The following is a 113,310-nucleotide window of genomic DNA, read 5'->3' as shown; positions in this document are numbered from 1 at the left end:
TAGCTGCTGACATTGCTCTTTGAAGGCAGAGGACTCTTTCAGACCTAGGCAAGTAGGACAGAGCTTGGCCTGGGGCTCACTCTCCTTTGTATAAACAAGGTTTCATGGAGAAGTGACAACAGAAGAAGGGAACCTTATAACACAAATGGGTTACAAGTGAAAGCACAGGTTGGTGCACTACAGAAAAATAAGCTTAAAATGAACACTTTAATTGTCCACAGCGTGAACCCAGTATTCAGTAAGGATTTCAAAGTACCAAGATCGAGTGTGGAGCGGGGAATGAGGAGGACACAGAGGCAACACCGAATTCCTATTAAATTACCGAAGTCAGAGGCCTGCCCATCTCCATTAACTTGAGGAGCTGGGAGAGAGCGTCGCCCGAGGCAGGAAGAGCTCAGCCTCTGTTGCACATGCTCCCCATCCATTCACCCCCTTGCCAGCAGCAAGTCCTCCAGGTCTGGGTCCAAGCTCAGGATGCAGCCTTTGGGTCAAGGTAAATTCCAGGTAAGTTTGCCCACAGGGAGGCGATGGTGGTCAAGGGCCAAACACACATAAGCTGGCTCTCTTAATAGTTGTGTTTTCAGAATACATTAAGGAGTTGTCATTTTGAGTTTTATACATCTTCAGCCTGGAACAGCTGAACATTACTAGATTCCACCGAGAAAGTTACACGTGGAAGTTAACAAGAAACAATAATAACACGTAAAATGGGTAGAACAGACACTGTTCCATTGGCATTCATCCATCTGGCCATTCCTTTATTGGCAAACAACCACCGAGATGCTGTCAAATAGTAGACCCTGTGAATGAGACAATCCTGGCTGTAAAACTGGAAGTCCTGGGCAACTGGGAAGGGAAAGATGTTTTGAGCTATGGGACACGTTCCCTGTGTAAACTGAGAGACAGTAAGAGAGAGAGAGGTGGAACACAGGAGAAAGAGGCATTGCCTGGCAGAAAAGGACACTGAGGAGACAGGAGATGGGTCCAGAGCTTGCATGGCCCCTTCAGAAGAAAAAGAACAATTCTGCAGAAGGAGGAGGAGGAGGGCTGGCCTGGGTGCGCAGGGCCCAGAGGATCATGCCAATGGATGCAGTGGGTTGGTGCAAGGCAATAGGGAGCCATGGGGAGCAGGGAAGCTGGAGAGTGGCCTGAAGGGAGTGAGTGTAGCCAGTTGTTGCCAGGCAGAAATTCAGTCCCGGTATTGCCACATCCTCTGGATTTGTATGTGTTCTCTCCTGATTTGAAAATATTGACAAGTTCAGTTTGAAACTCAAATTGTGTCAAATTTGGCCTAAGGGACTCTAATCTGACTTCTGGATTTCATTCCATAGTTGCTTCCATCTCTATTGCTAATATGCTAAGCTCTCAAAGTAAATTTTAAAAATTCAATAAAATATAGCCTCAAAAATACAAAATGACACATTAGAATTAAATACCAACAGTGGTTTTAAAATAACTTGCTTCATGGTAATTTTTTAAAGCCTTTTAAATATTGTCTGAATAAACTTCAGATTTCAAGATATAAAAACCATTTTTTAATCTAGAAAGGAAAATGTCAATCATGTTTCAGAAGACGCTGCACTAGTGGAATTTAGAAAATAAATTTTCTAGACGCCTATTGTGTTACGAATGAAGAGAAACGAGCTAAGGCTTCAAGAATTGAGGAAGGATTAAAGTTCAGAATAAAATGTGGAATTCTATTTATTCATGTTTCGATCTTGGTACATTTGGTGTTTCTAGGAATGTGTCCCTGTATCTAGGTTATCCAATTTGTTGGCATACAGTTTTTCATCATATTCTCCTATAATTGTACTTCTGTAGTATCTGTAGTCCTGTCCCATTTTTCATTACTGAGGCTAGTATTTTGCAGCTTCTCTTTTTGTTTTCTTAGTCAATCCAGCTAAGGTTTGTCACTTTTGTTAAGCTCTTCAAAGAAGTTTTGTTAACCTTTTTGTTGATTTTCTCTATTGTTTTTCTATTCTATTTATTTCTGCTCTAATCTTTATTTCCCCTCTTCTCCTAAATTGGGTTTATTTTGTTCTCTTTCTAGTTCCTTAAGTTGTGAAGTAAGGCAATTGATTTGAGATCCTTGTTTTTAATGTAAACATTTACAGCCACAATTTTCCCCTTAGCACGGCTTTTGCTGCATCCCATAAGTGTTGGTATGTGGCACTTTGATTTTCATTCATCTCTCAGGATTTTCTAATTTCCCCATGTGATTTCTTCTTTAACTATCAATGGTTTCAAATATGTTGCTTAATTTTCACCAATTTTCAAATTTTCCAGTTTCCTTCTGTTACTGATTTCTGACTTCATCCCAGTGTGTTTGAAGTGGAATGTTGGTATGATGTCTATATCTTTTTTTTTTTTTTTTAATTCTTGGGACTTAATTCGTGGCCTGACATATGCTGGAGATTGCCCCATGTGCACTTGAGAAGAATCTGTATACTTTTGTTGCTAGGTTGAGTGTTCTAATACGTCTGTTAGATATGTTATGTTGCTCAAGCCCTCTGTTTCCTTACTCATCTTCCATCTGGTCGTCCTATCCAATATTGTGTGTGTGGTATTTAAGTCTCCAACTGTTGTAGAACTATTTCTCTTTTCAATTCTATCAGTTTTGGCATATATACATATATGTACTCTCTCTCTATATGTCTGTTATTATTAGGTGCACGGTGTTTATAATTTTTATATTTTATGTCTTCTTGCTTTATTGAATATGTTTTTAAAAGTTTATTTATTATTTATTTTGAAGGGGGAGGGGCAGAGAGAGAGGAAGAGAGAATCCCAAGCAGGCTCTGCGCTGACAGTGTGGGTTCGAACTCACAAACCACGAGATCATGACCTGGGCCAAAATATTGAATACTTTTTAATATATAATGTCCTTATATATAATATAATATATATATATAATATATATAATGTCCATATATAATATATAGAATATATACATATATTATATACATATTATATGTACATGTATATATTATATGTATATATATATGTACTGTCTCTTCTTTGTCTCTTATAATATTTTTTGATTTAAAGTCTATTTTGTTTGATATTAGTATACACATTTTTGGTCTCTTTTGGTTACTATTTGCATGAAATATCTTTCTCCATCCTTTCATTTTCAACCTATTTGTGTCTTTCATCCAAAGTGTGTCTCTTACAGCTGGCATACAGTTAGATCATGGTTTTCTTTTATGCATTCTGTCAACCTGTGTCTTTTGATTGGAGAGTTTAATTCATTTACATTCAAATAATTTATTGATAAGGTATAACTTACTTTTATCATTTTACTATTTGTTTTCTATTTGCCTTATAGTTTCCCCCCCTCATCTCCTGCATTACTGTCTTCTTTTGGGTGTAGTTGATTTCTTGTCATTACAGTGTTTATTTCCCTTCTCATTTCTATTTGTGTATATTCTGTAGCTAGTTTTCTTTGTAGTTCCCATGGGGATTACATTCAACATCCTAAAATATAACACTCTCATCGAACTTACATGAGATCAATTTGAATGACACTCAGAAACTCAGCTCGTACACATCTCTATCCCCTCTCTTGGATTATCAATGTCACAAAATTACATCTTTATGCATGTGGGTTCCAGAACATATAGTAATATTTTTTTTTAATGAACTGGTTTCTTAAATTATGTAGAAAACAAAAAGAGAGCTGCAAACCAAGGTAATAGTACCATCTTTTTATCATTATCCAGGTACTTACTTTTACCAGAAGTCTTTATTTCTTCATATGGTTTCAAATAACTCTACTGTCCTGTCATCACAATCTGCAGGACTCTTTTTAGCATTTCTTGCGGAGAGGTCTAGTGGTAGCAAACTCCCTCGCCTTTCAGTAATCTGAGAATATCTTAATTTCTACCTGATTTTTTGAAGGATAGTTTTGCCAGATGTAGGATACTTGGTTGCCGATTTTTTAAAAACCACTTTGGGGGCGCCTGGGTGGCTCAGTCGGTTGGGTGGCCGACTTCGGCTCAGGTCATGATCTCGCGGTTTGTGAGTTCAAGCCCCATGTCGGGCTCTGTGCTGACAGCTCAGAGCCTGGAGCCTGTTTCCAATTCTGTGTCTCCCTCTCTCTGACCCTCCCCTGTTCGTGCTCTGTCTCTCTCTGTCTCAAAAATAAATAAACGTTAAAAAAAAATTAAAAAAAAAAAACACTTTCAATATATCAATCCACTACCTCCTGATGTTAAAGGTTTCTGAGATAAATCTTCTGATAATATTTTGGGGGATCTCTTGTATGTGACCAGTTGCTTTGTTCACATTCCTTTTAAGATTTTTATCTTTGTCGTCATCTTTTGGGAGTTTGATTATAAGTGTCTTGGTGGGAGGGTTTGAATTTATCCTAGTTGGAGTTTGGTGAGCTCCTTGGACATTTATATTCATGTCTTTGGGAGGTTTTCAGTTATTATTTCTTTAAAAAATCTTTACACCCTCTTCTCTCTGTCATCCCCTCTGGGACTCCCACAGTCCGCTCAGTGGTATCCTACAGGTCTCTTAGGTTCTGTTCACTTTTCTTCTATTTTTTTTCTTTCTTTTTCTCAGATTTGATCATTTCAGTTGTTGCTTCTTCAAGTTCCCTGATTGTGTGTTCTTCCTGCTTCAATCTTGTTTTGAATGCCTCTAGTGAATTTTTGATTTGGGTTTTCTATTCAGCTTTAGAATTTGTTTTTGGTCCCTTTTTATGTTTTCTATATCTTTGTTGATATTTCCACTTCGTTCGTACATCATTTTCTTGACTTTGTCCAGGTCTTCTTTGAGCTTTTTGAGCATCTTTAAGCCTGTTGATTTAAAGTCTTTGTCTAAGGGGGCCTAGATGGCTCAGTTGGTTAAGCATCCGACTTCGGCTCAAGTCATGATCTCATGGTTCATGGGTTTGAGCCCCACACTGGGCTCTGTGCCGACAGCTCAGAGCCTGGGGCGAAGATCCTGTGTCTCCCTCTCTGTCTCTGCCTCTCCCCCACTTGTGCTCTGTCTCTCTCTCAAAAATAAACATTAACGTTTTTTTAATAATAAAAAATAAAGTCTTTGTATAGTATGTCCACCATTTCATCTTCTCAAGAATAGTTTCTATTTTTTTTTCCTTTGAATGGACCATAACTTTCTTGTGGTTTATGCCTTGTGTTCCAAAAAAAAAAAAAAAAAGACCTGGACATTTGAATCTTATAATGTGGTAGCTCTGGAAATCAGATTCTCCCCCTTCTCCAGGGTTTTCTGGTATGTTTGTATGGGGGGGGGGTGGGGGGCGCACGCACGTGCGCACATATGTTTTCATTGTTATATTGTGTCCCTTTGCCAGAGATCATTCTGAGGCAGACACTGAAGGTCTATGTGGTACCTTTCTAAATCCCTCCATATATGTGGTTGCCTTTCAATGTCCTAAACCTTAAATGACTGGCTTCCAAAAGGAGAAAAAGTGAAAAATGAAGTGGGGAAAGCCATGGCAATGGCCCTTTAAATCTCCCAGAAGCAGCAAGGCCAGTTGGTGGGTCCAGGTAGCCAGGAGGCAAAAGACAAGACCCAATAGATGTGGCTCAGCCTGTACCTGGGGATCAGACATGTCTAGAGCTGGGACCAAGCCAGCTGCTACAGCACACAGTAGTGAAGGGCCCACTTGGCCATGAGGCCTCCACAGTAGGTTGGCACTGTCCTGGCAGGGCAATGGAGAGGGGCCTCAGAGCTAAGTATAGCAGGTGAGAGGTCTATTTGAGTTCTTCAAAGCAGAGTCAACCACAGGATTTGCCCCAGCCCCTCTCCTAAGTCAGGGACCTATTCCTAGGACAAGGTCTCTACCCTTCGCCTCACCTCAATAACCCTGACAGCAGAAGAGAACATCCAAATGGGACAAGTGCAGAGAAATGTATTGAAGGCAGTGGGCAGCTGAGGCCTCAAAGCACTCTTAGAACTCTCCAGGGCTCCAGGGTCAGCTATATTCTGGGCTGGAAGGAGCAGCGGGCTTTCTGCAGGCAAAAGTTCTTTAGGCTCTGAGATTGGGGACGGGGAAGAGCCTGACTCAAGATGTGGAGCCCATCAGACTTCCAGCAGTGAAGGCATGGAAAGCCCAGGGAGGCCAGTCACTTGAGCTTCCAACTCTTGATTTCAGCTCAGGTCATGATCCCAGTGTCGTGGGATCAAGCCCCATATTGAGCCTGCTTGAGATTCTCTCTTTCTCCCTCTGCCCCTCTCCCCTACTCAGGCCCTCTCTATCTTTCTCTAAAATAATAAGAAGAAAAAAGAGTTGTGCTATACAATGTGGAATCCACCGGCCGGCCACATATGACAATTCAGAGCTTGAGATGCAGCAACAGAGGAACACAAGTCTTCATTTGATTGCATTTCAATTAGTTTAATTTTTAAAACTGATCCTCAATTTGGTTATTGAAAAGCTTTTAGGTATGTTTGGGACATGCTGGGTATGTGAATCAATTTTTTTAACTATAAATGTTTTGAAATCTAGATACAGGTCAACTATTTCCCATGAAAATGTAGGGTCCAAAGGGAGATATGCTCCAGATATAAAATAGACATCACATTTCAAAGACTTAACAGAGAGTGGGGGGAAAGCTTGTAAAATATTTCATTAATAATTTTTAAATTGATTTACATGTGGAAATGATACTATTTTGTATATATCAGGGTTAAATAAGATATATTACTAAAGTTACTTTCTTTTTTTTTTTTTTTTGTACCCAGTAATGTGGCTACAAGAATATTAGGCAGGTGGCCAGCATATTTCCATTGCAGAGTGCTGGTCTAGAGCATAAGAAGATCAACAAAGAGCCACCTTGGTGTGGCAGTGCTGGGAGGGAGCCCAGGGGGGTTGTGGAGCCTCTGGACATCACAGAGAGGGAGAGGAACAGGGCTCATAAAAGGCGGGTACTTGGAGTTCCAGCAACCCCACTTTGGCTAGTGGGCCCTGGGAAACTACGGCTCACCTTCTTTATGGAGCATAAAAGGAGGACATGTGGCTACAAATACCTTATTTTATCGATTCTATGATGACTCTCTCCCCCCGCATTCTATCATCTAACACTCTAACGTCATCAAATCGAGTGATTTCAGAATCAAGATGTCTTACAATCAACAGTACGTTGTAGTTTACATGGCAGCATTATTCCCATTTCTTATTTATCCATAAAATAATTAGCGCATCTTGCAACTGATGGTCTAGAGTCCGTATGCTTTCTTCCCCTGATACGGCTTTTTTGTCATAGTCTGTTTCTCAGAGCAGACTTGTTGTACATTAATATTTTGTGATGCAAAGTGTGTGGGAGGTCTAGAACAACATTCCAGTGCAGCCGCAGAACAGCACATGTTCCTTTAGTGGACCTCAGGGCCACAATGGTCTCAGGAACACCAATCCAAGGTAGTGACAGTCAGTTGTGTCACATGTACCATCAGTGAGGCACCTCTACCCTGTCCCTTGACGGTACTAGGCAGCTAGTTGCTCAATCCTTTCACACTGAATAAAGAAGACTTCCTTCATCTGGAAAGTAAGGATTATAATACCTATTGTTCAGATCAAGTGACATATCTTCAAGCCTTAAAGGGTTATGCCCAATTACAATGTACATAACAAAGACAGAAAGCTGTTGTTTACATGGGTTAGACTAAGAACAAGAAGATGGAAACTATGTAAGAAAGACACAGGCAATCCCTGGCTGGCTCTTCAGGCATGGGCTGTGGTTGGGTTGCTTAACTTTTATTAAAAAAAAAAAAAAAAAGAAAGAAAGTCTGGGGCTCCTGGGTGGCTCAGTTAGTTGAGCTTCCACCTCTTGATTTTGGTGCAGGTCGTGATCCCAGGGCTGTGGGATCAAGCCCTGCATCGTGGGGCTCATGCTCAGTGTGGAGCCTGCTTGAGATTCTCTCTCTGTCCCTCTGCCCCTCTCCCCTGCTCGTGCTATCTCTAAAATAAAATTTTTAAAAAATCAGCCTTTCCCCAGCTCTGTTGACTTAAAAGTAGTAATTTTCAACCTTGTCTGCACGTTAGAATCACCTGGAGAACTGTTTCAACAGTACTGATGGCCAAGTCCCATCACGAGCCAACGAAGTCAGAACCCCAATGAAGGCAGTGGCCTCTGTAGTTTTAAAAGCTCGCCAGACGATTCTTTCATGGGCCAGGTTGAACAGCTGTTTTACAGTACTTGCTGTCTCCTTAGCAGAAAGAGAATATCTGCACTCCAGGATTTTGTCAGAAGATGGAAACCTAAACCCTGCTACTTGATATTTGTCAAACGCTCTGCTGCAAGAAATAATATTCCATATATTATTTCTGCCATCTGTTCATTCCTTTAGACACATTAAGTTGTAACCTCGGGTTAAAACAGACTTCGAGAGGGGCGCCTGGGTGCCCCAGTGGGTTGAACATCCGACTTCCGCTCAGGTCACGATCTCACGGTTCATGGGTTCGAGCCCCACGTGGGGCTCTGTGCTGACACAGCTCAGAGCCTGCAGCCGCTTCAGATTCTGTGTCTCCCTCTCTGCCCCTCCCCCCTCCTCAAAAATAAGTAATCATTAAAAAAATTTTTTTAATAAAATACAATTTAAAAAAAACTAGACTTTGAGAGAGTCTTTAGACCACACTTTAAAAAAAATTGTGGAAAGACGCATAACATAAAATTCTCCATCTCAACCTAGACCACACATTTGGGGCCCCTCACAGAATGGCTTTAATAGAACAGAGCTGTGGCATTTTGACACCTGCCTGCTTTTTGGGGAGACCCTGGGGAAAAATCCCTTTTAGGGACTTGAGCCCTCCTGACATCTCCACAAAACACTCAAGCAGAAGGGATTGATAGCCTCTGGCTATTGTTTATTGCTCTTACAAAAGGTACTCTGTGTCTCTTCCCAGACCCTGTAGATCCTTGACAAAGAAAGAACATCAGAGAGTCCTTATTGTGGTGGATCCTAAAACACTTCCTTAGAAGGATGTTGCAAAAGAGAGTGCCTTGAAACCTGTCATTGGATTTTCCCTCATGGATAATGTAGTTGGTATGCACTACGTTTAGTGGGATCCTGCAGGAAACATTCTTCCAGGGATCATTCCTGGAACAGGGTGACTTTCCCCAAGCCACTGGTTCACTTTCTTATTTCATAGCACAGAATTGCATAACACATTGTACTTCATTCTTGTCTTGAGTTCTAGGCATGCCACAGCCAAATTGTGTCATCTGGAAAGAACACAGGATCTCATGATGTTCAATCTGTGTAAATCTGGCCTCTGACTCAATGCTATTTCTTATCTTTTTATTTCACTTTTCCTCTGATTAACTCACTTTTTATAATTTTGTCTTTTTTTAAGACTCTTGAAATGCCTCTTGGAAAAAAAGACCAACATAGGAGAGAGTCAGTCATGGACATCTGAGAAGTACAATTATTTTTAAATTAAAAAAAAATTTTTTAACATTTATTTATCTTTGAGAGACAGAGAGAGACAGAGCATGAGCAGGGAAGGGGCAGAGAGAGGAGGAGACACAGAATCTGAAGCAGGCTGCAGAGCCTGATGTGGGGGGTCAAACCCACAAACTGTGAGATCATGACCTGAGCCGAAGTCAGACGCTCAACCGACTGAGCCACCCAGGCGCCCCTGAATTTTTTTTAATGTCTATTTATTTTTGAAGGAGAGAGAGACAGAGTGCAAGCGGGGGAGGGGCAGAGAGCAAGGGAGACACAGAATCCAAAACAGGCTCCAGGCTCTGAGCTGTCAGCGCAGAGCCTGACGTGGGGCTCAAATTCATGAGCTGTGAGATCATGACCTGAGCCGAAGTCAGACGCTTAACTGAGAAATACACTTATTATGAAAGAAAGCAACAACCTGAACAACATTCACCGTCAGACACAGCATTGCTTTAATATATGGACCAAGAATGTTGTTATTTTTATTTTTTTATTTGAAAGAGAGAGCACACAAGCTGGGAAGAGGGGCAGAGGGAGAGAGAGGGGGAGAGAGAGGAGAGAGAGAGAGAGAGAGAGAGAATCTGAAGCAGGCTCCATGCACAGCACGGAGCCTAAAACGGGGCTCGATCTTATGACACTGGGATCATGACCTGAGGTGAGTCCAACACTCAACTGATTGCGCCACCCAGGCGCCCCTGGGCCAAGAATTTTAAATAAGCGTGATGGACACTGTCACTGCCCTCCAGCCAAAGACCACCAGGAACACAGAGGAATAACAAGCTGGGTTTATTGGTTCTTGCAGGCCAGGGAGACCTCACAGAAAACCAGAGTGTCTCACGAAGAGAGTGTGAGAAACACCCTGTTAGAGGACTCGGGTTCTGGTTGGGTGATTTGGGGGAGAATCCCAGGAAGCGGGGGCTCACTCTAGATTGGATGCTGTCAGAAAATTACAGGGGGGGGGGGGTTCTGTGGTTGGGTATTTTGTCACAGTGACCTTTTGTTTGTAAGTAAAATCATAAAGTGATCTTGTGTCATTTTATCATGGTCCCAGAGTAACTGGGAGGTTGTTATTCTGTGGGATTACTTGTCCAAGAGGTGAACAGAATGAAGAGGCACAAACTTCCAGTTATAAAATAAATATGTCCTGGGAATGAAAAGAACAGCATAGGGAATGCAGTCAGTAAAATTTTAATCATGTTGTATGGTGACAGTTGGTAACTACGCTTACCATGGTGAGCATTTTGTGATGTATATAATGTGTCCAATCACTATGTCGTATACCTGAAACTAATGTGATCTTGTATGTTGACTATAAGTTTTACCACTAAACAAACAAGAGGAGAACAGAGTTCTGCTGTATCAGCACACCTCTGAAAGTCAGAAATCAGGAGCCACTTTATTTCTTTCTCAGGCCCCACCCCACCTTTGGGCCAATGACAGAGTCAGACCACAGGGCACTAATTCACGAAATCCAGATTTCTCCCAATGCTGAGACTTTCCTAACCAAGATGAGAAGAGTGTGCAGGTAGTGTAGTGTTATAACTAAACCAGAACTCATCCTTCCTTCTCCCTCGATTGTAGGATGAGTCGTTGAACTATCTGACATGACGGTGGCCATGCAGTAACATTTAAGGGCATGATACATTTGCCAACTGTAAAATAGGCAATTATCAGAAACAAATGACGATGCATCCTTGTAATCGGTCTCCATGCCACAAGGTAAAGGACTGATTTCCTTTTCATGAAAACAAAGTAAATTAAGTTACCCATTTTTAAATAGGATTGATGCACTTAGTTTTTAAATTGACCTAAATCAAATCAGATTGTTAATCTCAATCCAAAGTCTTGAGCGGAAGCTGTCTACTTCTGAAGTAGCATTTTCTAGAAGATTCCTAAGAATCTCAGTTTCAGAGTTCCAATAGAATCGACATCCAACAGTCAGGAGGAAGTATTGTGTATCTTTTGAGCTGGTAAATATTAACCTAAGGATGAATACTTGAAAATTTTGGTGCCGGATCAGTTATTAACAGAATCTATAAGATTCTTTTCATTGAAGCTCTCTAGGGCCGTTTGCCTCAGGGGTCTTTTCCAGAACACAAAATCTGTTGTTGATCCTAAGTGAGCGGTTGGGAAAGGCAGCTCAGACCTGTTGATGATAAAGCTAGAGTTACGTTATGAGTCCCTTCCAGAATGTAATCATATCTCAATGATATCCTGTAATAGAATAGAATAATATCCTGTAATAGAATAGAAAGATTGGAGGCGGGATTTTCAAACACATGGACCAGCCTCTTCTTAATTTATGAGAATATAACCTGTGAGTCCCAGAGGGGGTTGCACTTATACACATTAATGCTAGTGGTAATATTTTAGGCCATGGAAGTTTAAGGAGGCTTTGCTAATTTGTTTTTAGAATTCCATTAGTTTTGTTTTTCTTAAGGACTATGGATGACAAGAATAAATAGTAAAGGTTTTTGGGTAAAAGGCAAACGTTATAGTGTTTCTTAATAACAGTACCAGTAAAATGAGTGTCTGTCATTATTAGAAAGACAAGTGGAAATTTCCCAGGGCAGGAAAGGAAATCAAGCAAAAAAAAAAAAAAAGTTTTTTTGCTACAGTTAGAGCCATAGCTCCCTGGCAAGGAAAATCTTTAATCTTCTCTGAGAAGAAAACAGAAAATAACCAAAACATACTTCTAATCCATTGCAAGGGGTCATTGTATAAAGTCCATCTCCAGGCATGAAGGGCTCTCAAGACTTCAGTTCTCGGGGCGCCTGGGTGGCGCAGTCGGTTGGGCGTCCAACTTCAGCCAGGTCACGATCTCGCGGTCCGGGAGTTCGAGCCCCGCGTCAGGCTCTGGGCTGATGGCTTGGAGCCTGGAGCCTGTTTCCGATTCTGTGTCTCCCTCTCTCTCTGCCCCTCCCCCGTTCATGCTCTGTCTCTCTCTGTCCCAAAAAAATGGATAAACGTTGAAAAAAAAAATTTCAAAAAGACAAAAAGTAACAAGTGTTGGCAAGGATGTGGAGAAAAGAGAACCGTGCACTGTCGGTGGGAACGTAAATTGGTGTAACCATTATGGGCAACGGTATGGAGGTTCCCTAGAAAGCTCGGGTGCCTGGGTGACTTAGTCGGTTGAGCGTCTGACTCTTGACTTCAGCTCAGGTCATGATCTCAGGCTCATAGGATCGAACCCAGGATTGGGCTCTGGGCTGAGCGTGGAGCCTGCTTACGATTCCCTCCCTCCCTCTGCCTCTTCTCCTGCTCGCACTCTCTCTCCCTAAAAATGAAAAGAAGGAAAGAAAAGTTAAGTATAGACGTACTGTATGATTCAGCAATCCCATATATCTGACAGAAATGAAATAACTGTGTCAAAGAGATGTCTACACCCCCCTGCTCGCTGAAGCATTATTCACAATAGCCAAGAAATGGAAACAACCTAAATCTCTATCAACAGATGAAGACATAAAGAAAATGTGGTGTATTTATACAATGGACTATTACCTAGCCATGAAAAAGAAGCAATTCTGCCATTTGCAACAACTTGGATTATGTTATGCCATTATGCAAAATGAAATAAGTCGGACAAATACATATGATCTCACTCATATCTGAAACCACCACACTCACAAAATCAGAGAACAGATTGGAGGTTGTTAGGGGCTGAGAGGTGGGGGAAATGAGATGTTGGTCACAGGGGACAAACCTATAGCTCTAAGATGAAAAAGTTCTAGGGATTAATGTACAGTATGGAGACCATAGTTAACAAAACTGCATTGGGCACCTGAACATTGCCAAGTGGATCTGAAATGGTCTCTCTACACCCAGAAAAAAATGGTAACTGTGTGAGATGATGGATGTGTTAACTAACCTTATTGCGGTAACCATTTCGCAGTCTCTAACCATGCACCTTAAACGTACACAATGTTATATGTCAGTTATATCTCAGTAAAGCTGGAGGAGGCCAAGTGGGCCTTCACAGAATCAGCACCGTAATTCTAGATACATCTTCTTTTTCATATAACCCCGAGTTAAGGAAACCTAGCAACAGGAAGAGCAGCCTGTTAATCAAGGCTGTGCATCAGAACCAGTGGCGGAAGAGAAGCTATGATTGTAGGTTCCTGGGCTCTTCCCAGACCTGCTGCATTTGAATATTGGGTGGATGGTGGTACAGGGCACTTGCATATATATTTTTTAGCCCCATAAGCACTGCCGTTGGGCAGCGAGGGTTGAGAGCCTCAGACTGGAGAAAGCATCCCTGGGCTAGGTGGGGTACTACCTGAAGTCCTCCAGGATCTTTTGTTTGTTTGTTTGTTTAATTTCTGAGAGACGGAGAGAGAGTGAGCAGGGGAGGGACAGAGAGAAAGGGAGAAAGAGAATCCCAAGCAGGCTCCACACTGTCAGCACAGAGCCTGATGCAGGGCTCACACTCATGAACCACGAGATCATGATTTGATCCGAAACCAAGAGTGGGAGGCTCAACTGATTGAGCAACCCTGGCACCCCCTCTTTTTTTTTTTTTTTTTTTTTTTTTAGAGAGAGACAGCATGTGAGCAGGGGAGTAGGGCAGAGGGAGAGAGAAAGAGAGAAATAGAAAGAAGGAGAGAGAATCCTAAGTAGGCTCTATGCTTGGCATGGAGCCCCCACACGGCGCTAGATCCCACGACTGCAAGATCATGACCTGAGCCTAAATCAAGAGTCGGATGCTCAATTGACTGAGTCCTCCAGGATCCAGAACCAGAGAGTGAGCCTCTGGAGGTGAGGTGGGAGGGGAAATAGTGAGAAGTACGTGGAGGGGGAGGAGGGGCAGAAGCAGAGAAAAGAGGACCTGAGCTGAGGCAGGGACCCAGCCACACCGGTGGCTGCTCGACTCCTGGCTTGTCCTTCTTTATTTCTTTCCAAGTTTGTTCTCAAACGGGTGACCCCTCCCAGGCTTCAGGGGGTGGGGGGTGGGAAGAGCATGTTCAGACACCATCGCATTCATTTCTCACACCCTCCCTAAACATGCAGAACATGCCTGGACAGCCCAGGACTTCTCACTTTGTGTAAGGGCTTCAACCGTGGAAATTGAGTTCCCTTCAACACCCTCTTTGTCTTGAAAACCCAGAGTCTGAAATACTAATAAATGAGGCCCTGAGGCTGGGAAATCAATAGCGGGTGGAGCTAAGAGCCCCAGAGGTATTTTGTCTGGGTTATGCAAATGTCTACAGACAGCCAAGATAGGAAAACTCCAAACAAGCTGATCAACGAGAAGGAAAAGAAACTGGTCAGACATTCAGTGAAATCAGGCAGGAGAAAGACTCGGAATCTGGAGGCAGCTTCTCATGGTGGCATGGGTTCAAATCCTAGCCCTGCCCTTTAGCAGCCAGGGGATCTGGGGCATGTTACTGAATCCCTGTGCACCTGAATCTCCCCCTCCATTTACAGTAGTACATACCTGCCTCGTAGGGTTTGTTTATTCACATTTTTACCAGGCACCTAATTAATGTGCCAGGCACTCCTGTGAAATTCAGCAGTGACCAAAATAGACAAAGGTCAGACTTTACAGAGCTTTCATTCGGTGGGAGTTGTTTGGGGGATTAAATCTGCTAAGACGTGAGAAGCAGTTAAGAGCCACGCCTTGCACATAGTAAATGCTCAGTAAATGTGCACCATCTTCCCTCCATGTCTGGCTCCGCTGCCCTCCCACAGCTGTCAGCATATTTGGGCAGAGGGGTTCTCTTCCAATGTCCCTTGAGGCTCTGTTGTTCTCTGACATTTGACCTCACATTTGGCTGTGGGCCTTACAGCTAATACTTCTGGGAACAATACTGCCTCTGCCCAGAGGGCTCTGCTCCTCAAACAAGCAGAGGCTGGGAATGGTCGTTCTGTGCTTTTTGCCTGAGGGTGCAGGTCCCTAGCACCAGGTGGTAGCCCCCTTCCCCTGGCCTCTGCTCCTGGATGCCTCCAGGAACCAGGAACGATAACTTCCTGGCAACCAATTTAAGTGTGACAAAGGTGTTTAGGAAAGAGCACTATTCCTCTTTATAAAAGGGGCCTGTTGGCTAAGATGGCAGAGAGCATGGAAGTTCTCGCCTTCTCTCGTCCCTGAAATGCAGCTACATCAGCACCAAGCCATTTGCACACTTAGAAAATTGATCTGAGGATTTACACAACAATCTGCATCACTTGAGCCACAGAACTCGGCAGGTACGTGGTGCAGAGAGGTGAACTGGGGGAGAGAGAAGCCGTGGAGGGGAGGGAGCTGTTTTTGTGGAGAGAAAAGAGAGAAAGGGGAGTGCAGGAAAAGCACTCCCCCCTCAGGATAGCACTGCCCCCACAGAGAAAGAGAGAGAGTGGAAACGCCCACAAGCGACTGAACAAGAAAGGGAGAAAGGAGGAGAGGGTTTCAATACCATCAGGACTCTATAAACAGGGGAACACAGAGTCTGAAACTCCACAGCTCGATACCTGGCGGAGCTCTGGTGGGAAGGGCGAATCCCCAGGAGCAGGCAGCGAGGTCTGAGGCGTCCACGGGCCACACGGGAGAAGCGGTTCCCCCGCTAGGAAGGCATCCGGTAGAGGCCGTAAGGCAAAGGTCCCAGCAGACCCCGGAGAACAGCCACGTTTGCTGGTATTGGAACAAAGATGCGGTGAAACCGCCCCGGCTGAGTGTTGTGTTTTGCCATAAGCTCTGAACTTCCGCCGCCTCATGATCCCATGAACTTTCCCTGGGGCAGGCAAGCACCCGGCCACAGTCGCTGAGGAGCCTCTGCAACAGCACAACTGCACAAACGTTCCCGGGAGGAGCAAGCCGGCACCTGCGACATCGTCCCCCAGAGGGTCAGAGTGGGCCCGAGCCACAGGGCTCTCAGAGGTGAGGGGTTTGGAAACACAGCCCCAAATGAGATAGAATTCAAGAGGGAGGTGCTGCCTGGCAGGCTGACAGCTTGTACCTGGACAGTGTAGAAGCGGTGAGTGGACAGAAGCTGGCGTCAAAGGAGGAGTGCTTGATTGCTGGTCTGTGAGAGCACAGAGTTCTGATACCAGAGACTGGGAAGCTGGGTGAAGCCACTTTCACCTCTCCTGCGCATGCACATACATGGGCATGCCTACCACACTGATCCACCCCAATAAGCTAAGTAGTGCCACCTAGTGGAGAACAAAGCCATTACACCAAGCCGGGTCCAACTGAGTCAACCAAGTTCAGGACTTAGAGGACCACCACAAGTCTCCCCTCCTGCCTTGTGTACAGACTATAAAGGGCTTCATGGGTGGCTCAGTCAGTTAAGCATCCGACTTCAGCTCAGGTCACGATCTCACAGTCCGTGAGTTTGAGCCCCGCGTCAGGCTCTGGGCTGATGGCTCAGAGCCTGGAGCCTGCTTCCGATTCTGTGTCTCCCTCTCTCTCTGCCCCTCCCCCGTTCATGCTCTGTCTCTCTCTGTCTCAAAAATAAATAAATGTTAAAAAAAAAAAATTTAAAGGGCTTCATAGTTAGACTTCTAGGGGAAACTAATTTCTTTCGGATTTCATCTGTTCACTGGTCCATCTACTCGTTTCTTTTGTTTTCTCTTTTTCTTTTCTTATCTTGGATACAAAAAGAGAAAAAATTGTTTTTATGGGGTGCCTGGGTGGCTCAGTCGGTTGAGTGACCAAGTTCAGCTCAGGTCATGATCTGACAGTTTGTGAGTTCGAGCCCCGTGTCGGGCTCTGTGCTGACATCTCAGAGCCTGGGGCCTGCTTCGGATTCTGTGTCTCCCCCTCTCTCTGCCCCTCCCCTGCTCATGCTCTGTCTTCCTCTCTGTCTCTCAAAAATAAATAAACATTCAAAAAATTTTAATTGTTTTTATTTTCCCTTTGAAATTTTTAAATTTTTTTATTAAATTTTTTATTTTTTGTAAATTTGTTCTTCTATTTTACTTTCTTCACTTCATTTTATTCGATTTTATTGTATACTTTTTTATTTTTAACATTTTTATTACTTTTCTTTTCTTTCCCTTTTTTCCTCTATTCTACAAAGCTTCTTTCAACAACCAGACCAAAACACACACCTCGGATATAGCTTCCTTCATTTGATTTTTTGTGTTGTTTTTCATTTTTTCATTTTCATTTTTTATTTTATTAATTCCTTTTCTTCCTCCAAAATGACAAAACAAAGGAATTCACCCAAAAGATAGAACAGGAAGAAATGAGTCAGGGATTTAATCAATGCAGATATAAACAAGATGTCTGAACTAGAATTTAGAATCATGATAATAAGAATACTGGCTGGGGTTGAAAAAAAGCATAGAATCCCTTCCTGTGGAGATAAAAAGCATAGAATCCCTTTCTGTGGAGATAAAAGACGTAAGATCTAGCCAGGATGAAATTTAAAATACTATAACTGAGATGCAATCTCGAAAGGATGCCATGGCAAAGATGGATGAAACAGAGCAGCAAATCAGTGATATAGAAGGCAAAATTATGGAGAATAATGAAGCAGAAGAAAAGAGAGAAACTAAGGTAAAAGAGCATGATATAAGAATTAGAGAACTCAGTGACTCGTTAAAAAGGAATAACATCCAAACCATAGGAGTCCCAGAAGATGAAGAGAGAGAAAAAGTTTAGTTTTTTAGAGAGAAAAAGAAAGCTTATGTGAACAAATCATAGTGGAAAACTTTCCTAACCTGGGGAAAGACACAGACATCAAAATCCAGGAAGCACAAAGAACTCGCATGAGATTCAACAAAAACCAACTATCAACAAGGCATATCATAGTCAAATTCACAAGATTCACAGACAAGTAAAGAATTATGAAAGCAGCACGGGAAAAAAGTCCTTAACCTATAAGGGAAGACAGATCCGGTTTGTAGCAGACTTATCCACAGAAAACTGGCAGGCCAGAAAGGAGTGGCAGGATATATTCAACGTGCTGAATCAGAAAAATATGCAGCCAAGAATTCTTTATCCAGCAAGGCTGTCATTCAAAAAAAAGAGTTTCCCAGACAAACAAAAACTAAAGGAGTTCGTGACCACTAAACCAGCTCTGCAAGAAATTGTAAGGGGGGCTCTGTGAGCGGAGAAAAGATCAAACAAACAAACAAAAAGATCAAAAGCAACAAAGACTAGAAAGGACCAGAGAACACCACCAGAAACTCCAACTCTACAAGCAACATAATGGCAATAAATTCATATCTTTCAGTACTCACTCTAAACGTCAATGGACTCAATGCTCCAATCAAAAGACATAGGGTAATAGAATGGATAAGAAAGCGAGATCCATCTATATGCTGTTTACAAGAGACCCATTTTAGAGCTAAAGACACCTTCAAATGGAAAGTGAGGGGATGGAGAACCTATCTATCATGCTAATGGTCAACAAAAGAAAACTGGTGTAGTTTGATGTCAGTATGGCTACTCTGGCTTTCTTTTGGCAACCAGAGTAACCATACTTATATCAGAAAAACTAGATTTTAAAATAAAGACTGTAATAAGAGAGGAAGAAGGGCATTATATCATAATTAAGGGGTCTATCCACCAAGAAGATCTAACAATTGTAAACATTTATTCCCCCGATGTGAAGCACCCAAATATATCATTGATTATATAAATCAAGGAATCATAAACATAAAGAAATGCATTGATCATAATACCATAACAGTAGGGGACTTCAACAGCACCCCACTTATAGCAATGGACAGATTTTCTAAGCAGGAAATCAACGAGGAAACAATAACTTTGAATGACACACTGGTCCGGATGGACTTGACAGATATATTCACAACATTTCATCCTAAAGCAGCAGAATACACTTCTCAAGTGCACATGGTACATTCTCCAGAATAGATCATACACTGGGACACAAATCAGGCCTCAACAAGTACAAAAGATTGAGATCATACCATGCATATTTTCAGTCCACAATGCTATGAAACTTGAAATCAACCACAAGAAAAAATTTGGAAAGACAATGGATATTTGGAGATTAAAGAACATCCCTCTAAAGAATGAATGGGTTAACCAAGAAGTTAAAGAGGAAATTAAAAAGTACATGGAAACCAATGAAAATGATAACACCGCAGCCCAAAATCTCTGGGAAGCAGCAAAGGCAGTCATAAGAGGGAAGTATATAGCAATCCAGGCCTTCCTAAGGAAGGAAGAAAGGTCTCAGATACACAACCTAACCTTACAACTTACAGAGCTGGAAAACGAATAGCAAATAAAACCCTAAACCAGCAGAAGACGGGAAATAAAAAGATTAGAGCAGAAATCTCTGCTTTTGAAACCAAAAAAAGAGTAGAACTGATCAGTGAAACCAGGAACTGGTTCTTTGAAAGAATTAAAGAAATTGATAAACCCCTATCCAGTTTGATCAAAAAGGAAAAGTAAAGGACCCAAAGAAATAAAATCAAGAATTAAAGAGGAGAGGGGCCCCTGGGTGGCTCAGTTGGTTAAGCATCCGACTTCAGCTCAGGTCATGATCTCATGACTCATGAGTTCGACCCCCATGTCGGGCTCTGCTGACAGCTCAGAACCTGGAGACTGCTTCAGATTCTGTGTCTTCCTCTCTCTCTGCCACTCTCCTGCTCATGTTCTGTCTTTCTCTCTCTCTCTCTCAAAAATAAATAAACATAAAAAAAAAAGAATGAAAGAGGAGAGATCACAACCAACACTGCAGAAATAACAACCAATAATAAGAGAATATTAAGAGAAATTAAATGCCAATAAATTGGGCAATCTGGAAGAAATGGACAAATTCCTAGAAACGTATAAACTACCAAAACTGAAACAGAAAGAAATAGAAAATTTGAACAGACCCATAACCAGTAAAGACATCGATTTAATAATCAAAAAGTTGGATGGCTTTCCAGGGGAATTCTACCAAACACTTAAAGAAGAGTTAACACCTATTCTTTTGAAGCTGCTCCAAAAAATAGAAATGGAAGGAAAACTTCCAAACTCTTTCTATGAAGCCAGCATTTTGATTCCAAAACCAGACCAAAACCTCACTAAAAATAACTACAGACCAATTTCCCTGGTGAACATGGATACAAAATTCCTCAACAAGATAATAGCCAAACAGATCCGACAATACATTAAAAGAATTATTCACCAGGGGCGCCTGGGTGGCGCAGTCGGTTAAGCGTCCGACTTCAACCAGGTTACGATCTCACGGTCCGTGAGTTTGAGCCCCGCGTTGGGCTCTGGGCTGATGGCTCAGAGCCTGGAGCCTGTTTCCAATTCTGTGTCTCCCTCTCTCTCTGCCCCTTCCCCGTTCATGCTCTGTCTCTCTCTGTCCCAAAAATAAACGTTGAAAAAAAATTAAAAAAAAAAAAAAAGAATTATTCACCATAATCACGTGAGATTTACACCTGGGATACAGGGCTGCTTCAATAACTGCAAATCAATCAATGTGATACATCATATTATCATATTAATAAAAGAAAGGACAAGAACCACATGATACTCTCAACAGATGCAGAGAAAGCATTTGACAAAATGCCGCATCCTTTCTTGATAAAAACAATCAAGAACGTAGGGATAGAAGGATCATGCCTCAAGATCATAAAACCATATACAAAAGACCCACAGCTAATATCACCCTCAATGGGGAAAAGCTGAGAGCTTTCCCCCTAAGGTCAGGAACAAGGCAGGGATGTCCACTCTCGCCTCTGTTATTCAACATAGTATTGGAAGTCTTAGCCTCAGCAGTCAGATAACACAAAGAAGTAAAAAGCATTCAAATCAGCAAGAAGGAAGTCAAATTTTCACTCTTCGCAGTTGGCATGATACTCCATATGGAAAACCCAAAAGATCCCATAAAAAACTGCTAGAACTGATCCATGAATTGCAAAGTCACAGGATACAAAATCAATGCATACAAATCGGTTGCATTTCTATACACCAATAATGAAGCAGAAAGAGAAATCAAGGAATCTATCCCATTTACAATTGCACCAAGAACCGTAAAATACCTAGGAATTAACCTAACCAAAAAGGTGAAAAATGTATACACTGAAAACTATAGAAAGCTTATGAAAGAAACTGAAGAAGACACAAAAAAGTGGAAAAAATATTCTATGCTCATGAATTGGAAGAACAAATATTGTTAAAATGTCGGTATTACCCAAAGCAGCCTACATATTCAATGCAATCCCTATCAAGATAACATGAGCATTCTTCACAGAGCTAGAACAAACAATCCTAAAATGTATATGGAACCAGAAGAGAACCCAAATAAACAAAGTAATGTTGAAAAAGAAAACCAAAGCTGGAGGCATCACAATTCCGGACTTCAAGATGTATTACAAAGCTGTAATCATCAAGACAGTACGGTAATGGCACAAAATAGGACACTTAGATCAATGGAACAGAATACAGAACCCAGAAATGGACCCACAAACGTATGGTATGGCCAACTAATCTTTAACACAGCAAGAAAGAATATCCAATGGAATAAAGACAGTCTCTTCAGCAAATGGTGTTGGGAAAACTGGACAGCAACATGCAGAAGAATGAATCTGTACCACGTTCTTACACCTTACACAAAAACAAACTCAAAATGGATGAAGGACCTAAATGTAAAACAAGAAGCCATCAAAATCCTAGATAAGAAAGCAGGCGGGGCACCTGGGTGGCTCAGTTGGTTAAGCATCCGACTTCGGCTCAGGTCATGATCTCACGGTCTGTGGGTTCGAGCCCCGCGTCAGGCTCTGTGCTGACAGCTCACAGCCTGGAGCCTGCTTCAGATTCTGTGTCTCCCTCTCTCTCTGGCCCTCCCCTGTTCATGCTCTGTCTCTCTCTGTCTCAAAAATAAATAAACGTTAAAAAAATTAAAAAAAAAAAAACCTTAAAAAAAAAAAAGAAAGCAGCAAAAAAACTCTTTGACCTTGGCCGCAGCAACTTCTTACTCAATACGTCTCCGGAGGCAAGGGAAACAAAAGCAAAAATGAATTATTGGGACCTCATCAAGATAAAAATCTTCTGCACGGTGAAGGAAACAATCAGTAACACTAAAAGACAACCGATAGAATGGGAGAAGATATTTGCAAATGACATATCACATAAAGGGTTAGTATCCAAAATCTATAAAGAACTTACCAAAGTCAACACCCAAAAAACAAAGAATCCAGTGAAGAAATAGGCAAAAGACATGAATAGAAACTTTTCCAAAGAAGACATCCAAATAGCTAATAGACACGTGAAAAAATGCTCAACATCACTCATCATCAGGAAAACACAAATCAAAACCACAATGTGATGCCATCTCACATCTGTCAGAATGGCTAACATTAACAACTCAGGCAACGACAGATGTTGTTGGCAAGGATGCAGAGAAAGTGGAACCCTTTTGTACTGCTGGTGGGAATGCCAACTGGTGCAGCCACTCTGGAAAACGGGATGGAGTTTCCTCAAAAAATTAAAAATAGAACTACTAGCTGTTCATCCAAAGGATGCAGGTATGCTGTTTCCAAGGGGCACACGCACCCCAATGTTTATAGCAGCACTATCAACAATAGCCAAGGTATGGAAAGAGCCCAAATGTCCACCGACAGATGAGTGGATAAAGATGTTTTATATATATATATATATATATATATATATATATATATATGTATATTACTCAGCAATCAAAAAGAATGAAATCTTGCCATTTGCAACAACTTGGATGGAACTAGATAGATGGTATTATGCTAAGTGAAATTAGTCAGAGAAAGAGAAATATCATATGACTTCACTCATATGAGGAGTTTAAGATACAAAACAGATGAACATAAGGGAAGGGAAGCAAAAATAATATAAAAATAGGGAGGGGGAAAAAACATAACAGACTCTTAAATACAGAGAACAAACCGAGGGTTGCTAGAGGGGTTGTGGGAGGGGGGATGGGCTAAATGGGCAAGGGGCATTAAGGAGGACACTTGTTGGGATGAGCACTAGGTGTTCTATGTAGGGGATGAATCACTGGATGCTACTCCTGAAATCATTATTACACTATATGCTAACTAACTTGGATTTAACTAAATTTTTTAAAAAGTAAAATAAATAAATAAATAAATAAATAAATAAATAAATAAATATTTTTAAAAAATAAAGAAGGGTCATGTTTGTATTTACTAATAATCCCAGCTATATTTATTGAGTGCCTATTACATGTCTACTGCATATACTTTCTCACTGAATTTTCACAACATCTCTTTTAACTACATATTTCCTCCCCCATTTTACAGGTGAGGAAACTGAGGCTCAGAGAAATTAAGTAACCTGCCCAAGGGCACACAGTCACTGAGGTACATTGGACTCAGTCAACCCCAAGGTCTGGCTCTACACGGGGCACCACACTGCCTACAAAAGGCTGCGGAGTGAACCCACAAGACTGGAGGATCCAGCAACAATCCAAGACTGTTTCCAAACCCCGTGGGAGCTGACATTAGATAAACTTGGCAAGTAAGCAAAAGGCCCTCACATGCCAAGCACAGTGGATGTTTCTTAGATGGCTTTGTGTCCTTTGCATTCATTATCTGCAACAAACTCAACTTCACAAGGCCAGAATATTTCAATGTAACATAGAGCTTATAAACACTCCCAAGTGGTGTAAACACGGCAACAGATAGGCCAGAGAGAGACTATAAGCCAGAAAGAATGTGCTGCAAACTTCAGAACAGTGCACCCGGGGTCAAAAGCATCACTGAGTTGCCAAGAGGCCCCTCGTATTAAACCTCAGGGCTTGTGGATAATGTGAGAAGATTAGCGGAGTACTAAATACAAAGAAATACAAAGAAAGTATGTAGAGAAAGGGTGGGGCAAGGTGCCGAAGGCAGTGAGCCAGATCTGGCAGGAGCACAAACCAGGTTATAGGCTTGGCCCCGGGAGACTGAAGGTGGCCTCACCTACAGTCAGGAGATGTGACCTGGAGCAGGGGAAGAGCAGGGATCTCCAGGTGGTACAGATGGTGGTGGTGGTGGTGGAGTTGGTGGTGTGGTTCAGGACGCTCTGTCCCTGGTGGAGCATCAGGGGTTGGGGACCTGATCAGAGGAGAGGCCATGAGAGCCGGGGCCTCGCTGGGCCATCTGAGATTCCAGGCAGATTGCAGCCTGGCTGAAAACTGCCTGATGAAACATGAAGCAGAGGTCGTGTGAGCTCATGCAGAAGGGGCCGGGAGGGAAGGGGAGGCTGTGGCTTAGTAGTATGGAGGGATCAGGACACACTTTGGATCCCCAGGTCTCTGAGACCAGGGGAGACCAGGGGAGACCAGGCCCCACCCACCAGCTGCTGGGTGGGAGCCTTCTCACACTGGCCCGGCCCTGAAGGCAGAGGGAAGGCCGTTAGTGTAGCTGTTGGGGGTGAACTGTCTGCTCTCCCCTCTGAGCTCACTGCCTGTACAACAGAAGGTGCAGTAACCCCTTTACTCTGGAGGGAGCGCAGGCTAGAGAAGCACAGAAGAGGAACCTAGAGGGATCATCTGGCTTCTGGTAAGCAACGTGAGAAGGCTGGGGAACCCCGACATATCGCATGTTTAGTTAGGCTGCTCAGTTACCAGGAGGGTGCAAGCTTAAGTGTTGATACTCTGTAAGGCCTGAGTGTCCTCGCCCCATTCCTGGGCAGGACAGCTCCAGAAGCGCCCCCTTGTGGCAGGACGTGCACCAGCCCTATCCTCCCCCCACCCTCCAGGGCGTGGAAAGGCCACGCTTCGCCCTGCGGCCCCAGAACCCTCCAGGCCTCTCACAGAGCCCTGGGCGGCTCCGTTCTCCATGTCACTCTGATCCAGGGAGGGGCACGCCCGTGTCCGTTCTACCGGGACAGCCCATTGGGGCGCCACCTCTAAACTGCAGCTCTTTGGGTTCTTTCGGGTTCTTTGCCCACGTAGGTAAGCCTTTCCCCCAACCCCCGGCGTTGCAGGGAGACTGAGGCATCCCTGGTGCATCCTTAGTAAGTGGCTCTCAGGGGACCATGGCTGCCCTTTACTGAATGAAGACGTGAAGGCCAGCCACTTTGCACATACTGTTACTCCCTACCTCCTCCCATGCAGTGAACAGTATTATTGGCCTCTTTGCACCAGTCAGAAAACTGAGTCTGCGTGTTTCTCCTCACTTCCTTTTTCTACCAAAGTGAAATTCACATAACATACAAGTAAACGTTTTAAAGTGGGGGCTTCAGCGGCAGTCCGGACACGCACAGTGTTGCGCCACCACGACCTCTAGTTCCACAACATCTCCATCACCCCAAAAGGACCCCGACAGCCATTAAACCGTGAGTCCTTCCCCATTATCCCTCTTCCTCAACCCCTGACAACCAGCCGTCTGCATTTCGTCTCTTTGGATTTAAGTGTCCTGGGTATTTCATGTAAATGCAGTCACGTCCCACCTTTGTGTCTGGCTCCTTGCGCTTAGCATAGTGCTTTTGAAGTTCACCCTTGTTGTGGCCTGGGTCAGTACTCCATTCCTTTTTGTGGCGGAATCATATTCCATTGGAGGGATAGAAGGCATTTTGTTTCTTCATTCCTCTGTTGGTGGGCACTTAGGCTATTTTCACTTTTAGGCTATTGTAAACAGTGCTGCTCTGAGCATGCGAGTGCATATATTTACTTGAGTAACAATCCTCAATTCTTTGGCACAGATCCTAGGAGTGGAATTGCTGGGTCAGATGGTAGTTTTATGTTTCACTCTTTGAGGATGCATCAAACCATTTTCCACAGTGGCTACACCATTTTACATTCCCACCAGCACTGTATGAGGGTTTCGATGTGTCCATGTCCTTGCCAATGCTTGTTATTTCCCCCCCCACCCCGTATCTTTTTTTTTTTTTTTTAATTATAGCCATCCTAGTGGTTGTGAAGTTGTACTGAGGCTGATTTTTTAAAGTGAATTAACTACATATTTAAAGAAAACTGGGGCGCCTGGGTGGCTCAGTCGGTTAAGCGTCCGACTTCAGCTCAGGTCATGATCTCGCAGTCCGTGGGTTCGAGCCCTGCGTCGGGCTCTGTGCTGACAGCTCAGAGCCTGGAGCCTGCTTCAGATTCTGTGTGTGTGTTTCTCTCTCTCCGCCCCTCCCCTGTTTGAATTCTCTTTCCCTCAAAAATAAAATAAAAACATTAAAAAATTTTTTTTAATAACGAAACTGTTAAGAAAATAACAGCATGGCAGTGTGTGGATAGGGCAGGTAAGACTGGCAAACCCAAAGCCTGTAGTTTGGAAGCAGAGAAACAGATGTTCGCCTGTGGGTCACACTCCTCTGGCCCATCCTGCCTCCAGTGCTCCCCAGTCAGGTCTGTGGGCTAGTCCCACCCTGACCTCTCCCCGTGATTTTGGTTTTTAACTTCTTATCCAAGTATAACGTACAGAAACTGTAAGTCTATATAGTCTGATGTATTTTCACGCACTCAGATAAAAACAGTACATTATCGATACCCCCTAAACATCCCCCCAAATTTGTACCAACCCAAGAGTAAGCACTAATTTGACTTTTTTAAAAAAGGGTTTTTTTTTCAATGTTTTATTTGTTTTTGAGAGAGAAAGCATGAGCAGGGGAGCAGCAGAGAGAAGGAGACAGAGGATCCGAAGCTGGCTCTGCACTGACAGCAGAGAGCCCAGTAGGGGGCTGGAACTCACAGACTGCGAGACCATGACCAGAGCCGAAGTCAGGTGCTCAAGCGACTGAGCCACCCAGGCGCCCTACTGGTCTTTCATGGATGAAGTTTGCCCTGAGGCTTGTATAGATGGGACTACGCAGCACATACTCTTTCGTGTCTGGCTTCCTCCATCAGCAGTGTTTATGTCGTGATCCTTCATGCTGTTTTGTGTAACTGTAGCTTGTTCATTTTCATTGCTGTCCGGCATTCCATTGTGTAGCTGTGCAGGTGACGGGCATTAAGCGGTCTGCAGCTTTGAGCTACACGACTGGGGCTGCCGTGACATCCTACCTGGGGCGGGGTTTGCAGGGCTCCGGTCCGCCTGTGCTCTGCTTTGACAGGTGCGACCAGTTTTCCGTAGCCTCACCGATTTACGCCCTCCCCTGAATGCATGAGCATTCCCACTGCCTGTCCTTACCACCACTTGGTGTTGTCAAGCTTTTTCCTTTTGGCCATTTTGGTGGGTGTGGGGAGTAGCTGTTTGAGGTCTTAATTTACATTTCCCCGATGGCAAATAAAAACGATCCCCTCTTCGTGTATGTATTGGTAAGATATCCTCTTCTGTGAAATGCCTAACCAAGCCTTGTTTATTTTTTTTATAAAATTTTTTTTAATGTTTTGTTTTTTTTTTTTTTTTTTTTTTGAGAGAGAGAGACAGAGCACGAGCAGGGGAGGGGCAGAGAGAGGAAGACACAGAATCTGAAGCAGGCTCCAGGCTCTCAGCTGTCATTACAGAGCCCAACGAGAGGCTCGAACCTCTGATCTGATCTGAAGTCAGCTGCTTAACCGACTGAGCCACCCAGGCGCCCTGCTTCTGTTTGTGTTCGCTGTCTTTTCCTTACTGATTTGGAGTTCTTTATTCTGCATACAAGCCCTTTATTATCCGCTCTCATTCTGTGGTTTTTGATAAATAGAATTTCTTAATCTTAATAGAATCTAAATGATCATCTTTCCCCATCATGCTTAGTGCTTTTTGTATCCTGTTTAAGAAAGCTTTGTATTCCATGGTCATCAAGATGCTCTTTTATATTTTCATCTAGAAGCAAACCTTTAAGACATATGGAATTGACTTTTGTATATGGTGTGAGGTTGGACCTGGCATTATTTCCATATGCATACCCGGTTGACCCAGCACCAGTTATTGAAAAGGCCATCCTTTCCTGACCCCATTTTGGGGTAAGCGACGATAGCCGTTTCTCTCTGAGTGAAGGCAGGAGTGGGTGGAAGGCATTCTTCTTTCTCTAAGTCTGGGAAGAGGATTGTACTTGGGACTATGTCATAGCCACATGAGTAACAAATAGTCCCTAGGAGAAAAGAACCCTGCCCAGGAGCCAGGAGGCTGTAAGGAAGTGAAGGGAAAGCACCAGGAACCGATAGAGACATATAGGTGGGACATTCGCAGGGAGTTCAGGGGATGGGGTTTGGGCTTGGCAGGTGTGAGACAGAAAATGGGGACCAAGAATTAACTAACTTTGGGTCACAGAGCCAGGGCTGCCCAGAGAGCAGGGGCGGTGACCAGGGCCCAGAGCTGCAAGCACAATCAGGATGCCCCACATGTAGAAATCTGAGTGGAGCTGGTAAGGCCCAGGACATAAGCCAGCCTTCCCCCACCGTCTGAGGGATCAGTCCCCATCCTGCCCAGCCATGTTGGGCCCCTTGGCCACCTCGTTCGCAGAACCCAAAGGAAGGAGGGTGGGCACAACGGGGAAAGCATTGCACCACATCCTGGATGCACCACTTACTAGCTGTGTGACCGTGGGAAGGTTACTAAACCTCTCTGTGCGTTTGTTTCTTTCCCTGTACACGGCAATAATAATAGTGCCTACTTCATGGGGCTGATCTGAGGATTAAGTCAGATCACACCTGGCATATGGTAAGTGCCCAATAAATGTTAGCCATTGTTATTATCCTTGAGAGCTAAATTCGGGCCCCCAAACTCCCTGCCAGTACTATTTCCCGAGCACCCATGCGGAGCAAAATGGAGCGGGATCTAGAACAGCACAACCAAAGGGCCAGAATATGCATCTCCAGCCTTGTCCAGGAGAAACCATGTCCACATCAGTTGGCCCCTGGGCAGCAATCCTTCTATGGGAGTCCTGGCTTAGCCTAAGCCAAAACTCTCACTGGGGGAATTCCTATGTGAGCCAGCCTGCCTACGGGATTGGCGGGGTGGGGCCCCACAGGTGCCCACTGCATGAGTTAGCGGATATGGGTGCCCAGAGAGGGTGCTCCAGCCCAGCCCCAGAGCCAGAACCTGCAGGGGGAAGCCAAAGCTGGTCTCACGAAGGTCTCAGTACCGTCACCCTGTGGACACTGCAGTTGGACACTGCAGCGGGCCACCAGTCCAGGAGCAATTTCAGCAAGAAGCTGGAAGGGCTACAACCCCCTGGAGGGAGGGACACTCTTTTCCCTATCCTAAGATACCAGCAGTTCTGTGAGCGATCAGGGTCACATCTGCCCAGAGGGCCCACCTTTTCCTGACTCACACGAAGGTGACATTCTGGTGAGCATCAGCCCTGGGTTTGTGCAGGACCCAGGTGCCCGAGCAGCTACACAAGGTAGCTGGTGCACCGGGACAGGATATGCCAGAGGGGAGGGATAAGAGCCACACACCCAGATTATTCACAGTGCGGACTCCAACACCCCAGACAAACTGCCCCAGGGAAACCTCGGCGTGATATGTGCACTCCCATAGCAGCATTGAGGCACCCGGACAACTCTGTGGGCGCTGAGCCTTGTTCAGCTATGGGGCAGGATTGGGGTGGAACAGAGGTGACTGTATCTTCATGTGATTTATAAGCTTCTGCAGGATGCTGCTGGGAACTCCTAGACCCAGCTGGGGGACATCCTCCAAGAGCAGGTGCAAGAGCTGGTAATACAGCCGCTCATACACCCTCAGGCTGCAGGCTCGGGGTCAGGTTGCCACCTAAGTTAGGGAGGCTTTGCACTGATAAGAGCCCCTGAGTGATCAGGGAGCCAAAGCAGACTATTCTCTGCTCACCAAGCTGTTCTCCCCAGCACGAGGCTGTGTTGACCCAAGGGAGGGGCATCTTTTTCTAAATGCACAAAGGCACTCTATAAGCTAACATGCTCTGCCTGGGGGCACGTGGGTGCAGAAGAGGAGGCCTAGGGCCAGTGAGGCAGTTCAAAACGCTGCTTCCAACTCACTCTTCACCAAGCCACTGCTTGCTGACTTCTGGGAAAAAAAGAAAAAAAAAAAAAATGCTTGGTACTTTGATTCCCTGGTTACAAGCTGAAAAGTAGCTTGCCTGGTCTGGTGCACATTTCCTGTGAGCTGAGTTAGTGGGAGTCAGTTCCTGTGGACTGGTCATCTCTGGGGGCTGGGACAGACTGAGCATGGGACCTGCAGGACCGCCTCCCCCAGCAGCCTCTTAAACCCCGTCTCCATCTCCATCTTGACCTCTGCTAATACATTTCCCTGCCCAAGGCCCTCAGTGAGAACTACAACGCAGTCTCCCCTCCTTCTTCCTCCCCTCTTCCTCCTCCTGCCTCAGCACCAGCCTCCCTCCCAGGCAAATGTCTTTCCGGACTCTGGGATGTGAGTATCCATTATCCACCATGGCTATAGAACATCTTTAAATTCCTGTTTGGATCCCACCTTATTTCAAAACAGTTTTAGTCTCCCGGTAGGAGTAAGCACACCCCTGTCCAACTCATAAGGCTGTTGCAAAAGTTAAATGAGGAAAATTACAAAGCACGATACAAGTGTGATGTTGTTGCTATTCTCTCCGGAAAGGAATTAGCCCACCCTTCTCTGACCGCCCCCTGTCCCAGTGGAGTTGCCAGTGGTAACTCCATAATTTTCCAAGTCCTCTGGGCTGAACTCAGGCACCATATATGATTTTCTCCTTCCCCAGAGTGGAGCATTAGTTTCCACTGAGGCTTTGTGAGTTTCATGGATGCACTGAGAGTTTTCTGTGCGCTGGCCACTCTGCTGAGAGCTGTGTATTTAGCATTCAATATCAACTCAGTAGACCCTCCTATCCCCATTTTATAAGAGAACTGAAGCTCAGAACTCATATAATTTACCCAGGCTCTCACAGGGAAGAAGTGAAAGAGCTGTATCATGAAATGGTGATTTTTATCCCGGGGAACACAAACTTGGATACCTCCCTGGCAGTGTGTGGACTGGGTCACGTGTAAGGCAACAGGGATTGGGGGTGGCCTGTGGCAATCGGAGCACACACCTGCCTCAGGGCATTCACAATCTCAGTCTTTCATCCCGCCATTCTGCCACACTTGTATTAACCACTGGTCCTAACTGCCTCCCCGCAAAAGCTGCTCTCCATCCCCGCTGCCACCACCCAGGTCCTTGTCACCCACACCTGGGATGTTGCAGGAGCCTCCTCCGTGGCCTCTCTGGTCCTGCCTCTGCTCCCCAGAGCCAGACACCATCCTTTCCCTGAGCACCCAATCCTCCAGAGACCCACCCCTGCAGACACTCGGCACTCACAACCCATCCCCAGGGACCCTCAGAGAGCGGAAGGAACAAGGACTTAACAACCAGGCGGTTCTGGGTTCAAATCTCAGCTCTGCTACTTGCTAGCTGGGTCACCTTGGATAAATTACTTAACATCCTTGGCCTTCAATTTTCCCTAAGAGGAGCATCATGATGGTAACCAGCATGGAGTTTTTAGCCGCACTAGATGTATTCACGATCATGAAGAGTTCAGCCCAGTGCCGGCCCCACTGTGGGAAACATGTGGTGGACACACAAAGCTGGGAAGGGGGTGGTACCCTCTCCCCTTTGTATGTCACCCCCAAATCTTGGAAATCAGGGGTGACTGGGGACTTGCCCCGTTAATAAATGGAATGCTCAGGTTTCAAACCCAGGGCAGTCTCTCATTGGCAAAACAGAGACGGAAACTCCAGCTACCTGTGGTCTTGCATGGATCTAGAGAAGACTGTGGCAGGAGTCACTTGCCTATGGCAGGAGCAGGCGCCCCAAATCTGCACAGCCTAGTTAGGGAGGCAGGAGGGCCAGAGGGCCAGCCTGCGGCAGAGGTTGGGCTGATCCCTGGACCGGAACAGGTGCAGGGCAGGGCCATTTCCAGCCCCTTCCAGACCCTGCCTCTGATTCTTGGACGCCCCACCCTCTTCACCACCAACTAAAACTCATCGCATCCCTCATCAAAGATAACACTGCTTTGCTTTAAATGTAACAGGGCTTTGACAAATTTGCTTTTGACATTACTTAATTACGGGTAAGTCATTGAATTTACTATTGGCTATGATTTCTCTTCCATCATTCTGCATATCCTGGAACTCTTGCCAAGAATCCAACTTACAAATTGTTTTCAAATATAATGACATTTGTACGGATACCAAACTGAACAGATATTAAAGTTGACATGCTACTTTCTGAAAGCACTTGATTAAACATTTACCCATTTTGATACGGTCTATTTCATATTTTTGCAGCCCCCCAAAGCTTTTCTTTCAGGGCTTTGACATCTCCCGGGCCCCTGAGAGCCCGCCCCGGCCCCTGGGCAGGATGAGAGGGTTTGCTCGCAGAACCAGGTCACTCGAGTGCACCCAGGCTCCATACCCACAGACTGCTACAAGATCCCCAGGGCGCCTGGGTGGCTCAGCCAGTGAAGCATCTGACTCTTGATCTCAGATCAGGTCTTGATCTCAGGGTTGTGAGTTCAAGCTCCCTGTTGGGCTCCATGCTGGGTGTGGAGCCTACTTTAAAAAATAGTGATAATAATAATATCTGCCCGTCCAGGGCTACCTGATCTGGGCACGTTTACCCTCAGCCCCAAAACAAAATGACTTGCCAAACATTGGATTAAATGTGATTTAACACTTAAGGTTTTTTTTTTGTTTGTTTGTTTGTTTGTTTTTTTTAAAAGACTTTTTTTTTTTCAACGTTTATTTATTTTTGGGACAGAGAGAGACAGAGCATGAACGGGGGAGGGGCAGAGAGAGAGGGAGACACAGAATCGGAAACAGGCTCCAGGCTCTGAGCCATCAGCCCAGAGCCCGACACGGGGCTCGAACTCACAGACCGCGAGATCGTGACGTGGCTGAAGTCGGACGCTTAACCGACTGCGCCACCCAGGCGCCCCAACTTAAGGTTTTATTGGAGTTTCATAGAATGAATTTATAAATGAGGCAATACCTTGATGGGGCAAATGTTCTGACATAGGGTTTATAAATTAGGAGGACTGTCACCCTAACCAAACACTACCACCATCCCCAGTGTGGGGGCACAGCCAGGACCCACCCTCCTCTCCATAACTCCTCTAGGAGGGGGCACTGGGAAGGTGAATGCTTTGTGATTGGCAGGTCAGACTGGATGAGGTGGGTATTGCACTCTGGGGCCTTTTAAAATAGACCAGCTTTGTCTGTTTGTTTTCGTTTTTTATGAAGTAAGCTCTGTGCCCAGTGTCGGGCTCAAATTCATGACCCCCAAGATCAAGAGTCACATGCTCTATCAACTGGACCAGCCAGGCGCCCCTAGAGCAGACCTGTGTTTTAAATCACCTCCGCTGCCCAGCCTCATTCCCCACCTCTCTCCACACAAGGGGCAGGCACCCTGGCTCCTGACTCCTACCACTACTAGGCTACTCCGGAGCCAGGAGCAGAGGAGGGATGGCTGCCTCCCTCACAGAGACGTCTACACACCCCTGCCACGCAGGGCACAAGGAAGGGCGTGAGATGATTCCAAGAAAAGGGAAGAAGGTGGCAGGACGACATGAGAGGCGTCAGGGAGGCAAAGGGCAAGGAAAGGACTTTAAGCTTGGTTTACACACTTTCACTCATTTCTACCGAAAAGCAGTAAAAAATTTAAAAATCACATCTTGGACCTGGTCATTTCACTCACAGGCATCAAGACTGGGGAAGTATCTGTAAAGCATGTAAGGATAATAACGATTAGTATTTACTGAGCACTTAATGTTTTCTATCCAGAGATGGGATTGACTGAACGAATCCAAAATCAACACACGAGGACAGTGTTATTATTATTCCCGTGAAATAGGTGAGGACTTGGAGGCACAGAGAGGGGAAGTAGTTTGCCTTAGGTCACACAGCCAGAGAACAGTGGAGCAAAATTCAAACCCTGGTCGTCTGACTCCAGAGCGAACACTGTTAGTCATGACATTAGGCCATAGCCATTCTTAATTTTTTTTTTAACGTTTATTTATTTTTGAGACAGGGAGAGACAGAGCATGAACAGGGGAGGGTCAGAGAGAGGGAGACACAGAATATGAAGCAGGCTCCAGGCTCTGAGCTGTCAGCACAGAGCCCGACGCGGGGCTAGAACTCACGGACCACAAGATCATGACCTGAGCTGAAGTCGGCCACCTAACTGACTGAGCCTCCCAGGCGCCCCAGGCCATAGCCATTCTTAAATAGAGAAGAGCCGTGATGGTAAATTTTGGTGAGGCTTACCATAGGACAGCGTGCTGTAATTAAAATTTATACAGGTGTATCTCCTTTTATTGTGTCTTGCTTTATTGCACTTTCCAGATACTGCATTTTTTACAAACTGAAGGTCTGTGGTGACTCTGCCTAGAACAAGTCTATTGGGGCCACTTTTCCAAAAGTTTTGCTCACTTGTATCTCTGTGTCACAGTTTGGTACCTCTTACAATTTTTCAAACTTCTTCATTAATATTGTTTTAATATTGTAATATTATCTTCATCAATATAGATCATGGTGATCTGTGACCAATGATCTTTTATGTTACTATTGTAATTGTCTGGAGCAGCACAAACCATGCCCATATAAGACAGCAGACTTGATAAATGTGTGCGTTCTGACGTCTCCACCATCCAGCCATTCCCATCTCTCTCCCTCTCCTCGGGCCTCCCTACTCCCTGAGACACAGCCATATTGAAATCAGGCCAAGTGACAACCCTACGATGGCCCCCTAAGTGTTCATGTGAAAGAGTCGGCCGTCTCCCATCTTCAATCAAAAGCTAGAAATGATTAAACTTAGCGTCGAAAGCCAAGATTGTCTGAAAGCAAGGCTTCTTATTAGGAAGTTGTGCATGCAAAGAAAAGTTCTTGAAGGAAATTAAAAGTGCTCCTACAGTGAACACATGAATGGTAAGAAAGCAAAACAGCCTTATACATGGAGAAAGTTTGAGTGGTCTGGATAGAAGATCAAACCAGCCACAATATTCCCTAAAGCCAAAGTCTCCTGTTAGGGGCTACTGCAGCTGGTGACTTTGAGTGGAAGCCAGCGCTCATCTAACATTCCAGAGGTCCTCAGGCCCTTAAGAATTAGGCTAAATCTACTCTGCCTGTACTCTATCAATGCAACAACAAAGCCTAAATGACAGCACATCTGTTTACAAGACGGTTTACTGCATATCTTCAGCCCACTGTTGAAACCTACTGCTCAGAACAAAAAAGATTCCTTTCAAAATATTACTGCTCACTGACAATGTGCCCGGTCACCCAAGAGTTCTGATGGAGACGAACAATGAGATTCACGTTGTTTTCATGCCTCCTAACACAACTTCCATTTTGCAACCCATGGATCAAGTCATTTCAACTTTCAAGTCTTATTATTTAAGAAATGCACTTCGTAAGGCTGTAGCTACTGTACATAGTGATTCCTCTAATGGATCTGGGCAAAGTAAATTGAAAAACTTCTGGAAAGGATTCACTATTCTAAATGCCATTAAGAACATTTATGATTCATAGGAAGAGGTCAAAACAGCAACATTAACAAGCATTTGGAAGAAGTTGAATCTAGTCCCCATGGATGACTTTGAGGGGCTCAAGACTTCAGTGGAGGAAGTAGTGGCAGATGAGGTGGAAACAGCAAATGAACTAGAACTATAAGTGGAGTCTGAAGAAGGGACTGAATGGCTGCAATCTCATGATCAAACTTGAACAGATGAGGAGCTGTTCTGATGAATGAGCAAAGACAGTGGTTTCTTCTTTTTTTCATTTTTTTTAATGCTTATTTATTTTTGAGAGAGAGAGAGAGAGAAAGAAAGTGGGGGAGGGGAAGAGACAGAGGGAGAGACAGAATGCGAAACAGGCTCCAGGTTCTGAGCCCTCGGCACAGAGCCTGATGCAGTGCTCGAACTTGGGAACAATGAAATCATGACCTGAGCCAAAATCGGACGCTTAACTGACTGAGCCACCCAGGCATCCCAGGACAGTGGTTTCTTGAGATAGAATCTGCTTCTGGTGAAGATTGTTGAAATGACAACAAAGCATTTGGAATATCACACAAACTTAATTGATAGAGCGGTAGAAGCGTTTGAGAGCATTGACTCTAATTTTGAAAGTTCCACTGTAGGTAAAATGCTATCAAAGAGCAGCACTTGTACAGAGAAATCATTTGTGAAAGGAAGAGTCAGTCAACGGGACAACCTTCACTGTTGTCTTATTTTAAGAAATTGCCACAGCCAGCCTAGCCTTCGGCAACCACCACCCTGATCAGCCAGCAGCCATCAACATCCAGGTGAGAACCTCCACCAGCAAAAAGGTGATGCCTTGCTGAAAGCTCAGATGATGGTTAACATTTTTTAGCAGTATTTTTAAATTAAGGTGTGTAGTCTGTTTCTTAGATATAATGCTATTGCACACTTAGTAGACTGTAGTATAGTGTAAACGTAACTTCTATATGCACTTGGAAACCAAAAATTAATTCAACTCACTTTGTGATATTCCAGTCCTCATAGTTGTCTGGAACCCAGCCCGCCAAATCCCTGAGGTATGCCTGTATTTATAAAGAATATTTTAATAAAATGTGGACTTACATTAAAATATTTTAGGAACACAAAATTATACATATTATGATCTCCACTTAAAAATTCCTTTTTAGAAAAGAACCTAAAGGAATATATGTGTGTATATATATATATATATATATATATATATATATTCAAAATACATAAGTAGATCACAGACAGATGATCTGTATGTTGAAATTGGTGGATTGTGAATGGATTTTCTTCTTCCCATTTTTCTAGATTTTCCAAATTTCTGTAAATGAAATTTTTTTCAGATAGGAAAAACTATTAAGGCCTTACTGTCTTAAAATTACTTGCTCTCAGTAAATGTTTAAAAAGAGAAATTTCTGAGTAACTAAAAAACCAGAAACAAGTCATTTTTTTAAAAAAGTGGACAGGTTGCTAAGAAATTCTTTAAATTGGTAGTATTCTTGGGGCACTTGAGTGGCTCACTCGGTTAAGCGTCTGATGTCACCTCAGGTCATGATCTCACCATCGTGGGGTTGAGCCCCACGTTGGGCTCTGTGCTGACAGCTCAGATCCTAGAGCCTGCTTTGGATTCTATGTCTCCCTCTCTCTCTGACCCTCCCCTGCTTGCACTCCGTGAGTCTCTCTCTCTCAAAATAGGAAGTAAACATTTAAAAAAAAAATTTTTTTTTTTAAATAAATCGGTAGTATTCTTAGGGCTAGGCCTCAGCACACACTCAGAATGTACCAGCAGTGAGAAAACGGAATGGATTCTGTTATATAGAAAAGCATCGTTCCTTGGGTAGACGAGACCCAGTGTGGAGTTGGGGAGCCCTAGACCATGAGCTCCCTAGCTTCCAATCCAGGTTCTGCCACAGGCCACTTGCACCTCCTGAGTCTGTTTCCTGAACCAGAAATCAGCCACAGTGGTAGTCTCTTGCTCATCACTCTGCTCTAACATTCGATTTTACCGTGTGTAATGGGTAGAATGAACTAGCGAATGACGCCTTCTAGAGACTGACGGACCCTTGTCCTTGTCTGGGAGCAAGGCTGGTGGCTAATGGCCCTCAGGAGCCAGGGGCATCAGGAGAGCTTCTGCCCAGAGGCCCTGGGTGAGGTGCAGATGCGCTGTCTGCCAAAGGAGAGGCAGGGCTGGGACAGAGCCAGCAAACAGGAGGGGAGGAAGCCAGCCTCCTGCTCCCTCACCAGGCCCTCGATTACACACGCTCTCGCTGTTCCAGAGCTAATTGTTTCTGAAGTGCAAGCCCATCCACTCCCCACTCGGCAGCAACAGCATCCATAGGCTTCTCTGTCACTCACCCAAGACCCAGAGCAGCACAGGGCACATTCCACTTTTCTCCTTTACTTGGGCAACACACTCCAGCAACATCTATGCCTTGGAAGGTGGTCCAGAGATTGTGCATTGAACATGGACTGAAGCCAAGTTGGTTAAGCCTAGATTCTGAAGGCACAGGCTTGCTCCAACCCTTCTAAGAAAATGTGTCAGGGAGCTTGCATATGTCTGTGCCACACCTCCCACCCACGGGCAGAACCTCGGAGGGTAGGACCTGGAAATGGCATTTTATTTATTTTTTAAAAAATGTTTAATATTTATCTTTGAAAGAGAGAGACAGAGCGTGAACGGGGGAGGGGTAGAGAGAGAGGGAGAGACAGAATCCGAAGTAGGCTCCAGGCTCTGAGCTGTCAGCACAGAGCCCGATGCAGGGTTCGAACTCACGAGCTATGAGATCATGACTTGAGCCAAAGTCGGACGCCTAACTGACTGAGCCACCCAGGCGTCCCTGGACATGGCATTTTAAACAAGCTGATGTCCCAAGTTCGAGAACCACTGGCCTCAGGTCTGCTTGGAAATAACATGTTCCCACATGTACCCGGCTGTCCCAAAAGGCTGGAAGTGAGGAAGCAGGAGGTGGAAGGGGATGCCGGCTCCCTCAAAGTGGTACAACAGGGGTGTGCCCTAGACCTGGGGTCAAGTGTCTACTTCACGGGGGGCAGGCTGGATGAGAGCCTGGGGCAGCAGATGGGTCCCTGGTGGACCTCTCCTCCCACCCAGCTTCCTTCATCAGTTTCCACGTGCGCAAATACGCATCGGCCAAGCCCAGTCACTCACTTTAGGATTCGCTGTGTACCTCTACCCACAATGCTCCTGGATCTACCCTCAGCCACCCCCACCATGACTCTCCCTCTCCCAATAGACATCCCACCCGCCTCGTTACTTAAATAACCTTTATTTCTCATGCACTAGGAAAGATGGGATTGTATGAAACACTGCATTTCACAGCAAAGACCTCAGTCCAGAACACAACACAGGGGACCAAGTGGATTCAGGTGTGGTCAAAACTCTGGGGATCACAGTGGGGATACCACCTCCAGGGCTGGTGACAGATTCAGGACCCTCCGGCTGCAATGGCTCCAGATACAACACAGGGCAGCTGCCCCCTCCCACAGAGGCACAGGAAGCTGACACCAGAGGAGCATGTAGACCGGAGGAAGGACGGAGAAGGCTGCTAGGCAGTGACTTGGTGGAGGCGGTGGTCCAGCACCTCCGAGGCCCGAGTCCAGGCAGCGAGGGCTGTGACCGAGTTCAGCCCAACTGTGCTCACCACAGAGCTGCTGGAGCTCCACAGACCCCCAGCAGGTATGCACGGGCCCCACCTGACTGCTCCCCGGACACACACACACGACAAGATCTGCCCAGGCAGGACCCCAAGGGCTAGAGGGGCCAGCCCCCCTCAACCATCTCTAGCCCCTGTGGACACTTAGATGCCCACAGGACAGCCAGGCTTCAGAGGGTCCTGGGACAGGGCCATTGGCAGGGCAGCCATCAAAGCCGGGCCTTCAGGCCCAGACAAGGGCAAAGCAGATTCTGGGCACCACTTTCACAGAGGTGGCACAGGGACAGATCCAGGCTGGAGACATGCGGGACAGAACAAAGAAGAACAGACACATGCAGACACAACAGGGTGGGAGGGGTCTGAGAATGAAACGTGGTCGAGGTGCTGAGATGCAGGGGGCCCCGTGTGGGCCAAGCTCACTGAGGCCCCGGGCTTGTGGTGACACCAGCCTCCTCCGGGATGGTCTCCAGCGTCTCACTCTGGACAGCCTGCGTGATGAGCGCCAGCTCCTGGCACAAGGTCTCATAGCGGTAGCCCACACGGATGTCCGGCACGTTCGTACGGCGGATATCATTGCCCTCAGGGCCCTCCTTGGTATAGTTGGGTCCCAGCCAGTGGCTCTTCACCTGTGGTGGGCACGGTTATCAGGCAGGGCCTTCAGGGGCCATGCCCCAGCCCTGAACCATCCCAGGGCGAGCACCCCTGGGACCTCCCCAAATGCAGAGAAGGAGAGGAGAGGGTGTCTACCGGGTTCCGGGCAGGTGGCTGTGGTACCTTGTGGGAGAAGCCGCTCATGAGCACACTGTTGCGTGCCAGCTCACACATGTCGCAGGAGCTGAGCTTCCACACCTGGGTAGCGATGCTATATTCCTCCATCAGTGGCTCCTGCACAGGACAGTTTCCCTCAGACAGGTGCACCCAGGCCTGCCACCCAGTCCCTGCCCACCCCTACCCTCATCCTGTACCCGCGCCCCTCTCTCCCCGGAATTTGCCATGACATGCTGCACACTCCACCAGCAGGGGGCAGCACCAGCCCTGAGGCCCAGGTTGGGGGCGGGGAAGGATGGGGGGACCTTTGCAGCCTAGAACCACGGCTGGCCTGGATGCCCTCCAGATTCTGACCTTGGTGAAGTGGAACTGCAGGGGATCGTCAGTGGACAGCGAGACCATGAGACCACGAGACAGGTACTCAGGTAGCGGGTTCCGGTGATAGCTGAGGAAGAGGCTGTTATTGCTGAGTGGGGACATGGCGATGCCAATCTGGGCCAGGTAATACAGGTACTGCAGGACTGGGGCCTGGGCAGGCAACAGGGAGGGAGGACCTGTCAGAAGGCCTCAGGGCTGGGGAGGATACCCGGTTCTGGAGGGCACAGGCCACAGGAAGAAGAGATGGGGGAGTCCGGGCTCAGCCTCACGTACAAAGAGTCATTTATGGCCAAAATCCAAGCTGGGGGCTCCCTGTGGAGGCTGGGGTGAGGCAGAGTCCAAACTGAGGGTTTGGTGGGAAGGAAGATAAGCTGCTGATGAGGCCAAAGGGTTGAAAGGAAGGTAAGCAATTGGGAGGGGTGGCTGCAGGTGCACACCCTGACCTTACGCAGAAGTAGCCCATGAGAGATGTTCTCCGCCAGCATGAAGGCCGACACCAGGTGGTGGATGGGCCCGGCTTCCCCACAGTGCGGCCTCAGCACAAATGTGTGGAAGCCCCTCTGCCTGGGGGCATGAAGACAGTGTCAGCTCCTGAGCCTGGGCCCCTGAGCCCCCACCCAGTGACCGTGTGGGTCTGGGAAAAGGGGCCAGGGGCAGATTCTTGGCTCTGAGAGCTGAGCCATGGAGCCCTGAGGGCGCAGAAAGAACGCACTGGGTCCAGGAGTTGGGGCAGGAGGAGGGTCAGGGCTCTGGAGGTCCCAGGCCAGGGCAGCGGGAGAGACAGTGGGGGGAGTAGAGACCCTACCCTGGTGGAGCACACACCTGCGCAGGTGGTTCAGCATGGCCATGTTGGCAAAGGTGTAGTACAGGTAGTAGGCATAGGGTGGATTGTCCTCCTCCACCCAAGCCTCGGGGAGAGGGCTCTCCAGGTTGAAGACGTGATTCTCGGGCTTAGACTCATCATCCACACTGTCAAAGCCATCCACCTGGCACAGGACCCCAGGATCAGGCCCAGAGCTACAGCCGCACCTGAGGCCAGCCACCCTCCGCACACCCCGCCCTGTGCCTCCCCCTCACGTGCTCCAAGAAGAGGTGCAGCTCAGGGTGGCTGGCAGGGTGCACAGTGGCCTCAAACAGTGGCAGGAAGATGTTCTCCAGCATCTCTTGGAAGTTGGCCAGCTGGCCCTTGGTACGGTACACGTCACTGCAGGCGGGACGTACGCACACAGGACGTGCAGGTCAGTAGGCACCAGAGCTTGGCCCAAAATCAAAGAAGCACTTCTGAACCACACTGGGTGGGCCAGGCTGGACAGACCATGAGTGGAACCGGGCAGTTCCTCTTCTACTCAGAGGGCTTGGCTGGGACGGGGCGGGGGGGGGGGTGGGGGGGGGGAGGGGGTGGTCAGCCATCCCCGGCGGGCAGGAGGTAGGTCCTGGCCCCTGGAACTCTGGCCCCCACGCTCCCTCCCACTCCAAGGGCCACTCACAAGAGGCGGGGCACTTGCACGAGCCAGCGCACGTTGGGGGAGTGTACTTTGTGCTTCACGGCCCAACAGGCCAGCTTGTCCCACTCGTCCCTTGAGCGCCCGTAGATGGAGAGTCGCAGCTCCGCGTTCTGGTATTTGCTCTCCTCCAGGTCTGACATCACCTCCTGAGAGACACACATAGAGCAACCATCACACTCAGGCTCCCACCGTCCCTGTCTCTGCACCCACTGTGTGTGCTCCGTCACACGTCTTCATGCCTCTTATCCACCTTCCTCACCTGCCTCCCCGACACCAGACTCCCGCAGTCTGGGGAAGGGCTGCTCAAGGCTGCTGCCCCTGCACATGGACCCTGGCAGCCACTCCTCCTCACCTTGATAATGTGGGCAAAGTACTTTCCAGAGACCCTGTTGTCGGTTTTGATGAAGATCTCTCGGAGGACAGACTCCCCAATGGGGTTGTATTTGGCATTGAACTTGTCAAAGCGATGGAAGGTGTTTCTGTCCTGGGGAAAACAGGCAGGCCCAGGTCACCCCTGCCCCTGGTTCACATACTGACCCGGCCCCTCCGCCCCCATGCCACCAGGACAGACCGCGTGCATGTCCAGTGTGTCCACACTCAGGTCATAGGCAGTGAGATTCATGCTCTCAAAGACCTCCCGCAGCGTTTGCTCACGGCCCTGCTCCACGTGCACGATCTCCTCCAGGTGCCGCTTCATCGCCCGTTTGATAAAGCGCAGCAGGTGCTTCTGGTTCATGCAGGACGAGGCGTGGATGTGCGTGTCCACCTGGGGTGGAACGGGGCTGCTGGGTTCCCTGGAGGCCAAGAGAGCCTGGGGCTTGGGCTAGGAGAGGACTCTGCACAAGGAATGCTGGGCAGGGGGTCGAGGCCCTGCAAGGGAGGCCAGGCAGGGGTGCAGGACCGGGCATGGTGTGGGGGCCCACCTTGCGGATGTTGTAGAAGTCTCGGTGTGGAACCTTCTTCTGGGCGGCCAGCTCCTTCATCTCGTTGAGCAGCACGTGCATCTGGAACTTGGAGCTCAGGTACTGTAGCCGACGGTAGCAGAAGGACTTTCTGGGCAGGAAGAGAACACGGCAGGGGCTCTAGGACACAAAGAGGCACCTGGGGAGGGCCTGGGTAAGGAGGCAGAGAGGGAGGGGGTGGGAGGGTGCAGGACTGAGACTGCCCAGGGGCAAAAGACAGAGGGAAAGTCTAGGACTCAGTGACTGAGAAGGGGTGAGAGATGGTGGCAGGTGACTGGGGCAGGGCTGAGGATGGAGAGTCCAGGCTGGGAAGGGAGCAGGGACTCACATGGGGCCATTGATAATCAGGGCCATGAGCACATTGACATCTGCCACAAATTCCTGCAGGTCAGGGTACGGCAGCTCCATCTCTGAGCAACTGATACATAGTGAGAGCTTATGTGAGAAGAGCATGTCGTGCCCCATGGAACCCCCTAAGCCAATGCAGCCCCCATACAGCTCCCCCCACCCCAGCACTCCCCACACCGGCTTACTGATCATCAGTTTCCCTGCGGGTGTAGACGTGCACCACGCCCTGCACCATGCGCAGACCCAAACCCAGGTCCCCAGGCATGGTGCTCGGCTCACAGTACTCATATGGGTGCTGCTCCAGCGCAGGGGGGTGCACCGGGGCATCTACAGGGGTAGGGAGGGTGGAGTCAGGGCCAGGGCTCCTCCTGGCCACCCACTGCCCAGCCCAGGGGCTCCATAGAGGGCGAGAGCTCCTGCCCCTGCCTCCACCCACCATGTACCGAGACGCTGGAATGAGCCCAGGTGGGAAGAAGCAGGCAGGGTGGAGGTTTCTAGGCACCAGGCTCAGGGAGCCTGGGACGCCAGGGCACTTAGAGTAGGGCACGAATGGGGGTCCCACCAGCAGACACAGGGGTGTCAGGGCCCTGCTCATAGGTCCGTGTCTCCAGAGGCTTCTCAGCCAGCTGCTGCAGATACCGCCGGGTGGTAGGGCAAAAACTCTGCAGTGACAGGGCCATGTACTTCTCCCGGATAAAAAGTGCCCGCACCACACTCTTGGCTGCATCCAGCAGGTCTGTGAATGGCACCTGGAGACAAGGACATGGGGTCACTCTCCTTGGTCTCAGACCCACACCAGGCCCACCCTCGCCTCTTCCCCAAGGCCTTGACCCTAGAAACAGCACATCAACTAGCTAACAGCCAGACCCTCTGCCCCTCCAGCTTTTGAAACAAGAAATGCCCACGCTAGGCCCACCCAATTCCCAAGCTGGGGGAGCCGGCCAATGGAACACCGTAGAATTGAGGGGAGTGAGACCCAAGGCCCTGACCACACTGACCCCACACTTCTCCTCGCCGGAGATGGTGACCCGCTGAAATTCCCGCTCTAGCACCACGTCTCGGTCCCGCAGGCCCCGGTCACCTTGCCCCTCGCTCTGCTCCTTGAAGAGCCTACAGGGGGAGAGTAGAAGGGAGGGGGCTGGAGCCAGCGGCGGGACAGGCCCCAGCCCCACACCCCCACATCCCCCGTGCCCCTCTGCCCTCCTCACTGGAAGTCTGATTCACTGTCTGTCTTCAGGAAATCTTGCTTGGCCCGAAGCAGGATATCTGGCTCCAGCCTAGAAGTGAGAAGGGCAAGAGGTCAGGCAGATGACAAGAGACGGCCCTTGTTCCCAGGTCCGCGAACCATGCTGGCTGCCGTGCACGTGTTGTTCTTCTTGGCCTCGTGGGGCTGTAGAACCCTGCACTGTGGGTGCTGGCTTGCCCGCATTAGATATGAGAAAGTACACCCAGAAGTTGAGCAGCATGTTCTAGGCCACTCTGGTCGGTAGAAGACAGAACCAGAATTCAACAGCCTAACTCCAAAGCCTGTGCTTCAGACCGCTGCTCTATGCTGCTCCCTAGTGGGCCCCAGAGAGAGGGACAGGATGGGAGAGGGACAGAGACAGGGCTCTGAAAGTGTCCCAGTAAAGACGGAGGGACACTGGGCAGATTACCCTGTGCCCCCTACCCCCAACCCTACAGCTGTCAGGCTGTGCCCTCTCCTACTGCTACCTGGCTGTGCCCCCTACAACAGTGGCTGCCGGGCTGTGCCCCACCCCCCCCCCCCCACCCCTGTAGCTGACTGTGCCTGGTCCAACCCATAGCTGCCATAGCTGGGGCTGGGGGCTTACTTGACATCCTGGCTGATCTGCCTCTCCAGGCGCTGCCTCCGCTCCTCCAGCTGCTCAATGGGGCTCTCCTCAGGGAACTCGTACGGGGCACTACGGAGCTCGCTCTCAGCCAGGGAGCGGCTGAACAGCTCCTGGTGGGAGGGAAGGAAGGGTCAGTGTGGCCTAGCCCTCAGCCGCCGGGCCCTCACTTGCCGAGTCTAGGGATGGGGTAAGGGCAGCAGGAGCTGGAGGTACCTGGGAGAGGCTAGGGATCAGGGCACAGCCAAGCGTGAAGTAAGGGGACAGCTGAGATGGAGGGGTGTGGGGAGCAGAGACAGGGCATGGGGACAGCGGTGGAGGGACACAGGGTGAGGTGCCAGGCGATACCTCGGCGATCTCCTTGCATTTGCCATCCATAGACGTGCGTAGGTCGAGTGGGAAGTGCTTGAGGCAGGGGGCAGGGCCTGGCAGGGATCGGGCAGACTGCAGCGGAGGGGCCCCCAGCCCACCCCGAGCCTCTGTGGAGACAGTGATGTCAGGGTCAAAGGGTGGAGGGCAGGGCCTGTGCGCACTAGAAGCGCTGGGTCCCCACAGGCCCCAGGCCTGCCCCAGAGAGAGGCCAGGGCTTGGAAAGTGGGCAGTCCCCCCTCAGAGACTGAGGAATGGGCCTGCGTGTGGCTCCCAAAGGACCTCACCCTCACAATCTAGCACAGGGCCCCTCAAGCATTCCAGGCTCAGGAGTGGGGGTCCTGAGTCTGCCCCTAGAGCAAGTGGATTCCCTCACTCCAGGAATAAGACTCTAAATCCTGGACTAGAAACCGCTGCCTCGGTAAGCAGGAGACCCCGTGCAGGCAGGCACACGTACGTACACACACACACACACACACACACACACACAGTGCTCATTAAGGACCCGGTGGTCACGCTAGCAATCCCCAGCCCACAGCTTCCAGGCCGGCCAGGCCAGGAGCAGACCTGCCCCTGGCCTCAGGAATCCTCCTCAAGAAACCAGGGCCTGCACCTGATAACCCAGACCTACACAGCACAGGCAAGTCACAGCTGCCACTTAGCTCTGAACTGGAGACCAGACCCTAAGGGAAGAGGAGGAGAGGAAGTGGAGGACCTGGTTGGCAGCAGTAACCCTACCTCCTCCCCAGTGGCCTGCCTTCTCCCCCAGGACCCCAAGGCTGCCAAGATGTGGCCTGGCCCCGGCCCGCCCCTCCCACTGCTGGCTGCCCCTCCAAAGGGAGCTGCCACAAACAGTCTGCGCCACTCGGAGGCCCCAGGATCTGGGCCGGAGGCCCCAGGGAGGGCCTGGGGAAGGGAGTGTCAGAAGCCAGGGCCTCTCCACATGGAGGACAGAACTCCTCAGCTGTACCACCAGGAGGCTGGCACTAAAGGCCTTGAAGCTGCTAGTCTACAGGGGCTGCCTGAGCTCCCAGCCAACCCTGAAGGACCCTCCTTGGGCTCACCAGCCCCACCCTCCCCACCAGGAAGCTCTCCACACCCAACTGGGCTTTCCCAGTCAGCTCTGAAGGATATTCCCTTCCAGCAGCCTCCTTTCCCCTCTCTACCGCGTCTCAGGGACAGATTGGAGGCTCTGCCCAGGTAGCATGCTTTAAAGTCTGTGGACCCACTTCAAGATCCCCCAGAGTTGGGTCCCAAGGCTGGACAAAGGGAAGAGGAGGTGCCTGCACCAGATCCAGGACCCAGCCCCTGCTCTCCCGGGTGCCTGCCTGGGTCCTACCTGCAGAGTTCAGGCAGCTCCAGCCAAAGCCCTGTGCCCCTGGCCCGCTTGTTTGCTGAGTGGAGCTGTAGCCAGTCCCCCAGGACAGCTCAAGGGGCCGGCACGGGCTGTACCAAGTGCAGCAACATGCAGGGGAGACCCTAGGATGACAGCAAGCAGGGGGCTAGGGAAGCCCAGGGGAGCCAGAAATCAAGGAAAGGAGCATCAGAGTTGGGAAATGAGAGGAACTGGAGAAGTGAACAGGGCCTTAACCTCTACAGTACCAGGGCCCAGCCTAAAGTGGAGCCCCCAAGGGGGTGGACCAGGGTAGGCTGATAAGGGCTGGGCAGTCTGGCTGGGAGAGGCCAAGCCTCCTTAAAATGCACTACCATTGGGGATAGTGAGTGGGTAGGGCCCTGCTGGCCAAAGGGTAGGAGGGGAGAGAGGTAGGGGTGAGCAGCCCTCATTTCCAAACACAACAGCCCCAGGCCGGCTTCATCTGCCCAGAGGCCTTGTTTTGCTCCCCACAGTCCCCTGGGTCCCCTGACTATGGGGTTCCTTGAGACAAACAAAGCCTCTTCTAGGGAGAGAAGTTGGGTGGCAGTAAGAGAAGCGACTCACTCCAAGTAGGGACCAGTTACTGAGTTTCTCTGCTGCCCAGGGGGGCTTGTTCACAGCTGCCCAGACCTAAACCCCCGTTTCAAGCTTATCACTGGGGACAAACCATCCAGGAGAAGCGTGGGAGATAAGGGACTAGAATTTGGAGAACTCGAGTCTGACTGTTCCCACTTATAGTATGTCTCTGCCTCCCAGAGGCCTCAGGTCCTATAATAATGGGGTGATAAGTGAGTCCTGCCCTGCCTAGCCACAAACTGCCATAAGGCTCAAAGAGATATGTTTCTGCAAGTGTTCTGTAAAACACCATAATCTGTGATTATGAACTCCGGGGGCCCTCCAACACCTCTCACTTTCCCACCCACTAGAGAGGGTGAGAGGCCCAGCTCAGACCAAAACAACCAAGCAGTGAATGGCAGCAAAGAGGACAGAACTTGATGGGGTGTAGACGGGTACGGGGGGTGGGAGACACAATCTCATACTTGGAAGAGGGCAGAGCAGGAAGAGGAAAGAAAGATGGGCACTTGTTCCACACACAGGGTGTAAGACAGAGCTCAAGGTTCTTGCCTGCCCCAAAACCTTGATCCTACACAGCTCCTCACCATTCTAGCCCCCTGCAGGAGAGGCCGACCACAGACCTCCGGGGCTGGTCTCTATCAGGTCAGCAAGAGCTGAATCCAAGGTCCTAATCTCAACTTCCTCTCTTATCAGGGTGGCCTAAGATCTACACTGAAATGCAGGGGACACCAGGACAGGTTCCAGCAGCCAGAGCCATTCGTCCAGGCTGCAGGCCCCTGCACAGGGCTGCTGGGGTTCACTAGAGGTATATACTCCCTGAGGCCAGGCCTAGAAGACCCAGCTGCCTGTCTGCTAGTCCCATCCCCTGAGTCTGTGCCACTGCAACACACACACACACACACACACACACACACACACACACACACACACACAAGCGGAGTCCACCAAAAGCCAGAAGGGACTGCTCCCATCAACTCCAAGATCTTGTCACCTCATCATCTACCCTCTGCCCTGGAGCCCTCTCGCTCACTGCCAAGACTGCCTTAGTAGGCAGAGAGGTGTCCGAGGCTTTGACCCATAGATATCAGATGCTCCCACCGAGTGACCACCCAAAGGTGTACAGATCTAGCTCCAGGGTACACACTGTCTGGATAGCCCAGACCTGGACACAGAAAACACAGACCCTCAGGACTCCTGACCTCAGGTCAGGATCTTCAATGGCACAAGAAAACAGAGGTGGTGGATGATTAGGCTATAGGTACAGACTGCTGCTGAGGGGAGGGGGTGAAAAGACTGGCTTGACCAGGTCACCAAAATGGGGGCGGTCCTTCCTTAGTCAGGAAGCCTGGGGACAGCAGACGGCAGGTAGATATCCCTCAGCAAGCACAGACTCAGGCAGTCTAGCCCTCAGGGAGATGGGCACAGCTACTCCACGCTGCCTGCTCCAAATGGTGCAGAGATGTCTATCAGAATAGGAGCCAAACCAAAGGGTGTAGGAGCACACACAGGCAGGCAGTGGCCCCCGCCTGAGCCCCCAAACAGGCCTGGCCCGAGGACACCCCATACTTATGAGGAAGCTCACAAGACAAACCAGAAGAGAGCAAACAGCAAATAACAGATACCGTTGAGCCCTCAGCCCTGGGATGCCCGGTAGCAACAAGCGTGCCCTAACATCAGACCCCCCAGGAAGGGGAATACGGACCTGGGGTCCTAGGAAGGGGAACTAACCACAGGACAGCCTGAGACTGCCTGGTAAAGCCACAGCTGCCAGCAGTGTGGCCAGCCCACAAACCAGTCAGTCCCACACATCTCCCTCTCCATTCACACACACTCCACATGCAAACGGTCTTAGCACATCCACATGCTGACACGTGTGCAAACACACCTCTTGTTGCACCCACACCCGCACCCACTCCTCATTACAGAGGGCAGCACCCCCAACATAGAACATAGAGACCTGTCATCTTCCACCCCACCGCCCTCTCTGCACCACCTCCCAAGCCAGCCGTCCCTGGGATAGAGGACAAGGGGCACCACCGCAGAGAGGGTGCAGGAGAAGGGGTACCCCCTCTGATGGGACCAGTAGCCAGGGCCAGCGGTGGTGGGGTAGAGCCAGTGGCTGAGGCCAGGAAGCACACACTCACCTGGTACTGCAGAGGAGGCCTGCAGGCTGGCCAGCTTCTTAAAGGGATATTTGGCCTTGGGACTGCCGGCGCCAGATGGGTTGGATGCCATGGCTCGCGCCGCGGAGATGGCGGGGGGAGTCTGAGCCGCACCAGCTGGGCCTGGCTCTGCCACATCCAACCCCTTCCTCCGCCCCGCCCCCAGCGGGAGTGACTGATGCAGGAAGCAGAAGCCCCGCAGGCGGAAGAGGCCCTGGCCACGATTTCTGATGTTGTCTAGGCAACCTCGGGGAGGGGGACCTCCATCCCCGCCTCTTATCCCTTCCCTTCCCTCCTCAGACCCCGGAGTGACGCGACTGATGGGTGCTGGGCCTGGGGGGATGGAGGTGAGCAAACAAGATGGGGAAGGGCCAGCCCTTAGCACTCCACTGACCCCTTCAGAGCCCTTGCCCCTTGTCAGGGATCTGGGGCAAAGGAGTCAAAGTCCCGGCTAGCTGGTCCAGCCAGCATGGGAGAAAAAAATCATAATAAACAGGAATCCAGCGCCAGCTCCCCCAAGCTCTGAACACACTTCTCTCAGAGCAGGCATGCTCCGTGAAAACCCAGCCCCTCTGGGACACAGTCCCCTTTTCTCTTCTCCGTCAGACTCCCAGCCCCAGGGGTAGCCCAGCTCTGGGAGGATGGGGTAGAACAGAGAATCCCAACCCAGTAGGGAGGAGCCTGTCTTGGGAAAATTCCACTGGTCGGCAGGCGCTACCTTCTAGGAAGGCAGAGAGGCCAGGAAGCAGGGGCGTCTCTGGGGGGTCTGGGAAAGAGACCCAGCGACTTCTGACTTTTCTGTCTTTTCCGCACCTCAGGTTCTGCTTTCCCAGGCCCGCCCCAGGAGGAGATGGCCACCTTCTCTAGGTCTGCAGACTGTGCTGAGACCCCCACCCTCTTGTCTCCCTGGCTATGTACTTCTCTGTCCCAGAGACCCTCCCCCCGACACAGGCACAGACACTCACCTGAGGCCATACTGCCGGAACCCGGAGGGGTATGTGGGAGACTGCCCGCCAGGGTCCGCACAACCGGGAAGCTGGGGTCGCAAGGGAGGGGAGGAGGGCTGAACCCAGACCCCGGCCAAGTCGCTCCAAGGATCCCTGGCTCTGGCACCGAGATGGAAGAAGTAAGGCAGTCTTTCAAAATTGCCCGCAGGCGGGAGACGGACCTCGGCGGACCTCGGCGGACCTCGGCCGCTGAACTAGCCTCGAAGACCCCGGGGAGTCCCGACTTCCAGCTGTCTGCTCAGGAGGCGAGCAGGCCACGTGCTCCCCAGAGAGCAGGACCCGGAACTCGTCTGTGCTTCTCTCAACACTCTCTGGGTGTTCAGGATCGGACTATCGTAGCTGGACTGTGGTGGAGTCACGCAACAGGTGCGACCCCACCGAAGCCTAGCCAGCGCCTCAGGGCGTCTCAGCCGCCCCAGGCCCCACTGTGCCCGAGGCCCCGCCCCCTCCGGGCAGGCCCCGCCCCCGCCGTGTTCCTCTTCCCCTCGCCACGTGGGCAGCCGCCACTCCGCAGTTAGCCAGGCGGGTCTTGGGCAAGCGTTGTGCGTCAGCTTCCTCATCAGTGAAATGGGGCGGTGTAATTGCACTCAAGGGAGTTGTTCTGAGCATGAAACGTTAAGCACCTTTGCACGATACCTGGCACAAAGTCGATGGCCCATAAAAGATAACTAATATTGTCTCAGGACTCGTTCATTTTGTTTTTTAAGATTTTATTTTTAAGTAATCTCTACACCAAAGGTAGGGCTCGAACTCACAACCCCAAGATCAAGAGCCACAAGCTCCACCAACTGAGCCAGCCAGGCACCTCCATTCATTCACTTTTAGAAGTCATTCCTGGGCATTCTCATTCCGGGTCCTCTGCTTTCTTCTGGCAGGCATAGATAAAACAGGGTGTGTCCTGCAATCCAGGCTCTCCTTCCTACATTTACTTATGTATTTATTGGTTAAAAGCTTAGGCTCTGTAGCCAGAATGCCTGGGTTCAATTCCAGACTCTTCCACCTACTTTGTGATTGACGGGGAAGTTACTGGACTCTCTGTGCTCCTATTTCCTCTGGAAAATGACTGTAAGAGACCCTGCTTTGTATAGTGGTCGTTAGGATAAATGAGTTAATATAAATTAAGTGCTTAGAGCAGTGCCTGGCCTGTAGTTACTATTCAGTTATTGTCTGCATCTTATCATTGCTATGTCCTTGTCCTTGGTTCCCTGTTGACAACCTCATATGGTGATGATTCTCTTGGTGGCCTAGAAAGAAGTGGAGTTGGGATGTTTGGAGGACTGCAGACACCCCACCCAGCCAGCACCCCCACTCCCAAGTAACACAGAATCCTACCTAAAGGGAACGGGGGGGAGGGGGAAGGGGGGAGAGCTAAGACTTCACTAAACATAATCAAGTGTATTAGCAGTAATTAATCTTTTCCCTATTTCTCCACCTGTGGGAGCCCTTTGTTCCCCACACCCAGTTGTATTAATGCTGTTTGTCCAGCTCCTCCCAGTTCTCCCCTACAGCCAAATTCCTTCCCAAACTCTGCCTCCCCCACCTCTCCCCAAGCTGGATTCTGGACCCTGGACCCTACTATCTGTGTGTATCTGGTGTCACATCTATTGATCTCTGCCTGCTGCTCCTCCTTACCCTGGGCAAACTCAAAAAACTATGGCCTCCATAAACATGGCGGTGGGGGAGTTCACCTCACAAAGAAGCAATCAAACCAATAAAACAAAGGAAATAACGATGTTTACCCATCAACTTAGCAAAGATTAAGGGGAAAAAATCCTAATACACGCAAGGGTGTAGTGAGATGGGACACACATACACTACTGGACACGAACATCAACATAATCTTTCTGAAAGCCATTTGGTAATACATAATCAAGAGTCTTTCAAAAGTTCCTATTATTTAACCTAGTAATTCCACTTTCAGGAAATTGTTCTTCTAAAGAGCTGCCAGAAAAATATGCACGAATTTGTTCATCACTGCAATGTTTATCATATAGAAAGGCTGGGAACATAAAGGTCCAACAATAGGGAAATGTTTAAATTTTGTCATATGCATGCAATGAAATACAACAATTAAAAATTGTTCTTGGAGAATTTCTTAATGAGGTGGAAATGTTTACAATGTAAAGCTTGGTTTCAAAAAAATGAATGTAAAAATCTGTACATACAGTATGGCCCTAATTATATGACATATATGCATAGAAAACAGACACACCAAAAAGTTTACAAATGATTATCTGTGGGTGGTAGAATTGGGAATTATATTTCCTTCTTTATACTTAACTGCATTTAAAAAATTGTCTACCATGCATAGCCATTACTTTTATATAAATCAAGGGAATAGGAAACAACAAACAAATCTGTAACAGCCTCCACACCCCACTCCCAACAGACCCTCCTGGGTCTTAATCCCAGACTAAATTGGTCTTGGGATCTTTAGGAATCTTGAAGTCGTTGGGCTCTCAACAATGAATGACAAAATAAATCTCAAAATTAAAAATCAAGCAGCAGGTAACCATGTAGAATGTCAACTGTACTCTGATAAAATGCATATTTTGACATAGTTTTAAGGGGCGGTATCTTGCATTGGGCTAGGTCTCATTCAGATTCTCCCTTAATCCGGACCTACTTACCTAACCAGCCCATAGGTGGCAATCCCTGCCCTCCACCCTACCCAGGCAAACCGGTTCACTAGTCCCTTCATGCTCCTCCCTAGTCCCATCTGCAACACACCCTTCACCCCACAACCCTCCCCTATTTCCAGGCCATTTGGTACACAGTGCCTGCTAGGAAGTGTGTCCTGATTACAGCTAAGCATCGATCTCTCCACCTACACAACACCAGTAAGAATCTAAGCGGGGTTCACTGTCTACGCAAAAACAGTTTGGAAAGTGAAGGAGTGAGTCATCCTCTTTGGCCTCCAGCTTCTTTCATGTTGGGGCCATAATGTTGTCTTTGAGCCTCTGAGATCTTCCCTAGCTCTAAATACAGCTCCCTCCCTCCTACTCTATTCACCAGATGGTTCCTTAAATGGCCCTCCCTGAACCCCAGGCCCCCACTCAAGTATGCTCCTTAATTCTCTGAAGAAGGCTTCTCTTAGCCCCTGGCCCACAGCTCACTTGTGATGTCAGCCTCCCCACTAGGCCAGACCACTCTGCAGACACCGGACTCTGGAGAGAACACCTCCAGCCTCACAAAGATCCTTGGCCAGAACAGTTTCCCAAAGCATCCCCTACGCTTAGATCCTTCTGGAACCAAGCTACTCGGTTCTGGTTTCTCAGCTTGTCCAAGCAACCTGTCCCCCAGCATTGTTTACAACTCCATACAGCTGCATCCACCCATACTAGTTTGTAAGTATTCAAATGGCTCTAGCCATGCCCTGTCATTCCAGGCCCTCACTGGCTAGCCCCAATGCCCCTTTGTTGTCCTCTCCCAGCCCTCCTCTCCACGCACCTTTCCCTGCACCTTTCCCTCTCCTGCCCCACCAGTCACATCTCATTTCCCAGTCTTCCCAGAGCACACGTTGCACCTCGGGCCTCCATGCATTCTCTCATGCTTTCTTTCCTCTCCCCAAAATGCCTTACCTCCGTTTCTATTGTTGTTCTGCTTCTCTGTTGCAAGTCTGTTCATTTTAGTTGCTCCCTCCTTTCTTCTACAGAATTTTTCAGTCTGACAGTTAAATGTGTTTCTAATGGTCTTTCCTACCAGGGGTGGAGGGTAGGTTTTAAACAGCTTTGAATTCTCCAGCACTAGCACAGTGTTCCTTCAATTCAGCTGCTTCTCTGTGAATTTACCCCTCTTCCTTTGGACTGGAAGGTCCTGAGGGCAATTCTTCATTCATGACCTCCCTACTCCAGCTGAGACAAGGCTTTCTCCACAATCCCCATCACTGAGGGTAAGACAGATCCTGAGGTCTCCCCTTAGCTCAGGAAACAGGACCAAATTCGTTGGGAAATGGTGAGTCTTGCTTCCCTCAAAATGATTGGTTATCAGGCTGTGAGTAGGACTCCTGAGCTCTAGCTGATTTTGATGCTAATTTGTTTATTAATGTGAGGATCATATTTCTGTGTTTCTAAATGGGAATAGCACGTACATGCTTTTCCTACTCCACCAGGTCACTGAACCCAAATGCGATAATAAAGTAGAACAGTCACAGTTTCGAAAGGCATCAGAGCTGAAGACGGGAGGCAGGAGGTCACTGGCATCAGGATGGGTCAGCACAATTAGAGGCCAGGCAAGGGTCAGGAGCTCTCTTACTCAGCTTAGTAGTCGGAATGGGAGCCCAGCAAACTACAAAACAAGTAGGAGCAGCACAGAAGTTTGCAGAGGTGGTAGCTGAAAAAGGAACAAGCTCGAACATTTTCTCCATGCGTCAAACAAGTTAGTGGTTCCTTTAACATTGCAAGTGCTACTGTTTTCGAGCTCATGCATGTTGCCTGTTTCCTCCAAGTGTTCTTTCACTGGCTGCTTATGTGGGGGTCGTGGGAAGAAGGATCACTTGATTTGTCTGCTCATTAAACTATAGGACCTTGAACAGGTTACTTACCTCTCAAGTCTCAGTTCTCTGGTCTGTAAACTGGGGACAGAGCACTTACCTTGAAGTTAGTGTGAGAATGAACTGATAGGAGCCACATTAACTCGGCCAGCACAGTGGCTGGCAGTCCCCTGCTCTGAACACAACAGACTTCAGCACAGCTCTGGCCTGGGTGTAGGTTACCAATATTGTGGGTAGGTTAGGGCTGGGCTGGGGAGGTATAATTACTGAAACCTTATAGCCAAGATTCCAAGACAATCACAATTTCAAAGACACTCTCCTGTTTTAAGTCAAGAAGCACTTGCCAATTTTTGATTGGGAAAACATGATCACTAGGGAAGGCACCGTGGCGGCTACCTATTTCTCCATCAGCCCTGAGAGTCTGGGCTCCAGGCCCAGGGCTTCTCAGCCAGATGCTCAGATATGCAGCTGAAAGGTGGTGGAAGGAAGAAGGAGCTCAGCAATGGCTCAGGGTACCTGGTAGGTGGGAGGCCCAGGGGCTCCCTCCCAGCTTCTCAGTCCAAATGCACAGGCCACTACAGTGCAGTTCCACTCTAAAAGGGAAGAACACGTTAAGCCCTTCAAGCTCAGGTTAAGTCCTCAACTCCTTGGCTGCGCATTAGAATCACCTGGGGAAATTTGGAAATCTCCACACCTAGACTGTATTCCAGACCAATTAGATCAGTATTATTTTTTAAAGCTCTCTGGGTAAATTCCAAAGTACAACAAAAGTTGAGAACCACTCTTCTGGATCAGGTTTTTCCAAACTTGCCAGATGATGATAATCACTTGTATTAGTTTAAAAGAGTTTCTCAGGATCTGGAATTAGCACTATTGCCGGAACTTAATGATTCTAAAGCACACCCCTTTATAAAAACATATAGGATATTTTAACATCTTTGAAATCTGAGTGATCTTCCAATCAGTGAGACCTAAGATTTGATAACACACAGAAACAAGCATCTCAGGTGATCCTCATGATTAGGCAGGTTTGAGGAAAAAACAATTCCCTAGTACCTCCTAGGGCAGCACTTCCCGAACTTTAACATGCTTAGAGTCACCTGCGATCCAGTTAAAACGCAGGCTCTAAATCAGATCTAGGTTAAAGCCTGAGATCCTGCACTTCCAAGAAGCTCCCAGGTGATCTAGGCTGGGCCTTGCACCACATTTTGGGTAGCAAAATCCCGAAGTACTGAGGAGGCTCCACCAGCAACCCACTTAATTAAACGGAAATAACTGGCACAGAGAAATATGACCGATGGAGAGAGTCTTCCATAGGTCCAAAAGAGAACTCCTGGGTTCCTCTCTGGCATTTCTTCCCAGGAAGGGGCAGCTGGAATGAGGGCCAGAGGGAGGGCTGCCCCAACCTTTGCAAAGCCAGAGGCTAGAGTCCAATTTCCCAAGGAAGCAGTTTCCTGTATGAGGCAGCACAAACTCCCACTCTAAACAGCAAAGTTCACTCACCAAGTGAGGGTAGGCCTCAGGTGGCTTTACAGAGTTGGAGGCCCGCTCTCTCTGTGTATACTTTTTCTTTCATTCATTCACCAAACTTTTACTGAGGGTCTGCTAATAAACCACACGGTCTAAAGGGCTCACATATGAATCAGATTTGGTCCCTGACCTCCAGCGGAAGGAATTCAGCCTGGGAGAAACCCATTCATAAAGCAAAGTACAGTATGAAGGGATAAGTGCTATAAAGAAGCACATAGAGAGATTACCCAACATAGCAGAACAATGCTAATAACTTCCTGGTGCAGCAGCCACTGGAGGAGCTGGAGGAAACATTTCTAATTTTTCCAGGAAGGGCACCACCCTAAACAAGATTTCCTTGCCAGGACCAGCCTGGTATGATGGAGAGGGTGCTTTGATGCCTTGAAGCCCTTGAAAACAAGACTCTAAAATCTGGAGCCTCAGGACAGGCAGAGCTTCCTACGTTTACACATCTAATCTCTAGAGCTAAAATGCAAGTGAATCCAAGAAAGAAAGAGACTTTTAGGAGATCAGCCCCTCAAAAGGATGGGACAGCTGTGATCTCATTCCAGAAAGCTCCAGTACCCGCATTCTGTCCTCCTGTGTCAAAATCCAGCCATTTTCTTAGTTACAGAAACACATGTCTTTGCCCTTTGTCATACTGAGCTCTTAATTGGCTTGACCCATCACATTGCTAGATAAAAAGGCTACAATCCCTAGACTAAGTAGGTCTCCAGCTGGGGTAGAAAGTCTCACCCAAGACAGGCAGGGGACGAGAACCTAGAGCCTGCTCCCTCACCAAGCCCCTTATCGACCAGCTTTTGAGGAGGACTACAAAACTGATACTCGATCCCAATTTACTTTTTCCTTATCTTCCATCTCACAGATAGGAAACCCTAGAGAAGAAGCTTAAGGGCCAGAAGAAGCAGCGGAGAAGGAGATAGCAGAAAGATGGGGAGTGGAGCCAGTGCTGAGGACAAAGAACTGGCCAAGAGGTCCAAGGAGCTAGAAAAGAAGCTGCAGGAGGATGCTGACAAGGAAGCCAAGACCGTCAAACTGCTACTGCTGGGTGAGCGAGATGGGAGGATGAGCCAGAGAAGAAGGTACTGCTCCTTCCTGCTTATCCTGAATGGTAGATGGGTTCTAGCCCACCCCACGGGGAGGACGGATGGCCGGTCATTTTCCTCTCCCCATCTGGTCTCAGGCTAAGGGATCAGGGCTCCAGGGCTGAGCATAGCCACCCCAAGGAGCTGCAGAATACCAAAGCTACCTTGGAATAGTTCTGCTCTTCCTTGAACCAGGAAGTGTGCAAGGGCTGGGAGAGACCCATCCATCTCCAAATCTAACCAAAGCCCACACCTCACAGCTTGGTAAATGCCGTGAACCCTGGGCTTAGAGTTACCTGATCTGCAGTCAGAAAGCTCTGAGTCAGTGGACTCAGAAGTCCTGCCATAGCATCAGTGCCATGTAGTCCCAGGCGCAGGCCCACTGGTTCTTGCCACATAAATGGGTTCCTTCTCCTTGCCTCCAGTAAACATTCTGTATACATTTTATAACTAGGGAGCCAGCCCTGAGGGAGGAGGAATGTCTACGGCAGTCCTTTGCTGGCTTTCTGTTCAGTAGCTGCCTTGAAAGCCCCTTCCAGATGGGAGGTTCATCAACTTGATGAGCCCTAAGCAGATCACAGGTCTGTGCTGAAAAACAACAAGCACCTTCTTCTGTTGGTCAGAGAGATTGGTCACAGCTGCAAACAGAACCTCTTGGTTCAATAAAGAGTTTGGGACACCTGGTTTAGGAAAAAAAAACCCAACAGTAGTACAGAGATAGGCTAGCTGGGGGGGTCTTTGCAGCAGCAGATTAGCTGGCTGGGCTGTTTCCAAGCCCATGAGGAGCCTGTGAACTGGAGCCCCAGGCGGTGGCACCTCCTTTTGCCCAGCCAATCTGTGAGCATACCACTGTAAGCTGGACTCAGACTCCAAGAAGCCCAAAAGCTACAGAAGGGGAAAGAGATAGCAAGGCCACTGAGAGATCTTTTAAGCCTAAGCAGCTTTCTTCTACATTCAGGATAAGCAGCTTAAAGGGAACCAGCATAGACTAAATGGGAGGGAGGTTAGGGCATCAGGGCAGTGCAAACTGGGGGAGAGAGTTGAAGGGTATGTGGAGGGAGAGCAGAGTGTAAATGAGAGGATAGTAGGGCATTTTAGCCAATAAGGGAAAAAGCAAGATGATGAAAAAAACTGTTTCAGTGAAGTTATCCAGCTCTCTGCAATCCTGCTCCAAGATCACTCTCCTGAGTAAAACTGGGCAGAGGAGAAACGTGTTAAAGGAATTCCCTGACTCTATCAGTGGTTCTCAACGAGATTTTGCCACCACCCTCACCCCTCACCAGGACGCTCGGGAATGTCTGGAGACATTCTTAGTTGTCACAACTGGAAGAGAAGAGTGCTACTGGCCTCTAGTGAGTAGAGGCCAGGAATGCCACTGAACACCATACAATGCACAGGACAGCCTCCCACAAAAAAAATAATTGTCCAGCCCAAAATGTCAACAGTGCAGAGGCTGAGAAACTCTGCTCTAAATCCAGACTGAATGGCCTGAGCTCAAGGCTGACAGAAATTGAGGGCAGCAATCATCCCTACAGGTTGTCTCCTAACAAGACTCCCAAGCAAGCCCTGGCTTAGACTTCTCACAAGCCATCTACTGGAGGGTTGGGGAGAATTGGTGGAAACCTGAAGCATAAGCATTTCTCCCTGCAGGTGCTGGGGAGTCAGGAAAGAGCACTATCGTCAAACAGATGAAGTGAGTAAGAACAAAGCCCCCCGAGGACTGAGGTAGGGTGATGAAGTCAGTAGAGCCAGTAGAGACATGGAAGGTGAAGGGCTCTTCATCCTGAAGGCACCCAGATGTAAAGGATATAAAGAACCTGATTCCCAATGCCCCTCATCTGCATGCCCTTTTCCCCTCACCCTCCACTTTGGGACAGCCATAGGAATAGATTGTGTTCTTATGACCCTTTCAATCCTTCCAGATCCCCAATCCCTTAGGGCTGGTTACTCAGGTCCAACTATGGGCCGGGTGTCTTGCAGGATCATTCATCAGGATGGCTATTCACCAGAAGAGTGTCTGGAGTACAAGGCCATCATCTACGGGAATATGCTGCAGTCCATCTTGGCTATCATCCAGGCCATGTCCACACTGGGTATTGACTATGCTGAACCAAGCTGTGCGGTATGTGGTTAACAGCAATGCGGTTAAGGTTGGAAGGAAAGGCTAATGATCAGAAAACAGGCAGCTGACAAGCTATGAGGAAATATGGGTCAGAAAAGAGTTTCGTAGAACTAAGTCCTGCCTACTGAGCTTCCAGTCTTTTTACTTCAGTCTTGGAGAAGTGTGCAATCCCTACCTTTATAATACATTACCAAAACCTGTTCTCAGCTTCCTCTGCCTTTTTCTTTTACCTTACCATCTAACATGCTCCCCTGGGCTCCTTGCCTGGCTATGGAACTTTTACAAGCTAAATCCCTAGTTCTGGCATTTGTCTTTTCCTAGCTTTGGATCATTGAAAGAACAAAGGTGATGGTTGTCTACCATCTGACCTATGTCATGGTCAATCTGGTCTTTAAACTTCCAACCTCCCTGCGAGCAGAGGGCCCACATTTTGTGGCGGTACTCTTTTGAACTAAGGATGGGAGACAGAAACACCACAGAGGAAGCCCCTGGAACCTATTTTCCCCTAGACATCCTAGGACTAGAGAAATTGCCACCCTCTACATCTCAGAAGCACACTCAAAATTAATCCATATGTTTTCTTAACATCTTCACTGGCTGCAATCTCCATCTTAGGCTTTAGTAGCAATGCAAAATGCTTTCTTTTCAGTAGTATTCCCAGGAGCCTCCTGGAAAGCCATTACTCCTGTGTAGTTCTCAGCCAGGTTTCTGCCTTACAGGATACTGGGCGACAGCTCAACAACCTGGCTGACTCCACTGAGGAGGGCACCATGCCTCCCGAGCTGGTTGAGGTCATCAGGAAGTTGTGGAAGGATGGTGGGGTGCAAGCCTGCTTCGAGAGAGCTGCAGAGTACCAGCTCAATGACTCAGCATCTTAGTAAGACTCTGACTGGGGAAGGGGTGGGATTAGCTATAAACAACCTTCTAGGAGAAATCACAAGCAGACTAAAATTTCAGGCATGAAAGCTGGAGTCACAAAGGACTGAATTCAGCGTGGATACCTGTTGTGTTAGGCTTAAGCAGTGTTTTACTATGCTTTGAACTTAATGCCTTTAGAGAGGGACACAGACATAGTTGTCACCACTGTGTTGCTTCAATCTGGCTCACTGAAGCCTATAGAGCTGAAGACCCCCAAATTAATAACAAATGTGCCCTGCTTAGTAGCCCTCAGACTGCTGTCCTCTTAAATTCATGCACATAGTCTCTCCTTTCAGAACCACAAACACAAAGACAGACCTGCAGTTCTGCCACATGCCCTCCCAGGAAACAGGTGATTAACGATGGCCTTTTCAGGATGGAATATTCTAGCTGGTAACCTAGGTGTATTTACTTAGGCCACCAACCAGAAACGAATGCCTCCTTCACACATAGCATTTTATATCAGGGTGCCAGGGCATGAGACACAGAAACTTCCAGGGCAAACCAAAGGAAGTAGGTCAGGGATTTAAAAGAACCAACTTTGCAAAGCTGATTCCAAAAAGATAAGGTACAGAGAGTTTATCAAGCCTACCTCAAACAGCATGGTTTCATAGATGGGCATGAGCTCTGTAGTCAGACCTGGATTTAATCCCTCTTCTGTCATCTAATTTTGTAACACAGTTATCATTTACCATCCACAGAGCACTTACTCACTAAGGCCCAGGCATTGCTGGGTGTGTGAGGTGCACCATCTCGTTTGATTATTCGAGGTAGATAGTACTTTTTATTAGTCTGATGAAAAACTGAGGTTCAGAGAAGTTAACTAACTTGCCCAAAGTCACATAGTTAAATGGCAGAGATTAAAGTTGACTCCAGATCTATTTGACCGCAAAGTTGAATGCTTTTTACAATATACCACAGTGCCTCTTGACCTTCGACAAATTATTCAACTCTTCTGAAATTAACCTTCATCTGTAAAATGGGACATGAAACTTGAAGGTGTATGAGGTTAAATGAGAATTTAAATGTGAAAATACTGGCATATACTACACACTTGTTAATTTTCCTTCCCTTCTTCTCTGTCATCCCACTTCACATCTGCATTCCTCTTGTCTTTAAAAAAAAAAGTTTTTTTCATGATAACTGTCAAACACATATGAAAGTAGGATAATACAGTGAATCACCTGATTTCAACTGTTACCAGCTCATGACCACTCTTGTTCCATTTTATCTCCATCTCCCACTGGATTATTTTGAAGAAAGTCCCAAATATCCTATTATTACATACTAAAAATTTCACTATGTATCTCTCAAAAAAAAAAAAAAAAAAAGAGAGAGAGGCTCTTTTTAAAAAAAGAAATCACAACATAACCACCACACCTAAATATTTAATAATTCCTTGATGTCATCAAATATCCAAGCCAGTGCTCATTTAAGTTTCCCCAGTTATCTCAACTGTTTGCCCCTCAACTTGATTCAGGATATAAACAAGGTCCATGTATTAAACCGATTCACGTCTCTTATGTCTCTGAAGTCTCTTTTAGTCTACTCCTGCTTCTTGTTAAACTTATTTTTATTTTAAAGAGAGCGTGAGTGGGGGAGGGGGAGGAAAAGGGAAAGTGGGGGAGGAGAAGAGAGAAGCGGGGGGAGAGAGAGAATGAATGAATGAATCTCAAGCAGGCTCCACGCTCAGCACAGAGCGCGACACAGAGCTTGATCCCACGACCCTGGGATCATGACCTGAGCCAAAATCAAGAGTCGGAAGCTCAATCAACTGAGCCACCCAGGAGCCCCTACTCCTGCTTCTTGTTGGAACTTTTGACACTCATTTAAACCACCAAATCTTACTGAAGGATCTAGAAAACTTTGTAGCCAGGCAAAACTTAAGGAAAAGTTATCTGATTTGACTTAAATGTGACAGAACCCCTGCCACAACTGGGCATGCCTCTCAGCCCACACTCCCTTTTGTAAGGACACATGAGGGTTTGAAGGAAAGAACCCTAGATTTAACAATATGTACTCTAGTCCTGATTTCATCACCAAGTTAGTTATATAACTTTGGATAGGACCTTTACCTTTCTTGGCCCTGGCTGTGTAAAGTTTAATCCATTCCAATCTCTTTTCTCTAGCTACCTGAACCAATTAGACCGGATTACAGCCCCCGACTACCTCCCTAATGAGCAAGATGTGCTACGGTCCAGAGTCAAAACCACAGGCATCATTGAGACCAAGTTTTCCGTCAAAGACTTGAACTTCAGGTGAGTACACAGCTCTCTGGGGGGCATCACAGATACACACATGGTTCCCTGGGGTCACCTCAGATACCAAAAAAGGGGATTGGGGATGCCTCTTGGCCTTCACTAAAGCCCAATCTGAATAACTATCCTATTTGTCCCTCTTTCCTCCCCATTTCCCATCTCACTGCCGACTGGCCCCAAAGTGGCCACCCCTCTGTAAACACCAAGTACATGTGCTGCTTCTTCCCTCAGGATGTTTGACGTGGGAGGGCAACGATCAGAGAGAAAGAAGTGGATCCACTGCTTTGAGGGAGTCACCTGCATCATTTTCTGTGCGGCCCTCAGTGCCTATGATATGGTGCTAGTGGAAGATGACGAAGTGGTAAGTGGCCCTTACAGTAAGCAGCTTTCATAGACAGTCCCCCTGTGACCCTTCCTCTAAGCTTTGTGTCACCAATTCTTCAGCTTGGGTGATTTCAGCTAACATTGACAGTCTAGCAGTCCTCTGGCACACAAATCAATGCCTCAGTAAATAATTCTAGAAAAACTTCCCATTTTGCAGGTTCCAGGTTAGCACTTTGGAGCTCTAGATTTACTGGAGGTGAGCTTGGTCTCAAATTAGACATCCAAGAATCACCTGGATATCACACAGCTCACAAGAGGAACAGAGTATTAAAGGGACAAGGGATCACAACTGGGCAAAGCGCAGGGGTTACACTTAGGACTCTTCCAGGCCACCTATGGAAATAAAGGATAGGAGATGAAAATGATAGAGCAGAAAAACAATGTATGATGTGCATCTTTGTGCAACAGAAGGGTTGGACTACTAACCTCACTTGGAAGCCTAAATATGTACTGTCAACAGGACTAAGGGGAGACCTGCAGACCAGGTTTCTCACATGCCACTTAAATTGGCAGGTGGAAGACTACCTGAGGGGTGAGTCTCTTGAGCCTGCAGAATTTAACAAGATAGGAGCTCTGTAGACCAAGCGTCAGCCCGCCCAGTCTTGGAGTCTGAGAGAATATCAAGGCATGGAACATGCTGATGGAGGCCCATAGCTTATTGATAGGAGACAAAGCTCCTATACTCCCATCCCTGTCTCAGTTGTTCTCCCTTCTCCTTAGTAGTTCAAGTTCACATTAGAGCACTATGAATATCCTCTAGCCAAAATGTCTTATGGGATCATTCATTTTTCAAGATCTCTTCCACCTTTAACCCTGAAGTCTATGAAGTCTTACGGGGTTCTACAGGAGCATTAGCAATGACAAAAGGCCACAAAAAGTAGATTTGTTTTCTTTCTTCATTGGGTGAAAAGATTGAGCCCAAGTCAGATAATAGCATACTTGAAATCCTAAAGGCCCTGCTCCCTAAAAACAGGCTGGTCTGGGGCACTTGGCAACATCTAGACTCTGCAGATATATAGCACCACTTCTCACCTGCTCAGAGTGGCAATCAGAGGAGGAAATAAGGCAGAAGGGCTTGTGGTATGGTGCTGAGAAATTCTCTAGTCCTCACCATTTGACAATGGGGCAATAATTCCTATTATGTTCCTGCCCACACAGAGACCCAGGACTCTGTAACAGAAGCTTATCAGAATCATCCTGAAAAGAAAAATTATCATGGGGATGCAAATGGGCACATGACAACTCAGGCCTAGTTTCCACTCTGTATAAGCAGCACTTACGGAGTCAAAATCCTTCGCAGTGCCCTGGCTGCCAAAGATTGACCTAACATTTATTGTACACCTATATGCCAGCCACTATCATAGACACTCATACATGATCTCATTGAACTTCCGTAACAACCCTATGAGACAGGGAAACTAAAACTCAGAAAAGTTCAGGGATTTCCCCCAAGTCACACAGCTAGGACAGAAAAAGGATGAGAAAGGCAGCTAGATTTCTTTGGCCCTATCCCACCACACTAAAAAGAGATAAGCTATTCCCCAACTTTCCTCTTACATTTGGAGCACTAGTCTCTCCAAGGGGAACAAGAACAGGAAGTAGACAATAGCCCATAAGCTCAGTCTGATATCTCTGATGGTGTCTCCTCTTATTAGAATCGCATGCATGAATCATTACACCTCTTCAACAGCATATGTAACCACAAGTTCTTTGCGGCTACTTCCATTGTCCTCTTTCTCAACAAGAAGGACCTCTTTGAGGAAAAAATCAAGAAAGTCCATCTCAGCATTTGTTTTCCAGACTATGATGGTAAGTGTCAAGGGATGGAGATAATGGTAATGCTTTCTTGGTAATGACTGGTGTTTGCCTCATTTCCTATACCAAGAAGACCTAAAGGAACCTGTCTTTAAGGGGTACTAAGTGTGAAACTCCTTTGCTTTGCCAGGCTGATGATCCCTTATCCCTTAAAAATTTTTTTTAATGTTTATTTATTTTTGAGAGAGAGAAAGAGAGAGAGAGAGAGACAGCATGAGTGGGGGAGGGTCAGAGAGTGACACAGAACTCAAAGCAGGCTCCAGGCTGTCAGCACAGAGCCGAACATGGGGCCTGAACTCACAAACCATGAGATCATGACCTGAGCTGAAGTCAGACACGTAACCGACTGAGCCACCCAGGTGCCCCCTCCCTCCCCCGCCATATCCCCTTAATACTCAGTTCCTCTTATGCGCTTTGTGATATCCAAGTGATACTTGGATGTCTGATCTGAGAAACTTGGGTATTCAGTCGTAAGTTTAAAATCAAATGTCCCTGGAACAGAATAGACAGGATGCAGGAGAGCCACAGACTATTTAAATGATACCTCCCAGAAATCAAGGGCAGAGACAAAGAGATCCCTCTCCTCAATTCTGTTGCTCAACTCAAGTGATAAACACTGGAGTACAATAGAGAAGAGGACCCTCCCCTTAAAAATATGTTCCCAACTGCAGCTGTCCAACACATTTCAAGGATCGAGTGGGTCACCTAAAAAGTAAGTGAGCAGGGATGCCTGAGTGGCTCAGTTGGTTCAGGGTCTGACTCCTGATTTTGGCTCAGGTCATGATCTCGTGGTTCGTGGGATCAAACCATGCATTAGTGTGGAGGCTGCTTGAGATTCTCTCTTTCCTCTCTCTGCCCTTCCCCCAACTTGTATGCAAGCACACCATGTGCACCTGCACTCTCCCTCTCTCAAAATATATAAATTTTAACATTAAAAAAAAAAAAGTCAGCAGCTAAAAAGGGTTAATTTATCCCATTTCTTCACTATTTTTTCTGGGAAACCAGGGAACAACTCTTTTGAAGATGCAGGGAATTACATCAAGAGTCAGTTCCTTGACCTCAACATGCGAAAAGATGTCAAAGAAATCTACAGTCACATGACCTGTGCTACAGACACACAGAATGTCAAATTTGTATTTGATGCAGTTACAGATATTATCATCAAAGAAAATCTCAAGGACTGTGGGCTGTTCTAATCCTCATCACTCCTCAAGTATACATTCCACAACCAGGCTTGGAATCTGGTTCATTTCAAGCAGAAAAATCATAGATCAATATACCATGGCATGAAGAGTGAATCCATTCTCCCTTGGAGACAGACTCTACATGATCACAACTGTGTCCCATATATTCTTTTCAAAGTGGGGTAGCTAGTGCAGTTTAAAGAATACAAACCCAAGAGTCAGAAGACCCAGGTGCCAGTACTGGTTCTGCAATTTACTACAAAGTATAAATATTTCATTTCTCTGAGCCTTGAGTCCCTCATCTACAAAATGAAGGTAACTTTTCTACTACTTCACAGGGTTATTCTTAATGATCACAAACATAACTGAAGGGAAGGAACATAAAAGCTGTGTGGTCAGAGTCACAGAAAGAAATCCTATGTAAAAGCAGCCATTTATGAAATTCAAGACCAAGTTTTTAGATGAACTATCCCAAGCACAACAGCAACTTTCCCTACTGTCTGGAAAAAATTGAAAAATAAAAAATGAGATCTCAGTAAACCTTACCACCATTTTTTACTAACAGACCCTATGTGCCTTAGCTCAGAGATCTGGATCACTGAATAGAAGATGTAAGTTTGTTAGTTTCTAAGGCACATGTCTAAAAATGATAATCTTTATTAAGCAGACTCTCTCTCTGCCCCCCAACTACTGTAAAAACTGAGTTTCCTTTATCTCTGTAAGTAACTGTCTCAGGTGCACAAGACACTTTCTGAATAAATTTAGAAGACTTCAACACACTCCCACTTGGAGTATTAATGATTTTTATTGCTACTACTTCTCGATCACAGAATTTAGAGTAACTGAGCAAACCTAGAATTCTCATTTCAACTGCTACATGTTTCAGAACAAAAAAAAAGCAGCTGATCTTGCTTTGGGCATTGAAAATCTTTGCAGTTGGATCCATGTGATGCCTGGCTGAAAACAACATCTCCCGATACAGGACAACAAGTAAATTATTTCTTTGAACTCCTTTGAGGGGAAACGAAGCTTGCATTTATCTTGACAGGAGGTGGTGAAGTCAAGTACAGATTTAGCATCTACAACTACTAGTGAGGAAAGCTCCTGGCGTCCAAGATTTAGTATATAAAAGAAAGTGTCAATTAAAATGAAAATCTGTTCCTTGCCAGAAACACATATTCACACTTAGGCTGTTACTAGCAATATTGATACTAGAGAGCCATATGAGCTTGAAATACACTGAAGAATAAATTTGCAGCTGTTAAAATTGGACTCATTTAATCGTCTTTTTGATTCCATGAAAAGAAGTCAACTTGGGAGAAGTACCAGAGAAATAAGGGAAAGTACTCTGACTATTGCCAATTATAAAACTTTACCACATAAAAAAACCTGGGCAAGACTTCATGCATCCAAGAGCTCTGTTCAGGGACTGTTTCTAAATGGCATATTCCAACTATCACTAACCTGTTTTGCTTTAACTCCATATACAGGGGTTACGAGCCTTTTTTTGCATGATGGATCCCTCCAACAGTCTGATGAAACCTATAGACCTCTTCTCAGGATATTTAAAAATGCATAAAATTATAAGGGAAACCAACATACTAGGAATAAATTCTACCTTTGGAGCCCTGAAGTCCCAGGTTAAGAATCCTCACTCCGGCTAAGATCCTGTCTATTCAGGCCCCAAATCTAATTTATCTCACTTATCTGATCTTCAGATAGGGTAGCCCAACTTCCCCACAAATTGTATCAGATTGTTTACTTCTTTTATTATCTTCTCCTTGCTCTTTGACTCTAAGCAGGACTTGGTTAGAGGCCAAACTATAAAAGCCTACCCTAGGCTTCTTGGTTATGGATGTTCATATACAACCGGCCCTATAGTCCAAGCATGAAAATAGCCAATGGGCCTGGTCTTCTGGTACTCTACTCATTCTGCTGTCTTTGTCTTCTTTTGCTTCCTTTTAAATTTACACTATATTGGGGCGCCTGGGTGGCGCAGTCGGTTAAGCGTCCGACTTCAGCCAGGTCACGATCTCGCGGTCCGTGAGTTCGAGCCCCGCATCGGGCTCTGGGCTGATGGCTCAGAGCCTGGAGCCTGTTTCCGATTCTGTGTCTCCCTCTCTCTCTGCCCCTCCCCCGTTCATGCTCTGTCTCTCTCTGTCCCAAAAATAAATAAACGTTGAAAAAAAAATTTTTCTAAATAAATTTACACTATAATGTTGAATTTTATCATCAGAAATTCTTTCTTGTAACAAGGTAGGTCAGAAACAATTCGACCTGATTTTCATGAACTGCAATCTTAATTCTTAAAATGGTAAAGCTAGAAGGAAGTTTAAAATAGTCCAGGCCCATCACTAGTAATTTATAGATAAGAAACTGAGGCCCAGGGAGAAGGAGTGTCTTCATCAAGATCAAACTGCTAGGAAGTAGCAGAACTAGAACTCCAAAATAGGTCTCCTGAATCCCAAGCCAGCGTTCTATATATGTACCATGCTACTGGAAGCCCACCATACACCACACTATTCAGTCAATCTTCTCATTTCCCTAAGCTCCTCCCACTCCCAAATTCTTGGTTATTTTTAAATTATGCCATCTCTAAACCATATTTAACAAAATCATCTCCAAACTGAATACAAATCAGTCTCAAAGTGGAATGTGAAATTAGCATAAAATAACAAAAATATAAATAACTTTAAGTTTGTTCGTTGAAGGTGTAATTAATATCCCGTTCATATCCTTAAAGGGCAGAGATCTTAATGTAGTTCCCTTGCAGCGCATTTAGCCACTGATGACAGTAAGCCAAATGTGAAGTATGTTCCACTTCTTGTAGATCTGATGACAGTTGCTCTTCTTTATCTTTTTTACAAAAATACAGTACAATTAACACAAAAGGACAAATACTATACGATTGCACTTACATTCCCAGGGGCTGGGAGGAGAAGGGAATGGGGAGTTAGTGTTTAATGGATACAGAGTTTCAGTTTGGGAAGATGAAAAAGTTCTGGAGATGGGCAGTGGTGACAGTTTGCGCAACAATGTGAATGTGCTTAGTGCCACTGAACTATGTACTTAAAAATGATTAAGATGGTAAAGTTTATGTTATGTATAGTTTACCACAATAAAAATATAATGGAAAGAATACAATAGAATCGGAGCTGTGCTTTTACATTCTGTGGATAAAAGCAGCACAAAAATTCAGTCTTAAAAGCAATATAAAAGACACATTTACTTGTAACACTTCCTACTCTGATAAAAAAAAAAATTCATGCAACATGTACCCCAAATAGTCCAAATCAGGGTAGCCCCATTCCCGAGGTAAGAAATAACAGCATTGAGAACCCACTCTATAACTGGAGATGTGCCGTAGACCAAAGTGTGCTGGCCATGCTGGGTGGAGAAGGTGGTGAAGGGTGAAGAGCTCTTACCTCCCACTGCCCTCTCTACCCGGCACAGCCCCCGGAGCACAGATTCCAGCAGGCTTCAGTGTTGGCCCAGGGATTGCAAGTGTGCCAGAGCTTCTGGTGATCCTGCTAGGTAAAAGCATGAAGACATCTCTGTGAGGTCAGACATAGTGCAGACTTCAAAAGGGAACTTTTCTGCCATCTGGCCATGAAAAGGCAAGCACTAGTATGAACAGAAATAAAGAACTGAATTTAAATGCAAAACAAAGACCTTTGTTTTTACCCAGCTGCACAAATTTTAGAGAAATTTACAGTTGAACTTCATTTCAGGTGTTCAAAATGAATATGGGAAAAGTGATGCTGAGAAAAGACAGCCAGCTACAATGAATACAACTGTTGGAACTGCCTTATAAGATTACTTGTTTTGCAGTATAGTATAATCTTGAGTATCATAAAGAATATTTACAAAAGCACTTTTAAATGTTGTTTCGATTGCCTCAGGATTACAGAATGTCATAGCAGGAAGGAATAATTTAGTCCAACTTTAAGTAACAGATGAGAGATGTTAAGACAGAGATTTCATAGATGATTGGAAGCAGGGAAAAGACCAGAATCCAGAGTGACAAACAACTCTCCCTAAGATTCTGAGAGATCTCAGGACCTTTATCCTCCATGAGCACAGAGGAACAGTTAGGAAGAATAGAAAGAACAGGTAATTTCTTGTGATTTGTTATGTCTACTGGGAATCTCTCTTACATTTAAACAAGCCTCTAGGTAAAAATGTTTGGATAACTGAAAGGAGTATGGGGGCAGGAGGCGAGGTTGGTGGGGTGGGGGGTAGTAGAGGATAGGAGATAAGCCACATTGTACAAAATTTAATATTCCAGCTGTCAAAGATCTTACATCTGAATGCTAATACACTGAGACGGTGTATCCCAGCAGTCTTATTTGCTAATATTGGATGATTTCTGCTACCTTGTTGATTTCCACTAGCTTTCAGGAAGGGAACACGGGGTTAGCAGCAAACATACATAAGAGTCTTCTATTTGGCTGCTCAAACAGTCCTATTTATCTTTTCCCTAGCCTTGTTTCAAAAGGACTTTCCAGTCTGTAATTTAGAGCTAGCTAGCTTTGCTCTTTATCCACCAACTGTAAATGAATATTCATGTTATTTCATATATATAGTTAGACCTCTGTCACAGGATTTTGTCTTTACTTTGAGGTAGCTTTCCATTTTCACTGAATAAATGCAGTAAAAAAAAATTAAACCAATGTTTGGAAACTTCAAGTGTTTTGTCTTAATTATGTATAAAGATTAAATACTCTGTATCAAAAGTGTAAGAAATGTTCTTTGACTTAACAGTTCTCATACTAATTTTTTTGGTGGACGGCACTCTAAGTCACATACAAAAGGTGCTTCTGATTCCTTGGCAAATAAAAAATGCCTCAGTCGTTTACTAGTGATTTTTTAAGGTTAAATCTGTCTACTGTTTGTGTTGATCTTTAACATCGGGTCCTATTCAGTTATCCCCCAAATGTTGGCCCAGGTTAGCTTCATCAGAACCACCTGAGACATGTATTTAAAAATACATGTTCCCGGGGCGCCTGGGTGGCTCAGTAGGTTAAGCGTCCGACTTCAGCTCAGGTCACGATCTCACGGTCCGTGAGTCCGTGAGTTCGAGCCCTGCGTTGGGCTCTGGGCTGATGGCTCAGAGCCTGGAGCCTGCTTCCGATTCTGTGTCTCCCTCTCTCTCTGCCCCTCCCCCGTTCATGCTCTGTCTCTCTCTGTCTCAAAAATAAATAAACGTTAAAAAAAAAAAATTTAAAAATACATGTTCCCAAGACCAGTAGACTTAATTCAGTAGAGTTTAGCCAGGGAATCTGTATGTTAATCTTGCACCTCAGGTATCTACTACCATATAACCTTCTTTATTATCTCTCACTCCTAAGAAGACTGGAGTTGAGCCAGGTATGTAAGCCTGACATAGTATCAGAAAAAACTGTCCTGTCCCGACTTGTTCTGGAGTATGTTCTCCTAGCAGAAGTAATTCATATAAGTTATGAGAAAATGGGGGTGGGGGGTTAAAACTTACACAAAGGTAAAGGAACACAGATCTTGACCATCCAGGAAGTTCATTCCTTGTACCTCACCTAAATCTTTTACTTCCTACTAACTAGCTGCTAACAAGCTAACTAACTGCTGACAAGATCAACTTTTGATTTCAGGCCCCTAAGCAGCCTGGTTTTCTCTTGTGCTTAGAGAGCCATAAAGCTATGTGGAGAGTTGTGGCTGGTCCAGGTCAGATCTCTGACTTGTACTGTGAAGCCTGGAGAATGAGCTGGCAGTACTAGGAAACTGAAATAACCTTGTTCTTAAAGTTAGTATAAGAGGAGCACCTGGGTGGCTCAGTCAGTTGAGCGTTCAACTTCAGATCAGGTTGTGATCTCACGGTTTGTGGAGTCAAGTCCCACATCAGGTTCTGTGCTGACAGCTCAAAGCCTGGAGCTGTTCCAGGTTCTGTGTCTCCCTCTCTCTCTGCCCCCTCCCCAACTCATGCGCATGCATGCTCTCTCTCTCAAAAATAAACATTAAAAAAAAATTAAAGTCAGTATAAGATATGAAAGATTTCATAAGTGGTAAGAGTGAAGAAAATTAGTGCTGTTTTAGTTATATTTAAATGAGTAGAGGACTGTGGTTTTTTTGAACATCTGGAAGGCGACGGGCACCTGGGTGGCTCAGTTGGTTAAGCGTCCTACTCTTGATTTTGGCTCGGATCCTGATCTCATGACTCATGAGATCGAGCCCTGCATTGGGCTCTGTGCTAACACGTGGAGCCTGCTTGGGTCTCTCTCTCTGCCCCTTACACACACGCACACTCGCGCTCTCTCTCTCAAAATAAATAAACATTTGAACATCTGAAAGGGGTAAAAAAGATCAACCAAAGGGAGGTTTTTAATGGGAATGAAAGACTACCTTATATGTAACTGCCAATACAGCAACAAGCTGTGCAACGCGATTCTCCAGAGCTATGCTAAACAAATGTATAAATATATGAAACAACTAGTCAGGCTAGACAAGCAATGTACAAAGAAAGTCACAGCTACAAATAGGACAGTGGCCAGGATATAAGAATATAAGGTGGGCAAATGAATTAGAAGAACCAGCAGTTATTTTTAAATGCTCTAAAATGTGTATATAATAAAACACAAATAGAACACATAAAAGAAGAAGAAACAAGGCAAGAAAATAGTTTTTAAAATTTGGTCCATCTATTCTTAGAGTGCAGCACTGTATAAAAAATAACAATCCGTCATTGGAAACAATAATAAAATGACACACTGAACTAGAGACTTAGAATTTAAACTGTCCAAGATGAAATGTCATCCCAAGATCCGCTTATAAATAACTGTAAAAGTTTTTGGAATTTTCGTGCCAGGAGGTGAAATCTGCTGCAAGGCTGAGTTTGTAAGGTCGGGCAAGACTGGCCTTTAAGGAGACTATATCCTCTTTAAATAGAGCCTAATGAATGGCATTTCTACAGCCCAAGGTTTTAATCAGGTGAAGATGGAACAAAATAAACAGCAAAATAAAGCTATTGTTCCAGTCCTTCCTACTAGGATCTATTTACTGTTCTTTATTCATCAAAATTTAATTTTCTTAGATGTGCTGGTTTCTCAGATGGTCCAAAGCCTGGCCACATGAATACTGAAATGCAGTCCATCACAAACCTCCAGCATTCTCCACAGAAAAGACACAAAGCATCTTTTAGTTTCTTTGATTACAAATACCAATCCTTTTTTCTCCAGGCTAGTACACATGATGTTTCACCCCCACACTCTGGCTCTGCTATTAGAAAAGATCTTTTATTTCAAAACACAACAGTGATTTGCAAAGCTGGTAAGAATCACCTTTTTAAAATGATAGATCACTAGGCCCACCAGCCAAGTAGTCAATCTCTGAAATGGATCCAGGTGATTTTGACTTAAGGCATATCTGAAAACCAATGACTTGAATTGTGTCCCTGTGTCCTCCAGGAATGTGCATTTAGACAAATTACTTGGGATGGTAGGGTAGGGGGTGATCTTCATGTAAATAAAGAAAAATGTAAATGGTATGGGGGCAAAAAAAATCAGAGAATTACTATTTTTTCATTAACAGAAAAGCTAAAAAATGAACATATCAGATAGACATATTCCAATGAAAATACAAGGTGCATTTCAAAGTAAAATTAATGCATTCAGATTATTTGTTATTTTGGATTATCATCAACACCATCCCATTAGCCCTGACTATAGAAAGACTACAGTTAAAACAATATTCCACGAGTTCTCATTTCCAGATGATTCTAGATCACAAAATACAATAAGGAAAAGATTATTCAAAATGAACAGGAACTATTGGTCCTATCTACATTGTGGGTATAAACTAATCACCAATCGAAGCTGATCATTTTCTTTTTTTTAGATGCAGTTTTCCCAGCCCTAAAGAAATTGTTTCGATAGTACCGTTATAGCATCTACATAGTTATACTTTTCCAAAAAGAGTAAGAAAAAAAATTCCAATAAAGGCACTGAAGTGCTGTGGCTTGCTTTCTGAATTAGCTTTGCTGACCATCATTCCTTTTTCTTTTTTTTTTAAACTAGTAAAAGGTCACATCAAAAGATGACATAGAATCCAATCTGAAAAGACTGGACCCCAAAGGCACTGCTCAAACTGCTGATTTGGAATGCTCACAATACATTCTCTTCATCTGCCTTCCCCCAAAGGCCCATTCAATATTTAAAGACATTTGCTGTACATTATACAAAAGGACCTACAGGCCGAGGTGAATAAAGCTCTCCACAAAACCAAAATGTAAACCCGGAAAATGGATTATGACTGCATGTCACTGACACAGATATGACATAAGACCCTCAGTCAGGCCAAAATAAAACAATACTACTACACCAAAAGACTAGACCTTCAGGGAACCCTCTACCTAAACCCACTCTCAGACAAAGGCCAAAGCACATTCAGCAGGAACAAAAAGAAACAGAAGAAAATATTTCCAGAAAGGACTAATTACAAACAGGAACAAACCTGGACTCTTTACTCACCATTTTAATACTGCTGCCAACTATAACAGATTAAAATCTGTACATACAACATAGTGGAAAAAGTCCCAAAATGCAGGAGTTTCGGCAAAAGAAGGTACTGACTAAGGATTACTACAATTAACATTGCTACAATAAAAACAATGGCAAACAGGGATTTGGCACCACATTTACAAAGTAAAAGCATGCACTGTTAATACACTTTAGATGTTTCCCAACAGAAAAGGCCATGGAAGATGGAAAACAAGGGGCATCTTTTACAGAACTCCCTATGACTGAGACAAACAAGCAAGAACCAAAGTGGTCAATTTAGTAGATATGTAGCAGCAAAGTCACGGTTTCTGTTTGGAATTTTGCAATTTGCATTTCTAATTGACAGCTGCCCTGGGTGTGTCCGTATCCAAGAAACTAACTTTACATCCTACATCAGCATTTACCTAGTAATTTGGTAATCAGCATAAACTAGGTTAACCTTAAACCATAAACTTAAATAAAAGTTAGAGAGTAAGAATCTTATTACAGAACTCTCCAATGTAATTACCACTTAAAAACCATGATGGTACTTTGAGCAGGAGAGTAACATAAATTTCATCCAAAAAAGCTATAGTCATAGCCCCAATAACCATAAAGAATTAAGTAATTATGGAAATACGATGTGCTGACCATACCAAAAGTTAAAAACAAAGAGCTCCTACTAAGAGGAGTATTTTCAAGATGATCTGGTCACATCATGTGCATAGTTAAGATTGTGTTTTAATAAAGATTCTCTTGCAAACAAAGAAATAAAATTTAGTAACATTATTCTCTTGATGAAAAAAAAAACTTTAAAAATGAACTAGTGGTGGTTTGTTAAGAAGGAAAAAAAAGAGTAAGCTACATAGTAAAGTTCTGGAATGCAGCACCTCAACTTCACATCGGCCCTAAACATTTGAGATTATGAAATCCAAGTGATGTCTTGATGATCGAATCATACTTTATACAGTCGTTCCAATTCCAATGTCTGACTTTAGCATCTCATGTCAATTAAGAGTTCCCTAATACAGAAGATTGTGCTAAAGAGTGCTAAGATTCTGCATGCTGCTGCCATTCCCTGGTCCCGTTCATGCTTGCAGCTGCCCAATGAGACAGCAAAAGAAGTCTGGTCTCAACACTCCACACTGTAATAACTAGAAAAGAAGAACATTCTTAATTAGAATAGTTTACAAAGTCCAGAGACATCACTAGAGCACTATAACTAAATTGTCTGAAGTTTTACCTTTCATTAATCTCCAACCCTCTTCAGTAAAGTCCACATTCCTTTAAGTTGTTTTTAATGATGACATCTGTAACAGCATCAAAAACAAACTGCACATTCTTGGTGTCTGTGGCACAGGTGAAGTGAGTATAGATCTCCTTGGTGTCTTTTCTTCTGTTCAGATCTTCAAACTGGCACTGAATATAAGCAGCTGCTTCTTCATATGTATTGGAACCTGAAGCAGACACTCAATATTCTCAGTTTAAATTATAATAGCTGCCTGAACTCAACTAAGTCAGGCCATCCCCACTGACTGATGAAGAGAGGGAATAACCCAAATGAATATAGACAGATTTCTTTAATTCTATAATCATTAGGCTTTCTTGAGAGCAGACTCTAAGTAAAACAAAATCATCACACGAAAAGATCTAGGGAAACGAGCCTTTTCCTTTTTCCCCTTTCATTTAGACTTTTCAGCTAAAAAACCAAAAATGTACAAAAGGAAACTAGGGAAGTAGGAAGATGCGTTGCTAGGACACAACTGTTGAAAAGGTCAGAGAGCCTGTGCTCCTTGGAGTGATCTTGACATAAACAATTCAAAACAGTCATGCTTCTTTTCAAAATCATACCAGTTTTAAGGAAGCTTAGCTTCAGAGCCTTATGGCAATAATTTAATGAAAGGTAAACTAGTACATGTGAAAGGGAAAGGGGCCTGAATTATGCCCTTTAAAATGTGTTTCTGTGGCGTATAAATTATTAACTTATCTCAATTAAGCTGTCATTTTTTAAAGGGGAGGGGGCTCAAAAGAAAACCTTATTTTCAACTCTTATCACTTACCCACATGCTTCTACACCATCTTAACTGCCCGTGAGCCTTTAGAATTGCCCTAGAAACTGACTACAGAACCCGAAAAACTCAACAACAAAAACACAATACTTTATTCTTGTAAACCAGAGGCTGTTTTCCACAAATAACATTTGTGAAATTAAGTGACATTAGACACAGCAACAAATACCAACAAGAAAGGAATGTTATTTAAACAGAATATTTAAAGAAATAAAGGAAGACAGCTTGGTAGGTGCTTGAAATAGGTTTCATGAGATCTGCAGAACTTCTGTATATTAAAGGAGAGAGGGGGACTGAAAAGCGAATTCTGGCTGGTAGAACAGATACTGACACTTGGGAAATGAGGACCATGAGACTTCTTAAGAATGAAGCCAGTGCAAGACAGGCTTACAAGTTCACCAAAAAAAAAAAAAAAAAAGCTATGATATTGAGGGCTCTTTGCTATGTGGAAGATTTTCAGCTAGAACACTGTCAATCCTTCGACTTAAGATTTCTCTCCACCTTAAAACCTGGCTACTTTTCTACTCACCTCTCTCCTGATTCTGACTACATTTGCAAATTCCCAGAGAAAAGAAAGGCCAGGGGGCTTACGCTACATCTCAACTTTTTAGCCCACCACCTCACTTAAAAAGTTACCTGTATCTCCACTTATTTATACCTTTGGTCTTAGAGAGGTCTCCCTTGTGGTTCAAAATTTAACTGCTCTACCAAGACTTTTAAGTTGAGGTGAAATTTACATAACATACAAGTGCACAATACAGTGGCATAATGTATTCACAATGTTATGCAACCACCTTCTCTCTCTAGTTTCAAAACGTCTTCACCAACCCAGAAAAACAACCCATTCCCAATAAGTAATCATTCCTAATTCTCCCCACAGTACCTCCCCCCATCTCCTGGTAACCACCAACCAATCTGCTGTCTCTATGGATTTGTCTATTTGGGGAATATCACACAAAACAATCACACAAATGTGACCTGTTGTGTTTGGTTCCTTTCACTTGGCATAATGTTTATGAGGTTCGTATAAGTTGTAGCATGTGTCAGTACTTCATTCCTTTTCATGGCTGAATAATAATAATAATAATAATAATAATAACAATAATTCCATTGTATGGAATTCCTTATTCCTTCCTTTCCCACCTGCTTACAAATCTTGCTCCATCAATTACATCCAATTTTTACAACTTCTCTTCTGCTATAAAATCTTACCTCCAAGCTTATGAACATTCTTAAATCTTTCCTTCCCCTGTAATCCAAGTTACAGTAGGCTATACCTATCTTCATTTCTCCACTTCCCACTCAGTAACTCACTGTCCTGGCTCTACTCTTACTGACACTGCTCTCAGTAACATTCACGATCTCCTGGACCGCTAACTCCAGAGGCCATTTTTCAATGTGTATCTTACTTTGTACACAACATTGTTGACCACCCCTCACTCACTTCTTAAACTCCTAGCTTTTGATACCTTGGCTCTCCTGGTTCTCGTCTTTATACCGAATACAAACCTTTCTTTCTCTCCTACCAAAAAAGTCTGAAATTCTCTCTCATTCTATCCTTGGTCCTTTTCTGTTTTCATTCTATATCATCACCCCATGTCATCGGATCCATTTCCATGCTATATTTATACATGATCTCAAATCAATATATCTAACCCCCAGTCTCTCCCAAAACTCCAAGGCCACATATACACCTGCCTATTAGATACCCCCATCTGGATGTTCTTCACATACTTCAAAATCAATATTCCTAAATATCAATTAGAGACCACAGCACCAGCAGCCAATCAAGACAGAACTCTGGGAGTATCTTTGACTCTTCTGGCTTCTTTACCTTAGCTACCCTCTTCACTTTATTACAGAAAGCATTTACAGTGTCTCCTCAGCTAAAAAAAAAGTTCTCCTTCTCGGAAAATATCCAATTCTGATCTAAAGGTTATAGTGGTGCAGCCCTGGCATTCGTGTTTGCATCCCTGACATTAACTGGGCTAAGTATTTTTACCTGGCTTAACCTTGGCCAGAATCTGTCCCCTAGGAATTTGAACATGGGGCCAACCATTATCAGTTTAGCCTGGTCTTTTATTTAAAAAAAAAAAAATTGTTTTTAAGATTTTATTTCTAAGTAATCTCTCCACCCAACATGGAGTCAAACTTACAACCCTGAGATCAAAAGTCACATGCTCTACCAAATGAGCCAGCCATGTGCCCGAGCCTTACCTTTTAAATGCAGGAGAAAAGGGTGCCTGGGTAGTAGTTCAGATGGTTAAGTGCCCGACTCCTGAAATTGGCTCAGGGCATGATCTTATGATGGTGGTGGGATCAAGCCCCATGTCGGCTCCACGCTGAGCATGGATCCTGCTTGGTATTCCTTCTCTCTTTCTGTGTGTGTCTCTCTCTCAAAATAAACATACATACATACATACATACATACCTAACTGCAGGAGAAAGACCATGGCAGGGCCATCTTACATCACATAAACTGAGTAGCACAGAAAGTTGGTGAGCAGAGAAAAATAAAGAAGATACACAGAAAGAGAGAAAAGATGGGGAAAGAAGTACTTCCAGGATCCCTGACACTTTTCCATTTCCTAGTTCTAAATGCATTCTTAAGATACATCTGCGTTCTTGCCCTTGGCTTCTATGATATATCCCTGTATCTTCACCTAAAGTTTTTATTTGCATCCTAAGTGACTCCTTACTAATTCAACTCCCCTACTATCCATCTTTATTGCCATTTATTATATCATCTTTCTTTTCTTTTTCATATTTTTTATGCTTTATTCTTTTTAAGTTAAAAAAAATTTTTTTAATGTTTACTTTTGAGAGACAGAGTGAGAGTGGGGAGGGGCAGAGAGAGAGGGAGACACAGAATACAAAGCAGGCTCCAGGCTCCAAGCTGTCAGCACAGAGCCCGATGTGGGGCTCAAACCCACGAATCGTGAGATCGTGACCTGAGCCGAAGTCAGATGCTTAACCAACTGAGCCATCCAAGCTCCCCTGTATCATCTTTCTAAAGCAGTTTCTCCTACATCATGTATCTGAATCAAAATCCTTGGACCGCTTGCCCCTATCTCAGTATGAAATACAAAGCCCTCCGTGAGCATCCCACCCATCACTTCAACAACTCCCTCCCACCACTTTAAGCTCTGACAATACCAAATTCCTTCTAGGTTCCAAAATGTATCATGTCTTTTTTTTTTTTTTTTTTAAACCTCCATATTTTCCTACAGGTTATTCCTTCTTCCTAAAATGCTTTTATTCCTCAGTCTACCTCATCATTTCTAATTCATCCTCTCGTTATCTCACTCCAAGTGTCATTTCCTTTGGCAAAAAGAGGACACTGAACCCACAGCAGTAACCACGTCTTCTGTTAATGAGCATTTCATACTATAATGAAATTCTTTATGTGTGCCCCTCTCTCTACAACTACTGTGTCTTGAGTGCAATGACTGCATCTTCTCATATTTTTTTAACATACTTACACCAAATTTTGATTTTGATTTTTCTCTATTTTCCTCAAACAGTGAGGAAGACAGAAATATAAAATAAACACAGTAAACTCAATTATGTCAGGAACAGCACTTTAGACTTAACTGGTCTTAATCACATGCTTAATGTTAATACCACTACCAGTGAACACTCTCCATAAGGTTATACATGCATTGTTTAAAATAAAAAGGCAGGTATAGGAATGCCACTGAAGTGTGAACAAAATCGTTCATGATCTCTTACCCGTGTATTCTGGATAACAGATAGTTAATGGACTCCTCTTTATTTTTTCCTCAAAAAGATCTTTCTTGTTGAGGAAGAGAATGATTGAAGTGTCTGTAAACCATTTGTTGTTACAAATGCTGTCAAACAGTTTCATGCTTTCATGCATTCGGTTCTGAGGGGGAAAAAAAAGGATGTCAGTAACAGAAAGCAAAAGTGGATTAACTGTTAATGAAAAAGCAGACCAACAAGTTTTAAAAGCACTGAATGGCATTCATGGAAATAAACCAGAGACTGACAACTCAAAAGTTAATCCAGTCCTCATTTTTGTAATTCTTGGAGGTTGGGAGATGGGAAGAAGAATGGCTACCAAGAGCACTTAATCCTGCCCACATACTCAGTGTGCTGTCATATCTCTTAAGAATTAATAGAGCATGGATCAGTATTTTAAAATTCTAAACCCACTGACAGGAAAAAAATTAAGGAATCAAGTTTTGGTCCAACGAGCAAATGTATGCACTGAATCTTCCTAAGTTATTTTCCATTTCCTGGCTGCATTAGACTGCCTTTTTACCAGAAGACCCAACATACCATCTCCTCATCCTCAGCCAGAACAAGGTCATAATCACTGAGGGCCACACAGAAGATAATTGCTGTCACTCCCTCAAAACAGTGAATCCACTTTTTGCGTTCTGATCTCTGGCCACCTACATCAAACATCCTGAAGTAAAGGGAAAGAAAGCACAAATTCAGCAAGGTCACAAACACACCTCTCCCTAAACTGAAATGGTTAGGGAACCTCCCACTATTGCATGTGGAACACCCCATTTATAACAGAAAAGACAAACAAGCAGCAGATAAAATGTAGTCAAACTAATAATCCATGGTCAAAAGAGAATAACATGAGCAAATAAAATCTAGGGATAATCAAAATTCTCATTGTAAATAACTAGCTGAGCCTTCTCTATCAAAGCTTCTATCAGATGAAATTATATCTCAAAAATCAGCAGAATAAGCACTGAAATGAATTAAAGGAAGACGGGGAAAAAAGACAGGAAAAATGAAGAGCTGAATAATATAACTTAAGATAACAGCAAGAATAACTAATATTTACCATTTACCATGGTGCCAGATACAATCCTAAACATCTTAAGTGCATTAACTCATTTGACCCTCACAACACTCCTGTAAGTACAATTATTATCTCCAGTGCACAGATATGTTAAGTAATTTGCCCAAGGGCACACTACTAACAAATGGGGACTGGGGCTCTGAACCCAGGCACTCTAACTCCGGCGCCCTGGCTCTTACCCACACCACCACTCTACCTCTCGAAATGGTTTACTCTTTAGTTAAAGAGAACACTGAAAAACTAGAAATCTCCAACTTGCATTCTGCTTCCAAAATGTTTGTTTCCCTTACTTTGTAAAAAAAAATTCTTCCTTTTTTAAAGCCGAGGTTTAAAGCTGAGATTTTTTAAAGCTGAGGTTCCTTATTTTAAGGAAAAAATATTTTAGAGATTAATTATGGAGAAGGTAAATTGTATTTCAGGGTAGGACTCTAAGAACCCAATATCTAAAAACCAAACTTATTTAGCCAGTGTCTCCGAACTCTTAGGTCTCATCTAAAGCTAACTAAGCTGTTGACAAACTTTATGTTCCACTCCAGATGAGTTTCATTCCATCACCCCCTTTTGGGGGGCTTACTTAATATCCTGGCTCAACTGCTGTACTTCTGTCAACAGCATCCTCATCTACTTCCTACAGTAAGGGGAACACCTGCAGTGCTTTGTCTGTTAGCTGGTACCAGTGTCTGAGGAGGTATGCAGGTAGGTTTAGTATGTCAAGATCGACAGTGGTGACGAGGGGTCTATTTCCAAAGAATTTTCCCTGAGAAATTGAGAGAAATAAGACATCACTGAGTAATTTCTCAATGTACGTTTGAAAAGAACAATCATATTATCTCTTCATGACTCAGCCTTTTCTTTTGGTTGATTTAGCACCTTTTTTTGTTCGTTTGTTTTTCCAGCCTTTGGTCATGACAACTGGAATGATACAATCACAAGCTGGCTTTGATACAGGGTCTTATTATAGGTTTGAGGAAAGCGGACATCATATATATCACCATAAAAGTCTCTCAAGGGGAGACACACTGGTACACCAATAATTTCAGCTTACCCCTTCATTTTCTTCTACAAAGTCCATGAAACTGGAAGAATATTAAGATGTCCCCAAGGTGGGCTTTTAGCACATATTAACATTTACAATATAATTTACTAACAGATGAACATTTTATAAACATTACCTCATAACTGAGAGGCAAGTAAGCAATTACACAATGCCTTGCATATAGCAGATGCTCAATAAATGTTTGAATAAATGGATAGTGGTTTTGCCTAGAGAGAAGAGGAAAAGGAAGAAGTGATAGTACTTCATAACAAGATATCTACATGCCAACAATTAAGTGGGTACAGCACCTTAACGAAGCCTGGCTACTGATCCTGACATAAGAAGACCAACAGGATTTACCCAACTAAAGATCAATCCATGACATCAACAAGAATGTTTCCCGCACTAAATAAAGTTCACCTCATTTAATTATAAATGGATTACTGATCTTACTGTACACAAAAGGCATCTCATTCTTATGGCTTCATGGGTGATAGATAAATCCATATGGTCTTTGCTACTCTAGTTAGATAAATTCATCAGTGCTAAAGAGAAGTAGCTCTCCTATTCTACCAATATTCAGCTGAACTACTATTTTTTTGCACCATGTTTCAAACCTGTTTTGGTTTATTAAGATTTCAAGACCTCCACTGGAATCTAGTAATACCTAAACTCCGTGTGGATTTCACAAATCCTGCGAAGCAAATATTTTCAGAGAGAAAAAAACTGAGAAGCTCCTAGCTAGAAGTTACATTTGCGTTTGACACTGCTGAGTATCACAGGCTACATACAAGCATAATGAAGCAACTGGAAAGAACATCATATATTGAAGGGGAAAAGCTTACTCCTAATCTCAAAGGTCACAAAAGCAGAAAGTGGGAACCAAAAAGACAGTTCTAATATTTACAAAAGACCATTAACACACAAATAAGCTGAAGCCTATTTTAGAATAACTAATGCTAATGAGAAAGTCCTTTGTATTCATATCCTAGAATTCTCTCTCTCTAAAACAACCACTTTTTCTATATCATCATACTTCCCCAAAATACCTCTATCTCCAGATTGATTTTCCATTCTATACTACATTAAAAACTCAGTTGTGCATGATACTGTGCACAATGCAGTCCAAGAGCCATGACAGTATCAGCTCCATTCCATTAAACTTAAAGGGAAATGCACTCCAGTAAGGAAGGATTGACATGGGTGAGTAAAGCATTTCTATTTTAATATCAAAATGGCAGAACAAAGCCACACGACTAAGCCAAAAAACTAGTTTTCTAGCCTTAGTATTGTTGTTACCTTTCTAAACAACAAACGTTCAATACCTGTTTTGATGATTCCAACAAAAAAGCAGCTGAAAAGAATAAAAATAAAATAAACCGATAACCATATGATTACTTTTACTGATATTTACAATTTAATTTTGAATTTAAATTCCTCCAAATGGACAAAAATATTTGATGTTATCTGGACAAAGAAGAAAGGTTTGGGCCCCCATTCAGTTAAAACATTCAAATACTGGCTGACGAACATGACGGTAGGTTTTTAAACCAAAGAATATTGCCTAGAGAAATCTTACCCTGATTAAGAGATTAACTAAAGGAAAGACATCTGTCTTTGGCACATCTAGCAAAAAGGCGAATTGAGGACTTACTTGAAGTATAGGTCTTTGAAGGTGAAGTGCGTTTCCACGATGCCTGTGGTCTTCACTCTTGTCCGCAGGACATCTTGCTGAGTTGGAATGTAGTTGGTTTGGGATATTCTATCCAAATCATTTAGGTAACTAAATAAAAAATACATTTATTTTTACCTGGTGAAGCCAACCACGTGCACAGCAAGTCAACAGACTAAACTATAAACTCGTTCCTTACCAAAAGTAGATTCTGAACTTGTCACTAAAGTGGCAGAACAAAATCAGACCTGCAGTATCACAGAAATCATCGTGAGAAAAAGCATGAACCTAGCACAGAACAATTAAAGTTCTATACATACCACACAAAAGTGGTTTTAATTCTACCAAAACTAAACTATGAGGGCCAATTAAAAACAAATATCGAGATGTTATTCTTATTAAAGAAAGATTCCTGAAATTTAATGCTAAATACTGAATCAACTGCGCATTGCACAGCACGAAAACAAAACCAAAACAAAAGCCCTCAGACATTTACAATTAATGGGTCATTTGTAGGCTCTGATGTTTGATAGGACATTAGAGAATGCTGTCTACATTACTAAAATTAAAATGAGAACTATTTTCCATTTTTCCATATTTCCTGTTTTCATTCATGAAATGGAAAACTTGTGGTTTTCTTAAAAATCTAAGTCCAAAAACAAATTGTAAGTATTCAGTGAAATAATTAAAACACTGCTTCAAAGCTAAATTAAAATTCTGGTAATTTCAGGGTTTCTAAAGATTTTTTGGCTAGGGGCGCCTGGGTGGCTCAGTTGGTTAAGCATCCGACTTCAGCTCAGGTCATGATCTCACACATGGCCTGTGAGTTCAAGCCCCACATCAGGCTTGCTGCTGTCAGCACAGAGCCTGGAGCCTGCTTGGAATTCTCTCTCCCTCTCTCTCTGCCCCTCCTCAGCTCGCACACTGTCTCTCTGTCTCTCAAATAAAAATAAACGTTGAAAAAACATTTTAAGATTTTTTTGGCTAGAAAACTGAAGAACAGGTGGCACCATTATAAGTGAATCATTAACGAGCTTCTATAAAACTAAGTACTACTATTAATGTTAAGGAATTAGTCAAGCCTCGACCAAAACTCAGGGGGGAAAAAACTCTATAAATCACATGTTCTCTGGTGTAGTTAGACGATTCAGAGCTCAATGAAGTGTGATTTTTTTTAAAAAAGGTAATAATTACAATCTACCTTTCATGACTATTGGGAGAATTATTGAAACTACCAACATTTGCAACTAAAACATATTAAAAGATCCTTGTTTCTAAAGTTAAGTTTTCATTTAAATAATAACTAAGTTTTTCAAATATAATTTAACTTTTTCAGGGTGCCAGGGTGGCTCAGTCAGCTAAGGGTCCAACTTCAGCTCAGGTCATGATCTCAGTTTGTGGGTTCGAGCCCGGTGTCAGGCTCTGGGCTGACAGCTCACAGCCTGGAGCCTGCTTCGGATTCTGTCTCCCTCTCTCTCTGTCCCTCCCCAACTCACACTCTGTGTCTCTCTCATTTTCTCAAAAATAAACATTAAAAAATTTTTAATTTAACTTCTTTCTAGAACAAATTAGAAGAATATGAAAATAGATTATTGAAGAAAATACCTTAATGCTCAGAAGTGCCTTCAATTAATACAGAAATGCATACAGGTACCAAGAACTCACCAAGCCCCCAAAAGGCACATTCAAAAAATACATTCTGGATACAGGTCGTATAAATAAATGTATTGTAAAAGAAGCAAAATAGGATAGCATGTAATAGCCTAGCACAAGTATCAATTACAAATTCTCTACATATGTAACATTTAAGAGAATTTCCTTGACAAACAGACTCTTTGACTTCCTTCCAAGACTCAACATTCTCTTTCTGTACAAAGTCTACTATTGTGATCTGGCAAAAGATTTATAAGTGATGACTAGTACCAGAGAAATCCATAGTGCAGCCCAGTCACAGAGCTGGGTGCATAAAAAGGGATATCACTATTCTAATTTCCCTCACTAGCTGGCAAAGTCCTTATGCAGAGGGAACTTAAACTGCATTGGAAGAGATCCCAGATCCAGCTGCAAAAGATTTCTCTATTTCATTTACTTATTATAAACTAACACGGAGTTACTTTTCATCGTGCCAATTCTCCCATTTACATTTCAAGAGGAAACATTTTTCTCCAAGTCATACAAAATGACCACGGGCTATATAGCCCTAAACTGAAACCATCTTTACAAGAGATACTATAGACTTCTAAGAGTGTCTGTTACTTAAATGTTTCCTTATGGACAATGAACTTTGTTAGGGTCACCAAATTATTTTCTGTTATAGTTTCACAGGGAAAAATTACTTACTATGAAGCAGAATCATTAAGCTGATACTCCCTGGATCTGCTGAAGCAAGCTTGCACCCCACCATCTCGCCATAACCGTTTAATCACTCCTGCTAGTTCTGGAGTCATGACTCCTTCTTCAGCACTGCCAGCCAAAACAAATAATTGCCGGGCATCATCCTGAAAAAAGCAATTAAGAAAGAGAGACAAATGATTCTCCATTTCTTAAAGACCTGACGAGAGTCTCTGTAAAACACACACATACACAGGGCTGCCTGGGTGGCCCAGCGGTTAAGCATCCGATTCAGCTCAGGTCATGATCTCATGGTCTGTGAGTTCAAGCCCTCTTCAGATCCTCTGTCTCCCTCTCTCTCTGCCCCTTACCTGCTTACTCACTCTCTCTCAAAAATACACACACACACACACACACACACACACACACACACACACACACACACACACACACACTGTATGTTACGTTATTTCAAGAGAGGTATTAAAGAGACCTTTCCAGGCAGAGCAGTCTGAGAGAATTTACAATGAAGTCATTCCCCCTATTCACTCCACTATAGTTAGAGGTGCAGAGCTAAGGTGAGGAATTATTTCAGTCCCTCTACCACATACCACCATCCCCTGAAAAGATCTCTTCTGACTACCCTACAAATCACCCTGGTTAATCATGATTTTTAACAGAAAAAACTGGTCTGTGAGATGGGCACATAGAACATATTCCCATTCTGTTAAAGGAAGCCTACAATAAAAACATAAATGAATAAACTAACATGTAAGAGGTAAAGTCTAAACACGTCAGAGCAAGTAAAACATTAATTGTATTTAAGGAAAAAGTGTTCTCTTCCCCTCCGGCTCAGACAGAAGAACAGGAAGAAGAGGAAATTGAGATAGTTAAGAAGTCTGGAAGCCTAGTGGGGGAAATAAAACCCTCAGAGAAAAATTCAGTTTCTAGATTCCCCAAGGAGTAATAATCCTCTGAGAGAAAGGGAAAAAAAAATAAAGAGGGGAAAAAAAAGTTACAAAGAGATCTGATCAAAACTCATGAGTCAAAGACAGAGCTTTGTAAGTGGTTATAGTTTTTAAACCTGAAACATGTGAGCTGCAGAGAAGACAGAAAAGGGCTATGAGAACTCTTGATTGTTTTTGCTTTATTCTACCCACCCTTACTTGTTTAAAACTCAACTAAGTTTAACACTAAACTAAGGTCTCAATCTTTAAAAAAAAAAAAAAAAGATTAAAAAGAAGAATTTGTGGAGTGCCTGGCTGGCTCCATCAGTAGACCACGCAACTCTTGATCTCGGGGTTGAGTTCAAGCCCCATATTGAGTGTAGAGTACTTAAGAAATAAAATTAAATCTTAAATAAATAAACCCAGGTCTCATGGGATGCTTTTCCACCTCAAATCTCACATTTATCTTCCTCAAGAGATTTCCAAATAACTATTAAAATCAGATACTAAAGAACACATATACTGGTTAAAGAAAAAATAAAGGGGGAAGAGGAGCAATCAATTGTATCAGTAAGTAGTCATTATGAAAATAAACTAGCAAGCAAAAAAGCATTTCAGACCACAGGTGAAATCACAACCCCAAACTCCTAAGACCTCTGTGTTCCCAAAACTCATGCACCCACCTAAGCAAAACAAAACTAACCATGCCAAATTTGGGGTCTTCAGCCTTAAAAACTTTTGCCAAGTAACAGCCCTCCTCTATAAGATGCTTTTCTGCATTCTTTCAAGTAATACTTTAGGCCCATCCCTAAGAAACTTCATCTAACATGTATATTACCCTCCTCTCTTTTCAAAGATAAAAATTTTATTTTTTTTTAGGTTGACTGATTTCTTTTTGAGAGAGAGAGGGAGCAAGCAGGGGAGGGGCAGAGAGAGGAGAGAGAGAATCCCAAGCAGGCTCTGTGCTATCAGATAAATAAAGGCACCCCATTTATTTAAAATTTTTATTTTTGGGGAGCCTGGGTGGCTCAGTCAGTTAAGCGTCCAACTCTTGATTTCCACTCAGGTCAGGATCTCATGGTTCATGAGTTCAAGCCCCATTAGCCTGCTTGGGATTCTTTCTCTCTCTCTCTCTCTCTGTCTCTCTGTCTCCCTCCCTCTCTCCCTCCCCCTCCTCTCTCTCTCCCCCTACCCCTCCCCTGCTTGTGCTCTGTCTCAAAATAAATAAACTTAGGAAAAAAATTTAAATAAAGAAACAAATGACTGAGGGAAGCTGAAAAAGTAAACTGATTGGCAAACATAATACTGAGCATGTCCTTCTATGTATATATAGTATTGTGCTTTATTTAACATGTGAAGACTTTATAGTCTATTCTGAAATTTGAACTATACTCATGCAGGTATTCAAAAACATCAATAAGCATTACTTTTTTTTTTTAAATACTACAATTCTAGCTTTAGAAACTTTATTAACAGAGAGAGAGCGAGCACTATAGCTACATATTTTTGCTGTCCTGACTTTGTAAACACTGCTTTAAGAAGCAACACTTTTTCCTTACCACTTAATCTCTTCCACTGACCTACTCTTGCTTCCCACAATAAACCCTCTTTACAGGCCTTTAAGGAGACCTCTCTTGGGGCATCTGGGTGGCTCAGTCAGTTGGGCATCCAACTTCAGCTCGGGTCATGATCTCACAGCTCCTGAGTTCGAGCCCCACATCAGGTTCTCTGCTGTCAGCATGTAGCCCACTTTGGTTCCTGTCTCCCTCTCTGCTCCTCCCCAGCTCAGGCTTTCTATCTCAAAAATAAATAAAAAGATCAAAAAAAAAAATTTTTTTTTAAAAGAGGCCTCTCTTTACAATGAACTTCATATCTCTACCCTTAAGCAGATATGAAAAAGCAACCTACCCGCCATCCAGCTCTCTTCTTGTCCATTCACTCTCTAAACAACCAAAGAAACTGGACAAGGATAAGTGAGGAATTATAAATATAAACCTTTACATATGGAAGAAAAAGAGAAACTTCAAAAAAATTATGTAGGGTTGTAGATTAGGAAGGGTGGATGCTGGAAAGCTAGGTGATTCAGGAAGCCTTAACAGGCATTAAGATGTCGACTATGTCTGGTGACACAGGAGTGTTAGGACCAAAAGATTAATGACACAGATCTGACAAAGGAAAGAAATGAAAGGAGGTCATTTAAACTATGGTCTGAATGTCTGTGTCCCTCCAAAATTCATATGTTGAAAACTTAACGCCCAATGTCATAGTATTAGGAGTTGGGGCCTTTGGGAGGTACCTCGGTCATGAGGGTGAAGGCCCCACGAATGGGATTAGTGTCCTTATTAAAGGGATGCCAAGGAGTTTCCTTCTCCTTCTGCCATGTGAGGACACAGTGAAAAGTCTGCAACTGAAGAGGGCTCTCACCTGACCACGCTGGCACTCTGATCTCACACCTCCAGCCTCCAGAAGTGTGTGTGATAAGTATCTGTTGTCTATAAGCTACTCAGTCTGTATTTTGTTACAGCAGCGCAATTGAACTAAGACAGAAATCATCAACTGTATCTGGTGACAAAGCAGTGTGAGGACACAAACATTAATAACAGCTAATTTGACAATGGAAAGAAAAGAAAGGAGGAAGGATGATTAAGAGATATAAAGGACAGATGGTGATAGATAAAGGAAGAAACAAAGAGAAGGAGTAAATAACTGAGATGGAGTAAAAGCCAACAAAGAGAGGGAAGGGACTAAATACAGTAGTACTGACCAGTTATCGTATATGGCAAACATGACAGAGATGGAGAGTTAGGTGACCGGAAGGGATGAGAAAAGGGAGGAAAAAAATAAGAACACTGGGGAGAGCTGGGGGGAAGAGGAAAGAAAGGAAAAGAAATGAAAAGCAGGAGGTAGAGAAGGGATGAAAAGATGTAAGACAAAAATGCTTTGTTTACTCTTGCATTCACTAGCATACTTTCCCCTCTCAGACGCTTAGAGAAACAGAGTCTTCCATTTTTGTGATATGGCAGCTTTTTACAAAACATAAAAGTCGTGCCTCACACATTTCCTCATCCCCTGTTTTGCTACTCTTGTCTCCAATCATTTTACAACCTTTTCCCTGGCTCCTCTTCCCTTACTCAACTTCTAAGATTCCTAGTCAAATACCATCCAATTATGACCATCCTTTTGTAATTTCTCCCATCAACAATTTCCCCACTTATTTACTGAATATTAATCTGCATTAATAACTTATTATTTGATAAGTTGAGAGTAGATAAGAATTCCTAAGCTAGTTCACAGACACAGAGGCTTTGCTTTTCCAGGCAGAGCCTCCTTTTATTGTCCATAGCGCCTAGGAATAACACTCTGAACACAGCGAATGTCTGCCTTAGGTCTAGGAAATCATTCTATATGTTACAAGCCTTCTCTTAGACAATACAGACTTGGACTATATAAAAGATCTCCTACCTTCATTTTAGCCCTCTCCCCACTGCACCAAACATTCTAATTGACAAACAAGAATTACATAGTGCACGAAGTGTTATAATTAATCAACATAACTTTTGAATATCTGACATGTGTAATTATCATCCTAGGACATCGTATCATCCAATTCTATAGGCTGTAGTCCGATGTAGTATAGGGATATAGTACCATTGAATACCTAAAAATCGCCCCTAAAATTTTGACTTAGTGTCCATGTCCTTATCAAGTTTACTTTGGGAGACTGATTTTGTCTTTTATCTTTACACCTCAGAAGTCAGAGGCACCTCTTTTAGATTATTTCAACTTATTAGCATTTACTACTATAAAATAAAAGTAAACAGTGCTATAAAAGAAGTGAATAAAAGAATTATCACAGAAACCTACAGTATACCCACAGAATCCCATTTCCTTGACTCTTCTTTGTGGTGGTAATCTAGTATCTTCTAAAGCTGGTTGCTAATACTTCTCAAATGAGCAACCGTATTTTGCTACATCTTATCTTGTTGCTTACGTTCATTTCCCTAAAACATGAAGCAAATTTTGCCTAACTGCATCTACTCAAAGGGAGCAAGTGAAGAGGAAATGAGAAACACTTACTGCTCTGGCAGCTTCCCCAAAGTCAATCTTTAGCCGTCCCATGGCTCTTATGATTGCAATGATGGACTGTATGGTATTGCTGTAGACAACTACTTTATATTGTTTACATTCTTCCTCCGAATAGCCATCCTCATGAATGATTCTTTAAAAAGAAAACCATAGATCATTACCACGGACATAAAATAAAAAGATACTACAGACTTCCACGCATTATGAGGAAGTGTAGTTTTACAAAAGGCCATGTTCCAACTTACTTCATCTGTTTCACGATGGTGCTTTTACCAGATTCTCCAGCACCTGAAAGAAACAAAAACCAGACTTTGAATTCACTTGTAATTGAACAAAGTATGAAATCGACACGAGGGATAATTCTAGACTAATGGAAACCACAGGTCCTAGGGCAAACTTAGGTGAGGCTTTCTATCAAGAAAAACTACTAAACTGGGGTGCCTGGGTGGCTCAGTCAGTTAAGCCACTTCCACTCAGGTCATGATCTCCCGGCTCAAGGGTTCAAACCCCACGTCAGGCTCTATTAGAGCTGACAGCTTGGAGCCTAGAGCCTGTTTCAGATTCTGTGTCTCCCTCTCTCCCCTGTTCATGCTGTCTCTCTCTCTCAAAATAAACATTAAAAAAAAAAAAGAAAACTACTAAACTTTCCTATTACAGTTTTTTACTTTCTTAGCATAACTTAGCAACCAAATATAATCACTGAAAGTAATCCCAGGACCTATTTGATATCATTTGTGTAAAGTAGGCATGCTCAAGGAGATATGGCAACGTAAACACCTCTAGGAACTCATCCTCTACACAAAACATCATGATGTAGAAAATAAACACAGGTAAAAATGAAATGATTAGTTTTTGGCCTATTCGCTTTTATTAATTCCTCTGTCAACATCCATGGATCTGAGGAATGTTCCAAGAGCAATCCTCTCAGCCATGTGACTAGAGTTCAAAATAGAAACACAGGAGCCGTCGCCTCCACTGCTTTTTTTCTCTATATATGCTCTCAAAACCACATTTCCCCCGTCTGCAAGCTGGAATCACTTTAATGATCACCAATGTCAGATGAGTCCTCCGAACTTGTTATTTCACCTGCATTTCCCACATTTTTTATTAATTAATTAATTAATTAATTAATTCTCCCACCTTCCAAGATGCCTATATCATACCACCTCTTCTCTCTCTCAAACCTTACAAACTCTTTCCCACTTCTGACTCTCTGGTGATGATCTTTCCTCTCCCTTCTTGGAAAAATTAAAGCACTCAAGAAACTAGTTCATAACCAAATCCCATAACCAAATCCACCAATCCACCTGTACCCCTACTAATATTCTCTATCTTCATCAATGGATGAACGGTCTCTGCTAATGTCTAAGACTAATCCCTCCAATTGTACCCTAAACCACCTGATTTTACCTATTGACAGTCTTGGCTACTGCAATTATCCCACGTCACTCATATGTGAAGTTCTCTTCCCACTGGGACACTCTCATCAGTATACAAACTTGCTGTAGTATCTTCCATTTTAAATCAACACACACCCCCATTCCAGCCTTTCCTGGACTCTGCACATATTCCTCTAACTACTACTCCATATTCTCTTTTCCTGAGTTGTCTATACCCATGTTCTCCGGTTCTGTACTTCCAATTCTCTCCTTAAGCCACCCCAACCAGATGTTCATATCTACCACTCTACTGAAACCACTTCTCATGGTGTCTAACAGCTTCCATTTTAACAAACCCAATGGTCAATTCTAGGTCCTCATCTTACCCAACCTCTTGCACAGAATTTGTCCAATGATGACTTCTCCCCTTAAAATATTTTCTTCACTAGGCAGGCTTCCAGACCCCATATTCTCCTCGTTTGACCCATACCCCACTCCTCAGTCTCCTCCCTCTGGTCTCTGAATCCGAAAGGTTATAGTGTTTCAGCACTTCTTCCTTGGGCCCTTTTCTCTACCTACATTCATTCTTTAGGTCATTTCATCAAATCCCCTGGTCTTAAACACCATTTATAAATTGATAGCAATAGTTAATATCTGGGGTACACTGCGTGCCAGACGCTGTTCTAAGCCCTTTGCTTTTATTAACTCGTTTAATCCTCACAATAACCCAGTGAGGCAGACACTTATTTTCTCCATTTCATAGATGAGGTAAATGAAGCAGAGAGATGCCAAGTTAACTTGTCCACAATTAAAGCCAGTAAGTGGCAAAGCTGAAATCTGTATTCACACAATTAGGCTCCAGTTGTTGGATACTGCTTCTATGCTAATGACTTCCAAATTTCTATCTCTAACCTTGGTTCCAGAGTCATACATCTAAACCACCTACCTGATAAACCTCATTAAATTTTGAATAGGCACCTCAAACTTAAGATGCCCAAAAGTGAGTTCCTGCTTTCTTACCCTTACCCCCAAACAAACCCTGCTCCACCCTGTTCTCATCTTAGTAAATACTAGCACTTGCCCAGTTGCTCAGGCCAAAAATGGTAGGTCACATGGAACTAATACACAGATGGAATGTAGGTACCAGTACCAACATGTATATCAAATATTAGTAAAGCTTAATTTTTGAAAAATAAATATATAGTTGTAACAGTTTCTTCTTATACCACATAGATTATCATAAGCACATTGGAAACCACAAGCCTGGATCACTATAAAAGCTTCCTAAATGGTCCAATGCCTGAGACCTTGCCTCTCCTATGGTCAGTTTTCCACTCAGTAGCTGCAATGAACTTTCAAAAGGTAAATCAAATCATGTCGCAAATCTGCCCCAAAACTCCTATGGTCTCCAATTACAGCTGACCCTTGAATAACACAGGTTTGGACTACATAGGTCCATTTATACACATTTTTTTTTCAATAAATGCAATACAGTACTGTAATATTTTAAAAAATTTTTTAACGTTTATTTATTTTTGAGACAGAGAGAGAGCATGAATGGGAGAGGGTCAGAGAGAGGGAGACACAGAATCTGAAACAGGCTCCAGGCTCTGAGCTGTCAGCACAGAGCCCGACGTGGGGCTCAAACTCACGGACCGCGAGATCATGACCTGAACCGAAGTCGGCCGTTTAACCGACTGAGCCACCCAGGCGCCCCAGTACTGTAATATTTTAATAACATTTTCTTTTCTCTAGTTTACTTTATTGTAAGAATACAGAAAATAATACACATAACACAAAAAATGTGTTTATTATTTGTTACTGTAAGACTTCCAGTCAATCGTAGGCTACTAGGGAGTGCCTGGGTGGCTTGGTCAATTGAGTATGGGACTCTTGGTTTCAGCTTAGGTCATGATCTCACAGTTTGGGAGTTCAAGTCCCACATCAGGCTATGTGCTGACAGTGCAGAGCCTGCTTGGGATTCTCTGTATCCCTCTCTCCATATCCCTTCCCTGCTCTTGCTCTCTCTCAAGATAAATAAGTAAATAAATTTAAAAAAATAGTAGGCTTTTAGTAGTTAAGTTTTGGGGGAGTCAAAAAGTTATACACAGGTTTTTCAGTATGCAGGGTGGGGTGGGGGTATTAGTACCCCTATGCCATGTCATTCAAGGGTCAACTGTACACTCAAATTAAAATCCATGGGCAGGGGCACCTGGGTGGCTCAATCGGTTGAGCATGTGACTCTTGGTTTCAGCTCAGGTCATGATCTCAGGGTTTCGTGAGTTCAAGCCCCACATCAGGCTCCACACTGTGGCATCACAGAGCCTGCTTGGGATTCTCTCTCTCTCTCTCTCTCTCTCTCTCTCTCTCTCTCTGCCCCTCCCCAATTTGTACTGTCTCTGTCTAAATAAATAAATAAATAACTTTAATTTTAAAAAAATCCATGGGAAAGAAGGTGAAACAAGCTCTGGTCCCTGCCTACCACTTTACCCTCAATTCCTATCATTCTCCACTTTGTTCTCTCTGCTCTTGTCAGACCAGCTTTCTTGCTCTTCTTCCAACATACCAAACTGGTCCTCAGTGAGCTAGATCCTGACTCATGCTCCCTGGCATTTACTATTCCCTCTGACTGGAAAGTCTTTGCAAGAGTTTCTTCTTCCCTCAGAACAGCCTTCCCTGATTAATCCATCTAAACAGTCCCCACCCCATCACTCTCTCTCTTACTCTAGGTTATATTTTTTCAAAGCACTGATCAGTTCTTCACATCACAGATTTGTTCATTTCCTATCTCACTAGACTATAAACCCCATGAAGGTTTAGTCATCTCTGTATTCCCAGGGCCTAGAACTGGCCATGACATAAATTGGCTAGCAAATAAATATTCTGGAACAGATAAATTACTAATGCTTAATAAGCACAATCCTTTACTAAATATTTCTCAACTCTACCAACCAAAACTGTTAGTTAAAACAAAATTCAAATAATTTGAAAATTCCAGGAATCTACATTTTTACATACTCAAAAAGGACATTTCTGTCCGACTTTATCTCTGCTCTTATCATCTAACCAATAATTAGGGGTAGCACTAAATATTCATATAACACAAAGAATTTTTTTTAATTTTATTTTTTTAATTTACATCCAAATTAGTTAGCATACAGTCCAACAATGGTTTCAGGAGTAGATTCCTTAGTGCCCCTTACCCATTTAGCCCATCTCCCCTCCCACAACCTCTCCAGTAACCCTCTGTTTGTTCTCCAATATTTAAGAGTCTCTCATGTTTTGTCCCCCTCCTTGTTTTTATATTATTTTTGCTTCCCTTCCCTTATGTTCATCTGTTCTGTATCTTTTTTTTTTTTTCAACGTTTATTTATTTTTTGGGACAGAGACAGAGCATGAACGGGGGAGGGGCAGAGAGAGGGAGACACAGAATCGGAAACAGGCTCCAGGCTCTGAGCCATCAGCCCAGAGCCTGACGCGGGGCTCGAACTCACGGACCGCGAGATCATGACCTGGCTGAAGTCGGACGCTTAACCGACTGCACCACCCAGGCGCCCCTGTTCTGTATCTTTAATGACACTGTTAGAAAAAAGTGCTTTCTCCCATAGATATCTAAAAAAAACCTGAGGCACCTGGGTGGCTCAGTCAATTAAGCATCCAACTCTTGACTTCTGCTCAGGTCATGATCTCATGGCTTCAGGACTTCGAACTCTTGTGTAAGAGCCTGGGATTGTCCCTCTCCCTGCCCCTCCCCTGCCTGAACTTTGTCTCTTTCAAAATAAATAAATGAACTTAAGAAAATTAAAAAAAATTTTTAAATGATTCAATTCTGGAGAAGAGAATACAAAAGCATACCAGGTATATTTTAAATACTAGTTTAAAACACAGAATTCCTAGATGACTCCATGTTAGCAACAGCTACTAAATTAACTAGGAAAATAGAAATAAATGAAGTAATGTGCACATTTTTTAATATATTGAAAGCAGGATTTTTTTTTTAATTTTTTTTTCAACGTTTATTTATTTTTGGGACAGAGAGAGACAGAGCATGAACAGGGAGGGGCAGAGAGAGAGGGAGACACAGAATCGGAAACAGGCTCCAGGCTCTGAGCCATCAGCCCAGAGCCCGATGCGGGGCTCGAACTCACGGACCGCGAGATCGTGACCTGGCTGAAGTCGGACGCTTAACCGACTGCGCCACCCAGGCGCCCCGAAAGCAGGATTTCTATCATTTATGTTGGACTGAATGAAATAATTAATGAGTCTATTATTCTCAGAACCAATTTCTACCCATTTCATTAAGTTCCACCCTATGAAGGTGGTGATTTTATTTATTTTTTAAAGCTTTATTTTATTTTTGAGAGAGACAGAGACAGCACAAGTAGGGGAGAGGCAGAGAGAGAGGAGAGAGAGAATCCCAAGCCAACTCTGCACTGCTAGCACAGAGCCCAGTGGGGGGCTTGAACTCACAAACCGTGAGACCACTACCTGAGCCGAAACAAAGAGACGCTTAACCGACTGAATCCACGCACCCCTGAAGCTGACGATTTTAAAAAAGTATGTTGCCCTGCTTCTCATGTTTCCAAGGTTCCCTGATAAAATGTCAGTTTGTCCTTCTCTTTACTATCACACTACATATATTCACCCAAGCTTTTACTAGGCATCCAGTTCCACCTCTTAAAGGCACCTCTTACTGACCACAGAACTAAATAGAGGATGTATTTTATTGAGTGTTCCAGGGCATTTTGTGCAAAGGATGAATTGCTTTATACCAAAAGTCTTCAACCATTCAGCTTCTAGATCAGCAAGAAAAGTGCCACCATCTTACCTGTCTTCCAAGTACGAAATCTAAGAATCATCTGGAACCCACTCACTCCTCTCTCCTTACATCAAGCTGTAACAAAATCTCTCTTCTTATGCATTTCTCAAATGAATCCTTTCTACTCCTCACAGGGCTGAGCCTGACAGTGTTACTATTATGTTACTGCTGAAATTTCTCAAACTTCTAGCTCAAAGGCCCTCTTTCTTATCATTTCCAAATGGCACTAATAACTCTCTAAATTCTTCTAACATTTTCTATAACCCTTTCTTATTAGGTCTGAACTCTTAATTTTTACCTCAATCCTGTTGTGTTCCATTGCTTTGGTAGTTAAGTTTCCTCTCTAATAACATCTTGCTCTTAGGCCTTCCCAACTGCTTCCCATGTCTCATCTCCCTCCCCCAATACATATTACATGATGTTTGGAACTTTCCTAATTTTATTCACTTTTTTTTTTTTTAATCTATCTTCCTTTAAAACTCATCACAAATTTGGAGCACCTGGGTGGCTCAGACGGTTAAGCAGTTCACTTCGGCTCGGTCACAATCTCATGGTTCATGAGTTCAAACCCCACATCAGGCTCTCTACTGTCAGAAGAGAGCCCACTTTGGATCCTCTGTCCCCTTCTCGTTCTCTCTCTCTCTGTCCCTCAAAATAAATAAACTTAAAAAGAATTCACAAATTTAAGCAGATATTCATTTTCCCATCTTCAATCTACCACAGTAAAAATATTAAGGAAACAAAGAATGGAATAGATACAAAGGAACTGCAAAGATACAACCTATAGCTTGGAGAGGGAGGAAGTAAAGAAGACTCTGTAGGCAGGAGGGATGGAAATGGTCAGGGTATAGGATACAGAGGGGAGAAAAGTCAGGAGGGAATGGAATCATTTCGACTTAGAAGACTCATCCTTAAAACAGTATGTATCTAAAGAACATCTCCTATAAAGAGGAAGAAAGGATTGGGGAGGGGAGGGAAGTATGGAGATTTTTGAGAGAAAAAGGAGAAAAGGAGCCAAATTAGATGGTCTTACAATAAAAGGAAGACAATCTGCAGAGGATAAAGGGGTAGAATTAATTTAGAAAATCTTATAAACAATCAAATAGAACAAGGTCAGATGAAAAACAATTCACCAGTATATACTCTACCATAAAATCATTATATTTACCTAAATACATCCCACATTTCATTCTTAAGGAGCTCCTAGTGAGGAGACACCATCACATGTTCCCCCTATTTCTTCCCATAACATAAATTATGGGCATGAAAAATGAGAGACAGTGACAATGTCTTTGCAAAACTTTTAAAAGCCAGTGAAGTGCTAATATAAGTAAATAATTATCATGAGCAAATACATTCAACTTACATACGCACTGATTTTAAAAAATTAATTAACCCTAGGGCACCTGGGTGGCTCAGTCAGTTGGGTATCTGACTTTGGCTCAGGTCATGATCTCAAAGTTTGTGGGTTCAGGCCCCACATCAGGCTCTGTGCTGGCAGCACAGGACCTGCTTGGGATTCTTTCTCTTTCTTTCTCTCTCTCTCTCTCTCTCTCTCTCTCTCTCCCTCTCCCTCTCCCTCTCCCTCTGTCCTTCCCCCACTCTCAATCTCTCTCAAAATAAACTTAAAAAAATTTTTAAAGAAATTAACCCTAAAAGATGGTTGATATTCAAAAACACAGTCACCCGATATCTTCTCTTTCATCTTTCATTTTGACTAAAAGAAACCTTACGGCCAGTCCAAGCAAGGTACATGAGTATATTATGCTTTTTTATACTCCTGTGCCTTCAGGCACAATGAATTTCCTTATCTGTAAAACAAGGGTCAATAGGAGATGTTCAGAACAGTACCTGGTACATAGTAGGCATTCAATAAATGTTAACCAGCTATTATTCGTGAATGCTGTTTTCACTGTTTTGAATACTACCAAGTAATATTAAGTCCCCAAAAGTTTAATTTAATAAAAACTCCCTAGATAGTGTGTGTTGGTTCAAAATCCAGCAGAAATGGTATAACTACTTAGCAGCTATTTCACAATAATAAAACCCTAGATGGAGGCTGGATTCTCACACTACAACCGAAACTTAGAGCCTAAATGCCACAGCAAACTGTGTCAAAGCATTAATCATTTTCTCCACCCTACCATGAGGAACAAAAACACTCTCTTCTTTAAATATATTTTCAGCCCTTAGATACTCCTAACTACCTCTCCTCCCACACTTCTCACCCATCTGCACTTCTTACAGCTTTTCCTTGAACGTTCCTCAAAGGTTTTTGTACCACTATCATGGGTACTAGCAGTTATTCCAATAGCAACCCAAACATCTCCTTTTCCTTTTTCCTTTGTGGAGAAATCTTGAACTCCTAAAAGTTCAGCATTTTAAGTAGGGCATAGCCCCCTTTCTAGAGGTCTGCATAGCTAAGTCCCAATATGGCACTATTTTTAGACAATCTTCTAGCCAGTGTTAAACCAAGATACTCTTCTTGGTCTTTCTACAGCCCACCCATGCCCTCCCTTCCACCCCTTCCAGACACATGGGAGCATACGACTAGATCATGCATAGACAGCCTCCCACCCACAATAGGCTGAAAGCCTGATCAGCAAATATATTTGATTTTTCTAACTTCACTTAAAAAGATTTTTTTAGTCAATGATACCATGTCGTAATAAATTCAGTGGAAAAGCAGATTTTAGTGCTAGCTCTACAATGACTAGCTGTGTGACCTTGGGCAAGTCACCTAACTTCACAATGCCTGTCTGTCTCCTTATACATAAAATGTGAAGGGCTTTGGCCTAGACTGCACTCTAACATTCTGTGACTACAATTATTATAATGCTAAAAGTAGATTAAAACTCTACTTCTGACACACAGAGGCTTCAGATCAAACCACAGATCCACATCTTCCTATTTAACCCAACCATTCAAAATAGCTGCCATAATCCAGTGATCAGCATGCTCTCCAATCACCCACTCCTGCTCAAGACTGGACAAAAAGTACAAAGAATTAAAGAGTGCAGCAATGTAAAGAAGTAAGAGTTATCTGGCAGCCAACCTTCTATATTTGTGTTTCAGGGTATTCTATAATTACATAGGCTCAAACTAACAGAACATTCAAGTTAGCAATTCAAGTTACATTGCTTTTCTTAAAAAAACAAACAAACAAAAAACAAAAAAAATATGAGTACCTCTAACTAAAGATCACAGCAGCAGTCCATGCTGTTTCTAATAATAAACTTATCTATTGCTCCCATTGATTTCTTTTTATTAACAGGCATAAGTAACTAACAAAATGAAAATTCAGATTAAAGTTAAAAATGACATTCGTTCAAAATGCTTTTCAAAGTACCATACTTAATACAAAAACCAGTTGCTCCTGAATCAGTAAAAGAAAAGGTTAGCAGAATTACAGACGGGAAAAACATTATGTAGCAAATAAAGATTGTTATTCATTCTTTTTTTTTTTAAACAAACATTCTCTCAAATGTGCCTGGAACTGGTGGACACAGAGACTTCAAATACAAAAAAGGAATGTGTGGTCTCATGGAAAAGTTAGATCTATTTTTCTTATGAAATCAGCAAGTTTCCATAGCCTAAAATATCAGAATAATCACTTCACCCAGCCCCCTGTCCCTCCAAGCAAGCCATGCCTCTACATATGAACACCCTTGAAAACCTACTCAATTCAAACTACAGCTCTCTGCTGAAGCCGTCTCCATTCCCTCTCCACGGAGGTACTACTCCCACTCTGATGGCTGACACAGATTCTACCCTTTCCGCATGAGTCCCAGAGGTTAATTTCCAAAACTAAGTCCCAAACTATCATTCTAAGCCACTTCACCTCATTATCTCTAGCCAAGTCTGTCTACTCTAAAAAAAATTATTTGCTTATCTTTCCAACTCCTAATCTCCTTGCCTTTCATAAACTGCTAATTGGTTTTCTTGATTTTGATTAAAATGGTAATGAAACTCTTTCTAGTAGGATCTGAAAACCCTTCCACATCTGTGTACTTATCCCTTAAGGGCACGCAACGATGCTCAACCTGGCCCTATGGCTTAGTGTCAAACACCATAACACTAATATTTGGTCAAACTACTGTAATTACTTGGGTTTGAACCTGTTTAGGACTCCATTAGTCCTAAACTCAAAAGCACACTCCTAGAAAGCACAAAACAGTGCCTTCCTTCTTTTTGTGTTTCTACTCCCCCACCCCATCTAGGACAGAGTAGGCACATAATAGCTGTGGGATGAATGGCTTGAGTTTCTGTGAGATTCAGTAGTTGCCTAATCACATTTTGTAAATGCCAGCTGCAATGGATGGAATTTTCAATGTGGGCAGTTAACAGAAGATTTCCATTCCTTTGCTATCTTTACTCAGCCCTACACCCATGCCTGGCTAGGCCTTCAACTCTCACCCCACAAGTATACCTGACAATAAATCTGGACTCACCCACAAGGCTTCTATTCTTCTTATTCCCCTCTAAACCTTACTCTCAAATTCTACCCCAGCACCCTTGCACCCACCATCCGCTTCAGTGAAATAAACTGCTATGAATATGTCCTGAACATCCTGTGTCCCAACATCTAAAAGAGTGCATGAAACATAGTGAGTACTCAAATATTTGTTCAGTGAATGGATGAACGAGTATCTTAAAGGTAAGAGATGACAGTAAGTTGTGACTGGGTCAGAGATAATGGGTCTTGTCTGTGAAAAAGATTTTTCTAGGAAGCAATCACGTACCCACAACCAGAAAGGCTTAAAGCACATTTAAGAAGTTTCTGATAAAACTAAACTGACACAGTAGACATAATTTCAGAATATATGCCTGCCCATATCCCCTAGAGATATCCCCACCTAGCTTCCGCAGTGGGCAATTGCCTACAAGACCTAAGCCACTCCCCAATCTGTGATTGGATCAGGAGTAAATACCTGACACAGGAATCACCCAGTCACAGGCTGACAAATGGCCTACACCCTGTGTGACCTAGCTCCAAAAGATGAGTAGGACCAATGAGATTATCTGAGGAATCTGCACTAGAGGATACAGAAAAAGTCATCCTAAACTATAAGATCATAATGTGTAAAATCCTAGATTAATGGGGGGGGGGGGGGGGGGGGGAGAGGCAGCTCAGTCACTTTAGAATATGAAAATGGTAACTTGAGTGTTGCTAAAGATCATGTGTCCCCTTTGGGCAGCTGGCCAATCAAGAGGGAGAAGTGGGGTTTCTTCTACACTTTTGTGGAATATAAAAAGAATACTTAAGGGAGCAGTTATTTGTAACCAAGGAGGGGAGGATTATCATGACTGCCTCAATGTTCTGATTTTGGACCTGGTGAGTAAATTTCCTTTTATTTCTTTAAAAGCAGAGCAACAGGGGTGCCTGGGTGTCTCAGTTGGTTGGGCGTCTGACTTCAGCTCAGGTCATGATCTCACAGTTCGTGAGTTCAAGCCCCGCATCAGGCTCTGTGCTGACGGTTTAGAGCCTGGAGCCTGCTTCAAATTCTATGTCTCCCTCTCTCTCTGCTCCTCCCCCACTCATGCTCTGTCTCTCTCTCTCCTTCAAAAAAATAAATAAAAACATTAAAAAAAAATTTTAAAGCAGAGCAAAAATTGTCATTTTAGTGCTGATGCTAAATTATATGGTATGTATATCTGACATGATTGAAAACTATTTTTGCAAAGGTGTATTTCTTTCTAGCTCTGCCTCAAAACTTTTCTTGTGAGATAGAAATGTAAAATACTCATTTTTAACCCATACAAAAAATTTTTTATATATAGTGATGTCCTCCAAAGTTAACTGGAATATCACATCCATTCATCAAAACCCACATTTTACATTTAAAAATTTTACATTTAAAAACATTAGAATCAGATCCCTACTTAAGTCTCCTAAACATTGATGGCACATACAGCACTTTTCTACACGTCTATTTAGTCAAATATAAATGCCACATCTAAAAAATTCACAAATAGAGGGGTGCCTGGGTAGCTCAGTTGGTTAAGTGTCTGACTTCGGCTCAGGTCATGATCTCATGGTTCATGGGTTTGAGCCCCAATTGGCTCTGTGCTGACAGCTCAGAGCCTGAAGCCTGCTTCAGATTCTGTGTCTCCTTCTCTCTCTGCCCCTCCCCTGCTCACGCTCTGTCTCTCTCAAAAATAAATATTTAAAAAAATTTTTTTAATTCACAAACAGTAAAATACTATAAACTGAGTTGTCAGGTCACAAAGATGCCTACAATTCCAATTTCCTCTACCACATATATGTTCACCAATACTGAAAGTCAAAACTCAAAAGTGTGGAGTTCATATACATATTTACTTTTACTAACCCTTTGCTACAGCATGAATAGCAGTGGAATGGCAAAAAAGGCAGCTAAGAGGGAGGAGAATGCAAAGTCCCTAGATGATTTACCTCCAAATTATATCTATATTCACCTCTATAAAATAAAAATATGGCTTAAAAGACAACTACTAAAATTTAGAATCAACCTCTCCAAAGCCCTTGCACACCTTTCCAGCTTTTTCTCCCACATTCCTCCTATACCAACCCTTCATCCCAGGCAAATCTAACTAGTTGCTCACTCATGTTTCTGAGCCTTTGTATATACTACTCCCTCTGTGTGGATGCACTTCCCTCTAGTCTTTGTCTTAAGAGTTCCTATTTATCCTTCAAGGTCCACCTCAAATGTCGCCTCCTCTAGGAAGACTTCCCTGGCATGTTTCTTTCTCCTCCTCCCAAAATCGGTTACTCCCTCTGTAACCACATTCCACGTATATTACCATGGTTTACTTGTATATCTCTACAACTTTAGCTGCTCAAGAATTCTATTTCTCATTTATCTCCAGGCTAAAAAAGTACCTGTGCACATAAAAGATGATCTCAGATACCTAATCATAAATAAGCTCATAAATGAGCCTCCTCTGGATAGTGCAACACTAAAAACCAAAAAGTCCAATAAAAAGCAGCCTTGACTAAATGCAATGCAGTGTCCTAGATTAGATCCTGGAGCAGAAAAAGAACATGAGTGGAAAAACTGATGTAATCTAAATAATTATGTAGTTTAGTTAACATTAATGCACCAATACTATGCACTATTGTGCACCAATATTATACATTGTTGACCAACATACCACAGCTATCTAAGATGTCAATATTAACAGGAACCAGGTAAAGAGTATACAAGAACTCTAGGTACTATCTCTGCAACTTTCCTATAAATGCGACATTATTCCGGGGCATCTGGGTGGCTCAATCGGTTAAGCACTTTTCTTCAGTTCAGGTCATGATCTCGCAGTCTGTGAGTTCAAGCCCCGCATCAGGCTCTGTGCTGACAGCTCAGAGCCTGGAGCCTGCTTCAGATTCTGTGTCTCGTTCTCTCTCTGTCCCTCCCTCTCCCTCTCCCTCTCTCTCTCTCTCTCAAAAATAAACAAAAAAAAATTTTTAAATAAAATGTGACATTATTCCAAAATAAAAAGTTTATTAAACTTTTAAGTAGTCTAGAAAAATCCAAAAAAGTACAAATATTAATGAGAATGTGAATGTGGATTTTAGTTATAACCACAATAAAAAAAATAAAAGGATGAGAAATATACTTCTCAGAAGCAGAGGGAGGAAGGACATTAGTTTTTAACAACCTGATATGAACCAAAATACGTGATGATTTAGTAATGCTGAAAAATGGTCTAAGATATTGGTATTTTTAAACTGAAGTAATTCAGTGTTTAATTTCAAAAGTACATAACTCAACATTGAAATAACTTCCATGGAAAGTTTAAGACTGCACTATCCTAACACATACATCAGAACTACATTATCTATGAAAATCATGATAGTGATTATATCGTTACATCAAACAGAACCTTGTTTTGAAGTTAATGATTCCGATGTTCCAACTTCAGGAAATAGAGGGGGAAATGTTCTATCAAAAGTGTGTCACTTTAAAACAATCCTTCTGTAATTTACAGTAATCTGTAAAACATAATTTCCAAGAGCCTGGGCAAAATTCATTTCCATATGACACTATCTATTTAATAAAAAAAATATAAAAACTAGAGATATCAATATATGACTACAACAGAAATCCAAACATAGTGTAACATAGTAAGTTCTTAGAATTCAATGGAATACTATTTAATTTTAAAATCCAACCACTGGGGCGCCTGGGTGGTTCAGTTAGTTAGGTGTCTGACTTTGGCTCAGGTCATGATCTCATGGCTTGTGGGTTTGAGCCCCATGTTGGGCTCTGTGCTGATAGCTCAGAGCCTGGAACCTGCTTCGGATTCTGTGTCTCTGTCTCTCTCTGCCCCTACCCCACTCATGCTCGCTTGCTCTCTCTCTCTCTCTCTCTCAAAAATAAATAAACATTAAAAAAAAAATTTTTATATCCAACCAATACAGGAAATTATAATATAACAAGAATCAAACTACCTTGCTAATTAATTTTAAAGAAGTCTGATTTAGGGGTACCTGGGTGGCTCAGTCGCTTAAGCGGCTGTCTTCAGTTCATATCACATTCTCCCAGTCTGTGACTTTGAGCCCCACATTCATGACTTCAAGCCCCCTATCAGCGTAAAGCCTGCTTCAGATCCTCTGTCTCCCTCTCTCTCTCTCTGACCCTCCCCTGCTCACTCTCTCGCACTCTCTCAAAAATAAACATTAAAAAAAAAGTCTGATTTAAATGGTACCTATATCACAAGAGTAATAAGTGTTAACAGCAGGCCACATAAATAAAAGTAGGAGATACAAGCACAATTTAAATGTAAGAGTGTATATTTTAATCATGGTGAGACACCTGACTGTATTGCTGTAGATTTATATGAGCAACTAAAAAAATTTTTGAATAATATCTACTTCAAAGTTAAGCAACAAAAATTTTTCAAGATATAAAACACTAACATCATCCAAAAAACTCAGTCTTTTTGTATTAATATTAAAAATATTTACCCATTTGTGAATTAGACTTGGTGACAAAAAGAGGCCCAAAAACAGCAAAATAGTAACGGAACAATGAACACACTAACGTCTCTACTAGCCCTGAACAAATCTATTAAACTTTTAAGTATCTTCCAAGTCTAACTTGAAAATCAAAAGAAATCCATGTGTAAAGACTATATCCTTCTGAAGCTTGTTTCTAAGATCAACCAGGCCATTAGTCATGTACAACAAGTCAAAACAAATTTGGTCTTTTTGGTCCTTCTTGTTTGGTTCATATCAGATATATTCATTTCTGTTACAACTTAATAGTAGTAAGACATGAAAAATAGGATAGTTCCCTTACACAGAGCACTGTATAAAAACTGGGACAATTAAACAGTGATCCTAACACAATGTTATACAGTTCAAGCAGCTTGAATTACAGATATGATACAGACGACTGCTAAGCAGGTAACAGGATAGCCCAGGTAGATAAAGGCTTAAAGATAACTCTAACTTGCTAAACACTGAAAAAGAATTTTACCAAAATGAAGACAATTAAAACTGGAGGGGAAATCAATCACTACAACGCTTTTCCTAATATTCTCTTGAAAATTTACATTATGGGCACTTTATGAATTTATGTCTTCCTAAACAGCTTTATTACATTAAACTAATTTCAGTCAAACTCAAGAATAAGAGAAATAACAACAAAAACAGCCCTCCTTATAACTTACTAAAATATTTTATCTGGCCGATAATATTAATATCACAGACAAGAAATCCCTAAGATTGGACCTCATTGTACAGAAAAAGTAAAATGAAGCTCAAAGATTAGGATGAATCCCCAATTTTCAGTATCTTTGTTCTTTAACCCTACACTACATGGGATCATCTATTTATGAACTCAGTTACCAGTTCAAAGAATTGTCTTTTATTAGTGCTAGTCTATTACATTCTGCTGACTAGAAAACAAGTTTTGAAACAAACTTCAATTATCTGAACCAATTTAGTGTCCCCTGCTCTATACACTTCTTATGAGACCCATATTTCTATTTTTTAGACTTTACTGCTAATCTTCTAGTTCCTGAGTACTTAAAATATCTTTTCCTCTCTACTTTCCCTGACAAGCCCCATTCTCCAATAAAATAAAACTAAACTAAACATAAGAAGACAGCATGGACAGTTGCAGCAATGATTCAAAGGTTACATGCCTTGTCAAATCTATTAAGTACTAAGACCCTACTCTAAGGTTATCTCTGTACTTACTTCAGAATTAGCATATATAGGGAAGATTACAATATTGTAACTCCTGAAAAGGACCATAATTTCAGGCTGAAGAAGTGATAAATGCATTTAAATAAAAGACACAAGAGACACAAAAAGTGCTTATAAAAAACTTATTTTTGAAATGGGACTTTTTATTTTTTATGCCAGTTTCTTCTTCTTCTTCTTCTTCTTTTTTTTGTACTGACACAAGATGCATCCTCACAAGAAATGAAATAACGGTCTATGAATCTTATGCCAAAAAAATGGCAAACATTATAAAGAATATCATCCTATGAGAATCTAATGAAACTATGAAAGTATTACTGTTATTATTAAAGCAAAATGAAGGCTACAGATTATAGGTACTATGGAAACTCAAATTAAGAAGCTAGTGTAAGCTAAATTAAAGGAAAAGTTCAGTATTATAACTCTCTAATCATCAAAAAACACTACTTTCAATAATAAGCATATTCAGCCAGTAAATGCAGGTATTTAAATGTGAATAAATTGTATAAGATTTAAGTGAATCAGATGATTCCAATCCTCTGCATGCAACTTAATTTTTGCCATACCACCCCCAGCAAAATCCTAAAGAACAAAGCATTAATCTCGTTTTGTATAAAACTATTTTCTCAAGATCCGCTAAGGGATCTTGATGTAAATGTAAATCTTTCTTTATATCAAGAAATATAAATCTAAAGATAACACAAAACTAAACAATAACTTACAAAGCTAAATGATAATATTTAATTTCTTTTACCACAAGAGTGTTATTTATTAAAATTCCTTGAAGACCTCCGAAAACATAGTATTTGAAAAAATCAAATTAACTGTCTGAAACACCCCCGAAAAAAAGTAGCATTTTAAAATGATAAGCTTTCACAGATATTACCATAAAAAACAGAAGTTACCAATATCGAATACTTGCTTGCTAAGGATTTTACATACATTACCTTAGTGCATATTATGAAACAGGCATCATCATCCCCACTTTATATATGTGAAAAATAAGATTCATATAGTTAACTTATATGTTCTGGGTCTCACAACTAGGAAATGAAGGTGGGAATTGAATTCAGTTCTCTGTGACTCTGTAAGCAGTGCTCCTACCCATTCTTACACTAATGCTTCCCAACTTTTGTCACATGATGGCACACACTAAAAATTGTATTTGTAAGGCTTACTAAGGTAAACTGGTGGAGCTTGGTGAAAATAATATATATTTTCCTTAGATCAAACACTTATGACATGAAAAATAAAATGCCAAGTATTACAGATGATATTAAACACTAATTGGCATAATAAAATATTTTCATGTGCCGTGTTTCCAAAGTTTACAGAAGGAATCATACTAAAAATGTTCAAATATCATTTCAACTGTTGTGAAATTTTTAAGTTATGAAAATGACTTAAAGTTTCAAAACTATAAAAAAATTTACAAACAGCACACTTATATGCCATCCTATGCACTGCACTCTGGTTGGGAAGCTTTGCATAATATAATTTGTCTTTCCACAGAATATTATGATTAATTTGGCATTATCAAGATCTTCCCAATAACACACCTAAAGGAAATTCAAATCAAAGGTAATAAAAAAATTTTAACATTCAAGTATTCCTTCCATTGAAGTATAATTCTTCCATTGAAGTATTACTAATTTGGCCCACACCAGGTTCTTAATTTGAATTTCTATAGTACCTATAATCTGTAACATTCTTTTTGATTTAATAATAACAATAATAGCTAGGGGTGCCTGGGTGGCTCCGTTGGTTAAGTGTCTAACTCCTGATTTCGGCTCAGGTCGTGATCTCAGTTTAAGGGATCCAGCCCCACGTTGGGCTCCAGGCTGAGCATGGAACTCTCTTGAGACTCTCTCTCTCTCCCACTGCCCCTCTTCCGCACTCACACTCCTCTAAAAAAAAAAAATTTTAAATAAATAATAGCTAATATTCATTGAGCTAATCCTATGTGCCAGGCTGTGTTTCACTTCACATTATTATCATATTTAATGCTCACAGCAGTATGAAGTAGCTCTATTTTCTCCATCTTACAGATGAGGAAACAGAGGCAGAGAAACTGAGTAAGTAACTTCCTTACAATTAGTAAATGGGAACTAGAATTTGAAACAGTTTGACTTCATAGCCCTGGTTGTTAATCACTATACTAAACTACATTCCTCCAGATAGAAACTACAGTAATATTTAATGAACACATATTATGTGCCAGGAGAGACAAAAGTAAGTAAATATATCTCAACTTAGATTAAGTTTGACAGTTTCACAGTGATGAAGTAAAAATGACTACATCAAAAGAGGTATTCTACAGAACAAGAAAAAAAAAAGGTATCTGCATACTGTGATGAGTGCATTCTGCTTACAGAAAAGAAGGGAAAACTTTAGCTTCTGCTCATAATGATGTGGTTCAAGCAAGAGCATCTGTGTCTGCAACCTATTTGAATTTGTTGATTTAACTTGCTCAAGAATATAAAAAAAATCTTACTTAAAACAATGAAATTGATAAAAATTAAAAGCAAATGTTTTAGTACTTTGATTTTTTACTTCCTGCTTTTGAAGTCCCTAAGTCATCATGTATTTAATGTTGTTTTTAATTAAATGCACTATTTATAAAGTTCTGAACAAAGATTTTTCCAGACATTTGCTTGCCTAAATTCTGCCTGCCAAATCCTGCCATTTGGAAGAAAGCCTCACAGTTTACAACTGTATTACACTAGGCTAATGTCCTAAGGGGATCTCTGATGGCCAATGTAAATCAAAACTTATAAAGACACCTTTAATTTAATAACCAATCAATCAATACAGACAACATTAATGCCTTGGGTATAATGGTTTATATTAAGTGTCTAAAAAAGCCCAAAGAGCCATGTCCAACATTAGCTGGTTCATGCTAGTTAATAGCAAATATTTAAGGAGCACCTACTATATGCCATGGACAATGCTCATCCACAAAAGATACCTGTTCTATGGAGAGTGGCAGTCTAGAACTACAATTCGAATTCACATGTTATGAAAGGTCAGATATTGAAACCAAAAGCTCAAGCTCCAATGCCTAACTTTCCCCCTAGATCCAAAGAGCTGTTCCCAGTCGTCTGCAATCTACAAACCACTAGATACATTAACATCAAGAGACTAGCATGGGCACCCAGCACATCCTGGAATACAAAATATGCCTTGGGTTATGGTGGTGCATTCTGCCCTCTGGAGCTTTACACCCTGAAAATCTGGCAATTCTCCTAAAGCGACTCATTTTCCTCAAAAACCAATTGTTTTAAAAAGTTCTTTTGCTTACAGAAACCAATACTCCTACTTACTCTTCTCTAAAAGAATTGTAGAAAATACTAATAGTAAAGGAATCGTGGCTTAATTTATCAGTAAGCTAGTACCAGGGTCTATGACTTACTGAGTCTCTAAAAGCCAGTCTCCAAAATGTTTAAACTAATCGTGTGGAGCAAAATGCATCTGATTGTACCTAAAAACTGCTCAAAATGAATGTCGGGTAAAATAAACAGTAATTTTCTGAAGCCAGTATTTTTAGTTTAAAGAAACCAAAAAAGATTAAAAAGTTCACCAGAAGTTTGTCACAGCTTTTATACTGTGTCCAATTCCATAGTTTATCCTAAGATAACTCCATTCCCACTGCAGTCACCCCTAGCAACTATTCAGCAGCTCCCAAGTATGTAATCTTTTGTCCGCTGTATCTTTTGCCACAAACCTCAAACAAGCCAGTCCTTAAATTTCCTCAGCTCACACCACCTCCCCCCTTTATAATAACAAAGGAAAGAGTTATAAAACCTTAAGGGAGTAAAAATGATAGAAAAAGGTGGAAAAGTATAGACAGCCTCTGTACCCAAGCTCTTTTCTTTTATATCTGAGAACTTATAATTTTATCTCAACCACACATCTTCAGGTTCCAGGATAATCCAGGGTTCCTTCACCCTACCAACAGTTCAAAATGTCCACTCGCTAATAAATGACAGGGCCCTTATGTGACCACTCTGTCCCTGCCCCTTTATTTACATTAATCATTCAAGCATCCCAACTACATCCTGTCAAAGTAAGTTATCACGACGCTCCAAACTCATATAAGCCATTCTACAACCCCAACAAACTCTATCCCGTCTTCTTTGCTGTGAACACACTCTAACCCTCTGCAAAACCTTCCCTAATACCAGCTCTTCCTTTATGAGCCTTTCCCATATTCCTAACATGGGTCTCAATGTCCCACTGCCCCACACTCCCAAGCTCTCTTCAGTAAACGCAATTCCAGCACGGAGTCACACCCTCCCTCCAGCCTAATTCCTACAACTCCAAACCCCACCCCCTCCCCTCATCACGCCCTCCAGAGCTTCAGCCACCAACAAACACCCCGCCCCACGGCCGTCACGCCTCCAGATCCCTTCGGGGTCCTTTCCGCCGACTGGGCCCGACCCTCCTCAGGGCTCCCGAGTGCCTAGGCCCTCCCGTTCACCCTGCCAGCTCCGCCCTCAGCCCCTCACCGAGTAGCAGCAGCTTCACTTCTTTGGCCGCTTTCTCCCCGTCCTCCCGCAAGTTGCGGTCGATCATCTTGCTCCGCTCCACCGCCGCCTTGTCCTCGGCGCTCAACGTGCAGCCCATGGCGGCGGCGGGAGAGGGGACAGAGCCCGGGCTCACTCACACACCGCGGAAACTGCGACTCGGCTCGCTGAGACAGCGTCTACTGCTGGGCGGCGGCCCTCTCCGTCAGCTCCCTTAGCGCCCGAAGGAACCGGATATCCGGCGTTTACGACACTTCCGGAAACGCCCCGCGACGGTTACTGCTCAAACCTGTCCAGCTAGGGTAGAGGAGGAGCAACGAAAAGCGGAAGTACGGGGAGAGGGCCGGTGAGGCGGAGCGGCGTTTCCGCGGAGTAGCCAGGTCTGATCGAGCTTCTGTTACGCCGCTCGACCTTAGTGCCTCTTCTCCTTTTCGGCTGCCTTATTTGGATAAATGGAGGAAAACCAGGGACTGGCTTCTCCC

The 113,310-nt window shown here is 43.8% G+C and overlaps 4 protein-coding genes across 10 annotated transcripts; 2 read left to right on the top strand and 2 right to left on the bottom strand.

Annotated features, from left to right (window-relative positions):
* Positions 1-38,930: 38,930 nt before the first annotated feature.
* AMPD2 (adenosine monophosphate deaminase 2) lies at positions 38,931-50,784 on the bottom strand. Of its 5 annotated transcripts, none has more exons than XM_011285052.4 (18): positions 50,592-50,784; positions 45,493-45,623; positions 45,127-45,257; positions 44,503-44,571; positions 44,293-44,404; positions 43,857-44,043; positions 43,480-43,621; positions 43,275-43,364; positions 42,908-43,037; positions 42,556-42,750; positions 42,337-42,468; positions 41,967-42,130; positions 41,557-41,683; positions 41,302-41,465; positions 40,923-41,043; positions 40,456-40,629; positions 40,108-40,218; positions 38,931-39,959 (listed from the first exon to the last, which is right to left on the bottom strand). In XM_011285052.4, the coding sequence occupies exons 1-18, from the start codon at positions 50,599-50,601 to the stop codon at positions 39,750-39,752; spliced, it is 2,400 nt and encodes a 799-aa protein (XP_011283354.1). In that variant the 5' UTR covers positions 50,602-50,784; the 3' UTR covers positions 38,931-39,749. The 5 variants fall into 5 exon arrangements, 4 of the variants coding, with proteins under 4 accessions (XP_011283354.1, XP_011283356.1, XP_011283355.1 ...); XM_011285054.3 differs by lacking the exon at positions 50,592-50,784 and adding an exon at positions 49,609-49,852; XM_011285053.3 differs by lacking the exon at positions 50,592-50,784 and adding an exon at positions 46,853-49,052.
* LOC123378997 (basic salivary proline-rich protein 1-like) lies at positions 49,842-51,310 on the top strand. The gene is made up of 3 exons (XM_045033265.1): positions 49,842-49,973; positions 50,445-50,620; positions 50,782-51,310. The coding sequence occupies exons 1-3, from the start codon at positions 49,857-49,859 to the stop codon at positions 51,149-51,151; spliced, it is 663 nt and encodes a 220-aa protein (XP_044889200.1). The 5' UTR covers positions 49,842-49,856; the 3' UTR covers positions 51,152-51,310.
* Positions 51,311-57,081: 5,771 nt separating this feature from the next.
* Positions 57,082-67,693, top strand: GNAT2 (G protein subunit alpha transducin 2). Of its 3 annotated transcripts, XM_003990410.5 has the most exons (8): positions 57,082-57,703; positions 59,391-59,433; positions 59,721-59,862; positions 60,582-60,739; positions 62,910-63,038; positions 63,270-63,399; positions 65,078-65,231; positions 66,243-67,693. In XM_003990410.5, exons 1-8 carry the CDS (start codon positions 57,586-57,588, stop codon positions 66,431-66,433), a joined length of 1,065 nt encoding a protein of 354 aa, XP_003990459.1. In that variant the 5' UTR covers positions 57,082-57,585; the 3' UTR covers positions 66,434-67,693. The 3 variants fall into 3 exon arrangements, with proteins under 3 accessions (XP_003990459.1, XP_044889199.1, XP_019693136.1); XM_045033264.1 differs by having other exon boundaries at positions 57,598-57,703; positions 59,391-59,862; XM_019837577.2 differs by lacking the exon at positions 57,082-57,703 and having other exon boundaries at positions 58,691-59,862.
* Positions 67,694-74,905: 7,212 nt separating this feature from the next.
* On the bottom strand, positions 74,906-113,073 carry GNAI3 (G protein subunit alpha i3). Its single transcript, XM_003990409.6, has 9 exons — positions 112,811-113,073; positions 92,158-92,200; positions 91,904-92,045; positions 86,889-87,046; positions 84,531-84,659; positions 81,300-81,429; positions 80,730-80,883; positions 76,172-76,385; positions 74,906-76,082 (listed from the first exon to the last, which is right to left on the bottom strand). Exons 1-8 carry the CDS (start codon positions 112,926-112,928, stop codon positions 76,195-76,197), a joined length of 1,065 nt encoding a protein of 354 aa, XP_003990458.1. The 5' UTR covers positions 112,929-113,073; the 3' UTR covers positions 74,906-76,082; positions 76,172-76,194.
* Between the last annotated feature and the right edge of the window lie 237 nt (positions 113,074-113,310).

This window comes from Felis catus, chromosome C1 (genome assembly GCF_018350175.1).
Source record: "Felis catus isolate Fca126 chromosome C1, F.catus_Fca126_mat1.0, whole genome shotgun sequence".
NCBI classification, from domain to species: domain Eukaryota; kingdom Metazoa; phylum Chordata; class Mammalia; order Carnivora; family Felidae; genus Felis; species Felis catus.
Note: the sequence above shows the minus strand (reverse complement) of the source record. Positions and strands in the feature narration are given on the sequence as shown.

What these genes read in the sequence shown, in the direction of transcription:
- AMPD2 (XM_011285054.3), bottom strand. Translation starts at nt 49,699, where the DNA reads ATGGCATCCAACCCATCTGGCGCCGGCAGTCCCAAGGCCAAATATCCC. An exon ending in CTGATTATCAATGGCCCCAT is followed by an intron (nt 43,038 to 43,274) that starts GTGAGTCCCTGC and finishes CTTCCTGCCCAG; the next exon opens with AAAGTCCTTCTGCTACCGTC. An exon ending in ACACACTGGACATGCACGCG is followed by an intron (nt 42,469 to 42,555) that starts GTCTGTCCTGGT and finishes TGTTTTCCCCAG; the next exon opens with GACAGAAACACCTTCCATCG.
- LOC123378997 (XM_045033265.1), top strand. Translation starts at nt 49,857, where the DNA reads ATGTTGTCTAGGCAACCTCGGGGAGGGGGACCTCCATCCCCGCCTCTT. An exon ending in CTGGGCCTGGGGGGATGGAG is followed by an intron (nt 49,974 to 50,444) that starts GTGAGCAAACAA and finishes TCCGCACCTCAG; the next exon opens with GTTCTGCTTTCCCAGGCCCG. An exon ending in TACTGCCGGAACCCGGAGGG is followed by an intron (nt 50,621 to 50,781) that starts GTATGTGGGAGA and finishes AATTGCCCGCAG; the next exon opens with GCGGGAGACGGACCTCGGCG.
- GNAT2 (XM_045033264.1), top strand. Translation starts at nt 59,500, where the DNA reads ATGGAAGGTGAAGGGCTCTTCATCCTGAAGGCACCCAGATGTAAAGGA. An exon ending in CTCAATGACTCAGCATCTTA is followed by an intron (nt 60,740 to 62,909) that starts GTAAGACTCTGA and finishes TCTTTTCTCTAG; the next exon opens with CTACCTGAACCAATTAGACC. An exon ending in TAGTGGAAGATGACGAAGTG is followed by an intron (nt 63,400 to 65,077) that starts GTAAGTGGCCCT and finishes TCCTCTTATTAG; the next exon opens with AATCGCATGCATGAATCATT.
- GNAI3 (XM_003990409.6), bottom strand. Translation starts at nt 112,928, where the DNA reads ATGGGCTGCACGTTGAGCGCCGAGGACAAGGCGGCGGTGGAGCGGAGC. An exon ending in ACCATCGTGAAACAGATGAA is followed by an intron (nt 92,046 to 92,157) that starts GTAAGTTGGAAC and finishes TTCTTTTTAAAG; the next exon opens with AATCATTCATGAGGATGGCT. An exon ending in TTCAAAGACCTATACTTCAA is followed by an intron (nt 81,430 to 84,530) that starts GTAAGTCCTCAA and finishes CCTTTACTTCAG; the next exon opens with GATGTTTGATGTAGGTGGCC.